Source organism: Numida meleagris, chromosome 2 (genome assembly GCF_002078875.1).
Source record: "Numida meleagris isolate 19003 breed g44 Domestic line chromosome 2, NumMel1.0, whole genome shotgun sequence".
Classification (NCBI taxonomy): Eukaryota; Metazoa; Chordata; class Aves; order Galliformes; family Numididae; genus Numida; species Numida meleagris.
This window is the reverse complement of record NC_034410.1, coordinates 40642886-40787064: the sequence shown is the minus strand read 5'-3', so window position 1 is coordinate 40787064 and position 144179 is coordinate 40642886. Positions and strand designations below refer to the sequence as shown.

The 144179-nt window shown below is 41.3% G+C and overlaps 2 protein-coding genes and 2 long non-coding RNA genes across 15 annotated transcripts in view; 3 read left to right on the top strand and 1 right to left on the bottom strand.

Annotated features, from left to right (window-relative positions):
• LOC110394348 overlaps positions 1-36418 on the top strand; it is a 57645-nt gene extending 21227 nt beyond the window's left edge. For 2 of the 7 annotated variants that reach the window (XR_002435563.1, XR_002435562.1), the window contains 2 exons: positions 27604-30329; positions 33178-36418. This is a non-coding gene — a long non-coding RNA (uncharacterized LOC110394348). The remainder of the gene's footprint in view (positions 1-27603; positions 30330-33177) is intronic. The other 5 variants (XR_002435566.1, XR_002435564.1, XR_002435567.1 and 2 more) reach the window with 5 other exon arrangements.
• LOC110394856 lies at positions 38851-46217 on the bottom strand. Of its 2 annotated transcripts, none has more exons than XR_002435973.1 (3): positions 45937-46217; positions 43680-43770; positions 38851-42948 (listed from the first exon to the last, which is right to left on the bottom strand). It is a non-coding gene; the product is annotated as an uncharacterized LOC110394856 (long non-coding RNA). The 2 variants fall into 2 exon arrangements; XR_002435974.1 differs by having other exon boundaries at positions 38851-42494; positions 45937-46206.
• TOPAZ1 (testis and ovary specific PAZ domain containing 1) lies at positions 67895-114214 on the top strand. 4 transcript variants are annotated; one of them, XM_021388218.1, is made up of 22 exons: positions 67895-68783; positions 69656-69749; positions 69842-70454; positions 71703-74166; positions 78708-78775; positions 80550-80680; positions 81833-81894; positions 84228-84340; positions 86910-86995; positions 87514-87651; positions 92845-92908; positions 93985-94136; positions 94386-94478; positions 94753-94868; positions 96330-96396; positions 97612-97786; positions 99343-99443; positions 104940-105105; positions 105939-106103; positions 107022-107225; positions 107784-107967; positions 109589-114214. In XM_021388218.1, exons 3-22 carry the CDS (start codon positions 69884-69886, stop codon positions 109800-109802), a joined length of 5334 nt encoding a protein of 1777 aa, XP_021243893.1. In that variant the 5' UTR covers positions 67895-68783; positions 69656-69749; positions 69842-69883; the 3' UTR covers positions 109803-114214. The 4 variants fall into 4 exon arrangements, 3 of the variants coding, with proteins under 3 accessions (XP_021243893.1, XP_021243892.1, XP_021243891.1); XM_021388217.1 differs by lacking the exon at positions 67895-68783 and adding an exon at positions 68809-68977 and having other exon boundaries at positions 69656-70454; XR_002435590.1 differs by lacking the exon at positions 67895-68783 and adding an exon at positions 108150-108242 and having other exon boundaries at positions 68810-70454; positions 109589-109676.
• Positions 117098-141086, top strand: TCAIM (T-cell activation inhibitor, mitochondrial). 2 transcript variants are annotated; one of them, XM_021387766.1, is made up of 11 exons: positions 117098-117247; positions 119029-119100; positions 126046-126181; positions 126711-126855; positions 128060-128306; positions 129519-129641; positions 131603-131700; positions 133741-133832; positions 135592-135824; positions 136371-136502; positions 139793-141086. In XM_021387766.1, exons 2-11 carry the CDS (start codon positions 119072-119074, stop codon positions 140016-140018), a joined length of 1461 nt encoding a protein of 486 aa, XP_021243441.1. In that variant the 5' UTR covers positions 117098-117247; positions 119029-119071; the 3' UTR covers positions 140019-141086. The 2 variants fall into 2 exon arrangements, with proteins under 2 accessions (XP_021243441.1, XP_021243439.1); XM_021387764.1 differs by having other exon boundaries at positions 126711-126864.

Sequence of the window (144179 nt, the reverse complement as noted above, 5' to 3'; positions counted from 1 at the left end):
CAGTGATTTGAATGGTTGGTTACTGCTCAGTCGAAAAAGTAGGGCTGTATTTCATACAATACCTGCTTTTTCTGAGGAAAGGTGTCAAGTTTTCTGCATATGATTCATCTTGCATCTGCACCTTCCAGAAATGTTGCTCTGTTCTGTGCTGTACTTTAGGACCATAGAAACAAAAGCAAGGGTTTTCAAAACTTAAATCTGTTTCAGTTGTTTGAGATAATCGAGAATTGTAGGTGTTTGAGTGCTGGAACTTCCTTTTCCTGTCAGTTTGTATAAAAGCATGCCTTTCCTTTGATGTGGGAGAACCTCATGGTTGAGTCATCCCCATGGCTCTTCTTCCTCTTACCCTGAGACTTAATCAACCTTCCTCCTGCTGCACAGCCCTGCTACTTCCTGCTAATGGCATGACTCATGCACTATGGGTGTCTGAAGCAGGAGAGTGATTTCAGCAATTAACATAAAAATTAATTACAGCCCTCACCATGGCCACACGAAGACTGCAGTCTTTTGTCATGAGACCTAAAAGACCACACCATCTGCATAACTCTGTCTAGTAACAGAACTTGCTCAAAGTGAGCTGTTTTCAGTGCTCTTCTGGAAGAGCTGATAAGGTAATGAATACCATTGCTGTGTTTCTGTTCAGAGCCCAGTGCTGCAGTAGTCTGGGCTGGTACTGTGTGTCTACACTGTCAATCTGAAGAATGATCCGACCCCATAAACTTGCTGGATTCTTGTCCTCGGCACTGACGCCTGTTCTGCCATAGCCTGTTGGCAGAATGTCCCCCGTGTTTAGGAAGACCTCATTTAAGTTCAAGCGGTATTCTGCAGCTTCTTGTGAGGGTAGATACGATGCACCTTGAAGAATTGCTTGAGGAACATGTGGAGACATCCAAATGTGGATACAGGATCAGGACACACAGGTTTTTCTGCTTTTGTGGAGGCACCCGGCCCTTGTATTAGCATCTGTTTGAGAGTCAAGTCTTGGATTTAATAGAAATCAGATAACTGTTTAACAAGGAACATAGTAACTCCCACCATGTTCTTCTTAGGGCTTCCTCAGCAGTTAGATTTAAGATTGACCTCAGACACATTTGAAGTCTTGTTCATCTCCCATATTGAAGTTCTGTGAAGCTTGCCCTGACTTACACATTTCACCTTATTTGTTTGTGAGAGCTGCTGGTTACTTCTGCTTCTGTCTGTATGTCCCACATCTTGGGTGCTGAATGAAAGCAGGTGTTAGTTACAAGGCATGCTAATGGGTTGGCAGACGATGTTATTAATCTGAAAGTGCTTCATTTGAAGAATATTGGGGGTGGAATTAGACTGATACATGGTTGGCAAATCCATTCCTTCTCTGATCTCATATCAGTGCAAGAGTTCAGTGACTTAATAGGTATGTTCAAAGAAAGTTGCATTGCCAACAGAAGAACAAGAGAATGGAGTAAGATTCTGAATAGTCTCCAGAGGACTTCAGTCAAAAACAGGAGAAAGCAAGCCTTCCATCAGTATAACCTGTGAAGCCATGCCTATTGGTCACAAGTTACATGTTCATAAATTAAAGAAAAAAGAGAGAAAAGCAGCATGCATACGCTGCCAAAAGTGAGCAATAGCTTGGGTTAGAAAAGCATATTATCAATCAGAACGCTGAAGACAGGCTGCTGACAATATTGATGTCCAGTTGATTAGTAAAACAGGGAATAAGGCTTGCACTCAGATCATCTTCGTACTATAAAGCCAGGATGTTTCATGTCACTAAATGTCATTTGTAATTTGTTCATTGTAGAATGAACTCCTGAGTTTACATTTTGCACTGGAGTCTGGCAGAAAGAGCTAGAAAGCTTCTAATGCTGAAAACACAACTTGGAGTAAACAAAAGGTATTGATAGAGACATGCTTATGAGACTGTGAATGAAGTGAGTGTACCCAGAGACCTTGCTGCAGAGCAGGCTGAGTTTTCAGGAGAGTGAATTGGTTAGCTTTTCTTGAAGTCAGATAGTTATAGCAGTGTTCTTACTGGGACTGAAATGGCATTGGCATAAAATCAGTTTGTAAAATGGCATTGTGCATCTGAATGCATGCAACGTCTGATTATTGCCTGTATCGTAACTTTAAAGTATTCTCCAGAGGCTTCATTCCATATTAACTAGTCAAGCAAGAGGTTTTGCTGGACAGGAGGTTTTTCCTCTAGCACGTGGCCAGGAACACGGAGCTGGGGGAACACTTGACCTTACCTGCCCAACAGAATGCAGCTGCATTTGTTCTGGTGCTGCAGTGTCAAACCTGTAGCTTCCTCTTGGAAATAACACTGGAAGAAGGTGGCTGCTGGAGAGCAGCAGGAGAGTTTGGATATCATCTTCTGCCACAGATGTGGGATAGCTGTGCTGGCTTCTTCTAGTCTGTCATGCTCTGAAGAAGCTGCAGGTACAAGGACTTTCTGAGACTAGTGGTCTTTGGTTTGCCTAACAAGGCAGCCAGTGGTACTAGGGGCAGGGGACATCCATCTCCTCTAGGAGCAGTAATCAGTGTGGTGCGCAGACAGCTGCTGCACACTAAATGCTTCTAGCAAAAGCGTGGCCAGCAGGTTGAGGGAGGTGATCCTGCCCCTCTGCTCTGTGCTGGTGAGGCTTCACCTGGAGTACAGTGTCCAGATGTGGAATCCTCAGTACAGGAGAGTCGTGGACCTTTTGAATTTATTGCTAATTGCTTTGCTGAGCAAGTCAATTCATGGTAAATACTGTTAATGAACACTTGAAAGAAAATTTAAAATATCTGCCTTCAGAACTCTTTGGAGTCCCCTGTGAGACTCTGTATTCAGATGTTTAAAAAAAAAAGTCATTCAAATTATTGATGTGGAATGCAGTACTTCAGGATTTGTGTCCAATTTTGATCACATCCATGGCAGCTTCCACATTAGGCTTGCAAAAAGGATGAGCTTTGCAGTGGGACAAGGGGTGTGTTGGCAGGTTCTGGCACTGGTAGAGATGCTGATGTTGGTGCTTTGGTTTTCTCATGTAATTTAGCCCTTGCAGTGACCTTCTACAGACCAGAGTTGGGAAAGGAATAACATCTTGCAGTGATGAGTGAGCAAAGAAACGCAGCACACAAAGCCTTGCAAAGTGAGCCCATGTAAAGTGCACACACACACAAAGGATACTGCATGGAGAGAAGTGTTTGAGAGCTTATTTTTCTGAAAATCCTGTAAATTACCCATTGTAGAGTAGTGTTAAACTGCAAACGGTAATTTCTGCGCATCATTAGCATTGTTCAGGAAATCCACAACTTGAAGATTAGCCCAAAATTTGCTGCCTCTTTTCTAATTTGTGTCAAGTTCCTATATTTTTTGAACCATACTAAATTTGCATTGAAGTAGTTGTATGCTACTGTACGATGGAACAAATACTTGAGAATGTTAGTGCTCTACTTCCCTGACGCTGAGCTCAGACCTGGTGTTCCCTCTTCCAGCTGGCCACCTTAGTGTTACGCAGGTCAGGGCCAGGGCATGTGGCTTTGCATTGCCTGGCCATGACAGCATCTTTGGCTGCAAAAAAGGTACAGAGATGTAAATGGAGGAGGAGGTGGAAGGGATTGCAGGCCCTAGTCTATAATTGGGGATCTTTATTTTTATTAAAAATGTCTTGGCAGAGGCTTTGTTGTTCATCTTTCCGTATAAGTGGATATATTCTCATTGTCTGCTGTTAAGAGGGATATTTTTAACACCTACAGAAAGGTCCTTAGGGTACTTGTGTGCAATAATAATTTTTGACATTTAAAGGAAATCATCTGTAAATCCCATTAGTTATCATTTTTCAATTTCCATGTTTCTAAGCATGATTTAACTTCAAGTGTTGCAGTTCTTAAATCTAATTAAGGAATCGCCTTTAGTTCCCCTCCGAAAGTCGACCTATTGCAGATTGTTTGATTAAACTTCGGAGATTAAAGACTTAAAGCCCGTGCCCATTCTGGTGTGAAGCAGCTGCAGGGACATGGTGCAGAGCTGAATGCAGCTGTCCGTGCATGGAAGGTGCAGGCCTGCTCTCCCACCTGGGGGAGGTGAGGGGATGCTGGGCAGATTGAGGACACCCGCGGGGTGGCTCCCAGAGCTTGTGCCTTTGCGGTCCTTGGGAGCTAGTGGCCTCAGGTTGCCCCTCTCGATGGACAGAAGTGGTTTTTGAAAGCTTTGCTCAGGGTGAGATGTAGGGGATGGAAATTGGAGCAATCATCAGCCCCTCTTGCAGATTATCTCAAGCTGTAAGTTCTGGTTGCTGCAGAAGAAGCATAATGGCCTGTCATCATCTCAAGCACTGTTCTTCGTGCTCTCCTTAAAGCTGATCCTCCCTTGAGGACAAAGCCAGGATTCAGCGGGGCTCTGGCTGCCTTCCCAATGCTGTGGGGCCAGGATAGCAGTACAGAAGAGGCACATCTCTACCCTGCACCACTTGCCTGGGAGGTGGTCCCTGCCAAAGGGACAGGGCCGTGACATCATTCTTAGCTCTGGCCTTGGCAGGTGGCCATGTCCCCATGGTTCCCATCTCCTGCAGAACAATGCGGTGGCCTCTCATGTAAAAGTGTGAAGTAAAGGCTGTATTTAAACTTTTCCAAAGTGTTAACTTATAATAAGGTCGCAAACCTCTCAAATTCTTACCTGTCACTTCATTCTAATTCTTATCACAAATCAATCTTTTCTCCCAGCAGAAATTGATTCCAGCCAGTAAGAAATCCTTATCTTTATTTCATTGACTTGTATCTTGGGTAGCACAAGGGACTTTAAGGAATGGCTCAAAATATCCTTACTGGATAATGTGAGTAGATCACCAAGTGGATCCAGTTAAACTTTGTAACCTTCAAAAGCTAAAATCCAAGGATATGTACACTGCTCACAAGTAGAATTGAACATGCTGAATTATTTTTTTTTACTTTATTTTCCCACATTAACATACACCTAAATAAAGGTATCTGTATTGGTGGCACTAGTAAACGGAAATCAGGAAGCAATTAATTTTATGGTTACAGTGTATGTATAAAATGAAGAGCTGTGTCCCAGTTCACCTACAATGAACCCACGTTACCCCCTCTGTACGATGGGGTCTCAAGCCAGTCACTTTGTAATTTGTTTCCTAACCTCCAGGAGGAATGAAAACAAACTGTATGGAGGAAGAAAAATAACAGAAATTGTATTGGCCTGTCTTGTTGAGTAAAGCAATTGATAAAGAGTAATTCTTTGTGAACACCGCAGCTTATTTTATTACAGAGGAAAGCAATGTGCTCAAAGTCATTGCGCTCTTTTCCAGCGTGGTTGTTTCCACATCTAACACCTACTGGTGCCACTCACAAAGATGCTTATGACAGTTGAAAGCTGCATTAAAAGGAAGGAAAGCATCTCAAGCTGACTCATTCTAGTAAGTGAACAAAAACCTTGGATCCTCTGACGGTGGCTTTAGAATGTGCATGTTTGTGTTTCTCCTTTACTATCAATGTAGGTAGGAGTACAAGTTTTTTCCCCACACGTTTCCCCTTCTATTTCAATGACCCAGATCAAGGAAGGGAGGAAGACAGGAGAGTGTTGTGGCAGTGCCTGAGCTCACTTCAGCCCTCTGCCTCCTGCAGGTGTTGGCAGCCTCTTTTCTTCCTCCGTATAAAACGAGGCTCTCAACAGAGTGTTCTCAAAGAGTGTGGAAAGCTGTGGGTTTGAATCGGGGACCAGTGTATGTTGATTGACCTTTAGTTTTTACCATATTAAATGGATTTCTTACTACTTTTAAGATTTCCCACAAATAAAATGTTTCACAAATACCTGTCTGCAGGTACCAGATAGAGCAGACAACTGTTTTGCTCAGCCCAGAATGAGAGACCCTCCTCCTGTCCAAAGGCTGACAAGGCGACTAAAGCACTGCACATTTCACTCGTAAGCGGAAGGCTGAAAGATGTTTATTGTTATAAATAGATAAAAGATGGTAATTTGAGCAATGATAATAGCAACTTCCGTTTTGAAATGGCTAGATAGCCTTGATTATTTGCTACATAGAGGGTAGGAAGTGCATAGTGGATCTAAGATCAATTCTTAGTGAAGCTGGTATAGCTTAGTAAATCAGTTACTGAGGATCTGTTGGCAAGTGTCACCATGTCTGGGGTGAATCTCTGTGCATCTTCAGAAGTGTCCCTGCTCAAGGGGAGATTCTGGTGTGCAGCCAGCTGCTTGCAAGAAGAACTCTCTAAGGGGTTCTTTGGGTGCTTGCTATTTATGGTGTAAGATGATTGACTTATAGTCATGCAACTAAGAATTGTTTCTGTTGAACCAGATGCCTGTTACCACGTGTCTGAGCACTGGTGGTAAAACCCTGATTGCTTTTAGCCCCAAGGTCAAGGTCTTTGTACCTCATTGTATGCACTGGGCCTTGGGAATAACGAGCAGGTGGGGTGGGGGACAAGGAGCACACTGTCACACCTCCCTGTGGCCCAGAGAGGAGTTTGCTTCACACATTTGCAGTAAAGTTGAATGTGAGTAGGAAAGAAAAAAAGAGATGACTTGTGCTAACCATCAGGGCTGGGTTTCAGGAGAGGTGTGGCTGTGTGCAGCTTCCGTCTCCAGCAGAGATCACATCCCAAAGGGGTATTGTGCTTTTGGGCAGGGAGTGAGCTCTTTGTTGTGGGGCTTGGCTGGGTTATTTCACACCGACTCCACGCCAGGCTTGGGGCTGCACATTTGTCTTCCAGCTGTGTGCTTGCTTAGCCCGCTGAGTGTCGTGTTGGAGACCAGTTACGAATGGAGGATTACGTACTCCCAGTTGTGCCTTGGATCAAGCATATAGCACTAACATAAAATACAGCTGCTCTTAGTAATCTAGTGCACTAAGATTAAGTTGCTGTCTCCGTGACTTGTACACTTCGCAGGACGGAGCGCTTTGTGTGGTTCACCAGCCCATCTCCCAGTGATTCTGCTAAAGGAAAAGGTCCCCAGCAAATGAGTAAAGTGGCCTGAGCCAGATGGGAAGCAGCTGTGTGGGATGAACGAGAGGGATGGCGTTAGGCAGGGAAAATTGGCTGCCCAAACGGGAGGCGATTCCTAAGGTGTCTTTCGTACTCTGAAAGTTAGAAAGTGTTAGGAGCTAGACACGAGTCACCAGTGACCACTGCAGGGAGATGATTTTGGACGTGAGCACACTGGATGCATGAATTAATCCTTTAGAGTTGGCTGATATTGATAAAGACTGAGCAAGAATATTTGCGTGCCCACTTTGGGTCATAAGACTTCAAGAAAGATACAGAAGGGAGGCAGAGGTTAACAACGAGAATGAGGAGGAATTTAGAAAACATGATATAGGACAAGAAGCTGAAACAATTCAAGCTGTTATCGGGTCTCTTTGCTAGACTTTGTGACCCTGACAGGTGCAAAAGTCTGCTGGAGAGAAGGGAGTGACCTGTAATCTGTCTGTTGTGAGCAGGAGAAAGAGCAGTGCACTGCGGCAAGGAAAATGTAGGTTAGGTTTTAAGAAAAACTTTGCAACAGAACAGAGAGAAGCGTAAACTGGCACTGATGGAGGCAGTGGGGCTTCTGGCACCTTCCTGACAAATGCTGGTCAGGATGGGCTCAGGTCAGCTGTACTGCTGATAAGTCAAGGGAATGGGGGCCTCCCCAAGGTCTTTGGGCTGTGTTGTTGCCTTGCTCTTTGTTTTTGTGGAGCTAAATAAGAGAATTCACGCTGTGTGTGACTTTACAGCATGCTAAGGGATGTAGGCAGGTGATGTGGGAAGATGGCTTTGCTGGTCCCTTTGCATTAGGGCAGTCGTGGATCACAGCATCAGCAAGTAACACAGCTCCTCCTCAAGATATTTCCTTCTTTACCTCTTAATAACTTCTTAGATTTTTCCAACTGCTTTGATTATTGGATTTGACTTAAGTCTAGGCAGTGTTTTTCTATCTGGTGTACACTATGTAGGAATAATATTAGCGCATCTTCCAGCCGTAATTCTGGGTTGCCTCGTTTTTTTTTTTTGTCATATGTCAGGTCACTAACATCACTTCAGTAGGGTTTTATAATTGCATTTAATATGTCACTTACTATGCACGCCTCATCTGATTTCTGTGGCAATAATGAGATAATTTATCTTTGCTGGGTTATGCAGGCAGTTGTGTGTTGATAACGTATTTAATTTTACCGAGTTATAAAATCTTGGCTGATTCTTGAGAAGGGTTAGAGCTAAGATAATTTTGTATTTTAATACACTTATCAACTCCAAACCCTTAAAGTTAGCTCTTTCTTTGTGTTTTCAGATAGGGCAACTCTGTCCTGGCCCATTGTCCTTGCTATCTCTTGTAAAATTTTATGCAGGGAATTCATAAAATTTCTGTCATTCAGTTGATAGAGGAAACAAAATGAGAAATTCTGTGCTAATGTTTCTTAGCTGCTTCGGGCTCATCTGGGGAGCAGGTTGGAGGTGGGGAGGAGGCAGCCAGCTTCTGCAGTATCACAGCTATCAAGCAGCAGGCTTTACTACCCCACAGCGATAAAAGAGCAGCGAACAAATTGCAGGGGGCGGGATATTTTCCGTGATTTGACATGAATCTCTGGAGCTGTTTTGTCATTTTAGCCTGAACAAGAGACGTAATTTTTAAGAATATTTTTAGGTTTTACCTACTTTTTGAAGTACTGCATTTTACTCCTGTACAACAGTTTGCTTGTGAAGTTAATTGCTCTTTTATTTTACAGTGACCTTGACTGCATTTCATATCTGAAGAAAAGCGACATTTGGGTTTTCTAATTTAGAAGCACAAAAGAGGTTGGAAGAGACAGTGTTAGTACCCAATTCACATGCTGAAAAAAGGTGCTTATGTTAAATTATGGGCTGCTGGAGCTGGGACCAAAGATAACATTATTAGACTTTTGCAATAAATATGATTAATGGGACAACAGGAGTATAATTTGGGGCACCTTTTGTGTGTGTACCTTATTTATTTTCATGAGTAGGATTTTATCGTTTAAATCAAATACATGCCTGTAACCTCTTTATCCTCCCATTTGGAGGTTTAAAACGTACCTTGTCTAAAAATGTTGGCTTTCTGAAGCCCACTCTGGCAGAATTTTTGGAAAAGATGGAACTTTGTGTTCTGTGTTACCTCTTCCTCTAGTTGAGATCCTCAAGGTTTTGGAGAATACAGATTTTCCTTTGTAGTCGGAGTTGTCCAGCCTCTAAAGAAACTTGGAGTCCAACAATGATGCACCCCTGCCTTCCCTCTACAAATATAGGTAGATATTCTGTAAATTTCCAACTACTTTTAAGACTGAGATAAGGGGAAAATATCCTTTCTTAAAACCAAGATATATTTTCTTAACCTTTAAAAGCACAGACATGGGAGACAGTGATGGACAGTGGCATCAGCGTGATGGATCAGCACGATTCCTGTGCATCCCATGGGGTCAGCAGAACCGTGCAGAGTATTCTGACATACTCTTTTTGAAGGAAAATAAAATTCTTTTAGAGCCTTAATTCTTGCAGGCAAAGAGCAGAAGAGGTTACCCTAGTGGCTGTGAGAGGCTTACCAGCTATTTGTCCTCCTGAAACTCTGCAGTGCACTTTGTTTTTCACCTCCTTGCCTTGACTTCAGCACAGAGCCTGGCTTCATTGTACTTGTGTATTTGTCCTCACCTCCATCATATCTGTGTGTTGAAATTCTGTGCCTGTTAATTCTGCCTTGGGAAAAAGCTGACTTCTATTTTTTGGCAAACTGAAACGAAAGCCCAAAGAGAATAAGAATGTTTTTCAAATACCAGTGTGACCTGATAAGCTGGAAGTTTTTGTCTGTGCTTATGACTCTGACTTGGATGTTAATCATCCATCTCAAACTAAAAATCAGTTAAAATAGCCAAAAAAGAGAGACTTGGCCCGTCTGAAGTTTGAAATGCTATTTTTTTTTCTTAAGGACCTGTAAAGCCCTTAACTGTTAGCAAGATACAATGTTTTGTAAAGCATATTATTTAACTATTGAGCAAAAGCATTCAGGGCGCTTTTCATCTTGGTGAAAAGAATTCCTTTTGAGTTTGTGGATCACAAACTTCCTTCCCATAGCACAATCAAGCAAGCATGGCCCAAGATCTAGCAACCGCAGGATAAGTGTCTGCTCATCACCCCTCTCATGGCAGCTGTCACCACTGCGTGTGGGAGTCAGGGCTTAATGTGCAGCCTATTCTGTGTGTTTTCAGAGCTCATTGGGGATCTACTGAAATTGCTTCAGTTCAGAGTTTGGGCTGGTGCCCAGTGCTGTTTCACCACCAAATTTTGTGTCTGCTCGCCAAACCAGTTGCTGAGCTGGTGCCTCAGCTCTGCAGCCCTGAGAATTGCTCTGCTCCCTCTTCCAGCCCTTCTTCTGCAGAGAATAAAATGGGAAGCACAGCTTTCCCAGTGTGCCTTCATACCACTGCCAGCCAGAGACAGATTAAATATGTTTTGAAGGCACAGGCTCTCCCTTCCTGCATGCATTCAAAGCCGCTTTTCCTGCTGCAAAGCTGGATGTTGTCCCCTCTGCTAAAATCCACTATCTGCTCTGGAATGAACATTGTAATTAAAAAAAAAAAAAGTTTTAATCTAGGCATGGTGTGTTAAATTGGTGTCAGCCCCACAAAGGGTCTGTCCCAAGAAGCGTGGGAGCTTGCAATGCGCTCTGCAGCGGGTGCTCTCCTGTGGCTGCTGGCTTTTTAGGGGAACAATAGTGCATTTAAATCAGCAGCAGGAATGGTTCAACTGTTTGATCCCTGCCCTGAAGTACATCCTCATTTGGGGATCAAGGCAATTCCTACATGTTGAGGTGTTAAATGATGCAAAAAGCTCCAAAATGAATATATATATATATATATATACAGTGCAAAGGTGTTAGCCATGTGCTGAAAGCAGCATGAACTGCTTCAATGTGTGTCAGAGCCCAGATGAATATACCCAGCCCTGGAAGTTTTCCTGGCTGGTGGGAGCTGCTTGCTGCTGGCCCTTCCAGCCCTGGCAAAGCTTGTGCTTGGACGCTTGCTCAGGCTGATGGCTGCTCTGCTTTACCTCTGGTATCTGAACGGACTGCCAGCAGGGAAACCCATTGGCCAAGCACCATGGTGGGCCACAGCCATTTCATTCTGCTGCCCAAGAGGGTCCTGGCTGATGGATGTGATGCTTCCTGACAGCGGTGAACACGTAGTATTGCCAGAGATGTAACTAGAAGGGGAAAAAATGCTAAAATGTAATACTGCGTCTCCAGCAGAATGTGGATCCTATGTGTTTTACTGTTACAAACGTGGTACTTTAGCATACTGGGTATTTCTCATTCCAGATACCAATGCAGTCCTGGGCCAGGAGTATAGCGAAAGGTTCAGATAATTCCACAGAGATAGGCTAATCCTAAATAGTTAGATGCTTTTTTTGGGTGTTCTTTTGAAGAGAGGCAAATGGAATATTTTTATTAAACATCTTTACTATTTCCTTGTATTAACTGATGAGGGAGCAAATATTTGCATCTGGCTGGTTTAAGAAGTGTCATCATGTTAAAAAAAAAAAAAAGTGTCTGGGAACCACATTTAGCTCTTGAGTACATAGATGTAGAAGAAAATAGGGATCTCCTTAAAAAGATGGTAAAATTAAGGATCAACTTCTACGTACCTTGCTTTGCGCACAATGAAGGCACATACATTTTTTTTCCTTACCTAGGATCACTGTCAAATTATCAGCTTTGGAAATGAGCTGTGCATTGGATTTTGACACTAATGACCGCCCAAGGAAGAGATCGGTGTGGCTTTGGTACCAGGTGACGCGGCCGCACTGCGCTTAGCAGCTGGCTTAGTGATCTCCAGAGTAAGAATTTCTTCCACCTCATTGCCAGCATCTTCTTGTAAGGGAATCAGCCTGGACTTCTGCAAATAGCTTTGTCCTTTCTCAAATAGGCTGTGCTCTCAATAATCAGAGTGAGTTGCAGGCATTCCATTAATTGTCCAGTTAATTAGCTTTAGGCAATCTGGCGTTTCATCTTTGTCTGACTTAATCTCAGCTAGTTTTTGTTCAGTCTCTAGCATGTGTAATTCCTCATCAATTTTGACATTTCTGTCGCATTAGCATTTATCATATTTCCATTCCTCTAGACCTGCGCAAGCCTTAATCAATCGTACTGTTTTGCAAGTTACTTCTGCTACGTGAAACACATTGCTGTAACTTTCTGCTCCTGCCGACTTGATCAGTGTGCATTTTCTGTGCCTGACATGCGTGCACAGCCTTAGCCAGCTTTCTTCCTTTCTCGCAGCTACTCTCTGTAGGTTGTTAAAACGTTCAATAAGAGTGCTCCTTCCCTGGGCACGTATGTGGTATTTTAAACCTAACTTTGTGTTTATTAATCCCCAAAACAGTGCCAGATGGTGAGATGCAGGAATATGTGATATGGATGCGTGCGTGCACCCATGTGCACACATTCCATCTCCGTGCATGGACGCACAGGCTGAGTTAGTGTGATGGGAGGTTTTATTAGATAATAAAGCTGTGATTCGAGTTACGCAGGTCGCCTCAAGTGAGGACCAAAAAAGAAGGATTTATTTAGCTCTGTGCTGTGTATTGCTTATAGAAAAGCTGTTTAGGAAGCTCTGCTGTTACTTGCAGGGAGTGCTTACATATTCTTTCCCCAGAAGTCAGATGCCTTCTGCTGCTGAGTTCAGATGAAAAAAGAGATGCTGTTACTCCGTGTTCATTAGGAAAACTGTGAACCTCCCAGTAATATTGGTCCCGAAGTGCTAGTCTGAAGCACTGCGTAGGCATCGGGGGCTGGGCCTTAAATCTGTCACGGCTTCCCTCGGTACCGCGTGCTCTGTGTCTGAGGCTGGTAACGAGGGGGAGAGATTTGGCAGGGAAACGAGGGAAGCTTCTTTCTGCTAAGCAGACTTTTCTTAATGAGGTTTGAAACTGCAGAGAAATTCAGAGCATTAGAGTAAGGGCTGGTGGACAGGGGCTGCATGCATGGAGGAAAAGGGAAGTGTGTACCTATCTGAAGACTAGGGGAGAAGGCAGGTACGAGGTGTGTGCATTGGTATTCATTGTAGAAAGAAAAAATAGGATTCAAGCAAGTTAGTTGCTTGGTTGTTCAACACTTCATTTATTTTCTGTCCTCAATTTGGTTTTTAAAAGGGGAAATGCTGTTCCCCTCCTCCCCTAGGACCAGAAGAGCTTTCCCACTACCTTTTCTTAAGGATAGAAGCAGTGAAACAGAGGAAAAATGAGCAAAGTAAGAGCGCTTTGGAAGTTGCATTAGGACAGCAAAGTTCCTGCAGGCAGGGAGGGCTCTGCTGATCTGCAAGTGACAGCACAAGCAGAGAGTGCCCAGAGCACTGCCGCCTTGGGGCCTGCCTCCTCCACGCTGCAGGCTAAGGCTGTGCCAGGCCTTGCCACCACCAGTACTCAGGATGCTACCAAACAGCATCCTAAAAAGCAAGGGGACACATCCGTGAGGAGCTCCTGTTCTGCTGTGAGACATGGCTGGGGTTTGGCTGTGAGTGGGCTCGCCTCCAAAGCTGCCTGCTGTGCAGGAAGGCTGCTGTGCCAACATGGCTTTGGAGGAGAATAATGCATAGGGCGCTGGTTTGCATGTAAGGCACAGATAAATGCCTAACCTTCTGCACATGAGTAATCCTGCCTAAGTACATTCAGGAGTTGGATCCCATAAAATCTATGGCTGTGTAGGTAGTACCCTGCCTGAGTTTAAGTGCACCTACGCCACTTGCAAAACCCTTGTCCCCTTGCTGCAGCAGCTTTTTTTTTAACTTATTCCAAGGGCACAAGGTAATGGCTGCAATTCTCTTGTTTAGGCTTCAGTTTGTAAAAGCCGGGGTAGATTAGGTGTTCCTAGCTTTTAGTAGAGTTAAATCGGATTCGTACTGTAATCTATTCCTTCTTGTGTATGATTACTTCTTCAAATATGCTTGCATTTTGTAGCAAGATAAGTTATTTTACATAATCTTTTAGAATGTGGTATGAACTGATTAAAAGTTCCAGACTCAAAGGTTTTACATAACTCATCCAATTTCTTTTGTAACAACTTAAACTTCTCACCTGCTGGCTTACATGGGACTTTGTTTGGTTTTTAAAAAATAAAATAAAATGTTTTTCATGGACAGAAGGTGTTCAATGTGGAAGAATTTACTACTTGTGCATTTCGTTGAGCGATTGGTGTGTTTCCTTCACGGGGAGATTCTACAGCCAGGAGGGACTACTGAATTTAGCTGGTGTTAACGCAAGCTGTAAGATGTGACTTACAGGAGCTCTTTCCTGCAGAGCCCTCTATCTGAGGTATTGAATGTGCTCTGCAGGACCTCAGGTGCTGAGGATGCTGCTGCAGCGTAGTGGTGAAGTGGAAGGTGAGGAGCAGACTGCTGCAGAGTTGGGGTAGGGTGAGGGGTAGGAGGATGCTTAGAGCAGCACGTGAGAGCCCCTTGGGTGAAAAACTGCTGTCATTTTTGGCCTGCTTTGCAGCAGCTCGGTCTCTCAGTATACTGACTGAAGGAACTGTCAGCTCCTTCAGTGAATATGTACCATTTTTTTTTAATAAGGATGACTTTAAGTCGTATGAATTCTTCTGCTTGCGGCTGACTTTCTCAGTCTCCCCACGCACTTTGCATCTGTGGGAGGGAGTATTTGAACACAAATATGATTCTGGATTTATGGAGGCTGCTCTTGTGAGTATAGTTACTCATTTGCATTACTATTTGCCAGCATAAGCTCGCACGCTGTGACTTTCCCTCTGTAGACCTGCTCCTGCCTGGCACTTTTCATCAGGGCAGCAAACCTTCACCACCACGAGCTTGCAGAGATGTACAAACACACACTGGTGTTTGGTTTCCAGCCTCAGGTGGGCTTTCACGTCCCTGCTTTTCGACATCTGGGCTGAGAGCTTTCCTGATTTGCTGCAGGTCTTCCCGGAGTAAGAGGTGAGCCACATGTGCGACCAGTAGATAGGCATTCGGATGAGATTGCCTGAGGAATGGGCTGGGGAAACTTTAAAGCCAATGGAGCTAATCAGCATCCTGCATGCTTGCTCTATCGCACGCATCAGATTCAGCAGCAGGACAGAAATCCGGCATGTGGGAAATAAGGGTCAGGAGCGATGGCTAGGGAGGAGAGAGAGATGCTTTAAGAGCCATCCAGCAAGAAAATGGAAGGAGTCAGAAATGCATTTGCTGCTGCTGCCTGTAAAAAAAATCAGAAGCTGATGTATGCTTATGTAAGGTGCTGTTTTTTGCTTTAATATCTCTAGTTCTAGGATGTTGCCGTTCTGCAGTGACTGGGCATAATGTAGCACGATGAGGTCCTGGGCTGTGATGCTTTGGTTGTCTTTGTAGTACTCTCCTAAATTATAGCAATAAATGTGATAAATTAGAGTAATAGAACATAATACATTTTTTGTTCTGGGTGTGACAACAGCAATTTGCTTTAATCAAGAAGTTGCATCCTCCTGAAATTTCATTTATAGGTTGTTTCCTAAAATTAGGAGCCTAGACTATTTCCTGTCAGTCTTAGTCTGTACTGTTTCTCCTAAATTATTTAAAGGTATTAAAAATGCATGGCACGTACACTGTACCAAGTTTAATGAAAGAAAAGATTGGTCCTGACTTTATGTGGAACTATGTATTAACCATTATTTGTTGTTGCACTTTATTTCAGAATTAACTCAGATGAGTACTCTGTGATGGACATTACTCAGTAATACTCCCCATGTTATTTAACATATTTTGTATATCTGTGCATTCTGCTTCCAACAAAAGCTCATATTGCATTTGAGTTGAAATGGGCAAAGTCACCTTTTTAAATTAAAAGAATTTATCATGATAAATACAGCTTTTTTTTTTTAATCATCGTGTGTATTTCTGTCTCCAGACAGGCTGGAGGGAGTAGATTCAAAAATAAATAAATAAAAATAAAAAATCCCTTTTCCTCTCCTTTCTCTGCCAATCCCCTTTGCAATACATTTGTTTTAAGAATCTGTTTTTTGCCTTAAAACTGTTTTAAAAAAAAAAAAAGTCGTCAAGCACTTGCAACCTTGTTAAAATACTGTGAAGTTAAGTATGAGTCTAGTGTAAGTGGCTTTTGTATTTAGGACCTTCCTTTGGCTGGAGAGTCTAATAGGTAAATACAAAAGCAGTTCCATCGGTCACTTGACGTGTTCGCCTGGCTTAATAACCAGATTCTTTCTTCCAAGAACGTGTCTGTCAGTTACAGAAAGGTGTAGCGCTCTGCAGTGCAGTGGTGGGGACTGGGGCTGAAGATCTGTGTGCATGGCTGGGCTCCAGCTCTGCATTGCTGTTAGGGGAGCTGTGTGTGCAGGGACAGATGAAAGCCTTTTCATTCAGCATGTTTTCTCTCTGTCATCAACAAGACCGCATTGGTTGAGATCTTCTAAGTCCAGCACTTCAGGAAAAGAAATAGGCCATCTGAGCAGCTGTTTACAGCAAGGCTGTAGTTCTCTTGCTTAGCAGAAAGGCACTGTATGAGGTCCAGATCTCTCTTCCTGGCTTACCAAGGTACTATTTCTCAAGGTGTTCCTTACGTGACGCTTTTCTTGTGAACCTGTGACAAAGAGTGGGACTGTCCCTTCCCCAGCCTGCAGCCCACACGTGCCCGGAGCCCAGCTCCGGTCCCCATCTCAGCATCTTCTGCCGCTGTCAGGCAGCTGAAGCTCTGGTGCTAGAAATGCTCTGTTCTGTGGCAAGACAGCCCCAGATGAGAAAATTTTGGCCAAAAAAGGAGTGATCTTGTCATTTACGCAGGGTGCAGTAATTTTGCACGTTTGCATAAACGTTGCTAATGTGCTGTTGCTGCTGTATAAGCTGGTCCTTGCTTAACCGTAGCACAGTACTAAGCCATTAATTGTAGGAGTCAGAGGAGAGGTACAGCTGCAAATCTGCCCTGTCAGGATTTATCAGGCTCCATTTTGTAATCAATGGTTTATTTATTAAACCATCAAAAATCATGCATACACTCTGGCCATGACAGCATGCAGCTCCGCTCGGGTTTTTCGGCTGAATCGATGGAAGCAATCATCTGCTTTACGTCAGGTATTGAACCCGCGGGGTCTTCCAGCAACGAATGGCTTTATCACCTGCATGGAATGAATGGCTGCTTAGGCCTAGGGCTGGAAGAAGGGTGGTGTTAAAAATACTGAATTTCTTCATAACTTGTTTGGGTTTTTTTTTTTTGTTTTTGCCTCTTCTACATCTACAGATGTAGAATTTCTTTGTGTGGCTGAATCTCCTGCAATTAGAGAGGGGGTCATTAAATGGGGGAGGGGAAAGATGCTGCAGAGCACAACAGGGAGTGACTGCAGCAATGTGACTGAAGCCCACCAGTCTTACTGACCTGGCCAAAAGATTGGTGCTCGGGTCAACAGATGGCAATTTAAAAGCACAGTAGCAATACCCTTTTATTTTTCAATCTGCAGAGTGTTTCTCTGCACGCCTGTGGCAGTTGATTCATTTTAGGAGATGTCAGGGCGTTCCCTTCTGTTCATTTCTGAGCAGAGGGTTCTGTTCTGATGGGGATAGCATGACCCCTTAACATCCCTCTGAAGCCCAGGGTGTTGGAATACTCATTTTTATGTTCTCCAAGCTTTTGTTTTTCTCTTACCTCTGGTCAGAGCTCTGATAAAGAAGCCAGAGCTGCTACAATTCTCATCGCTCACTGAACGCAGCCTCTGTAACGTAGGAGACCACTTGCCTTAGGGCATTTTGATTGGAAACTCAGTCTGAGGGCAGTCATCCTCCTTTCCTTGCGTTGTCATCATGGTTATTACAACAGCAGAGGCTCTATTTTACCAGGCAGTGCAATGCAGTGCATAACTTAGGGTGGCTTGAGTTTCCAGAGATGCCCCACTCATGGTGCTCATCCTGTTGCCTGCACTGAGCTAAGAGACCGTGGATGTTACAAGGGAGAAACATGGGCTGGTATAATAAATGCTTTGCCTTGGGGATGATTCCAGCCCCAACTACATTCTTCACAGCTTGTTCACCCTCACATGGGCTGCCCTACAGGAGCTGTACAATTTGCATCTTGTGTGAGGTCTGCTATTGATATAATGAGGCTTTATTGGATTAAAGGGCTTACTGCCAGCACTAATTATTCAAAAGAATATATAGGTTTTTATAAGACTCTAGCCTTTATTAGTTCTGCATTAATACATTTCAGTTCTTCAGGCATACTGTTCCTCCCTTTGCGACCAGCGCTTACCGGAACTGAGGGGTTGGCAGTGAGACACGCATGCAAGCTGCAACATCATGGCTCCTGCAAAATGTTGTTATCATGGAATTTATGCACGATATAGCTGAACACCAAAAAAAACACGAGATGGGCATGGTGATGGGATTGACTTGGCACCATGGACAGCAGCAACAAAGTCCTCCTCCCTCTGGACTTCTCTGGGTGGCGCAGAAAGGATCATGAGAACAGTTCCTGCAGGCTGTATTTGCAGAGTAATGTTTTTCACAGCAACCTCAGCCATTGTGGTGCTTGCTGAAGTTACACTTGCGAAAGTGTAAGGAAAGTCCAGCACCAAGTCAAGCTCTGATTTACAAAGGGAGGGCTGTAGTTTTCCACTCTGAATGTGCATTCTGAATGTGGAAAAGACCACTGAGGTCAGAAGTGTGTGAAGCTGCAGATGCTATCTGCTTTCCATCAACCCATTTTCTGTATAAAAGAGGTCAAATCACGTTAGGTTGATACCGTTGAGGTTCCAGCGCTTCAAAGAGAGCCCTGTGAGTGTTCAGTAGAAAATGGAACTAAAAGAACATGTACTGACAGCAGTGTGCTAAAACCTATGGTGTTTTTATTTGCATTTGTTTGGAGAACTTAAATATCTGATAGGAGTGGATGCTAAAATATCATTAATGAAAAATTATTACTCTTTCAAACATTTTGTTGGACAGACAGTTAATAAGGAAAGATGATTGCCTTAGTCTTGCTCCTCACTTGGCTATTCAGTGCATTCAAATGTATCCTGGCCAGTTGTTGGTGTGCAATTTGTGTGCTTGTTGATAGGATTACAGGAAGTATGGGTTTTGTTTTTGTTTTTTAACCCTCTGGGGACTTTTGTTGCACAAAGCCAAGTGCTTCTGCATGCATGAGAGAGCAATTTCTTGGCTCTGGGAAGTGTTGCTAGATAGAAATGATAGCAGAGCAAAACATTTACTTCCTCAAAATCGTTACTTGTTCAGATAAGGATACTGTAACAAAACCATGCAGTGGGTCAACAGTGCTCTGTTCTGTACTGATGAGAGCTCAGTACTTTTTGGTAGCATTCCAAGCCAGGAAATGCAGTTTAAAGAAAGTTGGTGTGCAGTCTAGAGAACGAGCTTATGCACACACACTCCTGATCTTGAAAGTCTTAAATCTGTTACTAATTATCTTTCTAATGCTTTAGGGCTTGTTTCCTAGATTGGCAGTGTTCTGTCTTGATCAAAGGTCTCGTACTGATTCACCCTCTTGGAAAAACCTGAAGCTTGCTTACTTGATTATTTTTGTTTTGCTTTGGAAGCTTAGCACTTCATCTCAATTGAATTAATGTGGTGCCAGTGGAGCCTGGAGAGCAAAGGTGCATGTGTGTATTCACTAACAAGAGGAAGAGTGGAATACTCTTCTGCTGGTACTGTATACTGCTATTCAGAAGTCTATCACAAAAGCTTGAACCCAAGTTAAGCATGTACACGTATGCGCAGAGATGATATGAAGAACAGATTCATGCCGCATACTGATTTAGAGGGGATTAATAACCTGTGAATAATACATATCCAAGATACGTAGCAGCAGTTTGGGTTCTGAAGTTGAGAAGACTTCCATGTGAAATGTCAAAGTAGTGTCTGCACTGAGAACTCACTGAACGGGCAATCTCCCACCAGCACAAAGTCTTTTCCCTTTAGAAAAGGGAAACTGTTATAAAACCATGGAGTATCTAGATCAATCTGCACAGCATGCTGCTGTTTCTATATATTACCATTGCGTATAAGTAACGATTTCATAGTAGCATTTTAAACTGTTACTCACTTCTTAATTTTCTTAAAGAGAAGTCTAATTGCTTTCTTTATATGCAGTTCCATGTCAAAAGCTTAATTTCTCCCTCCAGATGGATAATTAAATCATGCCATGTTCATCTCTTGTGACTCCTCTTGTCCCAGAAATCTTACATTTTTACTCTAGCTGTCTTCTGCAGAGCACAGCCACTGACAAAGCCTTCACCTTTAATTTACTTGCGCCAGTAAGACAGCAGTTTGTTTCAATTCAGAAGCAAGGATTCATTTTCCTTTCCTTGAGTTTCACTGTATATTTCCTTCCCTAGAAAAGAAACCTCATCTCTCCCACTGGTACATTTTCCAGGCATTGCAAAACAGGATATGTTTTTCCCCGGTGACCTGATTTTGCAAACCTGCAAGTCTTCCATTTAAATCAGCAGCTTGGACTGCATGATTTGAGGAATGGATTAACTTGAATATCAAAGAACGCCGATTGGACTCCCTTGTGCAGCATGAGGCTTAGTGCATGAAGAAGTCCCGGAGGGTCACAGGTGCACAGCACCCCACAGAAGCGGGCTGCCTAAGTGTGCCCTTGCATCGTATTGAACAATAAATAGATGTCTAGAAGAGTTTACGTTTGGTGGGGCGTTTCTGTTTGAATGCCTTCCTTTGCGAGGTTCAGCCTCCTTGCCTCATTTCTTCTAAAGAAAACATTTTTGAGTGCTCAGCAGTGAATCAAGGAGACCTGGGTGTGAGCAGCTCTGCAAAGGGACCATGCACGTGCCAAAAATGAAGAACTTGGTCTTGTTCAGAAACTTGGTAGAACTGTGCTCAATAGAAGGATGAGCATCTCTGAAGGACTTTCCCACAGTGTGCTTGTGGGGTTATAGGCAATGATAGCACAGTTCTTTAGCAAAGTGGTGGTCCTGAAATGTTGGTCCTGGTACTGGTTCTGATATTATTTTTGGGGTAATGGTGCCAATTTCTGCAATCCTGTTGCCTTTGGCCATGATGCTCTGGTTAGAATTGCTGTGTTGGTGCACATTAAGACGAGGGTTTGCTGAAACAAGAGAAGTTGACTACAAAAAAAATCAAGTGAAGATCTTGCTTTGTGCTTTGCTTTGTGCAGGGGCACTGACTTGCTCTTGAGTTTTCATGGTATAGCATGTCTACTAGTAGTGCTGACTTTTCTTTGCTGGAGCTGAAGGTCAGCATCTCGTAATTTTTCCATTGATTTTTAAATGCCCCTTTTTTTGAGTGCATTTCATTTGTAAGCTTTTCAGCATCAATACTTAATGATAGTTTAAAACAGCCACACTGGTTAAGGGGGTGATGAGGTCCTGCTCACTCCCTTCCCATCTTCTCAGCACTGAGCCTGGCAGGTCTTTCCCCTCCTGCCCTGCTCCTGGCTGATGAAGTGGTACCCTCCAGGAGTTCCTGTTGGTAATGTTTGGGTGCTCACAGTGTTTAAAATGAATGTGCATTGTGCACAAAATGCATCTACTTGGAGCATTCCTGGCTTGGTTCAGCAGCAGCCCATTTTGTGGTACAGTACCACATTGGAAAAGGCTTCCTTTAAGCATCACTGATGGTTTGTTAAATGTTGTTTTGTTGAAAAATTGTAGGAGAGTGATGCTCAAAGAGCTGACTGTAGTTCAAAGAAGGGGTTGAGTGCCCTGAACCAGCTCCCAGAATAATGTGCTCCGTGCTGTGGGTCAGCTTCAGCACCTCCCAGCAGCTGTGTGCATTTGCCAGCCTTGAGGCAGCGAGAGGCTGTGTGCCAGGAAGCTGTGGTGCTGGGGCAGAGGTGCTGTCAGAGGTCTGCCTGACTTTTGACAGGGCTGCTCCCAGCCACGCAGAGGGATCCCTTTGAATGCTGACCTTCTGCTGCTCTCTTTTTGGTGATAAAGTATTCAAGGGAGCAGAAAGTGCCCCATTTTGTGTGCTGTCCATCAAGGCGAGCTGAGGAAGGAGAGACACAGCAAGGGCACGGGTGAAACCCAGTGAATGCAAATGATTTATGGAGGAGCTGATTTAAGCACTTCCAATTACCCCTGTCAACATCCAATAGAATCTATTTATGGGTATGAGCTTAAACACATTGTGTAAAAGGAAGGGGTGGCATAGGCAGCTGTGGGACTGATGCATGGCCCAGCGTGTCTGTCTGGTAACCAGGTGTTTCCTAGTGGTTTGCACAGGGAAGAGAAGTCCTGCCTGGCAACATGGAACATCCTGAGCTAGAAATGACCTGCCAGCTTTAACAGGCTTTTTTCTTGTAGCCTTGAAAAGAATTTCACCTGACCTCGCTGCACTTGAGCTGGAAAGATTACAGAATCGTTAAAGTTGGAAAAGACCTCTAAGATCACCTAGTCCAACCATCAACCCATCCCCACCATGCCCACTAAGCATGTTCCTCGGTGCCACGTCCTCATGGTTCTTGAACACCTCCAGGGACAATGACTGCACCACCTCCCTGGGCAGCCTGTGCCAGCACCTCACCACTCTTTCTGAGAAGAAATGTTTCCAAATATCCAACCTGAACCTCCCCTGGCACAACTTGAGGCCTGTCGCTGACCTCTTGTCCTATTGGTGTTACGTGGGAGAAGAGGCCAACCCTCACCTTGCCACAGCCTCCTTTCAGGTTGTCGTAAAGAATGCTGAAGTCTCCCCTGAGCCTCCTCTTCTCCAGACTGAACAATCCCAGAATGCTCGATGTGGCAGCTGTTACACAAGCATGTGCTCTTGTCCTTTAGAATAACATCATCTTCAAATGGGTTTGAGTTTGCAAAAGGAGAGGATGAGACTGGGTTTAGCTGGCTGTCTGAAGTTGTTAACAAGGAACACCCAAACCAAAGGACTTGACCCTTGAGCTGCCCATCAGCTTTGGATTTTATGCTGTTCAAGGTGGGCTTGGCAGACAGCTTATGAAGCTGCATAGTGGGGCTTTTATAGGGCCTCTGCATTAGTAAATAGAGTGCAGTCCTCAGGCTTGCAGTACTTTTCTCCTCCCCAGTGACAAAGGTATGGCCATATGAAGAAAGTATGTCATTAAACCTGAGAGCGGTAGATGAGCTAAAATATGACCTTTACACGGTACTTAAAGGGTGCTGCAGATAGTCTGTCTTTACGCTAAAATTCTTGTACATTTTCAGGAGTGAGAGCTAGCTATTTCAGGGCATCTTCTTTATCTTTCTTGTCACTTTTTCTATTAAACCGTGTCCTATTTCTATTCAATGCGCTAAAGAGTGTGCATTGCGCTGACATCTCTCTGATTCACTTGTGGCATCTTTAGGAAATGAAGAGTGATCAAATTCCCTTGTCAAGGAGGATGCTCATTTGGAGAGGTTGCATCCTTCTTCTCTTTTCTTAAAAGTACAACCCAGAAATGAAACTTGAAAAAGCCCACGGCCCAGATATAATTACCAGCATTTAAAATGTGAGGAGGGATGGCTGGTCGTACAAAACCACCCACTGGCAAATAGGCTCCAAAGAGCACCGCGCTACCTTTGCTTTGCAGGCGCTTAGATCCTGTATAGTTGCTGATTTTATGGAGTACAGTATAGCTGTTAACCAGCAGGACGGAACTCTTCAGTTGCCTTAGTAACTAATCCAATCCAGGGAGGACATAAAAATAGAATACATAATTTTAGAACCTTTTGGCCCTTTGCCAAGCAAAATATTCTCACTAGCAGCAGTCGCATTTGTGATTTGAATGGATTTTCTTAATAGAATAGATTCTATTTGTTTTATGGAGATAAATGGTGCTTGCTTCTCAAATCTGATTAATTACACATCCTGGCTATTAGGTCTTGTAGCTTCTGTACTCATCCCTAAGTTTTATTTAACTAAAAATATAACAAAATATAATACAACTAAAAAAATGGGAAAATGTTTTAGTTGCCGGCTGCTGTTCAGACTTAATCTGGTTTAAAAAAAAAAAGAAGAAGACTGCAGCATAACCCAATAAATCACGTAAATTGCCAGGAGGAATGTCACAAGCATCTGCTTCATTCAAGTGTTTTTTTTTTTCCTATATTGATTTGTAAGCTTGTTGAGAGAAAAAGGGTATTATTTTTAAAAAAGCATCACTGAAGGCATTGCTGCGGGTGGCCACGTGGTACTGCAGCACCGCTCGTTCAGGCGAGCAGGAGCCCGATACCAGGTGTCTTGTGAGTTCTGGAGAGGGTCAGCGCTTTCCCCCCACCTTTCTGTCAGTGTCACCAGTGGGCAGGGGACCGGCGGGACTGAGCCCTGGCACGTGGCAGGAGCGCTCCCGCACTCCTGTCCTGCGCAGTGTCCCTGAGCAAGGTGCGGCTTTCCTGGAACGCACGTATGGAAAAAATTCCCTGCTTGAAAAAGCCACGTTTTGTAGGTGTAATGATTCAGCAGGTTTCTCATTCCACTTTAGGATTATCCGCCTGCAGGGTAAAAAGCTAAATATAGCAAATACGTGCTTTGCACAGCGGTTGTAATGCTTTTTGCTCAGTGCTTTCTTTTTTTTCCAGGCGGTGCTGTTCTTATTTTGGCGTCGTAATTTATTAATATGGCTAGCAGACTCCTCTGAAGCAAATTAAGATTTTTCATCACTGTGCGCTAAAAGGATGGCATGCCAACCCAACAGGAAGCTTCCGCTGGAGCGCGGCTGTAATTAGTTTATGGCCCTGGAAGGAGGGGAGGTGGAGCAGGCCTGCCTGAGGCCAGGCGGTCACCACAGCAGCGTGAGACCCTGGCGCGGCGTGGCCCAAAGCAGGGCCTTCCTGATACAGATTTTAAGAATAAAATAAACCGAGCAGGAGGTGTGTGCTCATCTCTAATGTGATGATTAGTTGTTGCCCTTCTGCCTCTCTCCTGTGCCAACGTGGTAACATCTCCAGTGGAGCATAATAGCGCATTTGCTGCTTTGCACTGCCTGAGGATCTCCTGCTTGCTTGGTGTTAATGTTTAAGGGGAAGGTGAGTTTGGCTGTGAGGCCTCCTGCAAGCAAATGGGTGCCGAGAACCAGCCCTGCAATGCTGAGGAAGCTCGTATGCTGGGGCTGACTGTAGCATGGGCTGCAGTGTTGGTGTTTGGGGTGAAACCAGCTGGAAGGGAGCTCCTGCACGGAGCCAGCGCTCATTTTCTGGCTGGACCTGCTTGTCTTTGCTGCCCTGGCAGCTTGCCTGACCTCAGGGTCTGCCTGGAGGTTTGTATTTTATTGAGGATAAAGAAAATGCAAGTGCCGTGGTAAAATGCAACCTGATATGCTACTGATTTTTTTCCCAAAGAAGTTCAGAAAGCAGTACATTAATACAAGCATTTGTGGCCAAAATGTATTATGCAGTTAATTCAACTAAATTGCAGCTACTCTGTAGCAAATAATTACCACCTGTTTCACATCTGCCTCTAATCCACTCAAAATACAGCAATCTAATCATCGTTCTTGTATTATTTATGTAGTTTTATTATTTGCAGTTAGATTTCTATTTGCTAACCCCATTTACAATAATTTTTTGATGCCTTCTGTACACAGAATGGCAGACTTAATAGCCTTCTTTGGATTTGTTTATAAAACCTTTCAAAACATGGCTGTAGTATGAGACGGGGCTCCTGCTGCCCCCCAGCCACGCACTGGCCTTTCCCACAGCGAGCTGCGGGGCTGGAAGCACTGCCCGCTGCTGTGAGATTCCCACGCCTCCATCTCACCTTCAGAACCAGCGCACGTTGATTTGCCACGCACATAGCTCTCTGAACTTTTTCAAAGACAGCATTGGTCGGTTCAGATTGAAGCTCCTGAGATAGGTGCACCTGCAGGGCAGGAGCAGATGGATTCACAAACCTTGTCTCCAGCTGTGTGGGGGTGCAGGGGCAAGGCATGGGGAAATATGGTCCATGAGTTTGTCTTCTCCATTGCACACAGCTCGTACATACACTTTTACAGCTGTGACACTGAGAGCAAGACATGATCCCCCATCCTTTCACTCTGAGTTACGGTGGTTGGCCTCTGTGGAAGTATTTCTGCAGCAGCATCCTATCTGCCCGTAAATTTAAATTTTGCACTGTAGGACTTGGGCTTCCTCCATTCCTGCAGTACCTTGTTGATGGTGACTGCTTTCACACCAGGGATGGTGTTTCGTAGCATCACAGAATGGTTTGGGTTGGAGGGGACCTTAAAGCCCACCCATTGCCAATCCCCTGCTGTGAGCAGGGCTGCCGCCCACTGGATCAGGCTGCCCAGGGCCCCATCCAACCTGGCCTTGAGCGCCTCCAGGGATGGGGCACCACAGCTTCTCTGGGCAGCCTGTGCCAGGGCCTCACCGCCCTCTGAGTAAAGAATTTCTTCCTAACATCTAACCTAAATCTTCCCTCTTTCAGTTTAAAGCCGTCCCCCTCGTCCTGTCTCTATCAGACCATGTAAAGTGTCAGTCCCCCTCCTACTTGTAAGCTCCCTTCAAGTAATGAAAGGCCACAATGAGGTCTCCCCACAGCCTTCTCTTCTCCAGACTTAACGAGCCTGGCTCCCTCTCCCTTTATTCATTAGGAGAGGTGCTCCAGCCTTCTGATCATCTTTGTGACCCTTCTCTGGGCACACTCCCAACAGTTACCCTCCTCTAGAAGCATCTTCATCCATATGTGGTATGGACAAGGGCAAGCTGGGTGTCCACCTCTCCTGATGCTGATCTGGGAGGGGAGCTGCAGGCTGGGATCTTTAAATACCTGTGGGCGTGCCATAAAAAAATGGTATTTCTGGCAGAAGTTCAGCTGGGAGAACGCCAAGTGAACGAGTTGCAAGCTCAGCAGCACCATTGCATGTCTTTGTGCTACCTCTCGTGTCTGCCTGTCAAAACCTGCCATCGCGAGCAGTAATTATGCACATCCGTTAGCTGAGCAGCCATTCTCTGAAGCGCGTTGTGGCAGTCTCACTCGGAAGAAGCGCATATCTCATCTCTGTGTCGGCACAATGACCATAACACCTCCCCGAGGGAGATGCCTCTGATAATGCTGTATTAAAGGCAGGGCTCGGTTTTGTCTTTGAATCCTCTATCACACAAGCCAGCGCGCAAGGAAAGACACCTAGTATAATTTTGTAGACAAACGTTAACAAAAGCTGCCTGCACACATGCACACACGCAGAAATTCAACATTAGCATTGCAGGAGGCTGTGGTGGTGACAGGAGCACTTTTATTGTCATCTCTGCTGGGGGAAAAAAAAACCTATTTGTGCAAGTAACCCAAGCTTAGCTCCATTCCCAAGCACTCCTTTTGCACGTGTGAGTATGTTTTGTCAGCTCTGTCTTTGGGTACAGATTAAAATGAATCACTTTGCAGTTCTCTTTTTCAGAATACTCGTGCTTGTTTGTGTTAAACAAATTAGTGCCGTAATAGTCCCGTCCCCCCCGTGGAGACATAAATATTGTACAGTAAAGGTCTAAAATGTGTTTGTTTCCCCCAAAAATGCTTAATTGAGTTGCTGTGTTTAATTTTCCCGATTGTTTTCTGTTCGTTAAATGAGAGCGTGTCTGAAAAAAACTAAAAGCAAAGCTAGAGGCAGAGGATAATAAAATCTATGGCTATTAATTAAGCTGAAATCCTTGAACATGACTCCTTCCAACTTGTTATCTTCCAGACACGAGATGACTTTGTTCTTTGGGTGACTACTGCTAGACAGACACATCCTGTTGTGATAAAGGAGACCAGCTGGATTTAGGACTGCAGCGTCGTGTTTGTGGTACGACTGACCATATGTGATTTTCTGTCACGTTTGCAGCTTTCACGGTAAATCTCTGAAGTATTTGCACTTTGATTCATGTTTTTCCACTGGTTTGGTAACAAAGTATGAGGTGGCTTTGTGCAGCTGCTTTGCACTGACACAGGTCACGCTGCAGTCTCTGCAAAGCACAGGGAAACCTCTTGCATGCTTAGCCTTAAGATTTGTTCGGGGCTGATTTTTTTTTGCTTTGATTTGTTTGGGGGTGTGTTTCCTTTTGTTGTGTTGTTGTCTTTTTGCTTGTTTTGTTTTGTTCTGAAGGAGGAAATGACTGGGACCAGAAACTACATTTCATCGGGGACATAATTTTGAATTCCTGCTCTGAGCGTGGTCTTTATCTGGCTTCACCAGAACCAAATAATTCTGTTAATTGTTATTGTCTTCCTGCCTGCTCTGAGAAATGCCTGTCTGAAGCCTCTGCAGAGTCTTGAGAACAGAAGGGTATCTGCTTGTGAAAGAAGCCTGACAGACAGCAGATAGAATTTGGAGGAGTTTGGGGTCCATTTTCCCTAAGAAGGAGCACTTTTATTTGTTTCTATCTGCAGTTATGATTTGCCCATAAAACCTGTGGCGGAAAGGAGCCGAAGGTACCTGCAATTTGGCTGAAGGAAGGAACCAACGTTAATATTTGTCTTCAGTTTTATGGAGGCAGAGAGGGGAGGAGCAGGAGCCTCTTCACAGTCAGTGGCGTTGAGAAATTACTGCAGCCTGAGGAGCAGTTTGCATTTCTTGGTTGTCTGGACTTGAGAGAAGCGCGTGTAGGAGCAAAGGCCAGTGGTGGTCACAAGGATGGAGAGGAAAAACAAATAGGGAAATTCCTTTTTCACTCTGTGCAAGTCTTACTTAGAACTCACAGTGACTTTATTATCATCTTTAATGGGTTGCATTCAGCTCCTCTGAGCTACCTGGGTTACAGCCAGTGCCCAGCCCTCAATTGACCATTCTCCTTTTAGCCAAGTACTCACTGTGTTCGTGTCTTACATCAGACTATATCTTCTGTACCTTCCCTAACACTGAACGCTTGAACAATGGCTTAGTTGTAGTGGTCAGTGTTTGCAAATGGCATCTTGTGAGAGAGGGTGGCAGGAATGGAGCAAATGCAATTTCTTTCCAGTACAAACTGTCGAATTGCAGCAGCTGAGCGGGGCAGAAGTGGGGAGCAGCAGCTGCATCCGGCACCGACGGGGAAAGTGCTCAGCAGCACCAGGTAACAAGAGACAGGCAGGGTGGATGCTTCTTAATCCCATCTGAGATTTTCAGCATCAGCCCCTGGGCCAAGAGCTGCAGGGTGAAGGCACCCTGCTTTTGCTTTATCTTGGACCCCTCGTTCAGGTGAGGTGCACAGCTATGCAGGCAGTAAGAGGTGGAGAGATTAAGACTGGTCATTTGTCGCTTGATTTTACTGATGATTCCTCTGAACAGCGAACAGGCAATCTTGTAGCAAGCTGTAGATTTCCACGATGAAAGCCTGCTTGTTACAGCATAGATGTGAGTGTTGTGTGACATTGCTAAAATGGAGGGGTTAGTATCCAATTATTTCTGAAAATTGTGCCTATATCTGAGTGTGGGCAGCATTATTTAAGTTCCCCGAAAGAAAAAGGTGCACTTAAGCATTTTGTGCTTATTCCAGATCTTTTTCCTTTGAGGCAAAATTTTAATTTTTGCAGGGCTGAAAGCTGTTTAAATTAAAAAGGAACGGTGCAAAACAAATGGTCAGCGCCTGTCCTGCAAGGGGCTGCACCGTGTCAGAGCGTTCAGCAAGGACCACACTGGTACTCGCCTCCAAAAGCGTGGTGAGGAAGCTGGGTTGGATGATCATAGAATCATAGAATGGCTTGGGTTGGAAGGGACCCCAAGGATCATCAAGTTCCAACCCCCTGCCACAGGCAGGGCCACCAACCTCCAGATCTGGTACTAGACCAGGCTGCCCAGGGCCCCATGATGCTGGTCATGCAGCAGATAATACCAGCCCTATGCTTTATTTTGAAGAGCTGTTCTCTGTTGCTGTAAATCAGTTTCCTTAAATGTACGGTTGTGGGTTATTTTTTCCATCAGGAAGCGCAGTTCAGTACTCCAGAATATTTGACCACATGGGCACTAGGCCCTCATCTCCCAGATTGTAAGACAGGTTCCTTGAGGTACCACGGGGTGGGCTCTGCAGTGAACTGTAACAGCCCTGTCCTGCTGCTGTTAGTCATGGAAAGGCTCTGACCTATCCAAGTGTTGCACTCAAAAAGCAAATCTGTGTGTTATTCCTTTAAATCAAAACAGACAGTGACAGCCCGGACTAGCACAGTGCCTACCAGAAGAGTACGTTTGCTCTGACCGCGTCTGGGAGACTATTTGTTTTCTCATTACTAGGAGTATGCTGGCCCAATGTAAATGTCAGAGAGCTCGGCGCGTTCTGTGCAATGAAATGGATAGATCTGAAGCAGTGTCGGGTCGGATCTGGAGCTGAGGAGCTGCAGAAGAGCGCTTGCTGCCCCATTCCCATCTGCATCTGAGTGGCTCAAGGCCGTCGTCCTCAGGAGTGCGGTGACTGTACGTCCTTAGAAAGGAGGAAATTATTCTTCATGATCTAGCAGGTTGTGGTGTGTTTTTTTGTTTGGTTTTGTGTTTTTAGCGAATATTTCCTTAGTCTGGGGTTTAAACATTTCTGTATGCACTAAGGAAAATGCGAATGATACGTATTTCTGGAACAGCTGCTGGTGGGAGGCTCCTGTGTGCAGAGAGGTCAGTGTACAACTGGAGTGGCGTCAGGTTGTGGTGTCTGCAGCCAGTGACACGTGGCACGAGGCAGTGAAACATCCGGGAGGCGGCGGGCTTGTTTGCAGTGCACATGTATGGGTTTGGGAAAAAGAAGTCAGAAGAAGAACCCCAAAATCTTTGTGAACCTCGTGTTCCTATGCCATCAGGACATGTAGAAAGAATGCTGAGGTCCCCAGTGTTAACAGTCAGCTCTGTTACAAGGTGATTTTTCCAACAAAGAACCGGCTCACTACACAAGCATCTTGCTGTGTCTGTATAGCACATGCGGCCCTAATTAAGGGATCGGCTGATTATTATTCTGTTACCGGCCCTTATTTTCCTCTTCCACTCTCTGTCTCGCAGGAAGGCTGCATACAAATATAGCAATCGATGGAGGGGAGATGTTCCTCCTTTACGAGATTAATTACAAACACAGGGATGCTCTGTCTAGCCTGCATGTATGATTGATCTTGCAATAGGAAACTAATGCTTCCTTTTATCCAGTAAGCAAAGTTCAGAGATGTTTACATTCTGCTAGGTAAGCACAGCTGTCTAAAGACGCCAAGACGGATGGACTGTCCTGTCAGCACAATTCCTGCCGAGGGAAGGGCCCTCACCATCTCTGTGGACCTCTCTCTGCCCACAAGGCTGCAGGGCCAGAATCGCTAATTTAGCAATCAGCTTAATTGTTGCACACCACTATTAGCACAGAGACCCACATGAAGCCAGTGGAGTGGTGCTGGCAGGAGCAGTGCTGGGCCTTGTGGGGCTGCACTGCAGGACCCAGAGGAGGGCTCCTGCTTGCGCTGCGCACGACATGACTGTCACAAGCCAGCTTCTCCAGAATTACAAGGTTTTTTTCCTTTAAAACCTGGCTGGCACAGGGAGCGCTTTGCTTATTCTCTCCCAGCAGCTCGCAGCGTGGAGCTGTGGAAGCATCTGCAAGAAGTGCGGTGCTTAGCTGCCCTTGTTTCTATTTGTGTACAAATACAGTCTTACAAGCCCTGAATTTGGCTCAGGGTCCTTCCGAAAAGGCTCATTTCATTCTTGGGCACGGGCGGGTGCTTGCAGTTAGGCTGAGAAAGAGAGTTAGAGGTGATGGATCCAGCTTAGTGACTCAGCCCTCTTCCTGGCAGTATTTTAAATTATAGATGCGCTACTGCTGATACTTAACTCCTTCCAGAGCTGCTGAACTATATGGAGGATTTGAAGTATTCCTGCAACGCTAAATCTGGGCTCATGCAGAGGAGATCCACACCTGGGGTTGGTTTCCTCAGAAGGAAGAAGAAATTGGCGGGGGGATGCCAGCCGTAGCATCCCATAATGTGTAAGAACGTCCCTCGGCGAGGCAGCAAGCAGCCGGCCCAACACCCACATTGCGGCCTGCCTTGCCTTTACGCAGCCTAGCGCTGCACTGCCGGGGGCGAGAAAGTCCCTGCACTAAAATAATTAGTGTAATAAATACAGCGTGTGGGGAGCAAGAGGAAGCAGGGATGTCTCTGTTTGCATCTCCCCCGTGGAGCTGGGCCTGGTGGAGTCAAGCCCCGAATTGCCTTCACCTTTTATTTTCTTCCCGGAGGTCTGCTGGTGCCGGAATGAACGCTGACACGCGGTCGCAGCGCGTTTGGGCTGTCCTTTCTCTTTGCTTTGCACATGCAAATCCTGCCTGACAAGCGCGGCTCGTTGGCTGTTTGAGTCAGTTTATTCAGCTTGACAAAGGTTATTGCAATAATTGATGTTCCTCTTCTAATAATTAATGTTAATGAGTCCACTAAACAGTAAACAAGACAACAAAGAACTGTTAATGAGGCAGTTTTTACTCATTTGTGTAATCTTTCGGTGAGATAATGGGCGATAAATATATCGCTATTCAGCCATCTTCAAGTCCTTAATGCGTGGAGAGTGTTTTAAAAAGAGATTTGTGCTGATTTTTTACACTTGCCTTTAGTAAATGCAGCAGGCTGGGTAGGTGGGGCGTCTGAAAGAGTTTGGAGACCTATATAATTAAGTGCCTTGACATTCTGCATCTGAAGGACATTGGCGGATATCCAAACAGTGTGTTCTGCTCTCAAACCATTTAATTGAAACCATGCAAAGTTGGGGGGGGGGGGGTGAAAGTGAGGGAGATCTTGGCAAAAACCCTCTGTGCTTTTTTTCACTGTTGGATTGACCAGACAGAGCAACAAAGCTGATAAAACAGGATTAGCAAAATTGCATTGTTGGATATTATATGCTGTGTGACATGTACTACAGCAAAGGAATTTGGCAGGATTAACCTGCGGAGGATAAAGATGTACCAGACAAGCGGGCTGAATTAATAGACTGCTGTGACCAAAGCAAGGAAATCTATTTGCATGGAATATTAGCAGTGAGAGCAGAGCTGTGCTGAAGGAGTTGCACTTGCTGTCCTGTGTGGACCCAGGGACCAGGCTCGCCAGGCAGTGATTCAGAGTGAAAAAGCAGCTCATTGACATGGTTTCTCTTTATTCTTTCCTATTTCTAACCAAAAAAATGCTAATTCCTAGGGAGGGTGATGTGCATTATTGGATCTCGTGTCCCCCATTCCCCTCCCGCCACCAAACAAAGAAGTTTGTTTTCCTGTTTATAGGAGATAAGATTCTTCTCCTAATTTATACATACTAGCCTCATCCCAAAGTAAATATATGTTCTTTTGTCTTTCCTCAGGGCTCGCAGTGCCAGCCAGCACAGGAGAGTGCAGTGCTTGCTCTGCCGCTTACTCAGCTGCTGAGGAAATTGGACACGAGTGGAAATTGTAAGAAAGCTTTCGAACCACGTAGAGAACATGAAAACTGTAGCCCACAGGTTGACCGTGTAAAATTGTGCTAAGCGAAACTGGGAGAATACGGAAATTGCAGATCAGGTGCGCTCTAAGACTGTGCTGGTCTCTTTGACAGAGAGGGTAAAGACAGAAAGGCAGCATCCATCTCTGATGCAGCGAGGGGAGAGAGAGCCTTGGGTTAAGTGTTCATTTCTCACTTGCAGAGTGCATAATACTGGTTCTTAGTGGAAAAGGCTTTTAAATTGGCTTCTGGGCAGCAAGTGATGCATACAGGAGATTGATTTCTTTTTTGAACTCTGCTGTACTTGGACGCAGATTGCAAGAAAGGTTTCATAAGGATTTAAACAACCTTGAAAAAAGCTCGTATCATTTGTTTTCCTTCTCCCACCCACAGTACCATTGTCAGGCTTCAGTGTTCCCATGGAACGGGGAATGTGCAGAATGCATTTGGCGTTATTCTTGGTGTGACACGGTGTGCTCCGGCCAGCATGCTCAGTCCTGCGGTGTGCAGGGAGGGACCTCTCAGCATCTGGTCACCTTCAGCCAGCGCTGCCGAGTCACCGCTGCTCAGCACCAGCCAAAGCACAGCTTCTGCTTTCAGGCTCTTCCTATTCCATGTGGAAGGCTGAATAGTAGATTTGCATAAAATATGAATACACTGTTTTGTTTCTTGTAGCGTTGTGTATTAAAATTTCAGAAACTGCTCTTTAAATAAAAGCTCTGTCAGTGTGACATAGCTGAGACTTTACAAGTGCAGGCACGTGCAGAGGTGTCAAATTCATCTCCATTTCGTGCAGCAGCTACATTATAGAACCTGGGAGGTCTCCCCTTACTGCACTTGTTTGTAGCTTCTTTGCCTAGGGACTGGTTATGACCCCACCTCCCATCTCCTCAGTGAAAAATCGGTGCCTGAGGTTTCCTTTGGATTAAATGGGGAAGCACAGGGGTAACTCCCTTCATCAGAAAGGTGGGAATTTTTGTCTCCACATCAAACCTGCTTCAGAACTATTAAAAAGGAGCAGTTTCTCCCTGGAGATGTGCCATGCTCCACATTGCTTGCTTTCTCTCTCCCTGGTTTGCTTACAGACTCCTGCATTTGATCCTCACCACAGACACGGTCCCAAGCTGGATCACAGAAGCTCTGCTTTCTTTTGAGCTCTGGTTGCTAAGGAAAGTCTGTCATGCACATAGTGGATTTGAGTGTTTGCCTGTTGTTTGCTTGTGTCTCGATGAGTTAGCAGTCCATGAGGTGATGCTGGTATCCCACCGAGAACGACCCGACCATTGCAACCAAGTCACTGTACTACACGTGCAGCATTTTGAGGGAAATCAGTCTGAAGCCTTTATATCATCTTTACTAGTCAGCAGTGAATTGCATCTCTCAACTTCTGCACATCCCTGAGGGACAGGGCCTGCAGACTGGGTCTCCCTCGGTTCCAGCAGGACCCTTAGGCAGCACCCCACGTGCCACCACCCTGAGCAGCTCCTGGGGACAGGCCAGGCACGTGCTGGTGTCCCACCTGCGGTAGGCAGGACATGTGCTGAGGGGTGTGAGGCTGAACAGCAGCACAGTGCCCAGGAGGCCGCACGATCCCCACGGCACCGTTCTCCTTCCGACAGCATCCTGGCATCAGTGAAAAAGCAGCAGCCTGTTTCTTTGTGTTGTCTTGGGGCTCAGCTGAGTTTCTAGGTTACGTCCCCTGCCTGCGAGCCTCCATCTCTCCTGAGATGAACACAGGACGTGGATAGCGAGGATGCAGCTCAACCCGCATCACACTGTAGCAACCAGTGCTACAGTGCAGTAGATCTCAAGTGCAGCACCTGTCCGCCACTTCTGGGGAGAGAAGTTCACCCGTCGCGCTTCAGTGTCATTGTAAACAGGTGGGAGCGTGCAACCTGTGGGATCGACAGACCTAACCCTCTCTTTGCTTTCCAGGATGAGGATGGAGCACGGAGGACGCAGGGCCCCGCCAGGTGCCGTGCAGCAGCTGGTGTTGTGAATCAGGCCGTCACCAGTCGGAGAACGGCTACTTCACAACACCAGGGTGGCACTGCACCACGCCTCGACGCCGGCCAGAGGAGCAGCGAGGGTCCCAGCATGGGCACGGCCAGGGGAGCCCAGACCCGCAAAGGTAATCAGCCGCTCTACTCCTCTTTAGGTAACCAGCCTCCCATGGAAGTCTGGAATAGAATTTAGGCCCCTAAACATCTCTGCAGGCCCGGCCCTTAGGCTCTGCCTTGTGTGCTGTGTGAATGGGGAAGAGGCATGGAAGGCAGTGGGGTGAGCAGCCTCTCTCTCCCAGCAGAGATGGCTCTGGTCCCTGCGTGTGGCTGGTCCTGGTCCCTGCCCTGCTGGAACACCTAATTCCGTGTTTTCTGTAAAGAATGCTGTAGCTACACTGCTTGGAAATGATACTAAGGCTGCCTGGTTCTGATCTTTGGAAGCAGCTGCCTGCTCTGGGGTGCGGGACAGTGGGGGCTTCTCACTGGTGAGGCTTTCCCTTCCTCCTGCCCCAGGTAAGACTGGCTGTGTGCTCCTCCATGTTGGCCGCCAGCTCTCCCATCTGTCATGAACATTTGCATGTGGGTAAAGCTAAGAGAAAAGGAAGAGAGCAAACAATTGAAGTAGCATAGAAGCGATTAAGGACTTGAAAGTTTTCTTTTCTTGTTATCATAACTCATTAGATTGAAGCCAGTAGTATAAACTACCTCAGTCTCATCCTGGATATGTGATGCTGGCAGGAATGTAATTGTAGGGGAGAGTCAGAATACACACGAGATCAGAAATAGCATGCGACAGCCTGGAAATGCACGTGCACAGAGGCACATGGGTGGCTGCATCAGACGCGTCCTCATCTTCCCCTTCAGTAGGGCTCCCTACAGAAGCAACCCCGAGTTCTCTCTGTAGTGAAAATCCCTCAGCCAACACTGTGAAGGGCATAGGGGCTGTATGAGAGGCTTCTCATGCATTAGGAGAGGGCAGCCCAATCTTGCAGGTTAGCACTGCTGTTTTTACATTGATTAGAGAGAGATGAGAGGCCGTGTTTGGTGTTCAGGCACTATGGCAGGAATTTGTCAACCTGACGTGTAAGAAGTCTGTTTTATTAAACTTGTCTTCTGCTAACACAAAGTGTGTCCTCTGTGTCGTGGTCTCAGTGTTTATTGTAACTTGTTTTAAAGCTCGCTACCTGTAAGGTAGCTGTAAGGTTTGTTCACTGTAAGGTTTGTTTCACAGGATAAAATAATGCAAGCCTTTAGAAACGGGAGATTACAACAACATAACCCCTCTTACCCCTGCACACACACTCTATTTACATGGGCAGCTATTCAGATATGGAATTAAATACCATTTCATCTTTCTTTGTGAACCAGAAGTCTCTTTGACCTATTCAGTTTCTGTCTGCAAATACACATAACATTTGAAATAGGTTAATGCTTAATATCTGCTGACAGATGACCTGGTGGATGATCTCCATCCTTCCCTAGCTATAAGGTGTGGAGATACGGTATGGGTAAGATGGCTCATTTCCAGTTCCTTTTGTGAAGGAATTTCTTGGGATGTCACACTTCAGAGGTACCTCGGGGGCCTTTATTGTACTCCGTGTTTCTAACTGGAATCCATCACACTTTATGTTCTTCTAAAATGATTTCCTAGCAAATTAATGCGTGCCGTAATGTGGCACTGCTGCTGAAAATCAAACACTCTTGCTTGTCATTAAGGAACCTGATCATGCCATCCAGTAGGGAGGATGGAGGGCTGAATAGCTGGCTGTCAGCTTTAGATGATGGAAGCAATTTCTGTTTGCTCCATTCAGCAGTTAGAAGTACTTAATTTTAGCACGTACTGCAATGAAAGGTGAATGCACAGAATAAATAGCTCGATATGAGTTTTAAATTTGTGTGAGTGTTAATGCTTAAGCAAGCACCCACGATTCTCGTTCAGCTGGAGTTCTCGCTGCTGGGATGGAGAACATGGGCTGCACCGGGCTTCTGGTAGCCCTAAAGCTGGAGTCGGGGGGTACACCCAGAGACCTTCCTGGTGCCTTCTGGATACTGTTTGCTATTGCACTCTGTTTGGGTAGTTTCCCCCAGAAGTACAGTAACGTTGAGTCATAGAATCACCAAGGTTGGAAAAGACCTCTAAGATCATCCAGTCCAGGTCACCTGCCACCAATATTTCCCCACTAAACCATGTCCCTCAGTACAACATCTAGACGTTTCTTGAATGCCTCCAGGGACAGTGACTGCACCACCTCCCTGGGCAGCCTGTGCCAGCGCCTGACCACTCTTCCAGAGAGCACAGAACTGTTGGAAAACCTGCTTGTATAGTCTTAATAAGATGCTGCATTCAGCGACAGGCTGAATCAAAAATCAAAGCCAATCAAAACTGAAACAAGCTGTAATACCGTGTGCGGATTTTTTTTGTATTATTTATAAGGAGTTGTTAGTCTGGAGGTGCTTTTTATACTTAAGCAAATGATACTTCATTTACTTCATATCACACTTGAACCCTTTAAAATCTGTCTGATGGGTTTATTGTCTCAGCATATCCATGCTGCACGACAGCTGCCCTTGGGTTCTGTGGAAGGGCTGGCTCCCTTCCTTCCCCCCTTCACCAGCAGTGCACACAGTGCTTCAGAGAGCTGCATCCTTGTGTGCTTTGCAGTCTTTCTCCTCCTGCCTGCAGAAGCCATGCTGATGGGCACAGGAGGGCAAAGCAGCTCCATGGTATGTGTTCACACGCATGCTGCTTTGTTGTCATAGAATATCCCAAGTTGGAAGGGACCCATAAGGATCATCAAGTCCAACTCCTTGTGGAGTTCCTCATGAAATGGGGCATTAACAGAATTAACAGATTTCTTTTTCTGCTCTTTAATTGGGTATCCTCTTTTGCCAATGAGTACGAAATTAAAATGGTATTTCAGACCAACACGGCACTGGAAAATAAACAGGAGGTGGCACTGAATTGTACCGCCACAAACCTGAGTCAGGTTTTATTTCGTTGCTGTAAATGCATCTCAATAGGATGGAGAAAATACAAAGACTTATCTTCAGGCATCTTAACACAGTGAGCCCAAGGTGACACAAGGGAGGCAGAAGGGGTTGTTGGCAGCTACCATCTTAAAACTAAAGCAGGGCTTTGATAGACTGATCAGATTAAATATCCTAAGAAACTCCTGTTCGTGTATTCTAGCATGTGGGCTAGGCCCACTATTTCACAGTCACTTCTGTACGACTTGTGCTTGCTCCTGCACATGACGCAGTGATGGCCAACAGCAAAGAAAGCAGAAGGATGGAGAAAAGGCAAAAAGCACACAGAAGGCAGTGGGGAGAGAAGGGGGTGGCATCCCTGCAGCAGAAGCTGTGAGGCCAGCAGCCTTTCCTGGGTCTCCCTGGGGTGCAGGACTAACAGCCATTTCTACAGTTGGCAAAATACAAGTATATGTATTATAAATCATAGAGTCACAGAATGGTTTGGGTTGGAAGGGACCTTAAAGCCCACCCAGTGCCAACCCCCTGCCAGGGGCAGGGTTGCCACCCACCAGGTCAGGCTCCCCAGGGCCCCATCCAGCCCAGCCTTGATATATATATATATGGTATATGTGATGATGAAACCAAGATTCTCCAGTATATAATCATGCCTCCAATATAGAAATAAGTGGAGCTGAACCAACCTGTTGTGCAGTGGGGTGACACTACAAAATAGTATCAAAGTTACCAAATCTGCAGGAGAGGCTCAGCAATGCGTGCAGGTCGCATGTCCTCAAGATGGAGGCTATAAAGCAGCATGTAAAGGGGCCGGCTCGTTGGCATCGTGCACACATGGAACTGGATGGAGACAGGGGTGCTCTCCTTTTCCCCAGTGCCAGCAGGTGCCACCATCACTCTCCTGGAAGAGGCACCATTTGCTCTCCCATAGCCACGTGCCTCGCTGAGTGGCTTTAGCACCAACAGCTGACGGGAGTTTTAGGGGACTATTTTTTACCGTGTAAAAATACTCGTTTCCATAGTGATAGCCATGTGGCCCAGCACTTACCCCAACTCCAGAGATGTGTTACAGAAAACCCCTGGGAATGAAAATACCATGTGCCCCGGGAGCCCCTGCACTGCAGCTGCTTGTTTCCAGGGCCAGCACTCCCACTCCGCACAGCCGTGCCCTTCGTTAAACTTCAGTAAATCTCATTCATTATTTGGTTGTTCCATGTAAACTTCTGTTTTGTCTTGCCTTGTCCCACCTCAGGGGCACAGTGGCATCTGCCATGACAGCTCTGCAGTGACAGCAGCGGCTGCTTTCCTCCAGGAGTGGATTTGATCCCTTCCCCCTTTCAGCAAGTCTGCACCCAGCAGCATTTCATTGCGTTCTGACAGCTGTGGTGCCAAAAAGGCCCTTCTAGTTTTACTGCGCGAATTAAAAGCACGTTGTCCTCCAGCCTTGGGTTCAGAGCAGCAGCATCTCGGCTGCCTGATGGCACGGGAAGGGATGCGGTGCTAATGGCTGCTCCCAACAGCACATTCCCATGCCAAGGGAACAGCATCACATGTTCTGTTGTGGGGATGAAGTGTGTGTTTCGGTGGACGTAACCCTGCGGTCCCCCATGATGCGAAGGTGAGCCTGCAGGCGTGTGGGGTGGAGGCGAGGGCCATCCCAGGGTGGGGGCAGCCCAAATGGGACTCCCACTGGGTTTCAGGAGGCTGCTCCATCCGAGCAGCTCTGGGTCTCGCTTCTCCACAAGCGGAGCAAAGTGCCTGAAACACTCAGTGACGGAGCAAAGCCGCACATGAGCTCTCTTTTTTAATAAACCGAGCAGCACCGCCTTGTCATGTGAGATAATGTCCCTGCAGCGTGGCTTTGTGTATTTATTCCCTGCTGATGTTGCTTTTGATCGCTACTAGATGAAAATGAAATCTTTGGTGCTTCGGGGCTGCTGTTAGGACAGATTCCATGAGATGAAAACGCTTTTCAGGAAATACTGCAGAAGCCAGTTCTTGTTTTAATTTCTGGGGACACGCAGGGCTCCAGTTCCTTCACCAGGAAACCCTGGGGACATGAGATGCAGGAGAAGAGAGGCACATTGGAAGCACACATCAAAAGCCCGTCCTTCCAACTCATGGAAACAAATGTCATTTAGAGGCATTACTCTTGTCCCCATGATCACAAGACTCTTCCATTTGAGGGCAGTGTTTGGGGAATCCTTTCTTCACAGGCTTTTTGACCACATCAAAGGGCCATGGCAGCACAGCACATTGTCATCGTGCCAGCCCAACAGCCTCCGCTCTGTCCATCAGCAGTCTACCAGTCCAGGAGTTGGACTCGATGCTCATCATGGGTCCCTTCCAACTCAGGATATTCTGAGTCTATGATCTGCCTGTCCCATCACTCCTATCTTCAGGTCCCTCACAACTGCTCTGCAGTGATGGGAGAGGGGACAGAGCCCCCAAGGGCAGTACCCTCTGCCCGTGCATCACTGGTCCAGAGGAACAGCCATGTTTTTTTCTGATGGCACACCCGGCCTACTGCAAATCTACGCAGTATGAATCACTGTTGTGTGCAACCAGTGTGGTTCAAACCTTGCATGAATCTGAGTAACCCGCATCTGAAGAATTGGATCTTCTGATTCAAGCATGTGACTGGGGTCCACTGAGTCTCTCAGTTAGGAAACAAGAATGGAGTTTTTGCCATGCATTTCCTAGAAGAAAAACTCCAGGCTTGGAAACACTTTCATTGAATAAAAAAAAGAATCTGACACTGTTACTGAATGTAACTGAGATTAACAGAAACTCTTGGATTTTCTTGGGGAAAAAAACATCAAAGCCACTTCCTTTTTTTTTTTTTTTACATAAAAATTGGCATTATTTGGGAGTGAGAAAAACTTCAGATGAGCTGAAATTAAAATGTACATCTGTTGAATGTAAGGAAAATCCGGTGGCTGCGCTGGCAGATGCTACGGGCATTTCTCTATGTGAGCCTGGGGCCGGGCAAGGACAGAGCACGGGGCCAAGCACTCCATCCCAAGTTGGGCTGTTGTTTCAGCACAGAAAAACAGCAGAACAAGTTCTTGCCCAGGTGGGAGTTCCTGAAGCTCCCTGCAAAGGATTTCCCCAGCTAACAGGAGCTTTCATGCACGCGTACATGGCCACTGCACTGTGATTCCACCTTCATTTAGAGCAGAAATGGAAACGGGGGGAAAGAGGCCCTTCCAGACTGAAATCAAAACAAATCACTTTTATGCATATTAATAAGGCTCCTGATTGAAAATGTTCTAGCTGCTCATGGAGGAATATCAACTGTAGATGCTGCTAATTTAAGCCTGGCTAATTAAAAGGAGAAAGAAAAAAATTCACTCCCCTAGAAACAGCCACACGAAGGATGCATTCATCCAGCACATTTCATCAAGCTCAGCTTATTATACGTGGGTTTAGGGAAAACAAATAATAGGGCTTTTTTTCCTATTAGCTGGGAGGGCTTTTCACACCACACTGCATTCCAACCCCTTCCGCCAGGGCCGGGTAGGGCTCCTCCAACTGCAGGAGACATGAGGGATCCCTGGGGTGGAGCCTGGGTGGAAGAGTGATGCTGAGAGTGGTGGTAGAGGGTGAGCTTGAAAGGGCTGTTCCAGCACAGAAGGATGAGCAGGGAGAAGAGCCCAGGTGAGCCAACAGTCGGCACATCCACACTGAAATGGGAAGAGGGATTTTATTCCCCTTCCTTTTTTTTTTTTTTCTTCTTTTTAATTTTTAGTTTATGGTTATTTGTTGTGTCTCTTTGAATTTGCATCCCAAGGGCCTCTGTATGACAGAATGTAATAGCATTAGTCACCGTTTTACACATTAGAGAACATAATATTCGGTACTTATAACAATTTCCAGCTTCCGAGTGCCACACAAACATTAAAAATACACAGTATTTTTCTTGTGTGTTTTTGTTTTGTTTTGAGAGAGAGCTCCTTCCTGCCTGAAGCTGTACAGCTTCTCTTTCTACTATCCCACACGTGAAATGAGGCTCTTCTGTCACACTTCTGCCAAGTCACAGGCTGTCAGTTTATGGCCTCATACTCTGGACAAAAGGCAATTCACTGCTTCTCCCCACTGATCCGCAGCTCCCATGCACCTACCACGTTCCTGACCACTGAAGCCCATGCCTCGCGTTGGGTGGCATCAGCAGCAGTGAATCGGTGCATCCTTTGGCAGCCTGTCCCATTGTCTGCAGGATAGAAACGACAAGGCGTTACGTCAGCTCGTTCTTTGAGCAGGGCAGAACCCACCCCACGGCCCCATGGTTTGAGTCTTTGCCGTGAGCCGGCTGTTGGCCAATGAAGTGCTTGTGGGGACAAACTCTTGAGGCTCACTTCTTCGTGTTGTACCTCAGTAAACATTTTTTGATCCTTTGCATAGCAGGTCTTAGTCTTGCCTTCTCTTTTGCTGTGTTTAGACAACTGCAAAAGGATTAAGAATACTGTCTCGCTTGGACACGTCACACAGGATTTGTATTCATTCCCTGGCTGTGATTTGTAGCGCAATGAATTCTCAAGAAATATCTTAGGTTGGCAAGTGTACTCCTCCTTCAGGGTGGATGGGATCTCCCTTGGGGCATCCAGTCCCTGCCTGGAAGTCATCGCTTCGAAGCCAGTGGTGTGGCATTGCTTGCATTGAAAGATCTTCAGTGAAAGGAAAGGAAGGTCTGTCATGATATGTATGTCACACACGTTACATTTGACAAATAGAAAATAACAAATCTAAGAACAACCGAGCGTATAAATATGCCAATTCTGGAGTCATAACAATCTACGGTTTCCACAAATTGCACACGTTTTTCTTCCACCAGCCACAGCCTTGCATGCTTCATGCATTTTAATGCACACTTGCTATGCAAACGATTTTCGAATAACTCCTGTTTGTCAGCGGAATGAAACCCATGAAACTACAAAAAGTTTCTCCAGACCCAACGGATGATCATCGCCCCTCCAGCCCCGGCCTGTCCCAGTGTCGGTGCCTCTTTCCCAGCGGGGCTGGGCACTGGGCAGCTGGTCCTCCAGCAGATGGGGTTGGGAGAGAGGGATAAGATGGGGAAGGGTCTGGGGGGCAAGATGCATGAGGAATGGCTGAGGTCCCTTGGTTTGTTCAGCCCAGAGCAGAGGAGCTGAGGGGAGGCCACACGCTCACCGTTTTGAACAGCCCTATCCGCTGCCTTGTGCAGCCCTCCCCCAGAGCTGTCTCCTAGTCTCATCGATTTTGCAGGGATCAATGTAACTTGCTGATATTTAGCTGGAGATCTTTCATATATGTATTTATTTGCAACAGCTCAGCTGAGAGAAAGGTCAGGCACTTATTCTAAAACACAAATTTGAGACTTCTCTACTTTGAGGACGCATGTTTTCTAAAGACTTACCTGCTCTCGCCCAGTACCCATCATTCCCCACGTCAGCATTTGCAAGCAATGCTTTGAAACGTTCCAGTTCTTCTAGGGTAGTGCCATTTCTCTGCAAGGAAAAACAAGACAGCAATGATACATTGCTCTTCCCTTAGCAGCTCTGTGCACAGTTTGGGTGCCGCGCTGACTGGCAGCTGCTGAACTGCAGACAGAAGGAAAAGTCATTTTGTAAGCAGCATAGGTTGGTGGTTTCAGTTCATAATTAGCAGGTGCACAGAGGCACCTAGGAGCTCACAATCAGTTTTCACTGGGGTTCTGAGCTTGCCCAGGTTTGCAGGAGAAGTAGATAATGTGTGGGTTATTGTCCATAGGCCATGCATACTCTGTATGCGAGCTGGGAGGAGGTAAATTTCCCTGGGGTAGGCTCCTCTGCACAACAAAGCATCAGGGTCATCCAGGTTTTGGCAATGATAGAAATGTCTCCATTTCTGTTTCTCTCACCAGCCCACAAACCTAAAATAGACTCTGGATAAATCCATGGCCTTGTGGCCACCTCTTGTGCCAACTGAATGAAAGCTGTGGCAGACAGTGCCTTATTGGCAAGATTAAATGGCCATACACACTGCGTTTGGACAATGTAAGGAACTGGTAAAAGGCACTGATTAGCTTTAGGAACATGAGAAGGTGTAACCTTCTGCTCCTCCTGAAGACGGAGGCATTCAACCACAGTGTGTGACCCAGAAACCAGAAGCAGGGAGGAAGCTGAGCAAATCGGGCCGAAAAAATGGGCAGCAAAGAGAACTTGGAGTGACTGACGGTCGGAGTCGGCAGAGAGGTCGTAAAATAAATAACAGGGTAAGGAGCCAGACGTGAAGCAGAGACGTCATGCAGAGCATCAAAATGAGCAATTGCCAGCGGGCAGCACATCCATCACACAGATGTGACGCCTCGGAGCAATCTCACAGGTGACTGAATGGGGAGGATGCAGGGGGAGTGGAGAAAAGCCCCCACGGTGCTGCAGGACCCACTTCAGGCAGAAAATCAGAGCGTGGGAGTGAGACGGGTCTCGGCCTTTTCCTGAGAGTCAGTTAATCCAATGCCATTCACAGCCTAACTGCAGCAGGAATGCAGAATTTCAAGCGTCAAGTAAGTAAATTTATATTAAAGTAACCGCAATTATACACAGCCTGCACTCACTCCCGTGGGAGGCTGCGGCAGGTTTGTGATGGACTTCACTGGAAGTAGAATTAGGATGATAATCGATACAAGCACAGCCATCATTTTGCATTTTCTTGTAGCTGCCAAAGCCCACGATAGTAAAAAGCAAAGGGCTTTTTTAGATTACGGAGCAAAGGCCTGCAGAGATTTCAGCTACTCGTGGAATAATGGCATGTGATCAAGTCCTTTTGTGAGCAACAAAAAAAGAATTTCCCACTACGTGCGTGTAATTCCAATGCTACAATAAGTTATTTGTTTGGCTGCTGGTTAAATCGCTGCATGGTGTTCAGTGGCACTGAAGGTTTTGGTCAATCGATGCATTTTTCCTCTCCGGTATAAATACTGTTTTGTGCCTTAACTATGTTAGTGGCAAATAGATGTCTGGTTTAAAAAAGCAAAACTAATTCTGGTACTGTGCACAACCCCCTGTACTCAAAAACCACTTCCTTCAGTTACACACACTACCTGGTATCTGAAAATGTCATTTAGTATATGGGAAGTTTGACTGCTTTTTCAAAACCAAAACAAAACAGAAAGAAGAGCAGTTTGCTGGTCCAAATGGCGGTGGGCTGAGTTTTGGCACTGGGACAGAGGGGATTAATAGGGGCAAGCAGTGCTGCAGGCAGAAGCAGAAGGATGCTCCCCCAGAGCATCTGGAGTCAGTCAGTAAGAGGACCGCTGGCTGCGCACCGCTACCACAGCAAAGCTGAGGGCTGCAGGTGACGGTGGGATCCCACCGCTGAGCAGCCAGCGAGGGGCATGATCAGCCCTTCCCAGGGCCACAGCTTATTCCACTCCTCTGCCCTGAAGATTATGGCAGGAAAATCCTCATTTGGCTGCCATGCCCGGCTAACCTAAACAGAATTTATTTTCCAAGCAGATAACTCAGCTTGCTTCAGGATGAGCCTGGACAATCCTCACGGACCACACGGAAGGAGGACTCACTCACCATCTCTCCAAGAGCCCACCATCACACAGCAGCCTGAAAGCACCTATTTTTCTTCCTGGGACTCTTTCTTTGTACTGATGTGACCTCTAGATTTTTGCAAATACTCACAGAAGTGCAGTGGGAGTTGCGTGCGTTGAGCCAGAAGCTCTATTTGCATCCAAAGGCATAAACTCGTTGTTTGCTTGCTTTCATTCGATGCCGGTGATGAGACTCATTAGAAAACTTCAGTGGTTATGACAGAAACAGAAAAAATAAATCTCAGAGACAAATAAAAGAGGCAGTGGTCCCTCACAACATGCGGAGAACAAACATTCTGTAGCAGTGTGATCATTACTTCCTGCCACGTGCCGGAGTGCTCGGTGAGCGGTTGTCACCCTCCTTGTAGCTACTGTGTGCTGCCGAGCAATCCCTTCCTCCCTTTATCCATTTCAGAGCATATTCAGGCATTGCCAGTGTTTTGGGGGTAACAGTACCTAGGGCACACTGTGGCTTGAGGCTGCTCAAAGTCCTGAAGGAGCTGCAGTGGAGAAGAGGATCTTGGCGACAGACAGTGGGAGACAGAAAAGGGAGATCCAGCTGCCTGGTTCCTTACCAGTCTCAAGGCAGTCACCCCTCCTTCTAAGGGCCATAGGCCTTTCCCCAAGTGCTGGCAGGATGTTTGGGTTTTTCACAATATTTGTGTTCCATGTGTAGTCTCTGGAAGAACTAAACCAACTTCATCTCTGCAAAGTTTTCTTTTCTGGAGGCTGCAAAGCGAATGCTGCCTCTTTGCTCTGCAGCCCCAGGCAGATGGGATCAATGCACCCTCAGTGTCCCAGAGCTGGGGGAAGGGGGGGCACATGTTGTCCTTTATTGCTCCACCTACTTGTATTTGTCCTGGGAAGATGAGCAGCAAGGGTTGCTTGAAGGAAGGGGTTGTCCCGCTTCGCCCTGTGCTGTGCAGCCTCACTTTGAGCACTGGGTACAGGTTTGGGCACCACAGTATAAGAAGGACATAAAACTATGAGAGAGTGTCCAAAGGAGGGCTACAAGGATGGTGAAGGGTCTGGAATGCAAGGTATATGAGGGGCGGCTGAGGTCCCTTGGTTTCAATTTTGAGTGGTCCTGCATGGAGCCAGGGGTTGGACTCGACGATCCTTGTGGGTCCCTGCCAACTCAGGCTATTCTATGATTCTGTGAGGGGGTGAGGCATGCTGAATAGTTCTGAAGCATTTGCTCATTCACCAAGAAAATGCCAGAGCCTGGCAAGGCACATTGTTCTCCCCTCGCTGCCTTCTTTCCCCTGCATGCAGTCAGGAGCATGGATAGCTCTGATAAATGGTCATATCGCTCTGCTGGTATTCAGTGTGATTGTGGGGGTTAAAGGGGTTTGAATTTTCAGTGCTTTCCTCTGCATATGCTCCTCTTGACAACACGATGCCTTCTTGCAGCTATTCTGCAAATCTCCTGGCTGTCCAGGAGAAATAAATGACAGCAGATTTGGCTACTGCTGGTGCCCTAGGACAGGGCACGAGGACGAGGGGGCTGCAGCCGACCTCCGGCCTCCCCTGGGTGCCCTGGGGTCAGCCAGATTTCACATTTGCGTTTTGCTTGATTCATTCACCGCTCTATCAGTGCAACCCAAGGCAACATGGGGGACATTTATTGTTAGCTGGCCCCTTTTTCATTAAGAATTGGCCTAAATCCATACACATTTAGTGGTAATTGCCAGGCAGGCAGCACAGAGCAAATACCTTTTATTTCAAATCCAAGACAAGTCAGAGCTGGCTGATAGTTTGTTGGCGCTTTCCTACATTAATTAAGTACTTCTCATCTAATACTACACATGGTCTTTCTGAAAACCTCCAGTGAAAAGTCTATTTGTTAAAAGTGCCAGTTTAAGTCAAAACAACATCCAATATTGCAAATTAGGATTCCAGATTCCAGGATGAGATCTATTAGTCTTTCTCTGTTTAACTAATTAAAAAACAGAGAGGGACAGAATTTGTTTTGTCATTCTTCTGTCCATAGGATTCCTTCCACTCGCTGGAAAAAGGATACAAAATTCCCGTCATTTATCTTAAGATATCGGCTGGCTCACCCATCTGTGAGCAAAGAATGTTTTTGCTTAGCTTGCTTAACTAAATGAAGCTTGGTTCACTTGCTTGCAGCTGAAGACAAATTAGGCTGATTATATAGGAAAGGGAATACAGTGCATCTAGGAATTAAACTGCGACTGGGTATTCGGGATGAATGAAATGAATAGGCTGCAACAGCTTTGCATCACTCTGAGCAGTCAGCAGTCCTCCTCTTTCTCAATCTTTTATACCACTATGAAAATAATTCTGTGATATTCTCGGGTGTGTTTAAGCTGCTGTTTTGCAAGGATGGATTTGTAAAGAAACAAACCCTCCCACAAACTTTTTCACTTTGGTAGGGAAGCATTGCAGAGCTGAGCCACTCCGTACATCAGCAGCAGAGCTTCTTCCAGCCCACGTCCACAGGCTGCTCGGTGTACGAAGGTGACAGCAGCACTGCATCCTCCAACACCTTGCTTCCCACATTGCTCAATCCATGGGATGCTGTGGAAGGCCCATCTTACCTCTGCAAGTGCCTGGCAGGTGATGTTTCACATTGCCTGCTCTTTGGGGGCATGGGGAGGAAGGTGAAGTGCTGAGTTCTTCACGTGTGGAAGGTTTCCAGTTTATTAGCATATTTCAGCCCAAATCACAAGCATCCTCCCTTGAAAAGAATGATAATTGGTGAGAAAATCTTTGGCACGCTGTTCCATCAGTTGCAATTTTGGGGTAATAACGTGGGAGGAATAAAGCACACCATAATTTCGGTAAGAAGTCATCTTTGCTAGCATTTTGGCACAATGATTTTTGAGAAGATATCCATTATTTTCGTGTTTAGGCCATAAAAGTGTGTGTGCAAAATAACACAGATAAAAAAAAATCTTATGGGAATGTTCTTGTGGCATAGCACGAAGATGAGACTATCCCTTCCATGACCATTTTTCAGTATAACTGAAATATTTCTATGCCTGAAAACAATGGAGTTTTAGGTGTCCAGGTCCCCTCTGAAACACACGTCCTCATTTATGGTGTTCGAGGGACTTGCTGAGGTGTGGTAATTCCAGTTTGGTGGTCTCTCTGCTCCGTGTGGAGTGAAAATAAAGGTGGAAGAGTGCCTCTGTGCTCACTGGAGTCGATACAGACTTCAAACAGCACTAGCTCCTTTGCAGTGCTGGTTCTGGAGCTCCATAACCCCATCACAGGGTCAGGAAGATTTTTGCACCTGTGACTGATGTCAGCGGGGGGGAAGAAAAGCAATTCCTCTTGCAATAGAAAACATACATTTCTTGAATAGTGGATGTTACCCATATACTGAAATCAGATGAAAAATAAAAGGAAAAATACTTGTGCCAGGGCAGGACGAAAGTTCAAGTTTCTGGGAAAGGTGATAGGGGCTCAAGAAGGCTGGAATGCTACCAGGGAACTTCCCATGGAAATTTCATAGAATCACAGAATATCCTGAGTTGGAAGAGACCCATAATGATCATCGAGCCCAACTCCTGGCACCACACAGGACCACCCAACAATCCCAAAAATCAGACCGTATGTCTGGGAGTGTTGCCCAGATGCTTCCTCAACTCTGGCAAGCTCAGTGCCATGACCACTGCCCTAAACCACTTTCTCTTGACCACATTCCCATGACCCCTTTCTCTAAACAAAGAACTCCACAAAGGTGCATGGAGCTTGTAGACCAAAAGTCCTTCTATATTATGATTGTCTTGAGGAAAGATGGTTTTAGGAGCACTTTGACTTCTATTTCCAAAGGTGTGTAACACCTCATCTATCGGCTATTGCATACAGATAAACTGCCACCTCTAAGGTGCCCATGGGCAACTGAAAGACAGAAACATTGAGGTTGCTTCACCTCCTGCAATGCTGGGACTCCAAGCCAAAGTGAATACTGGACCCAGGTCCTCAGAGACTCAGCTCACAGTTTCAGCTAAAGCCATCTTTTTCCCATCACAAGTTTCCAGAATTTCCTGATCTTCTTTTACACCTGCCTTTCTGCAGCTTGGCTATCCTTTCTCCCAGCTGACCCCTGCGTGCACGCCTAGACCATCCTCTCTCCCTAGATGACCAGTTGCTCTGGGTGGCTCTGAAGCCTGGTGTCAGTCTTGTGTTTTCCACGCTGTTTTAGCAGCATAGATGGTCACGGCAGGCTGGCTCTTCTGCTTCCTCATTTCAGCTGCTTTAAGGAATATTTAGGCTACAGAAAATCAACAGAGCATTTTCTAAACCATAGACAAAAGCTTTTTTCTCTCAGTAAAAATATTCAGACTGCTGTAGCAACTGCAGACCCAGTCATTCTCTGTCCACTGAAACGTGATGCTGATCTTATTAAGAAATCTGAACAAAACTTTTCTTTCACAGCTTGTAAAAAACATGGGAAGCAAATATAACAAGCCAAATCCCCAGTGTGAGATAACATAGCTGATACAATACAGGATAGAAGGTTTGGTCTAAATTTGATGCTGTCTTACTAAATGCTGTTAGGTGTTTATGAATATAGGTTAGCAGTTTCCTTTTATCTCATGTTTTGATTCTCCTCTGATATAACAGGCTCCCACTTTACCCTATAAACTTCTTTTGATGTATTGATACACCATGAATTTGTCAATCCTGGGGAAAATAAGACAAATGATCTTAATACTGTTTCTTTGGTAACACAGTCGTTGAGCTTTCATGATACAAGCATCATAGTAAAATGACTAACTGCATATGGGACTGCACATCCAGCTTTCTTTTGAAAAACTGCATTCCAAATGCACGCACGTAGATTTCTGTAGCAGCCTTACAAATAGACACTCAGTCATATCCCAACTTACAAACCGTACACTACAGGCAACCAGGGAGATAAACCCTTGTCTGACAATGAACAGCTTTGTCTCTTCCCCAGCTACAGCTCTCTGCCACGCTGAAAACAATTCTGCATCTGCTGGAGAATCCCAGCTCTGCGATCTGAAAACTGCTCTATCTCTACGCGGTACAATGACCAAACGCCAGATTAAAATACAGGCAGGCATTACATTATTTCATTACACAAATGAAATCTGTGTAACGCACAAATACATCTCCTTTCTGACGTTATTTAAGAAACCGCATTTCTTTCCAGAAAAGACTGCTTAAGAATTTTGATTTTTTATTACTATATATTTATGGTAATGTTGTAGGTATCTAAAGGGAAACAAAAAAAAAGCAGCAATTCATGGTATACATATTTGGCATAGAATGGTTAGTTTCTTAAAAATTAGCACAAAACTGCACCCATCAGAGATGTAAATATTTTGTAAAATTACAGTGCTTTTCTTGGTGCCATGAAGGATGCAATTTAATTGAAATTTTACTTGACTGCTGAAATACGTTTAATGTAACAAAACTCATACCCTTAGCAACGTTAATAGGTAGCTTGCTTTAGCAGCTATCAGCTCCCTGATCCTCACAATGACTTTCTGCAGAAAGCTGCAGTGTCCCCAGAAGCCTGTATGCAGGGAAATTTTACAGAGCAGACGCACAGCAAGAAACAAAATGGGATCAGGGCAAAAGGAATTGTACAAACTCATTTTTTTTTTTTTTTTTTTTTAGCAGCACAGCCCTTCTCTCATTTGCAGCACCAACGTTTCCCCCTAAGAAGCGCAGCCCCATGGCTCTATGTGTTGGGAAATGCGAGGAGGTGCACGGTGGGGTCAGGGAGCTAGGGATGACCCAACACCTGGGAATGGCCCTACCCACACCTCCTCACCGGCATCTAGAGGAGATTCTGGGGGAAAAACAGGATTTACACACAAGTGAGAGTGCTAGGTTTCCATAATGTGGGAGAACAAGGCTGCACATCTTATGTGTAAAATCAAAGCCAGACACACACACTGGAATTGCAGTCTCAATCCAGCTGCATCATTTTACATTACTGCTGTGCAAAGAAGAGCACATGCAGCTCGAGATGAGCCCTCCTGGGCACACAGGGATCCCCACGCAGGGCACTAACCAAATGCCCAGTGAGAGGTATGATGAAAATTTGCAGAGAATGTCTTTTCCTAGAAGAGCCTTCTGTGCATGGATATGAGCTGCAGCCACAATTTTTAACCCACTCACAAGAGGCTTGTTGTTAATAAAATTTCTCTTTTAGGGCCTTCCCCTCCAAATTAAAAAAAAAAAAAATTACAAATTGATAAATAATAGTGCATAAGCCATGGTCAGAAGCTGATGCGGACTCACTTTAAGGATCACATCTTGATACTGTGTATGCTGCTATTTCCCAGTTTTGAGCAAATCTGGCAATGAACGCCAGCTCTCTTCCACAACCAGGACAGCGCACAAAGCTTGCAGCATCACCAACCGCATCTGCAGACACATTTCCAGCAGCATCTAAAACATTTGGTTGCTAATTCCTATCTACCCAGCAAACCTTCCATCCAGGATTTCCTGGAAATCTATTCAGTATACCCAGCAACTGCCTGTTCTGCCACGTTCTCAAGCTAGGAAAATAAATGTCGGACGAGAATTTTAAAGGCATAATTATGGGAGCACGAAACTTGAGCCAAAAAGTGGAGGCAGCGCTTACTATCCTCTAACATTTCCCCTTTCATATTATCAAAAGATCAAGTTCTTAAGCCTGCTGAACCACAAGAGCTATGAAACCCAGAGCTCAAACAGAAGCGGACAATGAGAGGCATTTCCTAAAGCTGCCCTAGCAGTGCTTCCTGCTGAAACGGGGAGGGTCACAAATGTAAATCTCATTTGGAAAGTTTCTAACCCCGGGGATAATATTCAGCGGTGCTGCCACTCTCACTGCCATCTGCACTAGCAAGTGGTTCAGACTGAACGAGGCAGCTCCATCCCACTGCGTGAGCCCAATTGTTTGCATTCTTGCACAAATGTGTGAATGGCAGCCTTCCGGCGAAGCAAATGCTGGGTCTGCTCCCTTCAAAGTGTTTGTGAGTGATCCTTGCCCTGCTGGCTTCATCCTTAATTGGTCTACACGGCGGGGAGCAATTAAAAATAAATGGAGGCTTGCTGCGCTGCTGGAAGGGAAGTTCTGCCACTCCAGGCGTGAGCACAGCTACCTTAGTCCATGGCATGCACAAAGCAAGTGCGTGGAATGGCAAAAGGGAAAGGAGAGACCTGGGTACTGCAAGCATGTGCCATGGAAGAAAATCACCTCGTAGGCTCCAACAATGCGTCAGCAGCCTCATGCTTCAAGGCTTGCGTGTCTGGGGCAGGAGCATGCTTGTCCTGGTGTTTCTGCTGGGTGTCAGAATGGTATCTCCTGCTATGCCTGTGGCTCAGACTTGGGACTTCTCAGAGTCTTTGCAGAATGGCTCTTATCCATGTGGAAAAGGAGGTTTCTTCAAATGAAACTATTAGAAGTTGTAAAGTCAACTAAGATGGGACAATTTCGAGCTACTTGTTCAGGAAAATCCACTATAAGGATGAATCCATAATTCTGACCAGTTACTGAATTAAATCCTGAATTAAATTTGTACAGGTGATATCCTGAAACAATCTGAGCTGCAATTATTAAGAGCTTAGCGTCTCTAAAGGAAGGTACCACTCTTTCTAAGCAGATTCAACAAGCATTAGGCAGGGACAGTGTACAGGCACGCACTCCTTGCTACTCTCATTTCTACACCCAGTGTTTAGAACGGAAATCTAGACGTATCTCTGAAAATTATCTCTCCTATAGCTGATGTGTGATGTTCAGTTTCTGCAACACAGGTAGGGAGTGTGCCAGAAAGGTCTATTTCATAGAATCACAGAATATCTCCAGTTGGAAAGGACCCACAAGGATCACCAAGTCCAACCCTTGGCTCCACACAGCACCACCCAAAATCCAAACCCTATGTCTGAGAGCATTGTCCAAACGCTCCTTGAGCTCTGGCAGCTAGGGCTGTGCCCCCTGCCCTGGGCAGCCTGTTCTGTGCCCACCACCCTCTGGTGAAGAACCTTTCCCTAACCCCCAACCTGACTCTCCCCCATCACAGCTCCATTCTCTTGGGTCTTGTCGTTGTCACAGCAAGCAGAGCTCAGTGTTGCCGCTCCACTCAGTGTGAGGAGCTGCAGCTACCATGAGGCCTACCCTCAGCTCCTCTGTTCTGGGCTGAGAAAACACAGGGACCTCATCTGCTTTTCATATATCTTGGCCTCCAGACCATTCCCCATCTTTGTTGCCCTCCTTTGTACAGCCTCTAATAATTTTATCTCTTTATTATGTTGTGGCACCCAGAACTTCACACCATGCTCAAGGTGAGGCTTCACAGTGCAGAGTGGAGTGGGACAAGCCCTTCCCTCTCCCGGCTGGCAGTGTGGGCCTGACACACCACCCCCAGGTACGGCCGGCCCTTTGGGCTGCCATGGCATGCTGCTGACTCAGATTCAACTTACAGCCTGCCAGAACCCCCAGTCCCTTTTGCGGGGCTGCTCTCCAACCCCTTGTTCCCCAGTTTGTACATACAGCTGGGTCTGTCACATCCCAGGTGCACAATCGAGCACTTGCTCTTCTTCATGCAGTTGGTGACCACCCTCTAATTTGTCAGCACTCCCTTTAGCATCTTCCACAAATTTACTTAATATAACTTCCAGATCTTCACTGGAGTCATCAATGAAAACATTTGGTTTTGAAAATGCAGCCCTGTGAAATCCCACAAGAGGCGATTAAGAGAGCTGTCAGGGCACAGACTCCCCTTGCCCACCACAACCATATTTTGGTTGTCATGGGACATTCTTAGGGTTACACTGCCATGGCTGTATGATGCCACAAGCTACCTCCCTGATGACCCCTACAAATACAGGGACCCTGACAACAGAACACCCGTCACACAGCAACTTGCGCCTTGTTGTGCACCAACATCTGACACAAGAAGCAATTTGGAGAGTGGCTTTCCCTCCCATTGTGGGAGCCTTTGAAGCTAAAGCTTCAGAGGAGCAGCAGCAGCAAAGCCGAGCCGATGGATGTTGATCCACATGAAGGCAACGTCGAGCCCATGGAGGTGGACCTCCATCAGAGCGGGGCAGGCACTATTACATCATGCTCGCCCAGAGACGTCGCCACATCCATCAGCGGCATGCCAGGGGCTCTCAGTTTTGATCTCGGCGTTGAATTGTCACCATCTGCCAGAGAGCCCCTGTACTAGCTGCTGCTCCCTGTCACCCTTTCTTCCCTGTCCCTCATCCTTCTCCAAGACCTCTCACCTCTTCTTTCCCAAGCTCAGAGGAATGGGGAAAGATTGGGACTGGGACTGGTGTCCTCTGAGCTGCTGCACGGGTACAACAGAAAGAGTCCCTGCAGCCCTGAGCTCCCTGCAACTTCCAGGGGAGCCCTGAGGAAGCGGGAAGGAGTGGGACTGGCATCCTCTGAGTTGCTGCAGCACGACACCAGGAGTCCAGCAGATGGCCCTGAGCTCTCTGCAGCCTCCAGGCAGTGTCAGAGAAGCTACAGAGGCAGTTGTTCCTTCAGAGAAGCAGAAAACTTTGATTTGGATGGGAAGAAGGGCTGAAGTTCAGCATGAAGGTCCATTCCAGTTGCTCCATTAGAACTTTTTTTCAAGACAGCACAGCAAACAATTTAAAAGGACAATAGAAAATAATAACAACAAAATCTAAACAATTAAAAAAGAAAGAAAGCAAAAGTAAGTTCTCCTTTCTTGATACTTTTCAATCTACACTAGGACTTGCCACACCACCTGGACTCCCCAGCAAAGAACAACTTCTCCCTGTGGGGTGAGGGCCCAGCCATGGCCTCGGGCTGCAGGAAAGGCCCAGCTCTCTGTCAATGCCCAATGGCAGCAGTGAGCACAGCGCAGGTGAGAGAAGTGCTCAGCCTCCAGACAGAACTTCAGCAGGAGGCAAGGCATCAGGATTCACAGGACGGGATGGCCTGGGGCAGGTGCAGAATCCAGCACTTGCTCTTGTTCAACTCAGTACTCTGGGATTGTAGAGAGATCCTCTCTCTTAGGAAGTGAGCTACAGGAAGCAGCACAGAAAGACTTTTTGCAGTAGATTTCAACCTCAGAGGACAAACGGGTCATATTCATTGGATTTCTGCATAGGAATTCCTTCTGCATAGGAATATCTCAGGTCTTGAATTTCACTGGGAGCACATGATTTGCTCAGCTGCTGAACTATGATGTCTGGATTTATGTACGAGCACACCCATTTGATGTATTGTTTGTAGACACCTCTCAAACACCTCCAAACCTGCAAGATTTCAGCAGCAGTAGGATGCTGTGGGGGCTGTGGAGAAGCCTTTCATGTTCTCTCCATAGAGAGCTGGAGAAGATAATATACTCCATAATTCTTCTACAAAGCAATGTCACTCATCCAAGGCACTTTCCTTTTAGCCCATTAATTTGTAATACAGTTTGTAAAAAAGAAGAAGTTCAAAATGATGCAAATCTCTATAAAACAGCTCTGAGTGGAGAAACAGTGAGGGGCCAGTTGCTTAGTGATAATCACAAAGGCGGGGAAGAAAACACTGCAAGCCCAGCTATATCTGTGCAGTCGATGTGATGAAAAGGCCATGGCCTTGCAAGGGAAACAACATTGAGCTGCTTTGTTGTGTTGCTTGCGAAGATTTCTTATATGCTCATTCTACTTGATTACACTCAACACTGATAATCAGGTCTTTCAACTCCGAGGTTAAAATTCTCCTACTAAATAATGCTCAGAGTTCTAATATATTGTTACTGTGACCTTGATAATAAGGTCTTTAAAATCAGGTCCTATTTCAAAGCAAAAATAATCCAATGTGTCTTGCATATACTATGTGCTCCTCGCATGTATTTAAAACTCAGAGATTAAACACCATGAAAGGTGTTTAGATGAGGCACACAAAACACGCTGATGATTTGAAGGCTGCCATAAAAAGCAGTGTAAAGATTTAAGCAACAATAACAAAATGCCACAAAGGGAAATTCAGATTACCCGCTACCTACGCATACATGCAAACAGAATACTTCCATTCTGCATGCGCACAGCTGAACCTGCAGTGTCCTCAGAATTCCTAACACTTTCCCTTGAGAACATATATACACGCCAGCAGACAAGGACCTGTATATCACAAGCTACTGGATACATACCAGAGAGACAACCAGCCCAAGTCCTTTCAAAGGACTTGGACAAACTCCATCCCTCATCTGGGGCCACCAGTGCAGCACCAGCTGCTGGGGACAAGCACACTTTGGACGAGATCTTGCCAGCACCAGTGGCTGTATCCTTTTCAACACAGACACCCTGATAAATTTCACCTCTCTGCTCCTTCTCCCTTCTTTTCACCAAAGATAAAGTGATTAATCATGGCAAGTTAATCAGACTGTTACTAGCTATTGGCAGCTGGGAGGACTTGGCAAAAAAGCAGAGTGGAGCCTGATGAAAGTTTGCATTTTAAGGTCCTATCCAAAAAGTCATTTAGTTACAATGAACTCTAATCTCTGTGGGCTGACTTAATGGGCAGGAATTTACAAGAAGCCTCTGATGCTAAAACTAGCCTGGTAATGTGAGGTGGGGCTTGCAGGTGATATTTAGCCTACTCAAAAGGCAAGTGTTAATTCAGCAGAAGGTGGTGCTACATGAGAGATCTCAGCTAGCAAGCTAGCACTGATTGTGTTATTTTCCCAGCATTAAATCTGTAGAAGAATTAGTCACATTCCCATAGTCAAAACTAAGCTTCCCGATAAAGTAGGACATCAACATCTTTATTAGCTATGAAAAACATCATGCCCTCTCCACATCAGCAGCAAGAGCCAGCTGGAAAACTTTGGCAGCCTGTTCTCAGAAATTTTTGTCTGCTCAGAAAAACATCCATTGGAGGAACCCAAACCTTCAACAGAATTTGGAAAACTTTCATCTTGACAGTGTACTCCAGGACAGAATTTCTGCACCTGAAAAGAGCTGACTAGGAGCATGGGCAGCATGCTGAGATCATACTTCTGCTGTGGGAAACACCTCCATTTCTCCTTCCTTGGGGATCTCCTCAGCCCACCCCTCTCTGTGGTACAGGCAGAGCCTGAAAGACGTTACTGAAAAATGACCAAAGTATTTGCCTGCAGAAAGAAATACTGTTATTTAGTAAAACTCTCAAGAGTTTGGGTTTTGTGGTTTTTTTGTTTGTTTGGCAAAACCTTACCTCTTGGATCTCTTTTAGAAACAAAACAAGATCTCCAAGAGCTAAGGATCCCTGAATAATATATGAGAGAGCTGAATTAAATGATATTATCTTAAGATATTATCTTTCAAGTTGGATATTAGGGAAAATCTCTTCTCAGAAAGAGCAGTGAGGCACTGGCAGAGGCTGCCCAGGGAGGTGGTGCAGTCACCATCCCTGGAAGTGTTCAAGAACCGTGTGGATGTGGCACCGAGGGACGTGGTCAGTGGGCATAGAATCATAGAATCACAGAATTAGCTAGGTTGGAAAAGACCTACAAGATCACCTAGTCCAACCATCCACCTACCACCAACAACCCCACTAAACTACGTCTCCCAACGCTATATCTAAACGTTTCTTGAACACCTCCAAGGACGGTGACTCCACCACCTCCCTGGGCAGCCCGTTCCAGCGCCTGACCACTCTTTTGGAAAAGTAGTGTTTCCTAATGTCCAGCCTGAATCTCCCCTGGCGCAACTTGAGGCCATTCCCCCTCGTCCTGTCACTAGTTACAAGAGAGAAGAGGCTGAGTCCCAGCTCACTACAACCTCCCTTCAGGTAGTTATAGAGAGCGATGAGGTCTCCCCTGAGCCTCCTCTTCTCCAGACTGAACAACCCCAGCTCCCTCAGCCGCTCCTCATAAGGCCTGTGCTCCAGACCCCTCACCAGCTTCGTTGCCCTCCTCTGAACACGCCCCAGGGCCTCAATGTCTTTTTTGCAGTGAGGGGCCCAAAACTGGACACAGTATTCGAGGTGGGGCCTCACTAGGGCTGAGTACAGAGGGGCATGGTGGAGGGTGGGTTGGCAGTTGGACTAGGTGATCGTAAAGGGCTTTTCCAACCTTAAATATTCTATGATTCTAAGGTACGAGCTTTATACCAACGGAAGGATCTAGCACAGATTCACAGGACCCTCTGACTGAGTTGCAGGCATTATTTGGTATCAGCCAAGCAGTTGCACATGCCGTAAAGCAGTTAAAGATGACAGAGAGAGCAGATGTATTTAAGAGACCTAATTCACTTTGTTAAAGAAACTGTCTTCCGCTTTTCCTAGTTACCCCAGTGAACTGAGTTAAAACAGACAGATCTGCTTGTGTCTTCAGGCTTTCTGAGAGAACTAACTTATTACTAGTTCTCAGCAATCAAGAAAGTGTCATCTATTATGTTCTTCAAATAAATACTTTCTGTCTAGAGTTATTATCATATCAAAATATTACTTTTTCATAACTATTTGCCCACAGCTTTGCCATTCACTCCTGAAAAATCCAATCTAGTCTCCACAACCTACATTCCTCCTAAAACATTTAATGATTCTGGAAAACAATTTATATCATGAGAATTTCATAAAATAGCAGGAGAAATTGAGAATATCAGTCACATGCATTCCTAACTGTAACAACCTCTGGCACTTTAATGCAACATAGTTTAGTTTCCTCAAAATAAAAATTGATTCATTTCAGAAAATGTACATTTTAATATAAAGATTACTGTAGTTGAATAATCTGAATGACATCTCTGATTAATTCTGTTTCCAGCTCCTGTGAGCTACAACAAACAGGAGGAAAGGTCATTCTGACCAACAGTGTTCCCCAAATCCAGCTGGTGACTACCAGCAGTAGCTATTTACAGTTTTAGAAGACAGAACTACAAGCCCCAAATATTTTTCAAGTGCTAAATCAATTAGTCAATATTTAAAGGCCATATATGATTAAATTCTTCCTTCGCTTGCCCTGCACACATTCCTGCTGCTATTTCACACACATAGTGCACAGTGGCAACCTGCAGTCTCCACCGGTTGGTGCTGCACTGTGGGAATCAGATACCCATAATAGCAGTTCCTGACCCAAAAACCTGCAGTTTAAAAGGTCCCCAAAATATTGACGTGTTACTTTGAAAGACAACAGACACGAAACCTGGGGTGAGAGTTCAAAATAAGGTTTGGGGTTCATTGTATGAACTGTAGTTTTCACTCACACTGGGGCATTCCTTTAGCATCTGTTCTCACAGAAAAGAAGAAGACACGGGCATTATGAAAATTGCTGGTGAACCACTGATTTCAGGCAGCTTTAGGGTCATTTTGAAATCTGCACATCCCCTTAGTAAGAGAAAAATGTGGTCAAATATCAGGAGCATGGACACTCCTTCAGAAATGAAGGGTCAGCCCAGGCTGCAGGGCCCAGCCAGGGGCTGGGAGCAGGGCTGGGAGCAAGGCCTCCCCGCCACCCAAGGGCTGTGCCCATCACACACAGACGCCTCACGCTTCTGCCTCCTTTCATCATCTTAGCAGTGCCTGTGTTGGCTTTTGTTCTGCTGTTTTTCTGGAGTTAACCAATACAAAAAAACCATCACGTTGCTCTTTGTGACCCCATGTGTAGCCTCTCGGCAGTGCGGTGTGCCCGGCTGCACTGCAGATGGCCGGGAGGCAGGTGAGTATTGACATCTACCTCCTTCCCACTCCACAGTTAGCTAGGCAAAGGGGAGGACAAGGGTATCAGAAAACAGGCCTCTGAAAAAGCAGTGTTAGAAATAAATGCCGCACAGGGTGTCCAACCTTCTAAATAAGACAGCGACAGTGTCCATTTTAACAAATACAGCCTCTAAAGTAAGGGAACATTGTGTGTTCACAGAAGTCTGTAATTAAACCAAAGTAAAACGTTAGCTAGAAATATCCAAGCAGACTCAAAATTAGAAATAATCATTTGACTATGGATACATCTTTGAATTTGCTCAATGGCCAGGAATGGCAAGATGGGGAGACCACAATGCACATTTAAGGGGCAAACCGCTACCTGAAAATGAAACATAATGGTTATGAGATGGTGGGGAAGAGACAAAGCAGCAAGTAAATCCCACCACAGCTAGTGCCTTCGGTCCAGTTTTGGCTTAGCTCTGATCAGCTGAATAATTTCAGGCATCATTCTTAGCCTACAGAAGGCAACAAACAGATTTCACTTGTGTTTTCTCTGATGCCTGAGTATGTAAAACGAATGCAAACGATCACCTGGCTCTTTTCAAGGTTCAAAACAGAATATGAAAATCAAACATATGCTGCAAGCATAAATTGCTATCAAAGACATTTATATTTACAAGAACAACTTTTAAAAAGTGTAAACAAGATATTATTTATTTACATTTATTTGTAGTTATATTACACAGCATAAACTACATATAAGAACGCTTTTGCTGTAAATTCACATGGACCAAGGAGGAGGTTCATTTATTGGAACAATTCTGAAAATTCAGACACATCATATATGGTTAACATGAGACAGTTGACTTAGATGTCAAAGTTAGCTGCAGAGAAGAACAAATATTAGACCTTTTGGAGCTGTGTTGCTTTCCACTTTTGCTTACAGGTACAACTTGGGCTCTTGATTTCAGTCTATAGAAACCCTGGCTCCTGTGCTAGGGCAAGCTGTGCTTTTAGACAGGTAAAAGCTTGGCAGCTAGGCTCAGGTAAAAATGTGAGCAGTGATTCCCCAGAATTCCCAAAGCCATTTGACTTGTGGTTGATGACTTTCAGGCTTATCTCTTTTTAAGTCTACTGTAAGGAATGCAGCTTTTGTTAACAGTTTGTTGGTTTAAATAATTTTAGTGGTAAATTTGTGGTGATGTCAAGTCTTGAGATATTTTCCAAATGAATCAGTTCTGTAAATTAAAATGGGAATAACAGTGAGAAAACTAAACTAACCTCATCTTCCCTTTAGCACAGATGTATTTCATTAGCTTAAAAGACAATAGAAACTACAGACCGTGTTTCTTCTGTAATTGTTTCAGTTTTCAACAATTCATTTCCAATATCTCAGATCTTAATTCTGATTTCTTGGAAAACGAACATTCTATTCATCTTATCTTACAGCTTGGCTACAGTTAATAATATTTCACTAGCAAAAATGGGCAGGATTTGGTTTATTAACATTTTTGTGTGCCTCCAGAAGAACACCAGGACAGCGTACAACATTCTTAATGGACAGTGCGTTTTGGTAGCAAGAACACGATACACAAAAATATTCAGTGCTCTAACAGTGCCTCTCCTGGCATCCTTCTCAGCTGCATCCGATTACGAGCAACAAGGGCTCACAGCAGCTCAGCTATCAGGCAGGTTAATGCCAATCAGCACAGACTGGAAGGAGCAGTTTTACTAGGAGGTCACAGCAGACAGGAAGGTTGAAGAATTGTGGCCAGAATAAAAGATGTCTCCCATGATGCTCAGAAGGAAACAGAGGTCAGAATGAAGCTATTTTAGCTACATGCTAATACAAAAGTAAGTAAAAACTAGCACTGAATCATACTGTCTCAGATAAGGTCTATTTTTGCTTCTTCCAAGGCCAATTCAGGAGTCAAGCTCCAAGTTAAATTTGTTTTTATGCTTTTTGTGATCAGTGTCTGTTCCCCACTTTTTAAAATGTTTCCAGCTACAAAGCAAGGCATTTCTTCCTGTCAGATCTGGATTAAATGAGAAGCCCAGTGTAATAAGTAACACAGGTATTTGTTCATTAAGCAAGGCAACTTTCCCAAATTTGAAGCATATGCAGTTGTTTTTTGATGGTGGTGGATATAAACAAGATATTACAATTAGGGGAAAAAAAATTCTTGCAAAAATCTTATCACCTCCCTGCATCCTCCTGTTCTTTCAGCCTGCTCCAAGCTTCCAGCAAAGCACAGAGTAAGGCAGTACCAGCCAGCTCATTCAAATCCCTTCCCCAAAGCTGAGGTTACTTTGCTGATGCCAAATTTCAGTGGCAAAATGGCAGATGCAGGCACAGGTCGAGTGGTAGTGGTACCACGAGCAGAGGAGATACCTTTATATCCTCACAGCTTCCTCAGAAATCCAGTAACACAGACACAATTCCTATTCAGGCTGCAAAGAGTAACGCCACTTTGCAGCTGCTATCCAGGGCACCCTGACTTTAGGAAACCCTCAAGAACAACACTGAGGGCCTTCTGGCCACAAGGCTCAGTTAGCAAGTGTCATTCCCATGAAAGCTCTCTGCTCACAAGCATCTTCTCATAAGCAAGGTATCCCCTGATAGGAAGTCCTGTCTGTAACCCTACTGAAGAGCTTAAAACCCATAGCTGTGTCAGCAGCAGGACAAGACCTGGAACCTGACATATCTCTGTGGACACACTGATGCTTAATAAAGGCAAAGCCTATTAGCTTTTTTCTCCATGGACCATTTCTCATCTACATGGATATCTGTCTGCATGAAATATGCAGAAACTTACTATCTCTGTGGTCTCTATCCCACTGCAGTCAGACTTAGATGAAATGGCCCAATGTTCAGTACCTGCTCAGAGGCCAGAAATTTGACTGAAATAAATGGGCTCACGTATACCAAGTGCAAAGCCAGCACTGCAGACAAGAAGGACATCAACTGCCCTACTGTTCTGACTTGTCTGCTGAGCAGTGACACTGCTCTTAATGTACAATAATCACTTATTTCCAGCCTTATTTCTGAATAGAAAGCTTTTGAAAGAGAGCTTTTGAAAGAGAATCTCTTTCCATAGTTTACCCTGGTTATGCCAGTGGGTAAATGTTTAGTGGTGAAACCAGTGCATTAAAATGGTTGTATGCTGCTTTTGTTGTGGAAGCTTTATAATCAGTCAGTTGCTCAATTCAGTCAGCATGACTGAAAAAATTATGTTTCATCAACTGCAAAAGGTATTTGCATTGTTAGAGAGTCATACTGTCGCCAAAGAGAAAAAGGCAAGCAGCACTCATTTCCTAGATCTGAAGCTCAGAAAAAGTCCCATTCAAGTTCTGAAAACATACAGTAACAGTAAATACACTCCACAGGCTCAAAAGCAATAAAAATGATAGAATATATTGATGGATGTGGAGTGATCTGATGCTTATGGATGATGCATCCAAGGGAAAAAAAAAAGACACAGAAAGCCATTCTGACTGTAAGGCTCCACGTTTTGTATGTCAGCCACCCTGACATTATTAAATAGACTTCAATGTAAGGTCTTAATGGATGGCCACTGTACAAGAAACTGAAGCTAGGAGCCAGTCACTGAGGTTAGTTCAATGTCCAGCAGCAAGATTAATTAGGATTCAGATTTGGATTCTGGTTTGCCATTGATCAATGTCACCACCCGAAGTTCAAGGCTCTTTTACTTTTTTTCCTAAGAGTACTGCTGAAGATGCTCCTTCACATTTTCTTCAGTCAGTCTGAACCACAAAGAAGTTCCCACCATGATCTGTCTTCACCACACTGCTCTTTCTTTTTAAGGGTGATTTTCTGAAGAAATTTGCTTTTCCCATGTTATTTACTATTTTATTATGCTCTGCCTATTCCTCATTCCACCTCTACTGTTTCTAACTCCATGGCTTTTCTTGCTCTGATCCACCAAACTTCCATTTCTTCTTTTCCTCTCTTTTTTAAATGTTTTTCATTCAGAAGTCATATTTCAAAGTCCTGGCAGTAAGTCCTTTGGCAGTGAGATGGAAGTGTCATGTACTTGTTGGACTGCAGATGCCTTCCTCTTAAGTCCAACATCTTTTTCATCCAGCCACTAAAAGAAGCTGATTCTTAAGGTAGATTCAGTGGTAGGTATGTGGTTATGTACCATATAGTTAAAGCAAAGGTACATTTTATTTAGATAATTTTACAATAAATTGAGACTCAGTGTGCATTCTCCTGCTTGATTGGTTAACTCCTCTATTGTATCTGTATTTTCTGAATTTCGAATTCCAGCTGATTAGTTTATTTCTTAAACTCCTACCAGTAGAAGTTAAAAAAAAAAAAAAAAAAAAAAAAAAAACAGAAATGGAAATGGAAATGGAAATGGAAATGAATACAATGAATTTTAACCTAAAGCAGAAATTCCCTCATGGAGCCTTAAAACTGGTTAGTGCCACTTTCTGCAAAGTTCAGATCAGATACGATCGTGTGGATAGCTGGTCAAGCAGCATGATTACAAATATATATATATATATAAAAGGCAAATGGCACAGATGACTTTCAAGCTTTGCAGAAGCTCAGTGTGAGAGGTCCTTATTCCTTCCAGGACGACCCTTTGCCAAAAACTGAAGGAGCACAAAATGTGCCAGAGGGAAACATTGATTCCACGCAATCAATAATTTTGATTTTCATGCTGTAATTCTGTAATAAATTAGGAATCAGAGGATCTACCAAAAAAAGCCAGATGGTTCATTATGAAATACACCAGCTGTCCTTTTTCCTCCAATGTCTCATTTTAAACTAGTGGAAAATGCAATTACTTTAATCTACTCTGTATGGCCATATAATAAAAAACAGCAACCAAAATAAAGGTTGAAATACCAGCCACTCACTGCATTCGCATAATCTACCCTCATGATGTCACACAGCGTAATCACTTTGCAAAGCAGATCACTTATCTCCACTGAGGTACCTCAGCTTTCAACACCATAGTGGTTGTACATAAATTAATAGCTGTACTATTACTACATTTATTTCTAACAATATCAGCAGCAAGCTCTGTTGGTTCCAAGTGTATCCATTGGTTTCCAAACATGATTCCTGTCTATCGGAGTTCATAGTGACAGTGCAGACAAGCAGACAAACATCTTTTAGAATGAATCAAAGACAGTTTCAGAGAGTGGTACGTGTATGGAAACACCTTAGTTCAACCGGCAAGCAATAAACCTATTTCCAAAATGCTCATATATTTGAATGGAAGGCAGACGGAAAGGAAGTTACTTAAAAATCACATTTGTGTTTAGTATCTTTGGGTGCTAACTTTGGAAAAACAATACATCAGAACTGTAAAAAAGTCATCCTTGGCATTGTAGAAGGATACTTTCTTAGGCACACTGGACTAAAACCCTCCCGTTTGGTTTTAGTTGTATTACTTAGAGGATTAATTTGGCATATTTTAAGAATGTAACAGAACATGCACATTCTTCACATCTCAGTCTCAATTATTACAGAACACCCAAAAACGTTATGCTAAGGTTTCCCAGAGATAACAAATCTATCCCTCAGCCAAGCATAAAGAGGTAAGCAGTGCAAAAGGAAGCAGAACAGTGGGATGTTTTTCACATTGCCTCGCCAAATAAAAGAAAAAAAGACAATTCGTTTTTAAGTTGCTTCCACTTCCCTAAAGAAGACTTAATTCCTGTTGCTAGGTGAGTGTACCAGCAATGTCTAAAATATAGCTCAGTAAAATTTGTGTGGGATTTGCTCACCTACGTAGCTGTTATTGATGGGTTTCTAAATATCAGCCCTTCAAAAACTCATGGAAAGTTGGTCAAATGTATCAGTGTTAGATCTACAGCCACAGCTTCTGCACACTGGTAATTGAAATGATGATGTTTGGGAGGCCAAGTACAAACACTTACTTTTCTTGCCCCATCTCTGGAGGCATTCAAGGCCAGGTTGGATGAGGCCCTAGCCAGCCTGATCTAGTGGTTGGCAACCTGGCCCATGGCAGGGGGTTGGAGCTCAATGATCTTTAATGTCCCTTCCAGCCTAAGCCAGTATATGATTCAATGATTCTCTGAGAGAAGAAAGAAATAGTAATTTCATAGACTTTACATAAATCGAGTCACATAAATTCATTTCTCTCTTTTGGAAATTGACAGTCACCTCTGAGAAGATCGGTTATTCTAGGGGAAAAAAGTGTTTTTAGGGACTAGGATTCCCTGTTTATTTTCATACGCACAGTACCTAGTATTTCTGTGACTGTTTAAGTGTCTAGGATGAACAAGAAACCAGTGAAGCACAGAAACAGATAGCAAAAGCTGAAATAGCTCTAAAGCTTAGATACGGTAATGATGCACACCATTTACAAAACACAGGAGAAACAAGCATTTATCTTTATTTCCAAACAAGACAGAATTTCAAAATATAAGTTTAAACATCTGCTGTAGTATTACTAATTCAAATGTTGTTGGAATGTGGAAATAACTCATTTCCACCCCTAAAGCTGTTTATTTTAAGTTATTTACATGTTATTAACCTACAGTTTCAATAAATGCTTCACATAGTTGTTTTTTGTTTGTTTTTAATAATATGACTATGCATTAAATCTCTGCCTCTTATTTTAGGCATTTTTAAAAGACAGCTACCTCAATCCACTCTGTAACATAATGTTTATACTACCTCTTCTTAGCAATATTTTTAACTGAACATAATCTGTTTTTTAACATAATCCACAGCTGCTTCAAAATGTCTTTTCTGAGGTTCTAGTCCTTTTTTTTCAAAGGACTTTCATGAAGAATGTCTTTAATTAGTATTCATTTCAAGTACATTTTTAATTCATTTCATAAAAATCTGGTCTGACTAAAGTTCTTACTATTGTAAATAACTGACTGGATACTAAATCTTGAAAATGACTCTAGAGAGCAGTAAGCTAATTCAAATGCCATTTTTCCAGATTTCCTTTAATACCGCTTTTTGGTGTATTTTGTTCATTTTTTGTATTGCTGCTGAAATTAAAAGTCTATGACACATACTTGAACTAGAGAAGGTTAAATTTTTCCAGTGATGAATGTTTTACCCAACAGGCATCCTGCAGTACACTGAAGATGGTAGGTGTTGTGCAGTTAGCTTAGGTCTTTACTGTCACCAAGATCTGAAGCACAGCACAAAGCTGAGGCAAAAATAAAGGCTAAAAACCCTGTATTTTCTGCTTTGGCAAGTTTCAGTTGGCTAGTCACTGACTTTTTTGTACTTCACCACATACATGCAACATAATGTCATAAGGAGAAAGTTTTCAAGCCTGCCTTTTATTTCACAGAATCAAAAAATTGTAGGAGTTGGAAGGGACCTCTGAGAATCATTTGGTCCAACCCCTGCTGAAGCAGTATCCCTACAGAAGGTTGCACAGGAAAGTGTCCAGGTGAGTCTTGAATATCTCCAGCGAAGGAGTCTCCACAGGGCAGCCTGTTCCAGTGCTCTGTCACACTCACAGTAAAGAAGTTCTTCCTCATGTTTGTATGGAACTTCATTTCCTCACTTTTGGAGAGGTTTCACCACTAGAGATTGTTCCTGCCTTTATTTGGATAGTGCTATATTATCTCTATCTGTAGATGAAGATACAGAGTGATTTAGCCAGAGTTTTACTGTAGGCCAATGCCAGTTGGTTTGGACTCCAAGGACACCCTTACTCTTCAAGTACTTTCACATCACAGCACCACACTTCTAGAAAGTAGAGACACAACAAACTTCTTGGGTTTGGACTGGATGATCTCCAGAGGTCTTTTCCAACCCCTACGATTCTGTAGTTCTTCTACAGAAAAGGCCTCAGGAAGCAGCACAAAGTCAGGGTAACGGCCTGTGGACCATCCGCAGGCAGAAATGGACTGCTCCCTGGGAGACCATCTATGAACATCTATCTGCCTTTATGGTGATCCCACTGTTAAAGTGACACCTTCCTAAATTTTAGCATTTATGATGTTCATAGCACTCACCACACAGATTCAATCTTTGTACAGCATTGTTTTTGTAAGATAATTTCTAAGTGTTCACGTTCTCACACAGTACGTGGTCCTGAAGCTTTGGCGGCCTCTATTTGTGTTGGAATTACTGCATTTGAAGACCAAAAATCAATTTTGGCTGTTCTCTGGCTATATAGTCTGACTATTTCATCTACTTTGTCCCATCTCCAGTATCTCCTCAGAAAACGCCTTGTTTGAAATACAAAGCCTATGAAAACTGCCTGTACACAACCAGGTACACCCCTCTCGTTAAAGAAGGCTGGTATTTCTCTTTTTTTCCACTCAGGTCTGGCCTACTTGGGCATCTGCAACCACTTCGTGTTTCGGAGGCTTCGGTAATTCCGCAACAAAACCTCGGCACACCAGGCCCTGCCCTGCCCCAGGTCCCTCCCGGTGAAGCGGCGCTGCCGCCTTTCCGTCCGCCCGCGCCTATGGCCTCGCCGGGCCGCGCAGGGGCGCGGCGGAGCCTCCCTCACGCCGCCCGGGCCGCCATGACGCGATGCGGCGCGGCGAGAGCCTGATCTTCTCCGTGAGCTGCGCGGTGCTGGCAGGCGGCGTTGGGGCCTAGGCGAGGCCTTGAGGGACGGAGCAGTGAACTGAGAAGTGGCGGGGGACCTGCAGTGCGGGGAGAGGGGTGGGAAGAGGCAGAGCCGGTGGTGGCAGCTGTCTCTGAGGCTGAGGGAGGTGTGGGGGTGGGATCTGGCTTGTGGCTGTGGGCTCGCAGGCTGTGCTGTCTCTCGGGCCAGGCTCTGCTGAGGCTGGAGGAGGTTGTGCTCCCCTCCTGTTTGGGCCTGCACCTCTCAGGGCCCAGGCTAGGCGGTGTGCTGGTAGGTGTGTGCAGGTGTGTGCGGTTTGTAGGGCTTGGTGGTGTCCCCCCACAATGCCACAGTTAAGATCTGGGAAAGTGGTCAGGGCTGAGACACTGCTTTCCAGCCCCAGCTCTCTGTGTGCAGGGGTGGGATGTGAGCCAGGGAAGAAGCTGGTAGTTGAGCAGAGCCCTCACCTGGCACCAGAGAGGGAACCCGAGCAGCCCTCACCTTCACGTTCGCAACCTGCTGCACACTCTGGAGGTTCCTCCAAGCAACTTGCTCTTCTTTTGTCTGTGCAGAAGGAGCGAGCCAAGAGTAGGCAGAGGCTGGGTGGTAAGAAAAACAAGGGGGTACAGAGCAGGATGTCTTCTGAAAGCCAGAATGGTTCTGCTGTGCAGGTATCGAATGGTGCTGTCTGTGAAGGTGGGCAAGCAGCAGCCATAGTGGCAGGAGCGTGTTTGGAAAAGACTGTAAGGAGAGAAACAGGACAAGGTCAGCAGTCGTTCTGCTTAGGAACTGACTTGCAGAAGAAATTGTCAGGAGTGACTGGCAGCCCAGAAAGACCAAACCTGTCTGGTTTCCAGGAGAGTACGAGACGCTCAGGGAAAAAACGCAAGCATTCCTATATGGAATTGAAATTGCAAATCCCAACCTTGGAGGAGGATCTGGAGAGGACAGAGGGGCATAGTGTTGTTTCCTGTTCGTCAGAACCTGAGGTGCTGCAGCCTGGAAAGGGTGCCTGTAGCACTGAAATGAAAGGCACTGCCTCCTTAATGGTACTGAATCTGCAAATCCCAGGTCTTAAGGGTTTGGGGACTGAGGAATCTTTCTTGTCTGAACCAAAACCTGAGGAGGTGGTGGATAACCCAGAGAACGTGGATGACCATTCCTTAGAAAGGCTGAAAAAGCCAAAGGAGGGAGGAAAGAGATACTTGACAAAGAAAGGCAGGCAGTCGGTGAAGTCAGAACTACGGAGGCCAAGGAGATCTGCCCTGCTAGAGTTGCATACACAGTGTGTGGAATCCAAGGAAAACACTGCAAGTCTGACAGAGGAAGACTCATTGCCATTACTACATGTGCAGGGCTTAAGTGGACAAGAACAATCAACAGCTGGAGAAGAGCAGTGCGAGTGTTGCATTATAGAACATCTGCAGAGCTCAGACCTTCAGAAAGGAGCAGATAGCATGCAGGAAAGTGGTAAGCATTTGTGCCCCATTGTAGAAGTATGGGTATAGAATTTGGGCTTCCAGGACAAGGGTCTGCTGCTGCAGTAAGACCTCATTAGAAAGTGAAAACAGGAGATAATTTTACTTCTGCATGTGGAAGCATCATCGTGAGACAATCATGTAGGCAGGAAAGAGTGGTGTGTATCCTGTCTCAAAGTGACTGTTAACACGTGGCCAATCACTTGGCTCTTATCTCTACGCTCTTTGAGATAGGGACTGATATACAGAATTGTGAATACCAGTCTCAGAAGATAGATTTTAGGAAGGGGAGAGGCTTTTTTGAAGTAGAAAAGCAGTCATTTTGCACAAAGGAGAGTAGACCATGTAACCTAGGGGGAATAGGGGAAGTAAGGGATATCAGGAGCAGCAGGCCCTGAGTAAGAATTTTAGATTTTATTTTGCGATATTAAGAGAATATTGTATCAACTGAATGATTTTGGAATAGGGTTTTTAAAAATCTGCTCTTTTTTCAGCACAGTTGTCTGTAAGATGTTCTGTTTTCAAAATGAGTATATTAAAGAGACAAACAATTGCTGATGGTTGTTAATAAATATTTAATCTAGATACCATATCTTGAAAAGATGACATATTAAAATTATTTTACTTTGAAAACTGAGGTCTTACTGAACAAAATTTTACAAATATATTCACAAGTTTATTCTCGATATTATTGCATGTAAAGTTTACGTAATCTGTATTTACTCTGAAGTAAAAAGTATTTTACAAAAATGCAAGTCCTGGAATTTTCTTGGGTCTTGAACACTCTTATGCATTTAATTGGACTATATATCTGAAATAAATGACCATACTATATTATAAACAAGCTTTCCTTTTACAGAGAATGTATCATGTAAACGAAAAATCAAGACTGATTGTGCAAATGCCATCAGCATTTTCTTGCCAGACTTCTTGTAATTGGTTTCCACCCATTTTAAATATACAGCTTCCGTTGGCCTTACAACATCTTCGAGTTCTGTTGTTTATCTGTACATTTTTTGAAGACAACATAATTTGATACTCTTAAGGCTGCCAATAGTGCTTATTTAAAGAAAAAAAAATGGTGAAATGCAACTGAAATGCTTTAGCCTCATATAGTGTTATGCTCTTTACTAACCTTGACTGTTTTTTCTTCCTTTTGTCAAATACTGCAATAGGGTTGTTGTTGTTGTTGTTTTTCCCTTAGTGTGCTCTTTAATGAGATTGCTTTGTTTTTGAGCAGCAAAGAAAAAACAGAAAAAAAATAAGCAGGACTCAGGTATACAAGCTGTGAAGAAGTGTAAGGCAAATCTAATGAGATCAGAAAATCCCTGTGAAAAGAAATCTCACTTCTCGGATTCTCCTGCAGTTGCTGCATTAGCTGGGACACAAAGCAAGAGTTTTCTATGTCATCCTGAAACTAAAAGGTCTGGTGTACAACTGAAAAAAAGGAAACCCAGAACTGCTTCTGTCAAGTGCTTGCAGAATTTCAGCGTAACTACAGCTGAAAAAGTGATAAATGCAGAACATGATGATTCTGAGAATAGTAAAAACACCCTAAACAACTGTAACAGCTTGCTCGATGTAACAAGAAAGAACCCATTTGTGAGACTGGAGGACTGTAGTTGCATCAATACATTTGTAAAATCTTCAGTGAATGGAGATACCAGCACTTTTAATTTAAGTGGATTCTTCCATAAAGCCCAGGATAAGAGGAAATCTGTTTGTCCTGGCAGTACCGTAGAATTGAGTGGTGTGAATTGCAGCACTAACAGAATGCAAAATGAGAGATCACTTGTAAAAGATAGTTTAGTGTTTAATAAAGAAGTTAAAGCTGAGCATAAAGAAGAGCATTTTTCATGCGATCAGAGTGAAAACAGTAAGTTTTCAAGAGGAAAAAAGTGTAATGCTGCTAGAAAGAGTAGAAAAAAGGTGAAAATCACTGAGATGTCAGCCATGCAGACTGTTTCTGCAAATGTTGCTAATGAGCGCCGTAAGTGTGAGTTACCCGCAGAAGAAGCAGTTGCCTCTTCAGACTCCTCTGCAGCCTTAGGACTAAATAATAAAGACACAGCTCTGTCAAATTCATATGGTTGTGCGTCACATCTGCATACAGAAAGCAACACTTGTGAAGCACAAAATAGGAAAAAGAATAGGAGAAAGAATAGTACCAAATTACTTGCACTTGAAGATGGCTGTAAGAAGACATCTGATCTGTCGACAGCAGCAGAAAGAAAAGATTCAAACATTGTGGCATCACAGTGTCGTTCTGCTACCTCAGGTAGCCTGAGAGCAGTAACTCGTGCCTGTAATGTTTCTAATCATCGCAACAGCACGATGGATGAAAAATTAAATAAAGTTAAAAAGAAATTGCAGCAGTTTACCTGTCGAAGAGCAATACCTATGACTGGGAAGCATGTTTGGCCTATTGAATCTTGTGCCAGGACTTCTGAATGGGTCCGTAAAAGTCATGGGTCTGTCTCAGAAGGAAAAATAATTTCAAGTCCAGTCTTTGAGAAGTCCTCTGATAAAAGCTGTGTCAAAACTGTAGGAAACAGTGCTGTGACAGGGAATTTGAAACAGTTGGTTTTGCATACATCATTGGCAGAAGTTAACAAAGAACCTGCACATAAAATAATGGATCTAAATGCTGAATGCCTGACTAGAGTTGAAATCTCAGAATCCTCATCTGTGGGTATTTACGAGACTTGTAGAATGAGCAATGAAAATGCAGAATCACCGGTTGATATGGTTAGAAGTGCTGTGCCTTTTAACACTGATGATATGCAAGAAGATAAAGCAACCTCAAATTCTACAACAAGCGCAAAAGATAAAGGAGCTGTAACAAAGAGAAACCCGTCTGTGGCAGTCCGGAATAGTGCATGTAAAGGTAAAAGAAACAGAGTAAACTTAGACCATAAAGCATCAGTTGTGAACCAGACACTTTCTGATTTAAAACTAACAACAGTACTAAGCACCGGAAACCTGACAAATTTCAAAATACCTTTACGCAAAAACAAACCTGAATCCAGGACATTGGAATCTGTCAGTTCGTTTGAAAGTAAAACCTGTAGCCCACCAGAGGTTCTTGATAGCACTAGCGTTTCAGGAAAACAAAAAAGAGGTGAAGAGACTAACTTGATAAAGGTCAAGCAGCAGCCTCTTCCTGTAGTAAGTGATGCTATATCTACAGCTTCCATGAAGAAAAAAGCTGATGAGGTCAACAATAAGGACTTCTGGCATGATGGCTCTGGAAAGCTTTCAGATGATATGTCCGCACTCCCTGATGATGTCTTTTTATATCCATGTCCTCTTGAGAGCCAGATAAAGTCATCTTCACCTGACTTCTGTGGTACTGAATGTGTATGGAAATCAGATGTTTCCCATCATTCAGGGGATGCAGTTGACTGCCGTGTTGCATTAGAAATACATGATGACGGCAAATCAAGAGTCAATCTTCCACAACAGAAAAGTGAAAAGTTTCCAGATGTTCTTGAAGCTTACAACGAAGATGTTCTTATCATTGATGTTATCCAGGATGACCCTGATCTTTTTGGAACCAATGGCGAAGAGGAGCTTACAGTCTCAGACAGTGAAAATTGTCCTGCAAAGGCGTGCTGTTCTGACATCTTCATTAAAGAAGAAAAGCAATATCCCGAGTGTGCTGTTATTTCAGAAAACAGACATTCAGTAAACAGTAATTTTAGGTATGCTTATAGTTCTTCTTTATGACAGTAATCCTAAGTACTTTAATCTCGTGTCAGTATACTTTGGTTGTAGGAGTCAGGCTTCCTAAGTGTCAAAGCTTGATTGTGGTATGGTAGTTTTCTGAGTCAAATAAATTTTTCTGGGTTCGTTTTGTTTTGTTTTGTTGTTTGTTTTGTTGTTTGTTTTAGAGAACTCTGAATGGAAGCAAGACCTAATCCTCAAGAATTGGTATAGATGAAGTGAAATACGAAATATAAACAAAACTATTATTAACAATAATTTTCTTAATAACTAAATATTTTCAAGTATCTGACTTAAGCAGTATCCCTTTGAGGGTAGATCTTACATGTAAATTGGTACAGTACTTATAAATATGTCTTCCTTTCTAGGTGTAGCGTATTCTTTTACTGAGTGTGTATGAGTAAGCGGCTGTCTCCACAGTAGTGTTCCATTCTGACTTTCTCCATCCACGCTTCTCTTCTACGACCAGCCGTGTGAATAGTTCTCAAATCTGTAATTTGGCTAACATGTTACAGTTATTTGGGATCCTGCATCTCCATTCAGCAAGAACCTAATATGCATCTCTAGGCATTCATATTTTTCTGTGTTTTGAAGTGATAATGAAAGTCACTGGTGTGGGGTGACAAGCTTTTATAAATCAAGCAGTAGTGCTTTTGTGAGAAAGGCTTTCCAGTACCTGAATGGTGCCTGTAGGAAAGCTGGGGAGGGACTTTTTACAAGGGTATGTAGTGGCAGGACAAGGGGAAATGGCTTTAAACTGGAAGAGGGTCGATTTAGACTAGATATTAGGAAGAAATTCTTTACAGTGAGGGTGGTGAGACACTGGAACAGGTTGCCCAACGAGTCTGTGGATGTCCCCTCCCTGGAAGCGTTCAAGGCCAGGCTGGATGGGGCTGTGAGCAACCTGGTCTAGAGGGAGGTGTCCCTGCCTAGAGCGGGGGGTTGGAATGAGATGATCTTACAGCTCTCTTCCAACAGAAACCATTCTATGATTCCATTCTATGATTAACTCATCAACTCTGTAGTCTTGTTTTCTCCCTAAGCTCTGATACTTTTCTTTGATAAATGAATTTTAAGATCAAATTCTTTATCTTAAAAACATAAAGCTTAGATAGGAACTGTACAATAATTTTTCTCTGAAAATTTGGGTTTTTTATTGATGGGTGTTTAATTTTCTTTCTTTGTGCTTTCCTGGTAGCTTTATGTTATCTTTATTTTAAATGATACTTTTTTTTCGGTGTAGCACCATCTAATAACTGCATTTATTTTTTTGGTGTGTCTTTGCTCTTTTTATCCTTTTCCTGTCACTGAGCTCATGAGAAAAAGGAAGGGAATCTTCATCAGCGTGCGAACCAGTTTTCTAGACATGAGAATATTAAACTTTCTTTTTTCGATATAAAAATACTCCTGCTTAAACAAACCTGTGAAGAGGAGAACTTAAAAGGGATGTCTTTAGTAGGAGCATCAAAGTTCTGAGGAAGCAGTTAGGCTGTATCATAGTAAATTTGTTAGTATAGTATTTGTTAGTATATGCACAAATATGAGTATTCACTTCATATTTGTGCATATGTTCTACATATGCTGTATATCAGAATGAGTGGCTGCAGTGCGTTAACCATGGGTAATAATGGCTTTTCAGAGATGAGCAAAGTTTGAGGTGCTGTGTCCAGATAGCTCGTGCACACAGTGGGAGACCAAAGCTTCTTAGCCCTTTCCGACCACAACTAATACATGAGTATAAAGTTGGTTATTTCATTTTGCTATTAATAACTGAACATTTTATTGAGTCTTGTAAGTACTTCACAGCTAGAGGATAAATATTTCCTTTCATTAGTAATGACAGTGGGATAGAGTAACATTATAAAACCAATAGACAGATGAAAACTGAACTTGTTTGAAAATCAGATTTCAGCTTCCTGTCTCATGTCTGTTGAATTTGCATACCATCAGCCAAGGAAAATAAAAATGTGTGGTGCAGATTTCCTAGAATTTTCCTTTAATTTGTTACAGCAGCAGGCAAAATTGAGTGTTGCTGCTTTGTACCTCCCATAATTTGATATGAAGATCATTAGATCTTTAGTTGCCTGATAGTAGTTGATAACAGTCAGGAACATATTAATGAACCGAATATGAGGTTATTAAGATAAGGCAGTAGACCTTTAGTAGGCTTTGGAGGTAGCTTATTACATCACAGTATTTGATGTTGAGAGTGGCCAGTTCATGCTGTTGGCTTTCATTTTGCTAGATTTATCGGGTAAAACTGTGACTTCAACTTTATTTGCCCAATCAAAATAATTGATTGTGCTTGTAAAGTTGTTCTTACATCATGCAACATATTTTAAAACAAAATACTGTTTCTGTTTATGTCCCTTTTTCCTCCTTGGGGTTTTGTAAATGTTTTGTTGTTTGGCTTCTTTATGCATCTTCAGTTTTGCTTCACAGAAATAATAGTTTGGAATGCCACTTCCATCTGTCTGCAGGAAACAGTGAGTTGGAACTGCAGTGCTGTCTGCCATACCCAGCTTGTGTAAATTCTAGCATATATGCATATTTTGCTTAATGTTTAATTAATATTAAAATTAAATTAAAAATTAATTAAACATTAATATTAATACTAGAAGAGTAGAATCTGAATGATCTTAACTAGAGCACAGGTGCAAGCACTTAATGGCTGGAGGTGGTGGTTGTTGCCAAATGTTTTCTTTACCTCTGTCTGTAACGCGGCTTTTCCTCTGTTTTCACTTCAGACTAGTAGAGTAGGCAGATGATGATAGTAAGAATCCAAGCTTTTGCTAAGACTGTTTTAGGACATGTGTGCATGAGAGTGGACTTCAGTACATTAATTTTTTATGATGATATTTTACTATCATTGGTATAGAACAGTAAGAGCTGTATGTCTGCTGGCAGCAAGTTATTCTGAAAGTAAATAGCTGGATTGTCAAAACTTTTAAAAACATGTTGAGTGTTCTGGTATAAATATAGTTAAAATCGTAATTGGAAAGGAAACCATTGGTGCATGAATTTATGCTCTTTCTCCAATCACAAAATTTGAGATCTAGTGGCTCAGAACAAGAAGACACAGCAACTACCTCTGAAAGAGCATCAGCACCCTTTCTTGCTCTTAGGACACTTTCGCGTTTTACTTTTCTCCTTTCAAATAAAACCCCTCAAATTTAATCCCTTTTCAAATGCAAAATAGCAAACTGAACAACACTGGTTAACACAGCTTGTGCTGCAAAGAGAGATTTGTTTAAATTTAATCGGTAGCAGCATGCAAGATCATTCGGCATTCACTACTCAAACTCTGACATGTTCCAGTCTGTCTTCATTTCAAGAACTCTAAAATGCATTGACTTCTTCAGGTTCTGTCAGTGCCCTTAAATTTGTCAAGCTGGTGATAGATGTACTATTCTGTATGTGTTGGAGGCACCTGCTTGACAAGAACTTACATTGTGGCTCCTGTAAGTATTTCACAGTACGCAGCAGAATCTGGTAAAGATTTGGAAATGGCTTCTGACCCAAACACGAGGATTTCAGTCTCTTGACACTGTTACATATTTCCCATTTAAAAAAAAAAAATGTTTGTGATGACAAGGACTTTCTGAAACTATCTGCACTGCAATTTAAAAAAAATAGTTGTTATAGGCAAAATCACTCAAGCTCTGCGTTTCATATTAATGCATGGGAGAGAGGAAATAAGCCTACAGAGAACCTGACTGTGAGAAAAAGCCCCCCTATCTCTGCAGACTTGCTGTGGCATAATTAAGCTCTTTTTCTTAGTATTTTTTGTAGACCTGCATAGGTACCTGTACCTGAATGTTGCGTAGTTCAAAGTTGCACATACTGGGAAACTCTTGTTTTCATTAGATTCTTGCAAATTACCATTTTTTCCATTTTGCTGGGCTGCTTGTTGTCATTAAACTGGGTATCATTCACTAGGTATGGCTTTCCAAAATCTGTTACAATAACTTCTTTATATATGCTTTTTAAGACATTAATTTTTTAATACCTTCTGAGCTTTTCTAATGATAAATGAAATAATTTTTTCCAACTATTTTTTAAAATAAGTGAGCTAAGTATCTCTTTGTAAACAAAAATTTTTCTTACTATCTTTAGGATTCATTGTTATGCAAACTATCTTGAATATAAAATTACTATAAATCATGTTTTATTTCTTTATTTTAAAGTAATGAATTGGTTTGCTAGTACACTATTTCCATAATTTACTGTATAGAAAAGATTCCCTTTTTCAATAGTTTAAGCAAAGGTGAAGGGAGGTGATGAACTTTTAGTAGAAAATTTGGGTTTTGAAATGTTTTAACGTATTTACATGTACATTTATCAGAATAAACATAGAGTAGCCAAAAGAGATTTAAGAACGTTCTGCTGAGGATAGTGTATTGTAAGTAAGGATCTGTCTGTAGCTGAAAGTATTACTGAGAACTTTAATTGTATGTAACTGGTTAGATTAATTCTGTTTTCAAATGGAAGCGTTAAGTACACCTTTTGTTTAAAACAGAGACATTAATATGCAAGAATCTGGAAAGTTGAGTGATACTGAAAATTCATGGGATTTGGTGCTAAAAGGTAAGCGTTTTTAGAAGCTTTTGAATGCGTAATCGAGAAGAAAGTAACCACAAAGATGTTCAGTGGGAAAACCTAGGATTTATACTTTCCACGCAAAATGAGAATGTGTCAGCTAGTAATGTCTTTTATTGCAGCGGTGATTTCCCAGTTATATAAAATGCATGTCTTTTGAAATGATACGAACCTCTTAGAAGAGTATCTGTTTTTCTGCGGTTCCTGTCTGTTGATTGTACTGTCTTTTTTTCTTTCTTTTTCTTCTTCTTTTTTTTTTTTTTTTGACATCCCTGGCTCTTTAACCAAGAATTTCTGTTAGTTGATTAGATCGTAGTTAGAGTGTTTTCATATTAATGTGTTATGTTCATATAGAAAGAGTAAGTGGTTTGGGCAGAAGTAGCATCCTGGAGAAAAAGGAGTGAATTTTCCTTGGGAATAGTGAGGGGAGGAAAGGTTTAATGTTCTAGTGATTGGAAGGCAAAATAGAAGGTAATGAGGGTTTAAGAGTTCAGAGCTCAGACACCAGGACCAGTGAAGAGGAGTAGGAAGCAAGTCTAGTCTACAGCCAGAGACCTCTTGTCTTGTAAATAGAAAGGGTACATATCATGGCATCTGCAGGATTGAGGTGATTGAAACCAAACCTGGAAGCAAGTCCCGTACTATTCAGTAACTTCTGTGTTTGTTTAAACTAATTGTTGCTTTACATCGTATTCAAATAAAATTAGAGGCCAAAAATATTTGGATCTTCTTGTGCTCAAAACAAAGAAAAAGGTTTAAGCAGCTCCTTCTTCCCAGGTCTGAGTAATGTAGCATTTCATCACACACTTAATTTACCTCATTCACATCAATCTATGCTTGATGTATGACTTCTTAAAAGATGAATTACCTGTGCAGAACAAAAAGAGATGACTGATAGTGGTTATCACCAGCAACTTATGTATTCATTTGGAAATACATATTACTTCTTTGGTGCATTGTATTACATAGGGATGTCAAGGCTGGTTGAGTGGCTTCACAGAGTGTAAGAACAGCAGCAAATACTGCAGTTAAGGTTGAGCGGTCTAGATGACATCAGTCGTCTTTGTCTTTCAAGTAGAAGTGTTATGTATGTTGTCTTCTTGCTGATGTGTATTGATGATGATACGGAGACCAGTGACTGTATGATCCAATGAAATAGTGAGTTTCTTTCCAACGAAAAGCTCTTTTATTGTGCGTAAAGAGCTGCTTCAGAGAACTGCAATGAGGCGTTCCGTTCGTTTCCTGCAGCACTTACAAAAGGTTCTGACATTCCCTGGCATTGGATACTCATTGAGTTTACTGTATTACAGGAATTTTGAGTTTTTCATAGCGGTCTGTCTTTACTGCCGAGTTGCGTCATGTCATTTGAATTAACTTATCCCTTTCTCCAGTAAAGACTTAAGTCATTATTTGCTTAGCAAATTACCATATATATCTTGGGCTGTTCTCTAATCATAAATCTTAACTGAGTTTATTTTTAAAATACTGAATTAAGTGTGATATAAATAAACCTGTTGTACTGTTGTGCAGGGACTACTGCAGAACGTACAGCTTGGTTGGAATTTTAATTGCAGATACAGTTTAATATTTATTTGACAGGGCTCATGCTTTAAAGTGAAATAATTTTACGTACAAATTTTGCATTTACAGTGTCCTGCAGGTTCTTAAATGTCATTAGTATTAAGTTTTTAGAACATGTAGGTGATAAAAGTTCTGTTAGCTTATAGTATGGGAAACAAATAATGTGTTTGTGCGTTTTCAGCGTCAGATATTAAAACCCACAATTCCTCCAGCGGAAACAGTCCTATGCGAAGTTTTACTGAGGACTCTTTTGAAGATAGACAACTAACAGAACTAGATGAACTTCTAAGGAGTTTTGAAATAGATGAAAAGGTACTGAGAAATTATGCTTTGTCACTGAACAGTTTAAGAAATGGTAGTCCATGTATTTGGGCAGTTGTAATAGCTGATGCCGTTTCATCAATGTTTTTAAATTCCTGTAATGACAAGAATACTACTTTCACAGTATTACAGTTACTGTGTGCTACTGACATTATAAATTTTGCTTGATGGAACTTAATTTTCTTAACCTGTCATTAATAATCTGTCTTCAAATTTGATATGAAACAACATGTTGTCATCTCAGTTTTTACAGTCATTCTGTTTCACCAGTTTTATGGAGGGGTCTGTTCCAATGGACACACGAGCACTTCTGTGTGTAAGTGACATACCTAGTAAAAGTTATTGGCAAATATTTCTCACCACACAGTCTTGGAAGCATAGGGTGTTGTTTGAAAGCTGGGGAGCTTTCAACTGTTCTGTGTTTGATTACTTGGGCAAAACTTCCATGTCATTAACATACTGATTTCCTGGCAACTCTGAGGGAGCATTAAGCAATTTTCATACTCAGTGACATTATTTGACCTTTCTACTCTCTATCACCTCCTTCTTCTAGATAAGCCACCTAGGATTTTTTAAGAGTTGCTGAAGTTTTATGGCATTTACATATTTGATAATGGATTAAAATGTGCATTTCACTGCTGCTCAGACACAGGTGCTGATAGTGTCTATCATTTTCCACTACTTCTGGAGTGGATAATGGTCTTAACTGGGTAAGTTAAACTGCAAAGTACAGATGGTTGAAGATTGGTAAGTGCGTGAAGTGAGGTAGTCGAACGGTAAGGAATTGATTTCCCTGGCAAAATCAATGTTTAAAAGAGGAATATAAATGTTTCCTTCAGTAAGTGGAGTTGGCACTTGTAATGTCTGATTCACAAAGTGAACAGCACTCTTTTGTCCCCAACTCTTAGAGGGGACATAAGGGTCTGCCAAATGGTACAGGTTACTGGTTAAGTAGTACTTGTTGCAGTATTGCCAGGCCACTCCGAAGACGGGCTGCTTCATAGTGTTGTGGCTTTATAAAATCCGTATCCCAATATGTTTGTTTTTCTGTGCTGTGTCAGGTGAGATTAGTTACAGATATTTTCCAAACCTCAGACTTAACCAAACTTAAACCATAAAGGACTATTTTAAATATCTTTACAGTTCAAGTTTGCAGAGGGAGTGGCTGCTGTGGAACCAAGAGAAAAAAGTGAAGCTGAAAAAAGGTACATATACTGTGTCCTTCAGGTAACGTGATGTTCCCTAGTCACTCTACAAATTAATTACAATGTTTTTACCAATACACCATCAGCATTTTAATTAATGTTTTCTGTTGTATTTTGATCACTTAAGAAAATAACAATCAAATAATATAATTTCTTTGTGCTAACTGCAAGAATATTATACCAGTATTATAGTTAAAGCCTAACAGGACAATAGAGGATATTTTGTCCTCTGGTTGCTGACTAAATTTATCCTCTTTATGCCAGAGTCTCACCTGTTCTGGCATCTCTATATGCATGTAATATAAAATAGGTATATTTCCACCCACAGTAGTACTTACTAGAATTAAAAATAAATAAATAAATAAAACTTTCATTTTTTTATCTCTTGGAACTTTATAAATTCATGAGAGGATTTAAAGATTTCATTCAAATTCAGTCTGCCAAATACCTGAATAGCAGTAGAAAAAAATAAAAATACTGTGCATGGAGTTAAGCATATGCTTAACCGTTATGTCGGCTTCAAATGGTGCTTGCACTGTTTATTGTATGTATGGCTTGCATATATACAATTCAGAATCAGTCAGATGCAACTTCCGTTCAATGTCAGCGGAAAAAATGAAGCAGAAGATGACTGCAGAAAAAATATAAAAATTATACGTAAATTATGGAATACTCAGGTAATTAGAAGAGAAATTGAATCGTAGACATTTCAGAGTAATTTTCATAAGTAGTCAGAAAACTTTAGCATAGAATATTGCTTTTTTCCAGCACGAGTCACATTTCTGTGACTGAAGCCTGTCACAGATTCCATTAAGTGAAAAATACTGTGACTATTCATTAATCAGCTAGAAGCTCTAAGCTCCTCCTCCTGTTGAAGTGTTTTAGATTTCCTTTATAGCATATATGGCTCTTTATGCTACAGAAAAAGTAGATTATGCTGGGTAAAAAAGTTTGTGGAAGGGATACCACGGTAATTCATCTCTTTCCTTAACAGAGTATTAGAGCTAAGATGCACTTCCATAAAATGCAACACGCTGTACTTAGAGAAGGGGCGTTTAATTCTTTATTGGGAGTAAAACTGTTTCCTCTAGTTTTACTCAAAAAGTTACCATTGCAAAATTTGATCTAGAAGAAAACGGTTGTTATTGCCCTTTAAACAAACTCTGCTTCTAGTGGTGACATCAGTTAAATAAGTGAATAGATTGCACAGCTATATAGTTATGGGTTCTTGGCAAAGTTACGTGTAGTTTGATGTCAAGATTAAAAAGAGCTGAGACTGCTGTCCTGAAGGTGGGCTTCTGTTAAAATCCTGTTTTATCAGCTCTGAGGCTGGCGTGACAGGGAAGCGTTAAAAAACATTTTACGTGGTAATTGGAAAATTCTGGGCCACTGAATGCACCCATTTTATTTTCACTCTGGTAAGGAATGATGCTCTATACTGACTAGAATAAAAATAAAGATTGGCATTGAAGAATTTGGGCTCGTTGGATGGAATTTATTGTTACCTGCATTAGCGTTTTTGCTTCAAACTGTATTAAAAACAGTGTGCAATTCAGGAAAGGTTTGAGTTACCCTGGCTATGAGCTGTTAAATAGATGGAATGTGACCCTCAGAGAGAATAGCAAGTCTATTTCTTTCTCCAAACAGCAAGCGTGATGCAATGTCATTTGTACTTAACCTAGATTATTAATTGAAAGGGAGAAGAACATCTGATAAAAGCTTTTTTTTTTCCTGCGACTTTATTTGAAGATAAGAAAGAGATCACTAAGCATTTTGCTAGCAATATGCGTACCTTATTTTGGAAAGGAAAACATTTTAAAAATCTAATTATTTAGAATATATATATTTGAGAATGAAGGCAGGATATTTTTTGAGCTCTCTTGAGTATAGTTGATTACTAGGAAAGAAATGGTTGGCTGTTCAAATACTCTGTGGATTACTTCTTTGTCAGGTATTATATATAACAGACTACTGAAAAGTAGAGGCTTCTTCAGAGGTGGCAGAAACCATTTCAACCTTCCTATCAGCAGAGTCGGGCAGTGGGAGGGAAGTGATAAATGCATGCCATTCCTACTCACAGAATTTTATGTAGTTACACTCCAGGACAGAATAATCTTGGCTGATACCATAATGAGATTGGACCAAACTATGCGAGTAATGAAAGTAAAGTTGCTGGGACTGCCAGCCATTCAACTTTACTGAATTGCTTAGTGTCGCTTTAGTTCTTGAAGAAATTGTCATTTTTTACGCACTTAATCCCCCCTTTTAGATGTTTATTTTATGGAATGAGCGCCTTTTTAATTTGGTTATATTTGTTTTTTAATGCTCAACAGTGACTGTAAATACAGAGATCTTGTGAACTGTGAAATGCTCTCAGAATTGCCATTGCATGTCCCAAATGTAAATGACTGCAGAGAAATTACGGTGCAGAAGTCCTGGAAGAATGGTATTGTATGCTCTGTTGATGAAACCTCCAACATTTATTTTTATGTGTGTGTTGCTTACCTATAAAATCTTAAGGATTTTCTTCCGTTTCTGAAGTCATCAGTTGGAATTTTTTGATAATTGTGTATGTGGAAGCATAAATGTAAGCTCTCACATGATAGGCTAGTTTTTTTTAGTTGTTTACTTGTTTCTTGTTCTGGATTTTTTTTTTTTTACCATTTTCCTATTTGGTAGGGCCAGATATGAATCATTTTATCTTGTTATTTATAGTCTTCAAATACTTTAATTGTACAGTAATGTCTGCATTCTTAGTATTTTGACAGATTGTGTATGAACCGTGTTATTAGCAAGTAGCTTGTTTTTCTTTATTTATGGTCAGAGAATGTGACAACAGGTTTTCTTGATTGATTGTTGTCTGTCAGCACTTCTTGGCAGAGGAGTTCAGCCACCTTGCCAACGATCAAAAGTTTCTTGTTTACGCCAGCTCAAATGTTTGTGAAGCATTTACTAAATTGGATCAAGGAAATGATCTAGATTTAATAAGTAGCACTTAATTTTGACCTAGTATATTTCGTGACTGGGACAATGTACCACTGAAGTGTTTCTGCTACCAGAGAAGTCATAATGCAGTGAAATTGTAGTCGTCGTTTCCTTCTCTTTTTCTCTGCACATGAGAAGTGTGATGTTTAGCCTTGCATAAATGTGTAGTTTTATTTGGCACGCAAGATGGAGAAAAACAGGACTTGATTATTTATGGACAGGTATGCGTTTTTTTCCTTTGCAACAGCTGTTTTGGGCAATAATCTTTTCAGAATGATTAGTTAATATGGATGTTTATAAATGTGGATTTTCAGAATTGAGATCAGTGTCAGACATTCTTGTTTAATTTCAGATTATAATTGCCAGTCTGAGCTTGTAGAGCAATTTTATCGTCACATCACTTAACAGTATTTTTAGGAAGTGCAGGAAACATAAATACTATAAAAAGCAACTGTGAAATACATCTCTAGACTACGGTGGTTTAAAGTTGCTCATGGCTTTGGCTTTAAAAGCGTATAAATCTTCTGAAGAGTTCTTCTAAAGCTTCCTTAGCCTTGGTCAAAAAAGTTGCCAAAGCAAGAGCTTCTGTGCCAGGAAAGTAAAAGTCTTTTTGTGGGGTTTTTATGTTTGTTTGTTTTTTCCCCAGAACAGTGCAGGCAGGATCAACTCTTTGACATTAAGGTCTGCACCCCTGTTAATTTGATATGGTGGGAAGAGAGAGTGCAGTATGTTCCAAGGACCTGGCCAGAAATTCTAAGTGTTGGGGACAGGCCATTAGGTTGATTATTAGGAAAAAATTCTTCTTAGAAAGAGTGGGATTGCGCTGGAACAGGCTGCCCAGGGAAGTAGAGGAGTCACCATCACTGGAGGTTTTCAAGAAATGCATAGATGTGGCACTGAGGGATGTGGTCTAGTGGGCATGGTGGAGATGAATTGATGATTGGACCAGATGATCTCAGAGCTCTTTTTTTCCAAACTTAATGGTCCCATGATTGACAGCAAGAATTGAGAGGAGAAACTTCTGAGTTAAAAGTTCTCTGGGGTGTTTTTTTCTGCACCTGGTAGCTGACTGTTTTCTCGATCTTCTTTCTGTCACTAAATCTTTCCTTTCCTAAATTCCCTATCATTACTGCACAAAATCATGCCGCTATGACAGTACTTAACGTTTTCGTAATTAATTGTTCTGTTATATATGCTTCCCATCCTGTGGTGGTCCTGTCTGCCTAAAATGACATACAGGTTAAGAGTGCAGATCTCCACTGGAACATGCCTCTTTATTGGGTGTTCTTTATTTAAAGTGTAGTTTTTTGGAAAGCACTAAGCCCCCTGCCTTTTGAACACCCAGTTCTTTAAAGAGGCCAAATGGGCACCCTGGATAGGAAGGCATTCAAAAGTTCATCCTTCTATTTAAATATGAAATTGAAGAATTTGAACTCATATCTTTCATTAACGTTGCAATTGCTCATCCTTCAGAAGAAGGAATCTCCATCATCAGCAGTAATTAAAGATCTAAACCCAAGTGTCATGGTTAAGAAACCAGTAACTTTCATTGGACTTGAGCTTCACGTTGTAGTGCTTAAAACGTGTAGGTTATTAAAGAATTTATTTCAATTCTGGAAAAAAAGTTTAAATTTATTGTTAGTGATATGGCAGTTCAAAGATTACTGCTAAAGATTTGTTGTTTTTTTTTTCCTTTTTGAAAATGAAACTTCTGGTTATTTTGATTCCATTTCTTTTCTCATCTCTCAAGTAAGATAAGAAATGTTGCACAAAGTTGTGAAATTTTTAATTTAAAAGTTTAACGTCAAATCCTTTCTCTTGAAGTTTGTTTAAAGTCTTGGTATCTGGATAATTAAGAAATCTCTTTAGTTAGATTACTGGTTTTTAGATTGTATTATTCAAATTTTCATTAATCATGCCTGTGACTTGAAGGATTTCTAAATATAAAGGAAAATAAGATAAAAATAAGTGGTTTCAGAATGGCTCGTTTTATTACATGATCCATTTATTGTTATTATCCTAATTATTAGATTATAGATGCTCAGGAAAAAGTCTTTCACTGCCCCTGCAAACTGGTGGAGATTCTGAGACATGGAAGATAGACAAAAATATAAAAGTGAGTTGCTGAATCCTTAATGAATGTTGATACTTCGGCAGTAAATTTTGTTATGAATATTGAGACAATTCTCTCTTCATATAGTAAGAAATTACAAACCTATGTATATTTATGTTTCTAGTCCTCTAAAAATGTTATAAATGAATAAATAAAATTTCTGGGAACAAAATCAGTGATGACGAGACGTGTTCACAGTGAACCTTTGTTGAATTCTGTTTCCAGCTTAAACAAAACATGAATAATGCTCTTTGTTTTATTGTTTTTGTAGAACTGAAAAGCTGAGAAAGTTTCATATTTTTAGGAGAGACTGCATTATCCATTTTGCTGGGTGTGCTGGAAAGGGTAAAGGATCTTCACCTACCCAGAATTCTCAGACAGTTATCCAGAGCCATGCAGTATTTTGTTGTCTCTATTCTTCTTGTATCTAGATATTCTGAAAATCTCCAAAAAATGGACGTGGGTGCTTTCCAAAAAGATGGTGCTTTTTTCTGCTTGTTTTAATTTTGTTTTATTTTTAGGCTTCTCATTCAGTCCAGCAGATCCTGGAGATGATGAACTTGCCCCGTAAATATTGCAGACGTTATTTCATGACTTTGCGTGGCTGTGAAATGTCAAAATGTTGGTTTTGGCACGTTCCTTACCGAGGGCATGAAAAGGTAAAGAGATTTATTGAGGAAAGAAGGAGATTGTAAATTGCAACTGTTTTTAATGCAAATCAGCATCTCCTGTGTTTATTTGTATTTTGAGAGGCTGATGGATCAGATGATGTTCAGAAGGTCTTTTGAAGATGTTTTATGTTTTTTTTTTTAAATGGTATGATTTTGAACTTGCAGATTTTTTTAAGAGTACAGACATCAACAAGAGAGCAAGAATTAGGGCATGCCAGTATAGAGTAGTAGAATGGGTGAGATTCTGAGACATTTCCATCGAACACCAGAGACCTGTAAGCGTACCCAGACTTCGTATATGTTCTTAAAATCAAAAGCCATCTGTGATATATTACTTCGGCAAATTTTGTGAAACAGGTGCACGTCTGTTTTACAAGCAGAGCAGGAGTTTTTCCATTTGCTAGCAATATTACTTTTCTGGTAGTGAGCAAAGTAGATGTGTTTTCAAACCCTCTTACAATAAACTGAGTTTGTACTACTTCCAAGAACTGTGGAAGGCAATCTAATTGTGCTGTCGTGTAATGAGATTTTGGAATTGGCTGAGACTTAGGTGGTTATATAAGTCATTTAGAAGGAAATAAAACATTAAAACAACTACACAAAGGCAGATGCCTAAACTTGTCCTTGGCAGATCTTACAAGACTATTTCTTATCTAGCATCTAATTGGTATGAGTTACACTTTTATCATTAGTGTCAGTAAGTAAGAAATTAAAGGATGCAAATGCAAAAAATAATATGATAAGCATTAGTAGTTGAACCTGATAGAGGCAAATACTATTTTAAAAAATCTTAAACTTACTGTGTCAGAACTTTTAAAATAAGTGAGTGTAATTGGGTGTTATTCTTCAGTATGTTTTTTCCTTCTCTTTTTATGTCTTGAAAAAAGCTGTTGTTTTTTTCCAGTGCTTTGCAGCCTCTTGGAAAAAACTTATCTGGCAGCTTAAAAATGCTAGGATCATTTGAGAGTTATTCATCATGGGGTGTTTTCTTTTTGCCTCAGTTGTGAAATGTCTTTGGCAGCCAATAGTGAATATCAGTGATTTTCTGCTAATCTGTATGAATGTTTGTAGTGCTTCTGTATATACGTGTTACAGAACTGTATTATTTGTGTTAAGCTATTAAAAATCTATTCCATGTGATTTCAGTAGTGGTACAGCGCACATAAATTTCTACCCACCAAACATAACCTAATTTTCTTGATAGTCTGGAGGTATATTTTTGTTTTGTTTTGTTTTGGAGACTTTTTTCATAGGTCTATTCAAAATGATAATTGGCTGCATACCTCACGGTGGCACCAAAGTACATAAATGGAAGACTGGTAAAGCAGCAACAAAGAAGTCATCTTGTCAAATTTAGGGGAAATAAATCTGTTTATGATCTGTTAAGCGGAACACTAGTCTACAAGTTTAGTATTAAGTTTCCAACAATGATTGTTACCAGAATTTTTGAAGAGAGCTGTCTTTCCCCAGGATGAAAGTTCCTTCATTTTCATTAAGTAAACTGTTGACGACTTAAAGCCTAACTTACTAGGATTTAATACTCTTCACGGTTGTAATTGGCCAGACCACAAAACAGTGATATAATTCTCAAAAACATCCTTTGTTTTGAAAATCAGCACACTCTTGAGCTCAAAGAGTTCTGCAAATTACCACTTTTATTTATTTAAATAAAGTTGCCTTCCATTTCACACAGTGAAATCTCTTTTGCATTAGGCAAAGTAAACAAGGCTATTATAAGACTTTCTGAAATACTCCTCAGGTGTAAGGTAATGGTTTTAACTAGGTTTAGACATCAGTTAGCCTTCTAAGAATAGCTGCCTTTCAAGTTTTTACAGTTTTGTTTGATCTGTCTATTCAGCATCTGTAGGAAATAAGACTGAAAAGTCCTGATCACTTAATACTTGAAAGGCCATCCAAAACTAAATAATTTATTGTATCAAGTGTCTCATAAGCCCAAGTGTCTTTGGAGCATTGTTTGACATAGAATAACATGCTTCTGTTGAGATGAGATTTTCAGTTGTTTCTCAGGAGCATCAGCATCTTTCCAGCTCTAAGAACTTCAGCAGTTGTAGGCATTTTCAGAAAGTTAAGTGGAGCTGCTGTCTTTAAAAAAAAAAAAAAAAAAAAAAGTTCTGTATTTATCCCAAAGCATCTCATTGCAATTTAAAATATTAAACATATTATTCTTAAAAACAAACGTTTTTTACATTGAAATTAAAATGGCAAAAATAATAAGTTATTAATGCTGATCAGGCCTGTTGTAAACAGCAGTATCGTCATCCAGTTAAGGCTGTGTGTTTTTTTTAATGCAGGAATGCAAAACTAGTTGATTAAAATAATGAGTTACTAAGACAGGGAAATATTTCCTTTTCTTGTATCACATGTCTGTTGCTTTGCAGTATGGGTGTATTACCACTTACTGGAGGAAAAAAAGCTCTATTATTTGAAGGGAAAAGGTGCCCAGCACCCTTCTTTCTGACTTACTTCCTTGAAGGAGCTGGAACTTCTCATGTTTTATTCCCTTTGGTTGCATAAAAGAGGTTAAAGTTTTGCCTGCAAGAATGGTAGATGCTTATCAAATCCTGATGAGGTCTTTGACCATTGAGGCTTTCACTCTAGAACCTCTAGACCCCCTGGATTGACTGATCTAAAATGTGAAAAATCTTTTTTGAGAGTATAACAAACCAATGAGTTTATCTTCATTTACATTCAGAGGCCTCAACTCAAATTAAGCTGGAGAGAGGTTGCAGTTTTCTGGATCTCAAGCTGCAGGGCACAATTAGAGCCTCTCACTGAGGCATGGGCAGGAGGAACATGGTGTTCTTGCCCGTAGGGGCATAATGGTTGAGAATTTGTGTCACCAAGACACAGAGGGCAACAGACTGCACAGTACTTAAAGCCTGATGCTGCACAAAAAAAAGACAGAGTGAATCTTCTCTGAGAGCATGCAGACGTGAGATTGAACTCCCAACTATACCTCCAAGGAAGTGCAGTTAGAGTCTGTGCATTTCAGACTGTGGGAATCAGAGAGTGCCGTGATAATGAAGTCTGGAAGCTTGTGTCATATATTAGCATGAGAACAGCCCCTGCTCCACCTGCACATCTGCAGTGACAGATTGTAGATTTCAGTGTCCAGATAGCTGATCAGGAGCAGGAAACTGTCCCAATAAAGCGTTAGAGCTGGCTGATGCTTTTTAATCTGGCTTCTTAAATAAAGGAGACTTAATTGTGCTGATCAATTATTACCATCTGTAACCAACTTTAAATGATTTTTAGTCCTGTTGGTGATCTTCAGCCACATTTAGTGTGGACTGTGCATCTCAGAGATGCTAATACCCCGTAAGAAAAGAATCTTCTAAGAAGTGCAGTGCTGCAGCATGGGATTTTCCCTCTTACTAAACATCAGAGTGCACACTGGGAGATGCTGGAAGATTTCATGGATTTTTGTGCTCGTTCATGTAATTTAAGCACCTCCGTGTAACTGCAGTAAAACTGTTTTACTCAGCAGTAAGTTGCTTATAAAAGATGCACAGCCATTTTATTAAGGTTTTTATTAAATTATCATGTTAAATGATTTCTGGATCAAGTGATAGGTGATAGAGTAGTGTGATCTACGCAACTTTTTGAAAACGAAGATCACCTATTACTAGTTTCATGAATATTCATTTAAAATTTATTATGACTAACTCAAAATTCAGAGATTCTCACATTTTACATGGTCTGTACATTCACTTATACCTTTAAATTAAAACAATCAGCTGAAGTCTCCTAGAATCTCTCAATGAAGCACGCAGTCGGTTTCCTTTATGCATGTAGTGTAACATAACCAATGATTAAAGCCTACAACAACTGGATTTTCCAAGCAATTTCACTAATACTTGGAACATTCAGAGCTCCTGATGCAATCTTGGCTTTTTTGGGGATGTCAGTCCAAAGGAGGAGGATAAGAGATTCCTAAAGAAAGGAAACTAGTTTACGTACTGTAAGCATGTGCTCAAGTTTGTTTTGGAAATGCCCTTGGCCGCTTGGGATTGTAGGTTTGGATTAAATGAGTTAAACCATTGCAGAGTGACAGCACATATTAACAATAAAAGATTCTACATGATTTTCTATAAGGGATTTCTTAGACCAGTTCAACAACATTATGTTGTTGTTTCAAAATAAAAGTAATAACCTTTGTAATAAACGTGTTTAAATGTACAATTTTTGTGTAACTTGACTCAGTGGTCTGTAAAAGTTCTTGGCCAGAAGCCAGTACCTGATGCTTTTGTGATAATTTGTTCACTGTAACAAACTCAGTGAGTGCGTCCTGTCTGATCTTGAGGTTATCTTTAAATATAAGCACTGCTCAATTCTATAATAACATGTTTACAAATTTGGAAGGGAGAGAGTGTCTTGTGATTTTCCATTATTTCACAAAGTAGTATTAAATATAAGACCAACTTTAAATTGTTTTGCAGAAGGATTGTAGATGTTACATAAGTGACAAAGGGTATCTGCAGGGGTGTTGCTGCATTTTTTGTTTAATTTTCTGATTCAGAACTCTAAGGGTTTAATCTCAGTAGCCTCTACTGTTTCATCCTGCAGCAAAATGTGTAAGTATCACAAAGCTGAGGTTAATGTATTTTTAAAGCAGCTCAAGATGGTAAGACATGAATGTTGCAGTACAAAATAAAACATGAATGTAGAATTTTTAAAATAAGTTGGTTCCGAGTGAAATAATTACTGAAGTTCCAGGTTTTTTCTTTGTGTCATTATAAGTGACTTTGTGGTGGTCAGTACATTTGTAGAATTTTTGTTTCTCGTGTTTCCACTTTCACCTCTTTGTTTCCTGTTCTGTTTGCTGAGCATGCCACATTTTACTGATTCCAAATTAAGTATATTTTCAAGTTATCTTTTTTCTTTGCTGAGTGTATATCTACACATGCATGCAGCTGTGGTCCCAGCAGCTCCTTTCCCAAACATGTCATCTGCATTATCTTTCTATTTGATTTGCTTTCCTTTGACAGTGCATTTGCCTTCAGACCCAGTTACCTTCTTGTAGCTTTTATCAGTATGTGTGGGTTAAATAGTTAAAAACAGGTAAAGCTGTTTTCCTTACAGAACTCACATTTTTGGGTAGTTCTTTAGTTTCGCATAAACTGAGGTAATGTTTACTGTTGTTTTTTTATCTTTTTCTAGATTTGCATGACAATACTTAAGACATACATTAGTATCAATGAAGCAGGCCTTCTAAAACGTGCAGGTATGGTAACAGGAGTAGCTTTTTATGTATGTCTGATACTTAGCTTATTTAAAGGAAATTAAGTAGAGTGACTTGGGAGAAAAATAGGTGACATTTCAACAGTGAATAAAATTCTCATTTTAGAGGAACCTATCTGCTTTCATGTTCCATTTTCACATTAAGGATGGGTATTTAGATTCACAGTTATCTCAGGAGATTGTTACAAATCTTACTTACCCAGAAAATGAACTTAGTCTGAATGGAACTAGGCTTGAGAATGGATATGAGTAACTGGAGCAGGGGAGGAGGTTTAACAACCAGGATTTTGTTAAGGCACTTTTCAGCAACATCTTGACCAAGCATTACAAATCCAAAAACTTTAGATTTAGGCTCTTTTAAGTGAAGTGCTGTTACAGCATCCAAACAACTTCAGTTTAGCCCTTCACACTACTGTATTTCCAAACAATTCCAGTTTTCACATTTTAGAGAACAGAATTATTCATGTGAACCTTTGAGTTCAGTCAGAAAGGACTCGATTTTAGCCTGAGCAACTGTTTTATTTGTACCTTAGTTTTTGAAAGGTTAGAGGTAATGTAGTACAATGTGAACATATGATCCTGCTGTGTCCTGTGTTCCCTTGATGAAATAGTACTGTAACGCAGATAACACTGAGTTCTTACGGGCTACAGCACATATCTATCACGACTAGCTCTGGAACAGCTGGTAAGGCCATCTACCATGGCATCAGTGCACTTCACTTCCTGGAGCGTCTGGAAAAGCCTCACTGCCTTGGTGTGCTGCCACGTCTGGCCTCGTTTTGTGCATTTTTCTTCTGCTGCTCTAAATCAGCTAAGCTTTTTTGAAACCTTACAGGAGTTAGGGAGTTCAGCTCAGTGACATGAGGTATTTCAGAATAGTCAGTCTGTATTTAGTAATGCTAACACGGTACATTCCTTGCACCTATATTTCTCCATATCTCCATGCCATAATATCCTGGATGATTAAGAGTTGTTACACTTCTTTTAAAGATTTAGGAGATAATTTGCTTAAATAGCATTAGTTGCCCCAAAGTAAAATAATTTTAATTGCTTTTTCAGTCCAAATATTTGTCAGGTATTACAGAGAAGTTACTCCTGGTGAGAATTTTGCTTTTCAAGTGCTGAATGATCTTCTCATTTGTTTGCTCAAGAAATGTTTGTTGCAAGAAGTATTTCAGATGTTGAATGTAACTGCACAGATTAATACACTAGTAAGTGACCTTAAAATACTTTGGAAATCTTTGGCTCATAGTTTCTTCGTTTGGGGGCTGATTGGTGTTTTTTCTTTTTCTTTTTTTTTTTTTTTAATTAATAGTATGACACTTTTACTGAGTTTATTTGATATTCAATTCTTGGGGAAAAAAAAGAATCTTAAGTTTCTGTTTGAATAACTGCTGCCTTTCTAGTTGAACAAGTTATAAAGACATAAAACTAATTGAGCTTTTTTTTTTTTAAATTAGCCAGCTTTGGAAGTTCTTCTGAGAGTTTTTGAATGTGTGGCTTCTTTGAATATAAGAGATGCCGTGCCTGCACTAATCAGTACCTTTTGTAAGGTATGAGCTTGATTGTACTGCTATTTGTAGGAATTTCGGAAATACTTTGCCTGTTTTAAGATACTAAGATATTTCTTAAATATTTTTTCAATAATATTGTTAAAAAGTAAAATTGTGGCTAGCTGAATTTTAGTATGGGTTTCCATTTACCCCTTAGTTTTTGACTGAGATTCTCTGTAACGTGTTCTTCCACTCATACTGGCCTGCGTATGGAGATACTTAACATGACTTTTTTTTGTTTGCTTACTTTTCTTCCCCCTGTTTGATATTACAGCTCATTGATGCAGGTATGTTTCTTGAGTATGAACATTTTAATTACATAATTAAACTCCTTCACCAATTGCAAGTTTCAAGCCAGGAAATAGATACTGTTTTGAACATAAAATCCAGGTATGTCTTTAAGGAACTATTTTATAATTATATCTGTTTAGTTCTGTCTTCAAGTTCAATTTTATAAGTTTACACAAAAACTTTAAAGGTTAGGAGAAAATGCAAATTTAGTGTTTTAGAGGAAAATACTGCCATATTATGCCTACTTGTATTTTAAAATGCTGCCAATCTACTGTGTTTCAGAGATCAAGGATCGTTATTCAAAATTTGGACTGTGACTGCAGTTACAATTAGCTTTTTCAGTATTGGTTGTCACAGTGCATTCTGATGGGATGCTCTTTGTAGCTATGGGATGAGTTTGTCCAACAGCAGTTGAATTGGCAGTGTAATTGTTTAATAAATGTTTTAGGCCAGCATAAATGAACAGTACTTCTTCAGTTTAAAAAAAAATTGTAGACAATAAGAGCATTAGTTATAATCTGAAGTTGTTTTCTGGTTTACTGTGAGTCTGCAGAAACTTTTGTACTAAGGTGAGTGTGGAGGAGGGTGGTTTTTTTTTCAGTACTGCTGGATTACGCTGAGCAGAATGTGTAACAGGTGTGGGCTCTGATTTCAAAACTGTTGATATCTCCCCATAACTTGCCCCAGTTTGTTTTTTTTTCATCATCTGCATCATATGCACACACATAAGCTGAGAAACCAACTTAGTGGTTCATTAAACAAGCTTTGGATCTTGGAGGAAACCAAACGTGGCATTTACTATGTTTTAACAACCTGTCACTGTTTCAAGGGAAAACACCCTAGAAATTGTTTGCTGCTTTTCATACTTCCCGTAGAGTACCTTCCAGCCAATGGATCCCAGTGTTTTATCTATGCATTTATCTCTCAGTGTATTATCAGTTTACCACACCTGCCGGAGGTGATTTCCCTTTTCAGATCAGGATTCTCATTCGTAGAGGAAATACCCTTTCCAAGTAACCTCAGTATGTGTCTGTTTTCTGCGCAAAACTGAGAAACAGTGTGTGTCTGTGAAAACTGAGCAGCTTTACTACTTCAGCTATATGTCTTAGCTAATTCATGTGTAGGTGGTTTATCTATTGTCCCAGTGGCAGCATCAGAATAAACCACTCCTAGGTATTTGAAGTTGAATTACACTTTAGTTTGTGTAATGAACTATTTTTTTTTAACCTTTGTGTCAGAAACACATACAATACAGTCTGCATGTACTTAAGGTATTGCAAGTCTTATTCCTACCTTTTCAGCTGCATTTGTACTGAGACAAGGAAGTATTATCTGTGAAAATATCTCTCTTCATTTGTTTGTATACTCAGGTTCTGTCTCATTTTGACGTGATCGTAAATGTCTGTTTTCAGTGTCCAGTCTGTATATGATTGGTAGTAAATCAAATAAAAGATTACATCATTTTTAGTCCAAATATGATGAATGGTTGATCACCTCCTTGTAGTTTAGTTCAGTAGGATGTATTAAAATTCAGCATTAATGTTTTTTTTCTTGTTGAAGATTTCAGGAGATGCATTTTAAAAGCAGCTGGCTTTTTGACTTTAATTTGGTAATGGCAGAAATTCAGGTACAGTGTGTGCATTTTTCAAGTTTTTTGGAATGCTGAAACCATGACTTCTACAGAAAATAGCTATTTTATGTCTTTTTAACATAATGATAATATATTTTTATGTAAACCAATTTTTGGGAAAGATTAACATGCAGAGAAACTGACTTTGCTGTGATGTCAGTTTTTATTTTAATTTGCATACTTGTAGCTCCTACACTTAATTCAAAGATTTTATGATTTTAAGGAATTATTTGTTGTGCTTGTAATTGATAGTGATGTATCATTCCTCACCAAAAATTGTTTAGTACTTTATTCAGTGGATGGAGTTCATACCCTGTGTAAAAAGGCAAATTGTAAAAGGATGTAGTTGGTAACACTTGATAAGTTATTTTGAAGAATATGAAAATGCTAGAGAGTAACTTATTGAATAGGTCTCTGCATTTTTCAGATTGGAGGACAGATTACTTCTTATGCACAATTGTAGTGTAGTTTACATATTATTGCACAGATCCTGAAGCCTAAGTTTAAGAAGGAAAGGATCAGGACTGGTTACAACTTTGTCCAGTCAGTTCCCAAAAATCTCTGTAATTCCTTGTTGACATATGTGTGTAACAGATCTCAGCTCAGCTGGCTTACCTGCAGACCTTGCAAGTACACAGCCCGCTGCTGTTATCTGTACCGTGAACCACTTTTTTTAAATTTAGATCTTCTATGTATGCCACTAGATTATAGCACATTAATATAGCCTGAGTCCTAAACCTCTCATAAGAGTTACCCCAGAGTAATGGGTGTCTCATGGGGACCGTACACGTTATTATTGTTAGTCCATGTTGTTAGGAAGATTCAAGTTAACTTAATCCTTAATGAAAGAAAATGGGGTTGGTGATGCTAATAAAATTTTAATAATATGGAGAAAATATGTAATAAAAATACAAATTTTGAGAGAGAAGAAGATAAAGTACTGAGGTTTAATCATAGCATCATTAGAAATGTCTTTATTTCATTATAGACTCTTCACATGAACTGATAGACTCTCTGTTTCTTTTCAAAAAGGGTAGTTAAGGGAAATGTCGTCGGAATACATTCAGTAGTTTCATAGGACATGGGCTATATACTAACCTTGCTGTTTTCTGCTTAATTATATCTTAGTTATCTCTTGAATTCCATTATGTATTTTCTGTTTGGTATTCTGGAAACAAGTTTGCTTATATTTGTCACTTGCCTTCTTCACAGCATTGCAAGGAAAAGAAGGATTGGGCCAAGTTGGGAGCTTTGTATGTTAATGCAAGAACTGCATGTGAACATTCTGATGATCTTCAGAAATTGTCTTTATGTATTACTGAAATACTAACAAGAGATTCTGAGAAAGACAGACCAGGAGTTCCTTTTTGTGATTTTGCTGATGCAGGTAAAATTAAGTGGAAGTAAACACTTAATTGCTTATCCTATTCTTTGTAGAATTTTTAAGAGGTAAAAGCCAAAACATATACTGACTGTTTTCTTCATATTAGCTAATTTGATCATGTACAGCATTCAGAATTTCTTCAGGCACAAATACAAATAGCTGAAATGATCAATAGAAACCATTTTCTAGTAAAGTCTATGATGCTTACACTTGATGTCAAAGAACTACCCCTTCTGAAGAATATACATTTGAGCTTTCTCATATTGAGAAGAGAAAACAATACTGATGGTCTTTAAGAGATAATGTCATGTTCTCTGGACAGTAGCAAGCAAGTATATTTCAGTATTGTCCTCTGAAGTGTGTAAGTTAATAGCATAAATTAACTTCACATACTTACATGTATAAAAATGCATTGACTGGCATTACAGCAGGTGTGTATCTTTTGTTATGGTTTGGTTCTAGAATTTTGGATTATTGGAATTATTCATTACCCTAAGCAACTAAGAATTTATACAAGGGTTGGGTCGACAATACACCATCTAGTTTTTTTAATACGCAACAGATTTTCTGTTCCCCTTTCCTCCGTATGCCTCTTCATTTACTCATCTGCATCCTTCCTTCCAGTGAGGTTGTAGGAGGCTGAGGCTCAGTGATGTCTCAGTGGGATATTAAGGCTTTGTACAAAGGATGACTCAGATCTTTTTTAACCTGCATTAACTAGTAAGACCTGATGACTATTTATTTCAGTTAAGTGACACATCCCTTCTGATCACAGACTTTCGTGTTACAAAACAACTATCACAACTTCTGGCTGTGAAACAGACAGAAGACTTTGATGGGACTTGAAACTTGGTCTAACTTCTTTAGAGCAGTGGTATCCAAACCGATGGGCAACCCATCAGTAAAAAATTTTTAAATACTTATCCCCAACATACTGTGTATATATATATTTATTTGTAAATTATATTTATGTACCACTGCACTAATATATTATGTATATTATAAAACATGAACAAAAATGTAAATTAAAAAGGATGAGATAGAGATGAAATAACACCATTTTTTTTCTTTTATTTAACTTAACACTGGTACAAAAAAAAAAAATTTTCTTTCCATGCCTGAATGGATTGTATGTGCACCACCCTACACTGGAGACCACTGTTCCACAGTACCAGCATTGCTTCCAAAGTGGTTAAATAAGATGGTTTGGAAAACCCTGCAATTACACAGTTCTCTAATTGCTGTCATTTCTTCATAGTCTCAGAAAATGCAAAGCTTACTTTAAAAATGATGATGTTCCTAAGCTATGCCATTACATTCCCAGGCATCTTATGGATAAACTAGAATACTGTCAAAGACTGTCTGAATAAACTGTTATTATTTACCCTAATTGTGGTTGTCAAACTTAAAAAATTATTACATTTAATGCCTAATATTTCAGAAAATATATTTATTGTTTTCATAGTGATTCTGTTTTTCAAGTGTGCAAGTGCTGTGATCTGTAAGTTCTTCAGAGCTCTTTTACTGGTAAAAATATAATATGTATTTTTTCTTTCTAGTAATAAAAAATTCCCAATGTAACGAAGCAGACAGAACTTTCATTGGAAGGGCTGGGATAAGTGTAATGAATTCTTATCGCAGAGTACTGCAGTGGATAAAGGTACACTGGACTATAGTAACCTGACTTGAAGAAAGACTCATTTATTTACTAGATATTAAACTGTTTCTCTAGTTTAATGGCTGGATGTGCCACTTGCCTTCTCACAATCTACGTATTTCTCAATTGCCCATCTGGATCAAAGTGTTTTGTTGTGCCCTGCTGAGCAGTAGTCTTCTGATCTTTGCACGTGTGGGGTTTTTTTTCTTGTTTACTTTGTTAATAGAGTGGAGGGAGTTGCTTGTGAGAATGAATATGCTTTTAATTTATCTTTCATGTAATACATAATTATGGCTTTTCTACAGCAAAATACAGCTTCTAATGATAGACATACAAGGTATTCATACTTCCTGCTAGAAGAATGCAGTTTAGTTCAAGACAAAAGCACATAAATGAGGATACTTCTGTCTGGATAGAGTCCATTGTAACTTTGTCTTGCCACCTAGAAGCTTGCTTGTTCAGGTTCAGCTTTGCCTTTTCTGCGCTAGGGGGTGAGTTTGGACCAAAATGCTGATAGTGTTGTTCCACAGAAAGGTTACTTTCCTCCATCTGGCAATACTGTTGTATTCTGAGACCACCCAACTCAAGGAATTTTTCTTGCCTTTTTTTCTGAACCTGACCTCAGATGGAGTGGATAAGGTCAAGAAGATAGAAGAGTCATAGCAGGGCTACTACTGACTGCACTTGGTGAAATGCTCATTACCCAGAACGTTACTAGAAGTGCTTTTCTTCTCTTGACTCTGGAGTTCTTTCTCTGTTTATTTCCGGATGACATGCATCCCAGGATCCTAAGGGAGCTGGCTGATGTGGTTGCCAAGCCACTCTCCATCATATTTGAGAAGTTGTGGCTGTCAGGTGAAGTCCCTGGAGGCTGGAGAAAGGGAAACATCATTCCCATTTACAAGAAAGGGAGGAAGGAGGACCCAGGGATCTACAGCCCGGTGAGCCTCATCTCTGTGCCTGGGAAGATCACAGAAGAGATCGTCCTGGAAGACATTTTAAGGCACATGAGGAACAAGTGGGTGACCCAAGACAGCCAGCATGGCTTCATCAAGGGAGGGTCGTGCCTGACCAATCAGGTGGCCTTCTGTGATGGGGTGATGGCGTCAGCGGACAAAGGGAAGGCAACTGGTGTCATATATGTGGACTGCTGCAAGGCCTTTGACATGATTCCCCAGCACATCCTTATCTCTATATTGGAAAGAGATGGCTTTGAATGGTGGACTATTTGGTAGGTAAGGAATTGGCTGGAAGGTTGTGGCCAGAAGGTTGTGGTCAATGGCTCTATGTCCAGCTGGAGGTTGGTAACAAGCAGTGTTCCCCAGGGGTCTGTCTTGGGTTCAGTGGTCTTTAACATCTTTATCAGTGACATAGATGATGGAATTGAGTGCACCCTCAGCAAGTTTGCTGATGACACCAAGCTGAGCAGTGCAGTCAATACAGCAGAAGGAGGGGATACCATCCAGAGGGACCTTGGTAAACTCAAAAGGTGGTCCCTTATGAATCTAAAGAGGTTCAACAAAACAAAGTGCAAAGTTTTGTACTTGGGTTGAGGTAATCCCAGATATGTATACAAACTGGGAGAGGAAATCTGTGAGAATAGCCCTGCTGAGAAGGACTTAGGGGTCCTGGTGGATGAAAAACTGAACATGAGCCAGCAATGTGCACTTGCAGCCTGAAAGGCCAACAGTAACCTGGGTTCCATCAGAAGAGGGGTGGCTAGCAGGGTGAGGGAGGTGATTGTCCCCCTCTGTTCTGCCCTCCATCTCGAGTACTGCATCCAAATCTGGGGCCCTCAACGCAGGGAAGATGTCAAGCTTTGGAGAGGGCCCAGAGGAGGGCCGTGAAGGTGATCAGAGGGCTGGAACACCTCTCCTATGAAGATAGGCTGAAGGAGCTGGTCTTGTTCAGCCTGGAGAAGAGAAGGCTGCAGGAAGATATCATTGTGGCCTTCCAGTATTTAAAGGGAGTTTATAAATATGAGGGAAGTCAATGTTTTACATGTGTAGATACTGGTCATACAAGGGAGAATGGTTTTAAATTAAAGGAAGGGAGATTTAGATTAGATATCGGGGAAATTTTTTTACTGAGTGGTCAGGTGCTGGAACAGATTGCCCAGAGAGGTTGTGGGTGCCCCGTCCATGGAGGTGTTTAAAGGCAGGTTGGATAGGGCCCTGGGCAATCTGATCTAGTACTTGATCTAGTGTCTGGCAACCCCGCCTGTGGCAGGTGGGTTGGAACTTGATAATCCTTGAATCCTGTCCAACCCAAGCCATTCTGTGATTCTCATTTCACACTTCTAGCTTAGTTTGGATTAGTGTTGTGTGAATCTTGCAAAAAGTTGGACCTCACGCTTTACAATCCTTTGCTGGCATCAGATACCACAAATTGCCAGCATTAAGAGACTAGACTTTTCACTGGATGTTTTACACTCTAGGCCTCATCCAGTATTGATCATGAGGCCTGTAACTATCGGTGTTCCCCAGGGATCAGTACTGGGCCCAGTCTTGTTCAACATCTTCATCAGTGACCTAGATGAAGGGAGAGAGTGCACCTTCAGCAAGTTTGCAGATGATATGAAGCTGGGAGGAGAGGCTGACGTGACAAGGCTGTGCTGCCGATCAGCAAGACCTGGACAGAGTGTTAAGTTGGGCAGAGAGGAACCTGGTGAGGTCCAGCAAAAGCAATTGTAGGGTCTTGCACCTGGGAAGAAATAACCACATGCATCAGTACAGGTTAGAGGCTGACCTGCTGGAAGGGTGCTCTGAAGAAAAACATTTGAGGGTCCTGGTGGACAGCAGGTTGGCCGTGAGCCAACAGTGTGCCCTTGTGGCCAAGAAGGATCTGTTTCATTGTTAAATTCTTCTCTTTCATCTTGGAAGAAGGCCATTTATACCCGTCTGCATCCCCTACATAATGCAACACGGCCAGTGGCAGTATGAGGTAATTTAAATCACCTGTGCTTGTTTTGGTCAGTGATTGCATTCTGAACTTGCCTTTCTGCTGTTAGGGCTGTTGTTGGACTAGATGATCTCTAGAGGTCCCTTCTAGTCCCTACAATTCTGTGATTCTGTGATCCTGTACTGGGATCCATTATATATGGGATTCATCCCATACATGATTTCTAGTGTGTATTTTTATGAACAAAAGCAAACCCTGTCCCTTTCTGTCTTTTTTTTTAAGAACCTTTTCTGGTTTGCATCAAAAAACTAAAATGTCTTTTGACCTACTGCTTATAAGGGATGACAGCACCTTGAGTACTGTGTTCGGTTTTGGGCCCCTTACTACAAGAAAGGCATGAAGACAGTTTGGCCCTGGAGTGTGTCCAGAGGAGGGCAACGAAACTGTGAGGGGATTGGAGCACAAGTCTTACAAGGAGTGGCTGAGGGAACTAGGATTGTTCAGTCTGGAGAAGAGGAGGCTCAGGGGAGACCTGATTGCTCTCTGCAACTGCCTGAAAGGAGGCTGTGGTGAGGTGGGGGTTGGCCTCTTCTCCTGTATAACTAGTGATAGGGTTGGAGGGAATGGCCTCAAGTTGCACCAGAGGAGGTTCAGGTTGGGTATTAGGAAGAATTTCTTCACAGAAGGAGTGGTCAGGCACTGGAATGGGCTGCCCAGGGATGTGGCTGAGTCACCGTCCCAGGAGGTGTTCAAGAAACATTTAGAGATACGGTTTAGTGGGGAAATGCTGGTAGGTGGATGGTTGGACTGGATGATCTTGTTGATCTTTTCCAACCTTGATGATTCTGTGGCCTTGAGATCTTTTGTTAATGTGAAACCCAGGCAGTGCTGCCTGTGTATAGGGCTGCTCCAAGTCCCAGGTGATATCTGATACAGGTGCTTAGTTTAAACACAGTACACCCATTTGATGAGTCAGAAATTTTGCAGCATCAGTTTTTTGAGCAGAATGACCTTTAGCAAGTCCTGATAATACTGCAGCACACTTGTTGCACTCATCACAAAAGAGTGACGAAGCACAACATTACAGTGTTTTAAGAGTAAAGGCGAGGAAAGTGTCTACGCGCTACCGGTTTTACAGCACTGCACTAGAATTTTTAAAGTTTTTGTTCTATAGTACTCACATTTAAAATAGTTGGGAGATTCCTGCAACAGAGGAGGTGGTCTGAATTCTTGAAGTGTGGTCAACATAAATTGTCCCATCTAAGATCTCAATTTATCTTGTTTTCTGGCTGTTGTCTTCAGCAGAGATGGTATATGTTCAGTGTTTGCAGGGAAATGCCTTCATACATCTAGCAGTTTTCCAGATGCATTATAAGGGAGATCTTGATATTGCATTGAAGGACCTCTGATATTCCAGAGAAGTTCGTCTTTATTTTCTGATTTTACAGTTATGAAGTGTCAAAAGCGTGTCTGTTGCTTCTCTTGTATAATAGTGAAACTGCTGAAAAGCAGACAGTTCTTACATTAGTTTGGTTTTTTTTAAGGTATGGAGCAGAAGATCACTTCTTTGAGAATGTTGTATTCGTTGTCAAATCGTTTTCTCAACAGATTACTCTCCAAGATCCTCGAGTAGCCTTGCAGACAACCTGTGTTGACCATATTGGAGTGTGAATGAGTTTGCGCTCTGAATGATTTTTATCAGTGCTGACAACTCCCAAATTGATCTCTGCTTCAGGGATGAAGTAAAACTGTTATTACTGTTTCTTTCCAACCAGCTTTCCTTCGTTGTATCTATCAAATCATAGTCCTGTTATTATGGACTGTTTGTTTGATCTTATATCTTGCTTCTTCAAAAAAGCAATCCAGAAAATAAGATAGGATGAAGTATTTGAACTACCTGCTGTGGCCAAAGTAATTCTGGCTATAGGATATACTCTGTGCCTTTTCATAAGTATTTCAGACATCCTAAAGCTCTAGATGTGTTTTTCAGACCGTTGTCCCTTTGTGAATATCAGACTCCTTTATCTCATATTTTTGAAGCATGGTGGCTCTCAAGGGTAGAGTTTTATGCTTCTTGCTTCTGAGGAGAATGTTCTTTTTAAAAGTTGATGAAAGTCCATAAAACGGATGAACTTTGAAAAAACATGCAGATTTGAGATATAAGAATAGGTGTTCCGTGAAGATCTGTCTCCAAGCAACTAGACTACCTTCTGGATATGCAGGGCTGATTAGAATGGGAAGAGTAAAAATATTAATAGACAAAATTAAGCAAATACAAATAAATTACAAAATATATTAAAATACTGTCCAGGAATATTATACTGTAGAAATAATATTATGGGTAATAGTGTGGTTGGAGCTGTTAAACAATGGATGCTGAGTTTTTTGTCTGCAGAATCACAAAAGGTCCACTAATATTAATTAGAATTTTTAGCGTGTAATTCTTTTGTTTTCCATCCCTAGTTTGGGTAGTGTTACTAAACTGATGTGTATAAATCTGTCACCAGATTAAATCTGTATTTTGTGTAAGTAGTCTGTGTTCATGAGTATCATTGCTTTCTCAGACCTTTCCCCTTTCCCTTCTCACTATTATGCTAGGGAAGGAAGGTTTTGGATAAATTGCAAGAACTACAGATCCATTTTACAGTCCTGAAAGGACTTACTGAGGCAGAGGGGTTAGCATCAAGATGTCAAATTGTTAATAATGCTGCAGAAATTTTTCTTAAAACAGAAAGCTTAGATGGAGCAACATGGGTGTTGAGAGGTAAGCTTGTCTTATAAAAACAGAATTTTGACATTTAAGTTTGAGCAATCTCATTTTTAAAAGATTTCAGCTAAAATTTATAAGTTGATCTGTGTTATTAAGTAAATTTAGTAATACTGGGGCAGCGAAAATACAATGTGAACCAACTTTTTAGTTAGCATTCTTCTTGATATGTGTAAGAAATATTACAAGTAATACAACTTTTTTTTTTCAGATAAGTTTTCTTAGTATTCTAAGGATACTAGGGATAGGGAGAGAATGCTACTTGAAAGGTGACCCTGCCCCATGTAAATTTCCTTTGAGCCAGGTGAAATTCAGTGCAAAAGATAGTTCAGGCTTGGGAGAGCTCAGTGTTTCTTCACCCTCACAGTATATTCATATAGCAAATATGGCTTTTGGATATTAAATTTTTATTCAATAAAATAAGAAGTCACTGGCTTTTTGGAATTCAGCCCCACTGAAAGAAGAAACTCAGAAGTATATACAAGAGTAGAAGGTGTTTTGTAAAAACATTGATCACCTAAATTTGCTTCATTCAAGTTCATGTAAATAAATACATACACATTTGTATACACACATATATTTATACACACCACTTAGAGTTCATTCCGCTGCCATGATATCTAATGAAAGAGGTGACTTACAAGGTTTTCAGAATACATCTGAAAAGTATTGGGGCTAAGGAACAAATTGTAAATAATTCAAAATACTTTTTATGTGAAGTTCAGAAATTTGTTTTCTGCTACAGTTTATGGTGTGCTTTTCATGGCCAAATGTCAGAGATCTAACAGTTTCAGATCATAGAAATAATACTGCGCTGTTCTTTGCCACAGAGTCAGAGTGGATCACCAATGCACCACTGTGGCCCTGCGATGAAAATGACATCCTCAATCGACATTATCTGTTATTTTCACTAATGCACAAATACATGAGGCAGAGTTTATACAGGCAGGCATTTGAAGTTCTGCAGAACTTACCAGGTTTCCAAAATGGTTGTGGTAAGTAAAGAGAGATACTGTAGTAAGAGCTAAAAGTTTAACCAGTTAATCTGTACTGTTCTTTTTGTTTGTTTCAAGCTTTTTTTTTTTTTTTCCCAAAGATTGTAGTGTCAGTTGTGCACACACACGGACAAACAGACAGAATTTTTATGCATGTCCTCTTTTTCCGTTCGGCTCAATTACACAGGGCCACAGGAGAGATCCACTAAATTTTTAAAGATCCTATACAATAGGATGGAAAACTGAGCTAGCCACCCTAAACTTCTTTAATACACCGTGGTAAGAATTGGCTGCTCTTTTGAGCTCAGTTTATCTGACATATTTTGGATGTATCCTTCAAGATGAGATGGGTTGTTACTTAGGTTCCGCTGAGGAAGCCTCAGCTGACTCCGATGTGCAAGTGTCAGTTTTATTATCAGTGTATGCTTGTAGATATTAGCTTAGTTGGAAGACCATCTACTTTAGAGGTCCTAGAAAAATCCCATTCATTGAGGTGTGGAGTGGATACAAGACTGCTCAGTCCTACCAAGAAGTAGACAGGTGAGACGAAGTGGCTAGTTCAGAATAAGATTGGAAGCAGGACTTGAGGCACCAAGGTGATTTTTATTGGTGTAGATTTTAAGTCTGAGAGATCAGGTGAGGATTTTATCTGTGGACGTGCAGAAATGAATATATTTTTATCTGATCTTTTTGACAGGAAATTATTTCTTGGACTTAAAAACTTTCACAATGTAAATGAATTATCATATATATATTGAAAGGCTTTTGATGTGTTACCATATGTTTTCTCAACCTTCTGCCATTTTGCTTGTAGAAGCAAAATGCTTGATTTGAGTGCTGATGCCCAGCATTGAGAAATGATTCTGCAAGTAGACTTTGATTTGAATTCACTGGTAAATATTCTTCATTTCATTTCAGGTACTGTAGATGTTTCTCAGTACAGCCACATTTTTAACAAGCTGTTAAATGCCTGTTTTGAGAGCAAGAACCTTGGAGTCTCATCTTCTGCAGTAGACTTCATGCTTTCAAAAAATATAGCTGTTGATTTTTTCTTACTTAGAGGATTAATCACAGGTTTGGGAAGAAGTTGTTTGTGGAGTAAAGCTCGAACCTACTACAAAAGTAAGTTGCTTTTTAAACGTCCTTCTCCTGATATTCTTTGGGTAATGTTAACAGCTCAGTATGTTGGGGTGAAATGGGTGAGAGTATATGCTGTAAGAAGAAAACAGCACCTTGTGTCAATGTCAGGAATTTGTTTGCAACCAAAATGTTTATTGGGAAGTACGAATCAGTGAATACTACTTGGCACGAAATAAATGTAATTCTAATTAAATTAAATGTTCAATTTCAGAATTTCAAAATGTGAACCTTGAAATGTTTAAAATGTTCATCATCTTCACATTTTCATCTAGGCAGACTAGATCTCTCTGTACTCCTGTTTGAACCTTTAATTATTGCTAATCATGGTTAAAAGTAACATTCTATAACAGCTATTGTACAATTGTTATGAGTAAATACATTTTGTTATCTTGTCAAAACAGGCGATTTCACAGATGGAACAGTAAAATCCATTAAGACTTCGTGGGTTTTTTCCCATGTTCTTAGCCACGTAAGGAAGAGAACAGATCCAAATTCAGTATTGGTAATCCTAATTTCTTATATTTCTGTATTTATTCTCAGCTGCTTTATCATTGGGTTGCTACCCACCACTACAGGGAAATTTACGTCACAAAATATTGCCAATTCCATTTTATGTGTCTGAGGTTGAGATGCTGTTGGCCATTGAATTATTCCTTGTTTCAAATGCCAGTGATATTCAAAGTCCTGGAGCTACTACTCAGAGTTTTCAAATAATACTGAAAAGGTATGTTGTCAGATATGTACTTTCTTTTTTTGTACTCATCAGTGTGAACATGTAATTAATAAGAGATCTTGTTTTCTATTGGCTGAGAAAGAGAATCCTTGTTTCTAAACCTATTTTAATTTTTTTTTCCAAACTGGTTAAAGAACAGCATATGTTTTTGGTTTTGTTCTTTATACATGTAGCGGAAAAACAGTTGTTCCAGAGTGATGCTGGCCTGCGTTCCCTAGCTGAATGTGTTTAATGTACTACAAGTGTACTCTGTTTTCAAAATCAGGGTAGGTTCTTATCTCAGTACACGAGTTCTTGTGTTGTAGTTAAACTGTGGGGGAGGGCACAGTCAAAATGTTAACTCCTTTCATAAAGCAAATGTAACATTATTGGCTATTCTTTGGGAAGTACACGACACCATTTTATTTGATTCTTTTTATAGGGAATATAGTAATATTAAATTTCAGCATGATTTTTTTATTTCCCCTCCCTGTGAGACTGAGTACCATTAGATAAAAATTTGTTTTGTTACTTTTACCTTTTGTCCATAAACCACGAACCACTCTTGTTGGGTTATACCTATAATTTATTTTATGAAACTGGTTGACTCAGCATCAAGATGTGAAACTGCATAGCAAAGTTGCATTTGTTAAGAAAGATGAATAGAGGCATCTCAAACTTGAGTACTCTTGTCTTCTTTTCTATCTTTCCCGAAAAATACGTCTCTTAATTTTGTTTATTTGATAAATGAAAAGATTTTTATTTTGCCTTTTTGAATGTCTTACCTCAAATGATTTGTTTTCTCCCAAGCTTTTCTGCTGGGAATATTAAATTTATGTTTGGAACTATGGTTGCTTCAGATCAAAATAGTAATGTGTTATAAAATAAGACACGTGCGTGTCTGGCATGCAGCAGAAAACAAGAATCTGTTTTAAACATGATCAAATTATTAGGAAAATAGTAATGTCCAGAACAACGTTACAATTTTGAGAATTGTTATAATCAGAAGATCTGTTCTGATTACACTTAGGTTATATTCTTCAGCTGATTTGACACGCAAGCAAAACACCATAATGAGATTTTTTTTTTAAGAATATTTGTTGATGTAGAAGTTGCAGCCTATACTAGATGACAATTTCATGAGTATGCTATTTTACCTCTGCTTGTTTAATTAATGAGTTAGTTCTGTTCTTGCAGAAACATAGGCATGTCGCTTAGGCACATCCTTATTCCAAAGATGATTACATGCCAAACATGAGTAATCCTTTGGGCTTGAGCATGTTACATAAATTCTTGCAATTTCCAGTTCATAAAATGTTTAACATTCTTTTACAGCATTTGCCAGCCCAGAGTCAAGCATTTTTTCCACGAAATGTAAAAATTGCAGACCTGCACTGGCATTAAATCCTATTGCGTTTCAGTACTGTAAAATATGTTAAAAAGATGAGTTTTTCTAACTTTCTAAATTCTTCAGAATAATCAGCTAGAGTTTGTCTAGAAATTAGCATCTGTCAGAAGTGAAATGAAGACAAAGCATTATTGTAATGATTTTGTAATCTTGTTGCCAGTATAAAGCACGAGGTATCAGATCTGCATGTTGCATAATTTTGTATTTGTGAAAATTCACTTACAGATGTGAAGACCAGACAGTTAAGAATAACAGTGACTATCAAGCAGGAATGGAGAGACTTATCCTGGCTGCTCGTATATCTGATCCAAAGCTTTTTCTTAGGCATATGACAGTGAACGTTAATATGGAAGAAGTGTACAGCTTGGAGCTCACATCTGCTCTAAAATGGCTTAAGGAGAATATGAAATGGGCTGGAAAGGTCTGGCTGTTTCAGTAGTCATGAGTAACTAAAGACTTTTGAGGGTTAGTGGTTAAAGCAATCATTGTTAAAAATAAGAAAAAGTACTAAAGGCAGTTACCACTGTGTTCAGACTGTACCTTACCGTAAGCTTAGAGCAAGGCTTCAAAACTCAGTTGTATTTTTAAATACGTATATTGATGATAATGCAGATGGTAGGACAGAGAGTAATTTTTTTTCCCCAGCTATATGGATTGTCATACCAGTTTACATGAATGTTTTTTAATGGCATGACTAGGTGATAAAAAAGCTGTATCCTCAGAATCTGCATTCTCTTTTTTTATGGAGAATCTCAGACTTTGATTGAGTGTTTCTACTTTTATTAAGTGAAAGGGTTTCCACATTGCTTCATAGTTTGTAGAAATAACGTGTTTTCTTTTGTCTTATTTATGTTAATTTTGTGAGGATATTGTCCCATCCACGTGCCCCTTAGACCTTCATTTCTTTATTCCAAAAACCTATTAAAAAGCAGTGAAAATGAAATAACTTCAAAATCATTTACTACATTGGACATGCCCTGACTTAGGATACCTTTCTTTTGCAGAACAGTGAGTCTACATGAGTTGCTTACAGCTGAAGATTTAGTTGTGTCTTGATAATAGCATCTGTATGGCTTCACATTTGTATACCTGTGCACTTTCACGTCTTCCTTGATGGTTCTCTTAGGGGCAAGTGTTTTTTTGCCTTCACCTCTGATAACTGACTTTACCATTTTTTAGTTTCTGCCAACTGTATGATGAGATGGAGGCTTCTAGCCAGCTGGTTCTGTCATTCCTGTTACTTCAAGAGCTCGTATTTCCACCTGCAATTTCTGAATCATATCTAGGATGCGAATTATCTAAGTCAGACTTCATTTGCAACATGTAACCTTTCTAAAAGGACTAAATGGCAAATTGATGGGACTTCTATTAAAGCTGAAACTTGTCCAAGCTTTCCACTTCTGTAGTGTTAAGATCTCTTAGTATCAACTAAGAAAGTTTGTGAAAGTACCGACTTTCACAGACATGACAATACAGCTGTCGGTCCTGCTTTCCATCCCTGTTAGAGATTTTTGTGCTGAGAATTTCTGCTCTTTTTCATATGGAAGATTACAGGTTTTTTAAGCTTGTTCTGTCATAAGTGACAGTCAGCACAGTGGCATTAAGCCCACAGTGCTTTGAAAATCTTTTCCTTCTTTGAGGCAGCATGAGTCTCTTCTCAGTTCTAGCAACATTAATGTAGGTGTCCTCTGTCTGAATTGGGAAAGTCATCATGATCTTAGTGCTGGATGGTTGCTGAGGATTTTGGAGTGGTGTTGATGTTTTTTTGTATGGAGGAGAGGGTTTGGCAGTATATCATTCTTTTGCAGAGATCTCATTTGCCTTCCTTCTTAAAACAAAAAGTTAGATTCAGTGCTAACAATCAGATGGCATTTCTTTAAAAGCCTTGTAACTCAAAATTTCTCTTGGAACAATTGACACTAATTCAAACAGTCTTTGAGTTCTGCCCTTTGGTATTCTCCCAGATGGCTCTGCCATTTCCAAAGGCTATCTGCATGGTCATAACCACTGACGATCTGCTACTTTGTCCCCTAGTAGCTGAAAGGCTGGATAAGAAGTGATCAGTTTTCAGATGAGAAAACTAATGTTCTTCCAGCCACTCCAGCAGTAATGGCAAGAGCATTTTTGGAAGATTTCAGCAAACTAAACTAGCATTGTAGTCAACAGTGAGAAACTAAGTCATTTTTGCTAATTACTTTTTGTGAAATCCTTTGTAGCTTAATCTTGCTTGGAATTAGACAGAAGCTATCTGAACCTTGGCTAAATCCCCCATTTCTGTAAGCAGTGCCAAATGTGGCTAATACTGTGTTTGAGAGATGCAGAAGGACAAAATGCTCTTAGTAATCCTTATGGATTCAAAGCTTGTGATGTTTTAGAGGCAGCATTATTTTTCCATTATAAGTAATGCTGATTTTTTGTTTAGATCATCCCCAGGAAAAAAAAATGTTCCTTTATATTTCGGAAGTTAGCCATTGACATTTTGGCTTTGCTTGGAACTGTGGAAAGTTTATGCAGCATTTTGTCTCCATCTTTTGTGTATCATCAGCTGATGTGAAGCAATCTCAGTCATGTTTTATATTAACAGGCCAAGCAAGCTTCCCACATCATTGCATCATTGCTAAGAAGTTAAGAAGACGTAACCGATGCATCAGAATCCAGCTCATTCTGTCAGTACAGTGTTTCTCCCTATCACCAAGATAAACAAGTAGGCAATTTAAACAGGTTTACTGTAAGTCTTATACTTCATACTTTTGTACTTTGAGTCCACTTGGAATACCATACAAATCTGGTCATTTTGATGTGTATCAGAACTTCAAAAAGGTTTATTGATAACATTCTCAGTACCATTTTGGTGACAGTAACTCCATTGCTAAATAAGACATAACAAGTGAGCGAAACTCCAATGCAGAATGGAAACGAGCCTGAAAAGATGAAGAAATGTTCCAAAGGATAAAGATAAGTACAACAAAAATGATACTGTTTTGCCAAGTCAGCGGCCGTAGACAATACCCATCTATTTTCTTTTCCCCAGGTATAAGTTACTGTTTCTTAGTAGATGAAAGAACCTCTGTGTTAGAAATAAAGCAACTCCTTTAATAGATTTTTTTTTCCCATGTAGGAGACAAAATGTACACTTGTTTGCAGATGGAGACAGAAAAATGTGGAAAAAAAATCCTATGCTGCGCTTATTAGCTACATCTAGAAAAGCTGTGCTTCTGCAATACATTTTTAGTTACAATGTACGAGAAATGTCTTCTCTCTCTATGGAAATCTTCAGTTTTCACTGATTACAGTGTATGCTTTTGGAAATGTTACTTCTGTAGGTATGGACAGTTTCTTATAACTAAAACGGAATGATGTTGTTTGGAAGACTTGGAACAATTTTTGTTTCAGAACATTGATAGTTTTGAGGGTGTTTTTAAACCCACATCTTGGATGGAAGTGAGAACCTGGAAATAGGAGCTTGTTAGTTTTTATGATGTTTCATAACGAGGTAAAAGAGGGTAGGGAGGGTCATTTTGGAGCAAGTGTTAAGATGTTAATAAATGTTTTATTCTTTGTGTGAAATATCCAAAATGTCTGTAAATCAGTGTTGTCATTGAAATATTTAAATCCATTCATATCCCTGTAATTCATATTCATAGTTACGCCAGAGAATAAGCCAATGGCAACGTAGATGTGAAGAGTTTAATAACTACTGCAAGGATCTGGAATACGATATGCTGTGTGAGGAGGTTAAGAATGTGTGAAATCAGTCAGACTGTGCAGTTTTTCACCATTCCATAGCACATAATGAGCAAATGCTCATGAATAAATTGGGCTGAAGCTCCCAGCTGTGGATATGGCCAGCTTCCAGTTCTAACTGCAGACTGGAGTGGAGGATATAGAGGACAGACCTATGTGCTGTGCTCAGCTCACTGAAGAATTCTAATAGGGTGTTAGTGAGACTTTTACATCAGGAGAAACAGTAAAATGAAATTTCTCTGATACAGTAATCAAACTTTTAATTGCCAAAATATTAATGCCATACACCTGAGCTTAGGAAAATATGCCAGTACGTAGGTAGAACTATTACTAATTCACATTTTTTTCCTTTCACATTCTCTGGATGTGTTTTGCATCATTGTCTGCTTTGTTGCACATCTCAAGTCTACATTTTTTAGTCTTACCTCTTTTGCATAACTCTTCTACAATGACCTGTATCCTGACTAGTATCAAAACGTAGTAGTGACACTACTGGCCTCAGAGCTTCCATGCCATTGGGTATAATGGGACTGGAGAAGCTGATACCACTCTTGGACTATCCTCAGACTGAGGATCTGAACAGAAATAAAGGGGCAAGGAGAAGAAAGCTTTGTTACTGTTTGTAGCTACTTTATTGCAGTAATTAAGTTGCCTTCTGTTAGGAGTAGAGAGAGAGACAAATACACAATCATGTGTTAGTTTAATCTGTTGTAAACCAAGCTTTCCATCCAGAAATGTGTATGTCACTTTATAGAAATCATTTGAATCTATGGAGTACCCATTTGCTCTGATGGACCTGCAGCCTTTCTGCTGACATGCATACATGCATGAACTCTGTTCCTGCAGAGCCTGTGGGATGTGTCATGAGGAACAAGCAAGCCAAGCCCATAAAGGAGAATGGGGCCAGATAAAGCCATGTGGCTACTCCCGCTGAATCTGGTGACAGTGTTCATAATAAATGGTGAGACTTCGGGCTCAAAGTAGGAATTCATTCCTGTGTTTGGAATGATGGGAGAAGGTCATTGTCTTGGATCTGCGCAATGGAGCAGGTATCAGCAGCATCACCTTCTGCGTATCTCTCCCAATTTTATTTTCCCTCACTGAGTTTAAAGAAATCCCAGGTGAAAGAAACAAATGAACAGCACACTTTTCTGTTGAATCAATTAAATTTATTTTCCCATCTGCATAATTATGCAACCAATTTGCTTACATAACCGATGGCTTCAATTGGGAGGCAAAAACATGCTGCACATTATGAAAATTATGCAAATTCCCCGAGGGTTGAGAGAGTGTTAAGTTGATTTAAAGCTTCACTGAGCTACAGACAGTTCCGAAGCCTCGTCAGTCCTCCTTTTAGCCTTTTCTGCTCAGAAATGCAATGGCTTGTATGCAAATAGCTACACTCCCTAACAGTTAATCTCTCTTTGTTCTTATACTCGGCAGCAATAGATGTTTTTCCTCATCTTTCCCCAGCAGTAAGATCCTGCTACAGTGTGCAGTTAGAGAATTTGGAGGGACAAAAGAAGTTTAACAGTGTGCTTTTTAAAGCTTACTAGCCTTTTAATTTGTGATGCGCATTGTATTAAAAAAGTTACAAATTTTCTGTGGGGAATTTTTTAGAGAAAAGCATTCAAAAGCAGAATGAAACAATGCTTTGGAGTTTGTGTTACTCCTAAGCTAAGAATCTAGAGCTTGGTTCTTACAGAAAACCATTAAACTGATGTTAGAACCATTGCTTCCTCTTCCTTTTGAGAGGCAAATTACAGATTCAGTCTGAGATTTCACCATCAAGTGAATGACTAAAAGGACATGACAGCTGAGGTTTATTGTTCAAACATTTTATTTCCAGAACCATTTAGTAAATAAATAGATAAAAGGACCTGGGAACGCAGATGGTTTATTACTCAAATGTTTCCAGAACTGCTCCTCAGGTGGCTCTCGTTCAGGTCTCCCCGCAGGGCAGGGGCAGCCACCTCTCATCTCCCGAGGACAGCTTTTCACTGGCAGTGTTCAAGCAGCTGTGGATCATCTCTCTTGAAGCATGGGTAAGAGCAGAAGACTAAAACATGCGAAGGTGAAGAGTTAGTTGCTGTCAATTTGGGACTGAAAGACGGAAGATACAGGGACTAAGACTTTCAATTGCTAAAGACAAATACAGGTATTAAAAAGTTCTGTTGATCAGATTAGTCCTACAGCTAAGGCTGACTAAAACAAGACATGTTGCAAACATATCCTGATTTATCTTTCCATTCTATGGGATCAAATTTCCGTACAAGGAAGTAAGACTTAATTGCTAAAGAGAAATCAATCATACAATCATTAAGGTTGGAAAGACCACTGAGATCATCTAGTCGATAGATTCACCCATCACCACTGTACCACTAAGCCATGCCCCTCAGTGCCACATCCACACGGTTCTTGAACCTCCAGGGATGGTGACTGCACCACCTCCCTGGGCAGCCTGTGCCAGTGCCTCACTGCTCTTGATGAGAAGAAATTCTTCCTGATATCCAACCTGAACCTCCCCTGGTGCAACTTGAGGCCCCCACGTCCTATCAAACATGGGTATTAAAAAGGCCCATGGGTCAGATTAATCCCACAACATAGGCTGACAAAAGCAAGGTATGTTGCAAATATATTGAAATAAATAGACTCACCATATCCTGATTTTTTTACCTTTGCGTTCCATGGGTTCAAACTTGGATATAATCCAAGTCTATTTTATCCATATTTCTCCTGCTCAGCAATGCTACCTCTAAAATACTTGAAAACAGCCAGAGAAAGAAATGAAGATCAGAACATCCACTGTCACTCTCATCTTCTCTGTTACCACGGGTTATTGTATTGGAACCTCCATCCCTCCCACCAGAATATTGTGAGAGTTGTTTATGTGTGGAGCAACTGACATATCTTTCCATGAGCAGCAACTGAGGGAGATCTTTTGTGTTCACGGCATATTTTGGTGAATCCATACAGATTAAGTTGAAGAATGAAGCTTTTCATGTTTTTAGTCCAAAAAACTCTCACAGGTCCTTTCCTTCCCAGTACTTTAAGTATTTCTTCATTGATGACAACACTGTGATCCCACCAAATTGTCTTAAATTGGTCACTTTCAACCAGTCAACAGAGTTTCTGTGGAAAGCTGAGGGCTGAGGAGATGCTGGCTTTGCTCTCCTCAGAAAAAACATGTGGGAAACATCTGCGTTCCTCTACGTCAGAAGCCAGGAGTTGGACTCAGTGATCCTTGTGGATCCCTTCCAACTCGGGATATTCTGAGATTCTATGATCTTGCACTATTACTTGCAGGAAAATGTCATTTCTTTTTGCCTTGTGGCTGCAGAGCTCATTGCTGGTTCTTTGCCTTGCTTGGATTCTCGTTCTGCAGCATTTCTGTTTGAGGAAGAATGGTGATCTCTTATTTCAGGAATATTTCTCCAAGGGAAAGCGTTAATAGCTGTAGGCATGCTGCAAGTTAAAAGGGACAGCATCTTTGCATATTGTGTTACGGGATTAAATGGGTGAAGAACAGATGCAGTATTATGACTCATTTATGGGAGCGGTTGCTGCTTTTAACGGGTCAAGTAAGAAACCACTGACTCGTCTGTGTGTTTCACCTGATCCTCAAGTCCAGAATTAAAGCATTTTGTAAAAGCGTTCAATGCCAGCACCAATAGTACACCATTCTAGTTCTTTTTCTGTAGAAAAAAGTGGGCTTTTTTAGTTGTGTTTAGTTGAAGACGAGGCTGAGCTTAATGGTTTGCACACGTAAAGGCCTTTAGGCTGTAAGTTACTGTCACGTACGTATTAACACTGACGGTGGCGGTACCCGCGGCCAGCCCTTCTCGCGTCACCTTAGGGGAGGCAAGGCGACCGACCGCAGAGCGACGCCATCGCCGCCCTAGCGCGCCCGCTCCCCCACAGCACTGGGGGTTACACGGCCGCGCCTGCGCGGGGGGACGGAGCCGAGCGGCGGAATGAGAGCGCATGCGCGCACTAGCCCCGCCCGCGGTGGGAATCCCCTCGCCCACCGCCGCGCCCCGCCCACGCCGCCGCTTCCGGGGCCGTGGGCTGCGCCTGGCGATGGGGGCTGAACCCCGGCGGGCGGCGGGAGGAGGGTGGCGGAGCTGTCCGGCCGTGGCGGTGAGCGGGGCTGCGGCTGGGGGTTCGGCATCCTCTGCGGGGGAGGGGATTGCTCGGTGGGCCCGGAGCGGCGCGGGCTCGTTGGAGCGGCGGGGCTCCGTTCTGTCTGTCACGTCGCCGCGCGCTCTGACGGGGCTGTGCTGGGGGCGCCGGGCGGGAGGCGCCGTCCTTGCCGCGAGCAGCGCGCTGCTGCCGGGGGCTGCGCCTTGCGCCCGGCCCTGCCTGCCCTGACGTGCTTGGTTGTGGCTGGACCTCGGGGTGCCGAGCTGTTTAAATCTTGAAAAATAGCAGTGGTTGGGTTGCTGTAGCTTGCTTTCATTAGTGCCGCTGGAGCCTGTTTTCCGTCATCTCTTTTGTTTATGTATGGTCTTCTTCACGCTGCCGTAAGAATCTGGCGCAGGTAAACACCCCAAAGTAATGACCGTGGTTGTGGTGTCGGAGTGGTAGCGCGCAGTGTCAGGTTGACAAAGGCTTTGGCAGCATGACCGCAGCGTCATTAATAACTTGTTTTTTGGTAGCTGGTGTGAACGTGAGGTGGGATGAAGGTGGAACTCGCATAAAAGCAAGAAACTTTAGGGAACTTAGCAATTCCTAAGCTGCTCATAGAGCATTTCAAACAAGAAACAATGATGCTTTTGTTTGGTTATATAAAGTGTCAGCACTGATTAGTGAGACTCTTGGTATTTTTCCGTCCTCTGACCAAATCCTCACAGCTAAAAGTACAGGGAGAGCAAAGTGTTTTATTTCCAGAGAGCTTGTTAATGTGCTTCGTGTCGTTTATGACTGAGGACTGTTGTTAGGGACGCTAGAAATGAAAGGCTTGGTGTCTGGCCCACCTGGCTGGAAATCAGGAGGCAAGATTTGTAAACTGGGGAGGTTTTAGCTCAGCACGTGTTTACCACCTTCTTGAAATATGTGGTAATATAGTCTTAATAGAGTGTATTTGGGTTAGTAAGATGCAATTGTAAAACCTGGGTTGTTTTGCACAGTAGTCACAGTAACCATTGTGCTATATGGCAAGTAGAGATGGCATTTCACGGGTATGGCTTGCTCCCAAGTGCTTCGAAATAGCATACGGGCTGGATGCACACTACTTTGAAAAGCATGCAGAAAAGTATTCTCAGAAGTACACTGAAAACTTGGGAAAAAAACATTGCCAATAGGGATGATAATCCCTAACGATTATTAGGTGCATGGTTGCGGTCTGATATGTAAGCGGTTTGTCTTCTGATTGAAAATGCTCAATTATAGATATGTAGTCCAGAAATCAGTGTTTTCTTTTCAGACTTCTCAGGATGCTTCCAAGTGCTATTGTACGAGTCTTTCCCTTTGGCTTTATACTGTGGTCCTGTAAAATACTTGGCATATACATTTTAAAACACACTCATTTGTAAAGTTTTGAACTGAGAAGGCTGAAAAATAGCATGGAATTTCATTCACTAGGATGTGCTAATGCTTGAAAAGCATTATTTTTTCTTAAGAACAGATGAGGTACGAAGTACATGCAATACAGAATTGGTAAGGATTTTGTTTTCTCTACCTGGAGCATCTTTAAATACTCATCTTCAAATCAAAACACAGTAGGAACTCTTAATGTTTGTAAGGCTCACTGTGTGCAGAGAAAAGAGGAAACCTTTTTATGTGAAACTTGAGTTCTCTATTATGTATAGCTTGTCTGACTTTAAATGTTACCATCTAGGATTTAGAGCGTGCACTGAGGAGTAACAGGCAAAAATGCTGATGTCCACTACTAAATAGGGTTTTTTTTCTTTTTCTTTAAGTGAGTGGATGGATGAAAGTTTTCCTGAGCACTGAGTCGCTGAAATGTTTTGCTGTTTGAGAGTTGTGAGAAGGTAAGAAATGTTACTGACTTAATTGGCATATGTTCAAGCTTGCTTATGATTTGCACGTATGCAAAACTGATGGACTGTTTTTTGTTTTTTTTGTTTTTTTTTTTACTTAATGCCTATTTCATTGGCTTTTTCATCTGTACAGCTTGAGGTTATCAACAGAGCGTGCACAGTTGAAAACCCCCAAAAGCTACGTGCTTGTTCTCAAGTGAGAAATCAAGAAGACTCCAGACAAAGCAAGGGCTTTAAAATAGCTTACTTACGAGAAAATGATATTCTAAACCTGAATATGGCGTCCAGTATATTACTGAGTTATTAAGTTCAGTGTGAAAAAACGCATGAATATGTCTGTAGTAATGAGCTTAATTTAACAAAGTTTTTCGGTGCCAAAACTATAAGCAAAAAGTTCAACTTGAGAGAGATGTGAAGAAAAAGTGAAAGGAAAGCTGAAGGGAATTATTCAGTCAATAAATTAAATCTACCCTAGAGCGTGATTGCACAATGTGTTCTGGTGGAGATTGTGTTTCATATCTTTCATGGTGTAGAGACGGCTGTCCTCAAAGTGGTTGTGACCTTGATTTTTAACGCAAAGCCTTTCTCTGCTCTTTAAATCGGAATGAAGCTATTGGAATAATCTATTGCTGCTTCTGCAAGAAGCCATAAGCATCTCTCTTGCACTTTCTCTCTCTACATCCATTTTAATTAATTTATTTTGTCACTTTACTTGAAGGATGCCTCAGAGGTTCTGTCTTTCACCTTCAGTGAGTGAATTCATCCTTCCGTCACGCAGACTAATTTTGGCCTTTGAGCGTTTCTCTTTTAAGCAAGTTCAAAATAGACTTTTGGCTGGAATCCTGAGCCTTCCTACTAGCATGACAGTGTTGTTTAGATACAGAACAAGGAAAATGAAGTTGTCGATACTTGGCCATTTTTCTTGTATAGAATACCAGATGGAAGTGATGAATAGTTTCCAGGTACATTGGAACTTTTTTTCCTGACTACTGAAAGCAGCATGCAGTGTAGCTGGAGAATGGATATGGAAAATAGCATACAAGCAAGATGAAGAGAGAAACAAGCGCCCTTCTTCCTCTCAGCAGCTGCACCTAGTAGGGTGTGGATTTCTTACATGGCTGTTAATCAGAAGTTGCCATCGCGTAGATAACTGATTGGATTTACTTCTGTTTTTTTTTTTTTTTCCTTTGCTGGAAAGAATTTTTTTTACAGCTTTGCATCCACTTTCTGCAAAAGAAAAATATGCAGAGAACTGCTATTTTTTTCTTCAGTGAGGCAATTGGTTTTGTATTTCTGGATCCAAAATAGTAATGCGTATGTTGAAATGGACTTTTCATGCAGGGTGCTCTGCTTCCTTTCTTGCCAAGGCAGATAGAGCTTTTTCCTTTGTCACTGAGCAACTGTGGCACTTTATTGTCGTTAAGAGCTTTTCCACTCCATAAAAACATGATATTACCATAGTACTTTCCCACTTCAGTTCTTCCTGATATTATGAATAAGAAGATGATGGCTACTTGTTGTGGTTTAACCTGGCAGGCAGCTCAGCACCACACAGCCTTTCTCTTGCTCCCTTCCAGTGTGATGGGGAAGAAATTTGGGAGGGAATAAAAGGTAAAAATGGTGGGTTGAGATACAGATGATTTAATAGGCCAGAAAAAGAAGAGAAAATTATAATAAAAGAGTATACAAAACACATAATGTAGGATGCAGTTGCTAACCTCCCTGCTGACCCATGCCCAGCCAATCCCCAAGTAGTGACGTTCTCCTGGCATACTCACCTCAGTTTCATTGTTCAGCATGACACCATATGGTGTGGAATATCCCTGTGGCCAGTTTGGGTCAGCTGTCCTGCTTCTGTCCCCTCCCAGCTCCTTCTGCACCTCCAGGCTTCTCGCTGACAGGACAGTACAAGAAGCTGAAACATCCTTGACTGCTCAGCAGCAACTAAAACATCAGTGTATTATCAACATTATTCTCATCCTAAATCCAAAACGGAGAACCATGCCAGCTACTAGGAAGAAAACTAATTCTATTCAAACTGATACCTGGACAATATCCACCCCGTATTCCGTGTGATTTACGTCATGCCATTTGATGTGTATGTGCAGATACTGTTCCAATGGGCTGTGGGCCACCCTCTAAAAAGTCCATGGAATTAATTTAGTTTGTAACTTTGGCCTCCACCTGTCATGACAGTCCTTCAGGGCAAGAGAGATGGTGTGCAAAAAAAACATTCCTCTGCTCAAGAGGGAGGTTATAGTGGGTACACACCATGTGCTACTCTGGGATTTTACCTGCGTGACCATGGAGAAGATATATGGAAATAGGATGGAAAATCTACTTTGACCCTAGAAGGCAGGATTATGTGAATTGCGAGGCAAAGCAAGCTCTGAAAGGGGCTCTTCCAAGAAAACAGCTGCTCCAGTTTCCAGTGAGCAGTTTCTCAGACAAGTTAGATGTACTGATCTTATTTCTTATCTTAATAAAGAGGCTTGTAATTCACATTAGAACGTAGAGTATAAGGCCCTAGTGGTCAACAGCACGCTGCATACCCAAGAGTCACGCCACTGAGGAGCATACAAATAACCAGCAGGTGGATTGGGCTGCTAGCATTGAAGTGGCTCGGGTAGATCTGAACTGGCAACATAAGAGTGAATTATTTTCAGCTCAGTAGGCCCATGGACACCTCAGGCCATCAAGGAAGAGATGCAGTGTATAGATGGGCTCAAGATCAAGGGGTAGACCTGACCATGAACAGTACTGCACAGAATTTCCATTAATGTGAAATGTGTACTCCAATAAAGCAAGCCAAATGGATAATGCTTCACCGGTACGGAGGGCAATGGCTGAAATATAAACCTGGGAAGGCCTGGCAGGTTGGTTATGTCACACTTCCACAAACCTGCCACGGCAAGTGCCGTATACTTACGATGGCGGAAGCAACCATTGGTTGGCTGGAAACATATCCCGTGCCCCATGTCACTGCACAAAACACTATCCTGGGCCTTGAAAAGCAAGTCTTATGGCAGCATGGCATCCCAGAAATAACTAAGTCAGACAAGGACACTTGTAAAACAACCTCATAAACACCTAGGTCAAAGAGCATGGCATTGAGTGAGTATGTCACATCCCCTATCATATACCAGCCTCTGGGAAGATCAAATTATACAATGAACTGTTAAAAACTATGCTGAGAGCAGTGGGTGCTGGGACATTCAAACATTGGACATGCATTTAGCAAAAGCCACCTCGTTAGACAACACTCAGACAATTGAGCTGGCTCTGCCCAGTCAAATCTCTTATGTACTGTAGAAGGCAATAACGTCCCTGTAGCACACAGGAAAAACTTGCTGGGTAAGACAGTCTGGGTTATTCCTGCCTTGAGCAAAGGCAAGCCCATCCGTGGGATTGCTTTTACTCAAGGACCAGAATACACTTGGTGAGCAATAGGGCAGATGTCCCCATCCTTCTGTGTACCTCAAGGGGATTTGATGTTGGGTGAGAATAGCCAACAATTTAAATTCTATGAAGTTAATTGATACAGAATGCTTTATGTCATTGTTACTGTGGTTGCTCAGTGCCTTATAAGAAGCACTCGGATTAATGAAGAATTTCTGATGGAACTGGAGCTAGTTTCAGCATACAACAGTCCAACACCATGCATCATCCCTACTGACCTGAAGGACTGTTATAACAGATGGAGCCTGAAGTTATGGGTGAAACAAGATCAGTGGACACTTTAGAGGGATGGCTTGTAGCCTATGGGAATTATACTGTGTGTATATATCAGGAGGCAAGAAGGGTGATAGTAATTGATTGTGATGTATGGGAAAATGTGGGACTTGAACGTGACGTAAATGATATGGAATAAGGGGTGGATATTGTTCTGGTTTCAGCTGGGATAGAGTTGATTCTCTTCATAGCGTCTAGAATGATGCAAAGTTTTGGCTCTGAGAGAAAAACAACATTGATAACGTAGTGATATTTTACTTGTTGCTGAGCGGTGCTGCACAAAGCCAGGGGCATTTCAGCTTCACATACTGTCCTACCAGCAACAGCTCTGGGGGGATGCAAAGAGCTGGGAGGGGACAGAACTGGGACAGCTCACCTAAACTGGCTGAGAGGATGCTGCTTTGGTGTGGTGCTGAGCTATAAAACTGTGGCGGGTTGACTGGGACAGAATCACTGCTCAGAAACTGACAGCATCAGCCAGTGGATAGTGAGCAATTGCATTGTGCACCACTTGTTCTGTATATTCTTTTTTTTTTCCTTTTCTGTCCTATTATCTGCTTTTATCTCAGCTCGCGGGTTTTACCTTCTTTTGATTCTATCCCCCATCCCACTTGGTGGGGATTGAGTGAAAGGCTGTGTGGTGCTGAGCTGCCTGCTGGGTTAAAACACAACACATAGTAAAGAGTGTAATTATTAATAGTTTCCAAGAGATGGTTCCCAAAGTACAGAGATGAGGGCAATACAGAATACAATACCAGATTAGTCTCACAACTGGTAATTTTAACATAGGTCAGTGTTACACAGTAACACTGTGAGATAGTAAACAGCTCAAGAGGGAGCATAGACAGCAAGTAAGGTGTTCCCTAATGCAACTGTGAGAACAAGCACAACAATTCTGAGAGTAAAAGGATCGACACTGTAACCAACAACTATTAAACTAATGTAATGCTTAGAACAATTTTAACAGGCTCTTGTCAGATCTGTTGTCTCAACCTTCAGGCCCCACATCGGGCACCAAAGGTGGTTTAACCCGGCAGTCAGCTCAGCACCGTGGAGCTGTTTACTCTCTCCCCCAACAGTGAGATGGGGTAGAGGATCAGAAAAAAGGGAAAACTTGTGGGTTGAGATAAAGACAGTTAAGAGGACAGAAAACGAAGAGAAAATGATAACAGTAGAAGAATATACAAAACAAGTGATGCCATTGCTCATCACTCGCTGACTGATGCCCAGTGAGTCTGTGGGCAGCACCCCCCAAGCCAGCTCCCCCAGTTTTACAGTTCACCACAACTCAGTATGGTAGGGGATATCCCTTTGGCAAGTTTGGGTCAGATGTCCCATTTCTGTCCCCTCCCAGCTATTTGTGCGCACCCCTCCCCAGGCCCTCGCTGGCAGGGCAGCATGAGGAGCTGCAATATCCTATACACAGAACTATACCAGCTACTAGGAAGGAAATTAATTCAGTCTTAGCTGATACCAGGACATTAGTCTTGGAGTCTTTCTCAGATGCTACTAGCAAAGAGGTAGAAGTTTTTGCTTGTATTAAATGATGTAATTTTATCTTCCTTTTAATGTACACTCTCAAAAATCGTCTTCAGTCAAAACAATTGAAAATTTCATCAGTCTTCTTACATTACAAGTTTTCCTTCCCACTTTTCTACAAAAACTTTTCCTGTTTTCAGCCGGCTGACTTTTAAGACCTGCTAGTTAAATATTTGCCTTCCTCTTAGAGGCAGAAACCATTAGCTTTAACTGCTTTCACATTTCTAATTGAAGAGCTGGAAAGGTTGACAGAAGAAGGGTAAAGTAAGGGTCATAGCATCTGCTTGACAACTCAGCTATTATCATTTAACATTTCCCAGTATTGAGAGATACTGCTTATTGTCTGAGCAGAGATCTAGGGCTTTGGGGGTATTTTTAAAATTAGCAAAAGCAATCAGAAAATAGTCTCACGTGTTCCTGCATCAAGGATTATTATTTGGTATAGAATTCTGAGTGACTAGCTCTTTGTACAAACATTCTTGCTTACTATTACTATTATGCTACTATATAGTTACTGTTTTATGTGAATTGGAAGCAGCTTTGTCTTTTCCTTGCCATATATTTTCTTACTGGGGCTTGTAGTCTGATTGGATGATACTGTGAGGAGTAAAACAGTATTGTGTTGCTAAACAGAGCAGAATCCCTATCCCTTTCAGCTGCAAACTAAATGAATGTTAATCACACAGGGAATGACTGGCCAGTTGAATTTGTTAGCCTGCGAAATCAGATGAGGGAGAAGTATTACTAAATGTTTACACTTTGCCTATTCCTGCCATTTTTATATATACTGTAGTTAACATGCTGCTTGGATATCGGCTTCGAGTCATGGTAGGAAATGGTGGTGGTCTTCGATTCAGAACTTTTGTCTCCCATTTTAGTCTTCTATTACACAAGTATGCTCTTTGCAGAACTGTTGTTTAATTTGTGCATGATCGAACATATTCGATCTTAAGTATTTTTTCTACTTCTAGAACTTAACTGTTCTTTCTGTTCTTACCTGAAACAGTCTTCCTATCACTGGAATTCATTTTTGTCCTTGTTTTCTTCTCTTTCCGTGAAGATCAAAGGACAAAAAAGTACTGTCATCTTTTACTAGATGCCTATAAAAGAGTATTTTTGGGAAGTGAGATTGAATTTGTTTCAGAATTGTCATGACCATATGGTCTTCAAATGCAGAACTTTTTTGATTGAATTATGATTATTTCTGGGTAAAATTTAGTACTCTTTGGCACTGCTTGAAAAAAAATTGGAAGGCTGTGGTTTTAATTCGGAGGTTCAAAAGTATATAAGGGTTGGTTTTTAGCAGCAGCTTCATGGATATCTGCAAAAAGTACCACTAAAGCCAGTCTTTATCATTCTAACTACTTGACTGGGGAATTATCATTTGAGTCTACTTGAGAGGAAAATGTTATTGTGCTTAAATGTCTTTAATCAGCCATTAGCATCCACTATGTCTGGAACCTGTTAGGTTTGCTCTGTATTAATATGGCGTGGTGAGTCCCAAGGGAAAAAAAAAATCCAGCCCTCAGACTTCTAATAACACTTTCAAATGATTATATTTGCAGCTGAGAATGTTTACTCCATTCTGTCACATTCTAATGTAATTTATATCAGTTTGTCACTTGGTTGGTTGCATCATACATAAACATTTTATTACTTTGTTAGGTTATGTCTGGAGAAGATATTGCTACAATGCATTATTCAGTCAAGAACTTTGTCAGGAGCTGATGCCATCCATGCTCTCAAACCTTTCTACTTTGCTGTGCATCCAGATTTCTTTGGCCAGCATCCCAAAGAGAGGGTAAAAATCTTGCAGTGGGCTTTCTTTGTAAATGTGACATATGTCAAGGATGGGAGTGATATGTTTTCCATGCTGTCAGAGTGGAGAAAGCACTAGGACTGAATGTAGTTGTTGATTTCAAAAGAGCAAAAGGAGGCACTGTTTTTTTAAGGCATCTATCCTTGTTAAAAGTAAACTTTTTTTTTAATATATGAGTTCTATTTTCTGCTTAGTTGTGAAGAAAATATGAAATTCTTCCAGCCTAATTTATAAGACTTACTACTTGAAAGGCCGTACGTTATATTTGAAATCAGTTGACTTTTTTAAGCTCAAAAGCCTTAGAAATGAAGTTTGTACAGGAATGTACAAGTACGTACATCATGCAGTGAAGTCACGCAAGATAATTATTCATTTATGCTGAAAAGATGAACTATATGACTATTCAGTAAGAGCAGCTGGCAGATGGTAAAAACAAATTCTATATGTGAGATTAAAAAGGTTTAGATTAGAACTGGCCACGTTTGTAATTCTGTTATTTTTTTTTTAACAGGCAGTAAATGAAAACTCTCTGAAGAGGTTAAATGGCTACTTGGAGAATCTACAGAAACCAGGATTTCACTCCTTTAAGCCAACTCAGCTTACTTTTTATGTAAGAGAAAGAGAACCAAACTCTTCTAATGTTCAAGATTCCTTCGGTACTTCAGGTGCTTTTATATCATGCAGAATGTATCTTCCTGTATTAAAACTCTTTAAGAAAGACCGTTCCTTAACCTTTTGCAGTCACAATGACTTTTCAACTGAATAAAATCCTGTCAAACCATGAAAATGTGTATTAGATGAGACTAGCTAAGACTACCTCAAGTAATTAAACAATTTGAGTTTTAAAAAGCATTGAAAGAATGAGAATTTGAGGTTGAGGTCAAGTGACAGTATGATGAAGTAAAAATCATAGTTGTCAACTATAGTTATTGTGCTTTTAGTACCACTATTTGTGTTTAACTGGAACAACAGTAGGGTCCTTGTTTTCATTAAAGACAACGTGTAGTACTCAGTATCAGGGTGCTTGTAGGATCAGCAGGAATTTATTCTGAAAGCAGAAGCTCTATGTTAATAACTGAAGTATGAATTCGCCACATGGACTTGTAGCTTTGAGACTACAGACAATATTGCTACATTTCAAATACAGGTTTTGATTAATTTTGTTTTACATATTTGTCTCTGCTGGATCAGCATGCCCTATCTAACAGAGGAGTTTCATGTTCTGTATCCTGCTGGTCAAAAAACATGAGCTAATTGTGAGAGACTCTAGTAAAAGAAAACAAAATCACACTGTATTCAAGAAAATAGTAGCAGTATGTTCAGTCTATCTAAAATAGTGATTTTACAGTTTAAAAGCTTCTCCTGCTTTTTACTCCAGTACTGGCTTGCTATCTAATGGAGCAATTAGTCCAAACACTTAACTATTGGACCTTAGTTTTTATCCAGTGTGCAAGCGTAATGTTCTGTTCTGAAGCTTTTGTTCATAGTCTGTGAAGAGCTGTTACAGTACTGCATTTCCACAGTAAATTCTAAGCAAATTGATGATCAGTAATAATACAAATTCTGTGTTGGACTGCCACTGCTAAGGCAAAAGCATTTTTTCCTGGGTTTTACTGCATCTGTAGCTAGGTTTCCAATCTATCCAATCATTCAGTTGCTTGAAAATGTTTACAGTTTTGGACACATACAATTTTAAAGGTTAAAGTGCTTTCAGTTTTGTGGTGAATATTGAAAAAACAATGTGATATTAATTTCTACCTATGTGCACCTTTGCTATAGTTCTTACATGAGAGAAATGTGAAAGCATTTAAAATAACATTAATTAAATAAAGCTAATTTTGTGGGACTTGTATTTTGTAGGGTTTCGAGCGGTCAGTTTTACTTTACGGACACGAGATCTCCTGAGCACAGTGTTAGATATTCTCAACTCCTGCAGTTTGTCTACAGAGCATATTCAGAGTTTGAGTGTGAACTCTCAGCCCCATAAGGAAGCAAGAAGCACGCTGAACAGACCTATCAAATGGGATAAGACTTACTACTCATTTACTGGATTTAAGGATCCTGAGGAAGAACTAGAACAAGCCCAAAGAGTGGAAACAACTTTAACGTATGTAAGGCTTTTATTTGATTGTGTTTTTGTAACATAATAATACACAAAAGGAGGTAATACATGAAAATTAATATTAGAATGTTTTAAGTTGCCAGGTATCGTGGCATTGTGCTTCTGATGTGTTGTTCAGGGTACCAACCTTAAATTAAGGCTATTATAAATACTAAACTTGCATTAAATGCATCATGATTTAGAAGTTATTTGTTTATAGAAACCCTTTTCATAACAATGAGACTTAATTCAATTTGAAATAAATTTAACATTGCGGTAGTAGCATCTTCAGAGCAAAAAATATCCGTTATCCTGCATAGCATTTCACAAGGAGGACTGCTGTGCTTATGCTACTGTAAAACAGTTAATCTAGATTTGCCAAGTAGACAATATTTTTTTAGTTATTTTTACACATTTACAAGAAACGATGCAGCAAACAGTTACGCATTAACAGTCTTGTTTTAATACCTAGCCATTTGGCACTGGGCCTCCTTTTTTGCTCAGGTTTGTATTTTTTTTTCCCTTAGAATACCGTATAAGGATTGAAGTATTTGTTTATAAAAATGAGAGTGTGAAAATAAGCCCATGCTACGAACAAAGGCTAAATTAAAGAGTAACTTTCTCCTACAGATAGAATGGTTTGTTTATTCAAAGCCTTAGAAGTGCTCCAGGAGTCACATTTTGATGGTTGTAATTACTGGCAAAAGAACGGTAAAACTTTGACCCGTGAAATCTGTGTTCGTCCCAGCTCTGTAAGAGTTGTGTAACGTGGCCCTTTAGTACCACCTCCTGTATTTGACAGTCTGTGAGGATCATTTTGGGCTTGGTTTGTTTGTTCAATTAAGACGTATGATTGGGAATTTCTGTCATTAAAGCACTAAGTTCTGAAGCTGCCTCACTATATAAATAGCACTAATCTGCTGCTCTCCACCTTTCACAACTCTCAAAATCTAATTGTTGTAACATTATCAAAGTCTTTTGGTTTAATTTGGTGGCCTAGTCCCCAAGACAAAAAGCACGAGATTTTCTTTCTTAATATTTTAAGGGGAAGTGCTTAGCTGTTTCAGCTTCTGTCCTATACTTTAAAAAGACTTTTTTCTTGTAACTCAAATTCTTACTGCTGAGATTGTTTTATTTCAGCTAAATGTACTGTTTGCATGAGAGAAAAAAAAGCATTCTCCTTTTTTTCCTCTTTTTTTTTTTTTTTTTTTTTTGCAGATCCTGGCTGGATGATAATGAAGCGAGTGCAGTTATAAAGCTGAAGAAGAGTTTGCCACTTAGAGAAGAACTAGAACGTTTAAAATTTGAACTCTGTCATCAACTCCAGCTCTCAGATATCAGGTAATAAATTACATCCTTTGTATCTGCATGAAGGCAGTCAAAGCAAGTAAGTGTATAATGTCGTGCCGTGAGCTTTAAAGGCTTATTTCAACAAAACAGCTATATCTCATTTATAATAATGTTATTGCAATGTGTAAGATTTGTCCACAAGATTTCTAGTGGGGTGAAAGTTTCCTGGTACAATCTACTCAAAAAAACCTAGCATTTGTAACTCATTACACAGACTCACTGTTTTTTTTCAGGGGTTATTAACCTTCCAGAAGTTGTGTTAACCTTCCATTGTTTAGAATGAATTCAAGTATCAGGGACCTGAAAAATAAGTATATTAATAGAAAGCTACTACTTGTGAGCCTCCAGTCTGATGCCGATGTTTAGAGGTTTGAAAAATAAAGAATGAGGTTGTTGTTAGCTTTATTCCATGAGTACATTTAGGATGATTGAAGAGAAGATAGAATCTGTGAGCCACCTTTTTATATCCCTCTGTGGTGCTACTGAAAGTCAAATGGTATTGGCTAGGTAACAGTAGGTTGTTATTAGAATGACATTATAATAGATTGAATTGCCTTATAAGTGCTATGGTGTAGTGCCAATCGCTTCATCCCGAGGAGTGGCGTTTTGCCAGTCATGGATTTCTCTAAATGAGATGCAGTGAGCTGACCAAAGCCAGCAGCTAAGCACGTGAGGACATACACCACCCATGGGATCGGAGGAACGCAATAGGAAGAGCAAAAGTGAGATTCTGTGGAGCTGTATAAACGTGTAACAAGTGGAATGAAGCAAAGCTGTGTGTGCAAGCAAGACAAAATAAGGAATTAATTCACTAGGCAAGACCTCAACATTCATAACAGTTCCTTGAGATGACAAAGACCATATCTACTTATGTCTCTGTCTCCTTCTCCTTTTTCTGAGCTTTTATTACTGGGCACAACATCAAATGGTCTTGGAATATCCCTTTGGTCAGCTGGGATCAGCTATCCTGGCTCTCTCCTCTCCAAAAGTCCAGCCTGCCCTCAGCATGCTTGCTGATGGGGACAGAGTGGAAGAAAGAGGGAGAACCTCAATGCTGTGGCAGCCCCGTGCAGTAACAGCCTAAACATCAGTGTGCTGTCAGCAGTTTTAATCGTAAATCCCAAACACAGGGCTGCTATGAAGAAAATTAAGTTCATTCCAGCCAGACTCAGTGCAATATGGGAATGCTGATTTCCCATTTTGAGACAGTTTGATATCAGTCACAGGTTTGACTGAAGGTTAAGAGCAGATTTTTTTTATATGCTGGGAGAACTATGATTTAAACTCTTTTTAAAATGTAATTAATAGCTTTGTTTTGTCTATGATGGAAGTGATGTCAAAATTACATTTATTAAAGCCCCCAGCGTAAAACCTGGCTACTGTATCGTTTAATAAAGGTATTATTATAGAAACAAAAATTTATCCACTGTAAAATATGATTTAAAAAAAAATAAAATAGCGTAGTTTTTTGAGCTAGGACTCAAAAAAAAAAAAAAAGACAACTTCCTTATACACAGTATTTGCTCCTCTAGACAAACATTACCCAGTGTGCAAACAGAAACTGCATGCCACATGACTGAACCAAATACTGGGTTGTATGTTGCTATTTACTTTCTAACCCCCATCTTATTGGGCAAGATTTTTGGGTTCTATTATGTCCACCAGCTTTTGTATTTGTTTTTCTTAGAGAAGTTTACTGTCTCTTTATCCCATATTGTTGTTGGTGCTTACTTCAAGAGAGATTGTCCAATTGCACTTAGGCTTTTATCTCTTCAAATAGCATATGACATGGACAGCTTTTCAGTTGGTCTTTGCTTTCATTAGTGTCAAAGAAGTGTTACTTTTTTGAGTTGTAAGCCTCTTGTCTGTATGTCAACTTATCTGTTGCTTTTTGTTTTCTTTAGTTTTTATAATGTTGAGAATGAAATGCTCTCAATTGTATTTTTATTTAGGTGGCAGAGAAGCTGGGGTATTGCTCATCGCTGCAGCCAGCTGCACAGTCTAGGTCGCTTAGTCCAACAGAGACCTGAAGTATTAAAGAATGTTAAAGGTATATTTCCATTACTTGTTTCATATATCCTAATATAGTACTGATTCGAAGGTTAGCTTGAGTCTTCTGTGGCAAGGGAACTCTATTGGTTTTCATGATTGCTTTTGATAACTGCAGGAAAACTAGTCAGGCTTACTGAAAAGCTGGTCAGAATTTACATTGTAAGCTACTGGCTGTTTTTTTGAAGTGACCGATCCTTCCATTGTATTCACTACACTCAGCTTTTATTTTACTTCGCAGTAAATGCAAGCTGAGTGAGGTGAAGTCACTAGACTAAGTAGTAAAAACAAAAATCCAGCCTGTGTCTTTGAAAGGGTGCGGTGGTTAGCAACAGTTTGTTATTCCTAGTAGATGCAAGACAGAAATGGTGGTAGATCTCTGAAGAGTCAACATAAGGAGGACTTACTAGAACCCCTTTAAAAACATATTCTCTTATCATCATAATGTGTTCCATAAAATACTTACATTGAAATCTCTTCCCAAGTAAAACTACAATATTCCATAAACCTGACATAAAATTCTTCCAGTTCCACTGTTTGACCTGCGGCAGTAGCTCTTTGCTGTAATTGTAACACTTTATGCCTGTCCTCAGATACTCAGTTTTGAGTGAGTAGGAAAATAAATAATAGATTTAAACTGTATCAGATTTCAGATTAGTTTCTTTACCCACACGTGCTAAGGATGTAAAGTACTGGAGAGGTCCTGTGAGCCTGTTGTATCTCCCTTTTTGAAGATCTTCAGTACTATGCCAAATAAATACTTGTCAATAACTGTACAGGTACAGCTGATCTTGCTTTGGGGTAAAAGGATGGACTAGGTGCCTTGAAGTCAGTGTTGCGCTTTCTTAAGGATTTTGGAAACATGATTGCTGATAGCAGGCTCAAATTTCAGTATACTTAGTTAGAGACATGGGTTCAAGAGAACCTTTGTTTCTCCCACAGATACTTTTTTCACATAATTGTCTGCCTTTGCCATCTAAACACTTGAAGAGCAGTAACTGGTCTCCTAATTGGAAGCCATTATATTTAATTTTTGTCTTTTTTTTTCTATCTCAGAGATTCCTAATTACTTATTTCAGTCTCAGCTTTGTAGTTCTTACAGCGCGTAACATCGGAGGTGGAATGAAACTCCTTTTTTACAGTTGTCCACTACAATTCTTTACAAAGGCTTTACCTGCCCTTTTGGAGTCAAGAATCCTGGCTTGATTGGCACGCAGCATTTTATTTAGGGATTTATATAGTTACAATCATTTAATGTTCATGCTGCGTAGCTTACAAATTGTCATCTATTTGGTGGCAATGAAGTTAAGTGTTTTTATTTATGCTTTATTTTTTAGACTCTGATTTTGGTGCTTGTTACATCCCAAATCTTATTATTAAACCTTGTCTTGTACATCAGTACCACACACTGAAGACTTTTTTTGGAAGCTCATTTTGATAAAGAGTTGCCTGTGCTATTACCCTGAAGAATTCTTAAGAATTTTTGTACTTAAAAAAATATATGTACACTCTGAGCCTTTTATGTTGTTTCTAATCTTTCTTAAAAACAAGGAAAAAACTTATAGGAAGACATTTCTGGTGGCTTGCATGCTGCAGAGAGCTTTGTGGAAGTAGTGTTGAATGGCTGTGCTAATAGTTCTTCGACCTTTACTGTATTTCTATATATTTCAAGTATATAGCATATATTTCCTTGGGTATATGTTATTTGTACAGATTATTTGAAGATGCTGTCTGCTGATATCTTCTCTTTCTAAAAAAAAAAATTGTAAGGAAAAAGTCAAGTTCACTAAAAACCTACCGAACCTATCTGTTTAAACAGGGTGAAAGCAAAAGCTAGTTATGGTTTGTATGGAAAATTGTTGAACTAGAGTTTTCAGGAATAATTTTTTTGGACTTCGAGAATAAGGAAAGCACCTATTCATTTTGTTCGTGCTAAGAAAATGTGTTGCTTGTCACACATTAGTAGCATGCTTGAATCTTAAATAATGGTGTGAATGATTACAATCATGACAATTAGTAAGGAGCTTTCTTCAATCTCTAGGACGCACAGTGGTTTTTACAGATCGCTCAGGTATGAGTGCGGCAGGCCACGTAATGCTGGGGACCATGGATGTTCACCATCACTGGACCAAAGTAAGGTTTCAGAGCAAATGGTATTGTCTGTTGTTCTGACATCCTTGTTTAAACTATAACCAAAATATTGTTGCTGATTACTGATGAGTAATTTAAAGGAAAAAACATGGCTGCTAAGTTTAGCATAACCTTGTACACTGCATCCTAAATTTAATCCTGCGATGTATTCTTACTAAGAGCAATCTTTGTCAGATCTTTACTGCTGCTTCTACTAACAAACCATTCTCATCTCTGATTAGATATAAATAACACCAATAAGTTATTCATTGTTCCAGTCTATAAGCAATAAATGCAATAAGCACTGGCAGAATATTTCTTCATCTATAAAGAGGTCATTCCCATGAAGAATTTAGGAATTCTGTTCTGATTGTTGAGGTCAATGGGACTTAAATGGAGTTGTGAAGGGATCTATTCAGTCGATGGCTGCTAACCAACTCCGTCTCTTCACTTTGTTCTTTTAGGCAGATGATGTAGGTGTTGCAGAGATTTATCTTCAGTGAATATGCAAATTCCACTGCTGTTTGTGTAAAGTTCAGATTCAGTAAACTTTCTGGCATCCTATAAATAAAGCATGATGTGCAAATGCATGTCACTTTAAGGAATTTTTCCTGAATCTTGGTTATTAAAATGTTAGTGATAGTTCTATCAAAAATATTTCCATATAAAGGAGATAATTAGAGGAATTTTGTAGTTTGGAAATTTCGCCCAACTAGAAAATAGGAATATTTTATTTCTGAATTCCAATTAATTATAATGTGAGAACTGAGCACTTAAACCAAAGCTGTATCTGGTGGTGATTTGGATTTTTGCCTGTACGTTTCACTGAGGGAGAAAAAAAAACATGTTTTGTTAATATTGAATTATTTATCGACTTAACAAAGTGAGAAACTAGAATTTAATTCAAAGCTCTCTACTCTGAGATTTGTGTTGCTAGTCATTGGAATACAAGTATTTTTCTAATTAATACTGGGGATTGAAAGCCACTCTGTTCCTTAATGAGATAAAGGTTTCCTCTTTCTAACTTGCCAAAAGCTGCTTGGATTCTAGTACTCTCTCTCATATTTATGAAGTGGTTATTCTGAAATCACTTGATTGTCCCAGTAGAAGTATTTCTTTGAATGAAAAATTATATTCTGCTAAAAAGTGGGTAGATGGTAGGTAGTGACTACTACAGACTTTCTTCTTACGGCCTTCTCTCTGTCACCTACCTTCTACATCTTGACTCACAAGTCTGATCACATCTTAATCTTTTCTGATAGAGGTTTGTAAATTAGATGTCTGGTTCTTTCCTCCCCTCCTCCAGACTCCAGATAAACTACATTATTAACCAAATCCTTGGAAAGAACTAGTCCCAGCAACAAAGGCTCTCTGCTTTTTTGAGAACTGATATATAAATTAGGTTGGCAAAAACACTCTTCTTGACAGCGTATGGTAGATACACGTTTTATGTAGGCCTTAGATTATAATTTGCTTTAAATCCGGGAATGTTAATTCTATATATATGTCATATTGGTGCATTTATACTGTAAATACTGAAAATACTCATGATTTTTTCCATTATATCTCACCCCAAAATGTATACGTACAATATTTCTTTTTTTTATATATATATATTCCTTGATTGCTGTTTCCCATGTTTTTTGTGGGGTGTTTTTTTTTTTTTTTTGCACTGTTCAGTGTCTCTTGTTAATTTTTTTCATTTCTTAAAATTGAGTTGTACGTTTGGTAACAAAAGAAGTGTTTGTGTGTGTCCCCGCAGATTTTTGAGAGATTGCCAAATTATTATAAACTTCAGGAAAGGCTGCTGTTCTTGGAAGATCGGATAAGCCAACTTCTGGGAGGCATACAAGTTATATATGTAGAAGAGCTGCAACCCCTCTTGACTCTGGAAGAGTACTATGACACTCTGAACTCCTTCTATAACAAATTACTTGACAGTAGACTGCCTTTTCATCCACAGAGTCTGAGAGGCTTGCAAATGATTCTAGAAAGGTGAGTATTTGCAGGAAAGATTTATTTCATTTAAAGCTTTTACTTCTTTTTGTTACACTGATTATTGCTTTCACTAAGAAGAAAACTAATAATAATTTCAGATTTTCAGTGTGTCAGCCTTATTTCTAAAGGTTTTGTGTGCCTTTACATGGGTTAGGGAAAGAGGCTGAAGGAAATGATGCGTATTTCATTCAAGTTGGAGTCAAAGTTGGAAGTTTTATCTTACGTTGTTGTGCTGGGTTAAATCAAAGGTTTTTTGCTGTCAGAACAACATTTATTTGTATATAACGATGTTGATACTTCTAAATATTGTTGACTGTGTAGCTTATGAAATGCAACTGAAAGATTTATGTATGATATTTATGGATGTATCCTTATGAACTGAACTATTCTTATGAACCGAACTTGATTATTTTTTTTACCTAATATTCTGATTATCTATTGTTAATCTTACTCTTACATTCAAAATCAATTTTATAAGTAATTCATGCAAATAGTTACATGGAAAAAGATCTTGTTTTTCATCTCCGTCATGTTTCGTTACAGTGATAGGTACACACCAAGCTTACATGAATTTGGACACTTTACCATCCCAACAGTCTGTGATCCAGCAACCCTTCAATGGTTTATTATTGCCAAAGCACAGGAAGCAAGAGAGAATCTGAAAAGAAGGGAAGAGTAAGTGTTTGTATCTCAGTACATTTTGTTCATGAAAATATTTGCACATCATATTTCTTACTTGTAGCAGTGCTAGAACTTTGAGGATAGCATTTTTGCTCTTCTGGTGAAAAAATAACTTCTGTTTGTAAAGCAAAACTTTACCTATCAGCTTTACTAAGTTGAAAATTGAAGTATGCTGTGAACACAGTTGTTAGGAAATGGCTATCCTTCATATTGTAGAAATAGTTTGTTCTTTGCTCAGAAATAGAAGATCTTTGCCTTTGTTGGTTTTTTTTTCTTATGATGTTCCAAAAGAAGAGGCTTTCCCCTTTTTCCCTTTCTTTTCCACCCTTTCCCACCTTCCCCATTGGAGGAGTCCTTGTTATTGAATAAGAAAGTCAACAAACTTCTACTTATTTACACTGAAGTGACAAGATTACAACAAGTGAGAAGTTACAATACAGTGACAAGAAAACAGTAAAAACAGCTGAGTCTGACTAGAGAATTATTTCTAGTTGTTACTCAGTTGAGGAAAATATTAGTTAGTGCATAATGAGGGGAAGAGAAAAACTAGGGGTAGAATGATGGAAAAAATACCTCCTTGGCACTTTCTTACAGATGCTAGTGAGAAGAGAGATGGCTGTAGTGAGTCACAGTACTAGCACTTATTATATGTCATGGAACTAATATTATCCAGCACACCTGTACTTTTGTTGCTGACCTTATACGTTGTATGTGCCTTTGAGGATTAAGAGCACAAAGTGGAGATACTGATTTTATTTTGGAGGAGACACTGTGATGTGTAACTGGGTGGTACTGTCCATTCACAAGTTGTTAGCACAAGTTTATTTTTCTGCTTTAGAAAGCAGATGAATTGTTGAAACATCACACTGTCACGGGCATATGTATGATGCGTAGACCCAGCATGTTCTCTGACGGGTGTTTCAGGCATGAGCCTTACTGAAGGCTTTATGGTTTTAGCTCTGATCCGGTGCCTTGGGAGGGTTCGTGTGGGAGATGGACTTTAGTAAAGCTTGGAGGTTTACTGAAGTTTGTGCATAACCCAGGCACTGCTCTGAAGATTGCTTATTTTTGCCATGTAAATGGTAACTGCTGGATGGTGCTCTATCCAGCTGCCCATATTTGGCAGCTGGAAATGTATGTCTGTGGAGGTTGAGAGGGATGTTGTAGCAAATGTGTGCACTTGCATCTGGTAACACACTGCCCCCGAAACCCTCATGCTACCCCACATCATCAAGACTATCCAGGAAAAATGACATCTTTAGGTTAGCAGTGAAAGAAATGTGGGGCTCCCCTCCGAGTATAAGCAGCTGTGTTGTAACAATGTAAGAGGCAAGCTAAGTATCTCAGCTCTTCTGTCTGTTGGATGGTTGCTGGTTTGTGTAAGTAGTTGAGAACAGCTATACTTGGTCATATCAAAGGTCTGTTGAAACCTCATCATCAGTTAGCTTACGGAAAGGCTGTATGAATGGGGCAATTCTTTGTACTCCTCTCCAGCTTTTGACAGTCTGTACTTGACTAAATACTTGAAGCTGGAAGCACTACCTCGTGTTAAGAGCATTCACTAGATCTTTTTTTCCCTCTAATTGTCTAATTAATTTTTTGAGCCAGCTACTGCTTTGTGGCTCCAGTGTATCCTGTGGCAGTAAACTGTACAGTTGGATTATGTTTGCCTTCCATGTTGAAGGAGGAACGAGATATTCTTTGTTTTGTAGACCTGCAGACCGATGATTTCTTTTGGCACTCTTGTTGTTGTGCTATAGGTAACATGAAACAGTTATTCTGTATTTATCACCTTTTTGTGTGTGTGTGGATATGTCTTATTTCTTTCTTGTTATCATCTTACTGAATCTGAAAATTCCTTTTCCATTTAATCCTTCCTTGAACGGAATTCATTCTGTACTTCTGATTCTCCTTAGCCTCCCATGGTTGTTAAAGGGAATCTGAAATAAAGTATTTTGAGATGCACTGGATATTCTTTGCACATGCAGATGAATGTTTTACATGCAGTAAATGGCATAATGTTGCTGGAATTCTGTATGGCTCAATGCGCTGGAGAGTTTGGATGCTACTGTTCTACAAAATTGTGTTACCTCCATGAATAACGTCAGTTGTCTAGTAACACAGGATTTAATATGAATCTGCTTCACTTTTGCATAGTATCTGTTTTATATTGTGTTTTATTGAGGTATAAGCATCCTCGTGGAAGCAACTATAAATAAGCCTGCATTTCTCGCTGTGTGCAGCTAACTTGATATCCTTAAGGGAGCTTGAGGCTTCACAGAAGAGGAAGGCTTGGCTCACAGGTGTCAGAGAACGTGCAGTGCTGTGCAACTGCAAGGAGATCTGCACTCACCTCAGACGAAGAATGGTGTTGAGCCCCTTCAGCAGAGATTTAACGCAAGTCACATAGTCTCAATAGCTGCGAGCACACTTAGCTTTGGGCTCTTCTCACAGTACTACTTATTGGATGAGAGGTAGCACCAGCTCTGGATTCTGAAGCCTCACTGAATAGGTACAGAGTCATCTCACCTCTGATGCTGCTTACACTATCGGGCCTAGCTGAATCCAAGCCAGGTCTGCTCTGGCCCGAAGCCATGCAGGAGCTGTGGGGGCCTGTAAACTCAGTCTGTAGCAGTGTGCTGTTCTGATCACTAGCTGGCTCTAGAAGAGGTATACCTATGTTAATGTGGCACAGTGCCTGAGCTACAGTCTTCCTGAACCTGAACTGTATCCAGATCATGCGACCCACAGTTTGAGACTCTTGGTTCTGCAGATTAACTTTATTTCTGAGAAGCCTGAATTTGTCATGTGGTCTTACTACAGTGTGTCTAAGGTGAATTGAAAAAAAGATCTGTGAGCTCTTAATTCAGTATTCTGTATGCTTCCTACAATTAGTAAGTTATTAACACATTTAATGCAAGTCAGATGACTGTGCCTGTCATCCGTTATTTTTTAAGAGGTGCAGAGATCACTGGTCTTAGTTAAGAAGGCAGAGTAGTTTCTAATATGGTTTTACCCTTAAAGCTTGTACTTTCATGGTTATTTGGGTACTTCTATCTCACATTAAAAATGGAGTCTACCAGGGCTTTTCTTTTTGGTATTTTTCCAACCACTTGGTTAGCAAAAAAATAATAATAATTCTGGAGGCTTTGAAGTGTGTTGGCATGCCACTGCACATAGTCATGGAAGCACACGTAGTCTAGCTTCTTTTTTTTTTTTTTTTTTAAAGTTTAATATTTGTACGAATTCTAATTTTGTCCCTGCACATTGTCTTTGTTTGCTAGGATGATGATTACAGAAAAAGAGCTGATCGATACTTCCACTGAAAAGTTTTCTTTGGATCGGCTGTACAAGGAACCCAGCGTCACCAGCGCACAGATGATAGATTGTTGTAAGCGGCTGCTGGAAGAATCATTACCCTACCTACAAGGCATGCACCTTTGCATTTCGCATTTCTACTCCGTGCTGCAGGATGGAGACCTGTGTATACCTTGGAACTGGAAAAGCTGAGGACATATCTGATAATCAGATGAATTGTTTATTTTCTGTAAGAGGCTATAAATATGAGTGTTTTTAAGAGTAAATTATTTAAATCTGTATTTTGATATCCTCAAATTTTCTTCTTACCGATGCTCAGAAGGGACTGGACAATTTGCACAATGCACAGTGTTACCAATTCTAGGTAAGACATCTGTACGTTCTCTGTACTACTGTAGGAGTCTCGGTGTACGGTAGCAGTGTGAAACTGCGTTTTTATAGTTACCAATGAAAAATGTTGCATTGCAAGTCTGCAGAAATGTGCACGTATATTTTTAATATACCTAAGTATTGTTAGATGGACGTCCTTAAACATAGAGTATACTACTCAAACAAGACACTACATGTTGTCTTAAAAGATTTTTTTTTCAGTACGGAAACTGAATACATAAGTTATCTGGTGGCAATGTTGGCATTCCATATTGCTACTTCTTAGTGAATTTAAATTTTTAAAAAAATCAGAGTGCTACTGCTCTGCAGAAGAAAACAGTACATTAACTTGGTCTCTGCAGTACAGTTTCATATGCTGGTCCAATATTGTTGCCTTAGAGTTTCAACGTATGCCAGTTGTGCTGTCTGCATTTACTGTAAAGGAGGTATCATTCTGTTGTTTTCCAGCATTTGCTTCATAAATACAGACCATCCTCTTCACATCTGCTACTAACAGGTTGCAAATCCCATTCACAGCACTTACTGCCTGAGTAGTTTAATGGATCATCTAAGGAGAAGAAGCGCTGGTCTGAGTGGGATTGTCTGCAAGAATAAGTACTTCTCAGTGAGAGAAAGGAGCTAGCTTGCAGTAAGGCTCTGTAGAGCAAATGTATATCTTTACTGGTACTTTATTCTTTGAATAAAATGAAATACAAAGTGTGAATTTGTCAGCACTTTTTTTCATTGTAATACATGCCAAGATGTATTTTGTATGTGGGTTACTACTTTGCAAAATATCCTTTGAGAAGTAACAGCTTAATGGTTCTGGACTTTAATTCACCTATAACAACTGGCAAAAAATTTAAAAAAATAAAAATAAAAAGGATTGTCTGATGTTGACCTGCCTTGTATTTACATCTGTACTGGGGGGAAGGTAGTTGTTGGGGTTCCCTGTTTTTTTTTTTCCCTTTTAAAAGGTTCAGTTTTAAGTTACTTTGTTGCCAGTCTTAAAAGAAGCCACTATGATGTCAGGCATGTCTGTTTATACAATGCAGAGGCAGAAGTAGAGATAATCTTGGGCCCTTACTTTAGTCACATTATCAGCAATCTAAAGATTGAAAGATGATAAAGTTCGAAAGATGATAAAGTTCAAAAGATTGGCTGATGGTTTCTTCTGACTATGCAGTTTATTTCTGTTGCATGTTACTCCCCCTCATTCCATCTAGCATTGACAATAATGTCTGTGTCCCAGTTAGTTGTACTAAGCGCATGAGACAGTCCCATCAACTGTAGCTTAGCAATACTCTCTGTAATAGCTCTTTGAAAGTAGGCTGCCTTTAGGAATAAAAGCTGTGTAGCAATTTGCTGTTTCTTGCTTGAATTGAATACCTCTTTGCAAGCATTCAGGCAAGAGAAGCAGCTGTCCAGTTTGACTATAGAAGAGAGAAAATGTTTGATGAGGGAAGGTGAGCAGACTTGACCAAGAATCTAACATGACTGTGACAGGAATCCCACTAAGGGATTGAGTGAGGACTGACATTAATGTCTCAGGAAAGCAGGAGGTAGACCTGGGAACATTCTCTTTGAGTCTTAGAGAAGACAACTAAAACTGTCTGGAACATAAGCTGTAAAGAGCCTGTATGAAATAGAGTGTGGGATCTTTCAGCAAGTACAATGGGCTGGTGAGGACCCCGACCTGGCTAGGACAGGCAAGAGTGAATGGGATGGAGCTGAAATGTGGGAGTAATGGAAATAATCACCGCTAGACACTTCCAGTCTGGAGCAGATCTGATGAGTGTCACCATTCTTCCCATCCAGGAAAAGGAGACGCATGCTAAAACCTTAAAAACTGCTCAGAAGTTGAGCAGTAAAAAAATTGAGATTGCCTGTAGTTCATTAATTCAGCACTGTAAGGTTTCAATGTTAGACGACTTATTTTACAGCACATTTATGTTGGTCAGTTTTACTGCAGAATGGTTGCGTTGGCTTTACAAACATTCTGTCCTCAAAACATTCGTTAAATACATGAAGTGGGGAAAAAAACAAATGATTAAATTTAACGTGCACGTTATAGATATTTATTTTGATAAGTTCGGTTTATTTTGAGCAGAACTGCCCATTTGTATGCAGGTTGAAACTGTCAGAATTATCTTCTAGTTTCCAGTAGTTTAATGAGGGGAAAAATAAGAGATTTGAGGAACATGGTCTAGTGAGAACTATTGGTGATAGGTGGATGGTTGAACTGGATGATCGTGTAGGTCTTTCCCAACCTTGGTGATTGTATGATAGTATGATGTAGAATTTGGAATGCCTTTTGTCATAATGGCAAGGTGGAGATGGAGATTTGAAAGTTTAATCTGCTTTTAAATGGAGCAGAACACCTCAAATTCTGCTCAACAGACTGTGTACTATCAGCTTGTTGTGAAAATAGCTTTAAATGAGTATTAACATCTACTGTCACTTTTTTCAGTACAAAACTCCTGCTCACTTTGTGACCAGCAACCAAAAACATGCTCAGTACCAAAGTTTCAAGAAGTGTATTTTAAAAACAGATTCTGATATTAGCTGGAGTTGGTGTCTTGCCATTTGAATCATTAATGTTTGGTTTCATTTGAGCTTTCTTCCTCCTGTGTAGAAATTTGTAATATCTTTACCAGTGATCAAAGACTTGGAAGGTGTGCTGCTCATCCGTCATGAGTTAATAAACCGTGATGCCCCAAGCATGTCATTCAGCCTCTCAGAGCAGTCCAGGGTATTAGTGCAGTTGCCAGAAGGAAATTAAAAGATTCAATGTTAGAATAAAGACGTGGGAACTTAAGAATAAATGCATCACTTTTAATGGCTTATTTCGATGCTATCTGATACTTTGACCCCAAGATGCATGCGGTGGCAAACAGCAATTTCCATTTTGTCAGGTGTCTGCTTTAACATTTTGTAACATCGGCTCTGTATGAATTTTCCAGAGTTAATGTTTTCTGCCCGTGTTTTAAGACTTGATATGCAACTTTGATGCCTTGAGCTATACATAAAAATTGTATGAAATATGTGAAATAACACTCATCTGATCACTGCGCTTTTGGCTATTGTGATACAGTTAATGGGCTTGTGTTCATAGAATCATAGAACGGTTTGGGTTGGAAGGGACCTTTAAGATCATCTAGTTCCAACCCCTCTGCTATAGGCAGGGACACCTCCCTTGAGACCAGGTTGCTCACAGCCCCATCCAGCCTGGCCTTGAACGCTTCCAGGGTGGGGGCATTCACAGCCTTGCTGGGCAACCTGTTCCAGTGTCTCACCACCCTCACTGTAAAGAATTTCTTCCTAATATCTGGTTTAAATCTGTCCTTTTCCAGTTTAAAGCCGTTTCCCCTCATCCTGTTGCTATACGCCCTTATAAAAAGTGCCTCCCCAGCTTTCCTGTAGGCCCCCTTCAGGTACTGGAAGGCTGCTATATTTTGCAAAACATTCAAAATAGTGATTATAAATCTTGAAAAAGACTTAAAGAAGGTAAATAATGCAGAAGATTAGAGCTGATGTATTTGTGCATACTCAAAATGCATCCAGGCTTTTCTTGGAGCACATAAATGGCTCAGATCTAGTTTGTGTACCTTCCAGCTAAAAAGCTTTACAAGGAAATAGTGGCATTTTAAAGCTTAAACATTTAATTTTGTTGTTCTGAGAACGCAGTATGTATCTGAACGCAGTTATCTCTGTGATTCCTGGGCTTCTGCATGAATTACATACGTAGTCCATGTACTCAAAGCTCAGACTTTACTTAAGGCTCTTTATAAGCTTAACAACGTGAGGATTTGTGACAGGGGAGTCTTAAAAAAAAAACAAAAACAATACAAGTCAGCTATAAACAGAGTAAAAATTGTAAGTTAAATTCAGAGATAGAGAGCACATTTTTCTGTTGCATGTAAGTACTAGAATAATTTGACTTAAAAATACCCAGCTGAAAGCTGAGGTCTCAATTCTGTGCAT

Excerpts from the sequence above, each read along its gene's own strand:
- TCAIM (XM_021387764.1), top strand. The coding sequence starts at position 119,072 with ATGTTTTGCTGTTTGAGAGTTGTGAGAAG. Across the intron at positions 119,101-126,045 it reads TGTTTGAGAGTTGTGAGAAG|GTTATGTCTGGAGAAGATAT; the intron begins GTAAGAAATGTT and ends TTACTTTGTTAG. Across the intron at positions 133,833-135,591 it reads TTCACCATCACTGGACCAAA|ATTTTTGAGAGATTGCCAAA; the intron begins GTAAGGTTTCAG and ends GTGTCCCCGCAG.
- TOPAZ1 (XM_021388216.1), top strand. The coding sequence starts at position 69,329 with ATGCCACAGTTAAGATCTGGGAAAGTGGTCAGGGCTGAGACACTGCTT. Across the intron at positions 86,996-87,513 it reads AGATAGACAAAAATATAAAA|GCTTCTCATTCAGTCCAGCA; the intron begins GTGAGTTGCTGA and ends TTTTATTTTTAG. Across the intron at positions 106,104-107,021 it reads AGGTTTCCAAAATGGTTGTG|GTACTGTAGATGTTTCTCAG; the intron begins GTAAGTAAAGAG and ends ATTTCATTTCAG.